Source organism: Bufo bufo, chromosome 2 (genome assembly GCF_905171765.1).
Source record: "Bufo bufo chromosome 2, aBufBuf1.1, whole genome shotgun sequence".
In the NCBI taxonomy this organism is placed as follows: domain Eukaryota; kingdom Metazoa; phylum Chordata; class Amphibia; order Anura; family Bufonidae; genus Bufo; species Bufo bufo.
In genome coordinates this window covers 217229382-217373560 of record NC_053390.1, presented here as the reverse complement: position 1 = coordinate 217373560, position 144179 = coordinate 217229382, and the positions used below count along the sequence as shown (strand labels likewise).

Sequence of the window (144179 nt, the reverse complement as noted above, 5' to 3'; positions counted from 1 at the left end):
AGGATTCATAATACAGTGGTTATTGGGCCTGTTAATCTGTAACGGTCGCATACACACACACACAGGGGGGAGGGAAGTGACCACTGCGCTCCACCCTTACCCCTGGCCCTGCCTACTTGCCTCGCGAGTCCTAATGACAGGGGACAACTGGACGGCAATCCCTAACTTGGAATAAGTGCAGGGATGACAGACAGACAAACAACAGGACGTGAACGGACCGAGTCAATACCAGGAAAGCTACAAAGTACAAATGGAGCAAGCAGAGAATTGTCAGGAGAAGCCGGGGTCATAAATACCAGGAGAGACGTGAAGTACCAAAGGAGTCAGCAGAGGAATGTCAGGAGGAGGCCAGGGTCAGAATACCAGGATAGCAGCAAAGTACACAAGGAGCAGGCAGAGGATCGTCAGGAATTCAGCAGGAGGTAAGTACGCCAGGAAAGACCAAATCACAGGTGGAACCTAAATTAACAGGCAACCTGTGGCCAGCAGACTGCCTGTATTTATAGTGGGGAGTGAGGGTCATGTGACGTGGCCAGCGTCACATGACCGACAGACCAACCAGTCGAGCACCGAGTGATCAGCTCGGCGCTCAAGGCAGACTAGGAGCAGGGAGCCACCCAGCTAGTAAAGCCGCCCTGGGAATGAGGTCAAAAACAGATCCTCATTCCCAAAGCTAAGCAACAGGTCTGCGGGTAATGGGGGACCGAGTGCACCTTCGGAACCTCGTTACATGTTCATCCTTCATCCTCTGAAGTTAAGTGTTTCCGCTTGTCGCGTTTTGTATTCCCCCTCCCCCCCTGGTTGTTTACTAGGCCTCAGTGAGACGCTAGTTCCTTCACCAGGGAAGGAACGGGTAGTCTCTGCCCTGTCATTATCTTTAGGGCATCTGAGGGTCCCCAGGGTTCTCTAGGTTCCCGTGTATGGGTATCTCTACCCTCGAGAGGTGCCCATACGGATAGGAGTTAGGGCCAGGAGCAGGATTTTATAGGTGGTGACCCTTTTCCTTCCCTAGCTTCTTGATTGTCTTTTGGTGTTCTCCCCTACTACATCCGTGACATTATCCCAAGCCGAAACCGCCATTTTTGTTCTGATCTGTGCAGCTATGGATACTATGTCTGCACTGGTCGAACAGATACAGAATAAGACTTTGGAGGTAGCAGACCTCCGCGCAACTGTCTTGCAGATTCAGAGTCCACAGGCTGCTGGTTCCGGTGGTGGGTCCCAGGCCTGTCCTGAACCGAAGGTGGCTCTCCCGGAAAGGTTTTCCGGGGGTAGTGACAATTTCATCCGGTTCAGGGAGTCATGTAAATTATACTTTAAGCTGCGTCCATACTCTTCTGGGGATGAGTCTCAACGTGTGGGTATGATTATTTCATTGCTTAAAGATGACGCCCAATCTTGGGCTTTTTCTCTGCCGACCGAAGGTGGCTCTCCCGGAAAGGTTTTCTGGGGGTAGTGACAATTTCATCCGGTTCAGGGAGTCATGTAAATTATACTTTAAGCTGCGTCCATACTCTTCTAGGGATGAGTGTCAACGTGTGGGTATGATTATTTCATTGCTTAAAGATGACGCCCAATCTTGGGCTTTTTCTCTGCCGACCGAAGGTGGCTCTCCCGGAAAGGTTTTCTGGGGGTAGTGACAATTTCATCCGGTTCAGGGAGTCATGTAAATCATACTTTAAGCTGCGTCCATACTCTTCTAGGGATGAGTGTCAACGTGTGGGTATGATTATTTCATTGCTTAAAGATGACGCCCAAACTTGGGGTTTTTCTCTGCCGACCGGATCACCGTCCCTCCGGTCGGTAGATGAATTCTTCAGAGCCTTGGGTCTTATCTACGATGACCCGGATCAGATTTCTCAGGCCGAGACCAAGTTACGGAATTTGCAGCAGGGAGAACGTTCCGCGGAGACCTATTGCTCTGAATTTAGGAGATGGGCTACCGATACTGAGTGGAACAATCCTGCTCTCCGTAGCGAATTCTGTCAGGGTCTCTCTGAGAGACTGCAGGACGCGTTGGCCTTTCATGAAAATCCTGTGTCATTGGAGGCAGCTATGTCCCTTGCTGTACGTCTAGATAGACGCGTGAGGGAGAGATCTAGGGGTCCTCACCTTCAGGACGTACTGTCCAATAAGGGTACTGCTTCCTTGGACACTTATGGAGAAGAGACACTGGTAGTTGCGCCTTGTGATGAGCCTATGAAGTTAGGAGGTGCTACTCCTCTCAAAAGCTTGGGTCATGTGAAAGGAGTCTGCTTTTATTGTGGCAAGAAGGGACATTTTGTGAATATTTGTCCCTTCTTGCAGCATCAAGGTGTAAATAAAAAGAAAAAACTTTTAATCCTCAAATTACTATTGGTGGTGTGGATGGGGAGCAAGAAAACCTACTTTTGTCTTTTACTGGTAGTACCCGTTTTCTCCTGTCTGCCGAGGTGGCGCTAGAGTCCAAAACTGTGAAAATCTAAGCATTTATCGACAGTGGGGCAGGAGTTAACTTGATTGATGGATTAGAGAAAAGTATTTCTGTCTTTGCAATTGACTCAGCACCTCTCACCCAAAAATGCCTGTCGCAGGTAGTGAATGACATTCATTTTAGAGTGGGTGATTTGCATCAGGAATCTATCTCCTGTTATGTATTGGAGGGTCTACCTGCTCCGTTGGTGTTGGGCTTACCATGGTTAAGCAAACATAACCCTAACATCGACTGGCAAGCGAGACAGATTCTCGATTGGAGTGATTTTTGCATGGACAACTGTCTTAATGCATCATTCTCTATGGTGACCACTAAAACTGTACCCTCGTTCATTTCAGAATTTTCTGATGTTTTCTCTGAGAGTGGTAATCAGGAGTTGCCTCTGCACCGGGAGTTTGACTGTCCAGTCAATCTTATTCCCGGAGCTAAATTGCCTAAATCTCGGTTGTATAATCTTTCCGAACCCGAAAGAAAGGCCATGCAAGAGTATATTACCGAGAGTTTGGCAAAGGGACATATTGGACCATCCAAGTCCCCAGTGGCTGCTGGGTTTTTCTTTGTAAAGAAAAAAGATGGTACCCTGAGACCATGCCTGGACTTCCGTGAACTCAATCGTATTACCGTCCGTGATCCTTACCCCCTTCCTTTGATTCCGGATTTGTTTAGTCAGATTGTCGGTGCCAAGGTATTCTCTAAGTTGGATCTGAGGGGGGCATATAATCTGGTAAGGATCAAGGAGGGGGATGAGTGGAAGACCGCATTTAATACCCCTGAGGGTCATTTTGAAAACCTGGTCATGCCCTTTGGGTTAACCAATGCTCCTGCGGTTTTTCAACACTTTGTCAATTACATCTTTCATCATCTGGTGGGGACGTTTGTCGTTGTATACCTTGATGACATACTAATTTATTCGCCTAATATGGAGACTCATCAGGATCATGTGAGACAGGTGTTACAGATCCTAAGAGAGATTAAGTTGTATGCTAAAATGGAAAAGTGTGTATTTGCTGTACAGGAAGTGCAATTTCTGGGTTACCTGCTCTCATCCTCAGGTTTTCGGATGGATCCCGAGAAGGTCCGTGCCGTGTTGGACTGGGATCGACCCGAAAATCTGAAAGCGCTTATGCGGTTTTTTGGGTTTACCAACTACTACCGTAAATTTTTCTTGAACTATTCATTGGTGGTTAAACCTTTAACAGACATGACTAGGAAGGGTGCGGATATTTCTGTCTGGTCTGATGCGGCATTACAGGCCTTTTCTGCTATGAAAGAATGTTTTGCTTCGGCCCCTATTCTGATGCAACCGGACGTGCCTCAGCCATTTATTGTTGAGGTTGATGCGTCCGAGGTAGGGGTAGGAGCAATCTTGTTGCAAGGTCCTTCACCTAGTAAATGGCGCCCATGTGCATTTTTCTCTAAAACAATCTCTACTGCTGAAAGGAATTATGATGTGGGGAATAGGGAATTGCTGGCCATTAAGCTGGCATTCGAGGAATGGCGGCATTGGTTGGAAGGAGCAATTCACCGTATTACGGTAATTACGGATCACAAGAATCCGGCCTACCTGGAGTTGGTTAAGTGAATGAACCCAAGGCAGGCCAGATGGTCATTGTTTTTCACCTAACTTCATCGTCACTTACCGCCCTGGGGTTAAGAACGTCAAGGCGGACGCTTTGTCGCGTAGCTTTCCTGGGGGGAAGGGGGGGTGAGTCTAATGACCCTAGTCCAATTTTATCTGAAGGGGTAGTCATATCCGCTCTTTATCCTGATCTTGAGGCCAGGGTCTTGGAGGCACAGGAGGATGCTCCGGACTCTTGTCCTCCGGGGAAGTTGTTTGTTCCCTCCGAATTACGTCACAAGGTGTTTGAGGAACATCACTGTACGGTGCTTGCTGGGAGCAGATCGACTGTCGATCTCATCTCTCGTAGATTTTGGTGGCCGGGGTTGCATAAGTGTGTTGAGGACTATGTGTCAGCCTGTGGTACCTGTGCACGTGCTAAGGTGACACATACTCGGCCTTCCGGATCTCTGCTTCCATTGCCCATCCTGTCCAGACCTTGGACCCATTTCTCCATGGATTTTATCATGGATTTACCGAATTCTTCGGGAAAAACTGTGATTTTGGTGGTTGTAGATCGTTTCAGTAAAATGGCACACTTTATTGCATTACCTAGTCTACCCAATGCAAAAACTCTTGCACAGGTGTTTGTCAACAACATCGTGAAACAACATGGCATTCCCTCTGATGTGGTGTCTGATAGAGGGACTCAGTTTGTTTCCAGATTCTGGAAAGCGTTCTGTACTCGTCTGGATGTACAATTGTCCTTCTCTTCGGCTTTTCATCCTCAGTCGAACGGACAGGCGGAGCGCACTAATCAGAATCTGGAGACTTACTTGAGATGTTTTGTTTCAGAGAATCAGGAAGAGTGGTCTTCATTTTTGTCGTTAGCTGAGTTTGCTATAAATAACCGTAGACAGGAATCCACTGATAAGCAGCCGTTTTTTGGGGCATATGGGTTCCATCCACAGTTTGGTACAGTTTCTGGTGCTCAAAATTCCGGCATTCCTGAGGAGGACCGATTTTCCTCTTCTTTGTCTTCTATTTGGCGGAAAATCCAAAATAACCTTAAAAAGATTGGACGGTCATACTGGACTTAGTATTAACCAATAGGCCTGACAGAACAACAGACGTGCAGGTTGGGGAACACCTGGGAAATAGTTGTAACATCCTGAAGTATGTCACTAAACTTCTGTCTCCCCGCTGCATCATGTTAGGTACATATGTATTGTCATCCTGTGTAATCTAACAATGCATTTTCTATAATGTGCATTATCCAGGCCTGTTTTATGTATTTTGCTGTAATTTCAATGTACACCAGCAGGTGGCAGCAGTATGTAGCAGACCAAAGCAAGTTTAGTATCTCTAGCCTGGAATAGTCCATTCCAGTCTAGTCTCCCCTGTGTGAGCAGAAATGGGATGTTCCCATGTCCTGTCTCATGAGGAGGAGAAGGAAGTTAGTTAGTGTGTACCAGCCCCCTCCTTGGGGAAGGGTGTGTTGGTAGGAGCTCCCAGAAACAGGGATCCCAACCTAGGATCTAAGCCTCGGCTGAGGCCCAGGATCACCCTTCCCAGCCTGAATCATCTTTCTCAGCTGGTTGACAAGCAAGCATCCATCTCCAGAACTAAAGATCTCCAGGAAGAAGCCATCATACCCTGCGAGCAGTCCTGTGAGTACTTATCCAAAGACCAGGAGAAGCCAAATTCCTCCTTCAGCTAGTCAGGCCCATATCAAGCAGACTACAGACAGAGCAGAAGATATATACCTGCCAAATCTACTAGGCATATGACAAGAAGCAGAATATATATATTAATTCCTGCCACATATTGCCAATACCTGCTGGGACCCAAGACTATTGCTGTATCTTGTATGGATCAAAGCTGCCATTAAGTAAAGACAAGTTGGATCATATAACCTGTTTGGATCTCATTTACTGCTACCAAAGTTCCTCAATTACTCCTACTGACCACACTCAAATTTATTGCAAGTGAGCCAGGATCCAGGAGTCCAGCCGTACCAAGGTAGGAGACACCGTTGACACTACCATACCTACTACACAGAGACATTATCCCCTTCTGGCATTCCTCACCTGGTACATGAGCTATAACATCTTAAAGGGCCCTGCTACAGTCCCTGCGCAAGCTGCAATTGGCGTCACGAACTACTACACATATATCCTGACCCACTGCATAGCTGACCCACTGACCCAGTGTCCTGCTCGTTGCATAGTGACCATAAAGTAATAACCTTCCAATTATCATTCAAAAGAGCGTTTCTACACGGAGGAACAAAAATACCAAACTTCAAAAAAGCTAAATTTAGCCAACTAAAAGAGGCCATAGGCCTAACTAACTGGGACAAAGTCCTCAAAAATAAAAATACAGCCACAAAATGGGATATCTTTAAAAGCATCCTAAAATCTCATTGTGAGAGGTACATACCATATGGGAATAAAAGGTTAAGGAACAAAAAGAAACCAATGTGGATAAACAGAACTGTAAAGAAAGCAATAAATGACAAAAAGAAAGCATATAAAACACTAAAACAGTAGGGTAGCACGGAAGAACTGAAAAACTATAAGGAAAAAAATAGAACATGTAAAAAACAAATAAAAGCGGCCAAACTAGAGACCGAGAGATTAATTGCCAAAGAGAGTAAAACTAATCCTAAAATGTTCTTCAATTATATAAATGTTAAAAAGTATAAATCTGAAGGTGTCGGCCCTTTAAAGAGCAATGAGGGGGGAGTCGCAGAGAGCGACGAGGAGAAAGCAAAGCTGTTAAATATTTTTTTCTCCAATGTATTCACTGAGGAAAATAAACTGTCAGATGACATGCTGAATGTAAAAATAAATTCCCCATTAAAAGTGTCCTGTCGACTTCCGGTTCCGGCGCTGGGATGCAGGCGGCAGCGTGAGGGAGCTCCGGTGACCTTCCACTAAATAATATCCTCCGCTCGCAATTTACCGGCAATAGGGGGCTGTGACCAGCACGTTCCGGTCCCCGAATATCTGGGGTCCATTGGTATATGGACCGATACTTACTCCGGAGCGGTAAAAGGAGGATCTCCAAAGGGAGGGGAAGAGAGGCAGGCGGCATGATCAGCAAAATGGCGGACTCGCGCCCCTCTTCACCGGCACAAGTGCTGCAGGATGACGGTAAGATGGAAGCGCCAGCTAGTCAACAGAGCCTCTCACCGGACATAAATTATAAATTACTGGCTATAGAGGTGGCCAAGCATTTAGCACCTGACATAAGGGACACGCTCACCACAACACTATCTGCTTAGCTACAGCAGCTACATGAAGCGGTCTTTCAGCATGACATGCGTTTGGAGGAGCTAGAGCAGAAGTTATCACAAGCTGAGAATGAAACGGCTGCATTTGCGCACAGAATAAATGAGCTGTCCAAACAGAACGCTGTCTTGTATGACCGGGTGGAAGACTTGGAAAACCGGTCTAGACGTAGTAATCTACGCTTGCTGGGGTTACCCGAAACGTTTGAACCGCAGGCCTTAACAGACATATGCGAGAAGGAACTACCGAAGGCCCACGGATTGGAAGGGCGTTATAAAGTAGAAAGGGCGCACAGAATAGGCCCCCAATGGAGATACAACAGCGGCAGACAGGACCGCATAGAAACCAGGGCTCTAAACCACGTCAGGTCATTATGAAATATTTGGACTATTGCGACAAGGAAGCCCTGCTTAGAGCTTACAGGAATAAGAAAGGCCCATTAAAGCTGTTGGGACATACCGTCTTAGTTTTTGGAGATTATTCTGCAGCTGTGGCCAGGAAGAGGAGAGAATTCAGCCAAGTGTGCTCTCTCCTACACCAGAGGAGATTCAAGTTCCAATTGCTATACCCAGCAAAGCTGAGGGTGATGCACCCCAATGGATCAAGCATGATTTACCATGACCCGACGGCAGCAGAAGAATGGCTTAAGTCCACATAGAATCCAGGGGAACCGGCGGGAGAAGATCAAAGAAGAGGCAGAGGCGCATACCGGGCAGAGAGTCCGAGTGACCCAGAGCAAAGACGACGGAGAGAATGGGAGCATCCAGAACCCAGGGCAGGGAGGCGACGATCGTCAAGCCGGGTTGAGGAGTCCTATCCTAAGAGATGACTTGCATCCCCTGTTCAGCTGAATGGGGGTGTCTGATATCCTTCAACATTCCTATAGGATATGTTTACAAGTTCTCATCTGTTGTATTACACTTGTACTACACTTTCTGTTTGTATGGGCTCCAGTTGAGACCATCAAGTTATGATGTTTTTAGTACCAATGCGATAATGTACGTATGGTAGCCAGAGCAAGTCATAGGGTGGGTAGTCGCAAGTGACAGCTACATATACTAGAATGGAGACACTTTGAGTAGAGCAAGTAGGGAGAATTTCCTAGATATCAAAGTGGGAGGGAGCTGCAACCCAGAAAAAAAGGGGAGTCACTACAGTAGTGAAAGTAGTTGGAAATAGGAAAGAAGGGAGGAAATCGTGAAAAAGGTGTGATAAGGAGGAGTACACAAAACTGATTGTTGTTAACATTTGTTTGAATTGTTTGTATGCAAGGGATCTCTCTGGGCGCTTTAGGTGAGTGACGCGGACCCCGGGCTTGGTAGGTCGTAATATACTCAAATGACAGATATGAAGGTGATAACATGGAATATCAAAGGTCTGAAGTCACCCCATAAAAAAGGGTGGGATGGATGAGTATAGGAGTATATGACATATCACGACCGAGGGTTAGAGATCAAGGGGATTAAGTAGGAAGCCCAGAGGGATTTCAGTTTCCTTTCAAGTTCTGTGTTAGTTTTATTATTATTATTGCTGATTATATAAGGGGGGGAGGGGAATGGGAGGGGAGTAAAATAAAAAATGTATTGTGCTGAAAGGCCTAAACATTAATGTTTCATTTATTGTATATGGCATATCATTTGTCTTGAACGGCAATGTAACAAATATGGAATTTGTAACTTGTGATGTATTCTGAATGATACTGTATTGTTTCTCAAGATCATGTCGCAATACTAATAAAAAAATTTTTTTTTTTTAAAAAGTGTCCTGTCTGACCCAGGAAGAAGTACAACAGCGACTTAAAAAGATTAAAATAGACAAATCGCCAGGACCGGATGGCATACACCCCCGTATCCTAAGGGAATTAAGTAATGTCATAGTCAGACCCTTATTTCTGATATTTGCAGACTCTATACTGACAGGGAATGTCCCACAGGATTGGCGCATAGCAAATGTGGTGCCAATATTCAAAAAGGGTCCAAAAACAGAGCCTGGAAACTATAGGCCGGTAAGTTTAACATCTGTTGTCGGTAAACTGTTTGAAGGTTTTCTGAGAGATGCTATGTTAGAGCATCTCAACGGAAATAAGCAAATAACGCCATATCAGCATGGCTTCGTGAGGGATCGGTCATGCCAAACTAATTTAATCAGTTTCTATGAGGAGGTAAGTTCTAGACTTGACAGCGGCGAATCAATGGATGTCGTATATCTGGACTTCTCCAAAGCATTTGACACTGTACCACATAAAAGGTTAGTATATAAAATGAGAATGCTCGGACTGGGAGAAAACGTCTGTATGTGGGTAAGTAACTGGCTGAGGGATAGAAAACAGAGGGTGGTTATTAACGGTACACAATCAGATTGGGTCACTGTCACTAGTGGAGTACCTCAGGGGTCAGTATTGGGCCCTATTCTCTTCAATATATTTATTAATGATCTTGTAGAAGGCTTGCACAGTAAAATATAAATTTTCGCAGATGACACTAAACTGTGTAAAGTAATTAACACTGAAGAGGACAGTATACTACTACAGAGCGATCTGGATAGATTGCAGGCTTGGGCAGATAAGTGGCAGATGAGGTTTAAGACTGACAAATGTAAAGTTATGCACATGGGAAGGAATAATGCAAGTCACCAGTACATACTAAATGGTAAAACACTCGGTAACACTGACATGGAAAAGGATCTAGGAATTTTAATAAACAGCAAACTAAGCTGCAAAACCAGTGTCAGGCAGCTGCTGCCAAGGCCAATAAGATAATAGGTTGCATCAAAAGGGGCATAGATGCCCGTGATGAGAACATAGTCCAACCACTTTACAAATAATTAGTCAGACCACACATGGAGTACTGTGTACAGTTCTGGGCTCCTGTGAACAAGGCAGACATAGCAGAGCTGGAGAAGGTCCAGAGGAGGGCAACTAAAGTAATAACTGGAATGGGGCAACTACAGTACCCTGAAAGATGATCAAAATTAGGGTTATTCACTTTAGAAAAAAGACGACTGAGGGGAAATCTAATTACTATGTATAAATATATCAGGGGTCAGTACAGAGATCTATCCCATCATCTATTTATCCCCAGGACTGTAACTGTGACGAGGGGACATCCTCTGCATCTGGAGGAAAGAAGGTTTGTACACAAACATAGAAAAGGATTCTTTACGGTAAGAGCAGTGAGACTATGGAACTCTCTGCCTGAGGAGGTGGTGATGGTGAGTACAATAAAGGAATTCAAGAGGGGCCTGGATGTATTTCTGGAGTGTAATAATATTACAGGCTATAGCTACTAGAGAGGGGTCGTTGATCCAGGGAGTTATTCTGATTGCCTGATTGGAGTCGGGAAGGAATTTTTTATTCCCCTAAAGTGGGGAAAATTGGCTTCTACCTCAGTTTTTTTTTTTGCCTTCCTCTGGATCAACTTGCAGGATGACAGGCCGAACTGGATGGACAAATGTCTTTTTTCTGCCTTATGTACTATGTTATGTACTACTATGTAACAGGTATAAGCGTGTGGCTGACAGGAGACGTATGAGTGGTCCGGACCTGAGAGTGGGTGATTCTATGTGGTTGTCTACAAGAAACATTAAACTTAAGGTAACTTCTTGGAAGTTGGGCCCAAGATTTATTGGTCCATATAAGTTCACTGCCATTGTTAACCCTGTAGCCTTCTGTCTTGAACTTCCTCAGGCATTCAAAATCCATAACGTATTTCATAAATCGTTGCTAAAGAAATGTGTCGAACCTGTTGAGCCGTCCTCCTTGCCTTCCGCTCGTGTCATGGTGGACGGCAATTTAGAATTTCAGATCAGCAGGATTGTGGACTCCTGAGTTCTCCGGAAATCCCTCCAGTATCTCGTTCATTGGAGAGGGTACGGACCAGAGGAGAGGATGTGGGTTCCAGCGACCGATGTTAATGCTAGTCGTCTGGTGAGAGCATTCCACAGAGTTCATCCTGATAAGGTCGGTCCTGGGTGCCCGGAGGTCACCCGTAGAAGGGGGGTTACTGTCACATCTGTGACAGGTCTCTGAAGGTCTGAAAGATTATCTATGCATTAGTGATCTGACAGCCTCTTTTGGTTTCACTTTGTGTGTTGCTAGTATGTCCACACCTCCTGTTCAGGTGTGGATCATGTGACCTTTACCTCGCCCTATTTAGTCTGACTTTTCCCATCATTCCTTGCTTGGGATAGCTTCATTTGGTCTTGGAAGAGCTAGAGTGTGGTTCGTGTTGAAGTCCTGTTCATCCTTCATCCTCTGAAGTTAAGTGTTCCGCTTGTCGTATTTTGTATTCCCCCCCCCCTGGTTGTTTACTAGGCCTCAGTGAGACGCTAGTTCCTTCACCAGGGAAGGAACGTTTGGTCTCTGCCCTGTCATTATCTTTAGGGCATCTAAGGGTCACCAGGGTTTTCTAGGTTCCCGTGTATGGGTATCTCTACCATCGAGAGGTGCCCATACAGATAGGAGTTAGGGCCAGGAGCAGGGTTTTATAGGTGGTGACCCTTTTCCTTCCCTAGCGGTGAGGCCTAGTGTCTTTCTCCTTGCTTCTTGATTTTCTTTTGGTGTTTTCCCCTACTATATCCGTGACAGGTATATGGACAACAGAGATGGGCAGATGGCATCCTCTGGGCAGTACTGTCTCTCTGGTCATCCTTCACCAGCACCCTGACTGCCACTTACTTGGCCTGGCTCTCATGGCACTTCACTGCCTGGTGCTTGGCTATCAGCACTGAGTGACAGTCAATGTCGCAGTGTGACTGAGTCACTCAGTGCTGATAGACAAGCACCAGGCAGTGAAGTGCCATGAGGGCCATGCCAAGCAAGTGGCAGTCAGGGTGCTGGTGAAGGATGACCAGAGAGACAGTACTGCCCAGAGGATGCCATCTGCCCATCTCTGTTGTCCATATACCAGGGTAGGCCTGGTATATGGACAACAGACATGGGCAGAATGAAGATGGCATCCCAGAGAGGCATACTGTCTCAGTCAGTGTCCCTGGGCTGGTCATCCTTCACCAGCACCCTGACTGCCACCTGCTTGGCAGCCTTGACCTGGCTCTCATGGCACTAGCATAGTGGCACTTCACTCATATATTACCCCTAATCCCTGCCCTCAGCCCATGCCAACACACCTAACACACTCAGGGTGGGAGGGACACTGACTGTCACTCACTGTCAGTGTCGCTTTCAGGCTGCCTCTGTCTCTGGACAAACTCTCTAGTCTCAGTCCTGAAGCGACAGTGCAGCAGCCATCTTCTCCTTCTTCTTGCTCCGGCGCCCCCCGCCTCCTCACTCTGCTCTGCGGCACTGTGTTAAAAAAAAAAAAAAACACAGCGGCAGCGATTTAGGATTTTGTTGTGCCAGCGGACAGCGCCCCCCTGCAGTGTGGCGCCCAGGGCAACGCCTCCCCATGTTACGCCCCTGTATATCAGGTATCTGCGATGTAAATCTGTGCAGTAAAGTTGGTAATGTCTATTTGTCTCAGCGTCCCACGTGCTTGGTATAATAATGTTTGTAAACCAAAGTACTTAATAGAGACAATATTGTTTCTTTCTTATCAGGATAATGTTAAGAGTACATTACTGCTTCTGCAGTGGTGTGGCAGCAGGGATCTGAGAAGTGGGTCCGTACGGCGATGCTGGTGGTGTCTTCTCAACTCAGCGTCCCGGCTCGGCGTCCCACGTGGTTAGTGTAGTGACCTTGCTAGCGCTGTGCGCTCTCCTGGGCGTCCCGACTCGGCGTCCCACGTGGTCGGGAGCGGGCTTTTCAATTTAGATGTGGGCAAAGGTGATCCTGCTGATATAGGGGGATATTTGCTCCACTCATATGCTGCCCGGATTTAGAGTTTTTCGGTACCTTAGATAATACTGCTTTTTGTTAACCTATTGTGGCTGTATGGCTATTATATTTCCCAGACGTGTTTCGGAGTGCCGTGCTCCTTCATCAGTGGGTATACATGTCCCTTTGCTCCCCTTCTCCTCACCCCCACTGCTTTACTGAAACAGTGAGTGAAAAATGTAGCTTTGTCACCTTTTTCCCGTCTTATTACTGTTTAAGGCTTCTTTCACACTAGCATTTAAGTTTTCCGGTATTGAGTTCCATCATAGGGGCTCAATACCGGAAAAAAAACCGCTTCAGTTTTGTCCCCATTCATTGTCAATCGGTACAAATGTAGTGTACGGGAGCAGTAATGCCCGTCACTACAGAAGGGTCACTTGTTGTGCTGTCGTTTCCCCTTATTTATGGGGAGGTTGGTATAAGTCATCTTCATATAATGTAATGTAATGCTATGTACTTCCTGTTACTGTAAAACTTGCATGTGCAGGCCTGATAGGAGTGTCATTCCAGCTCTTAGTCACTAGAGGGAGCTAGTGAGCCCTAGTTTATATAAGGCCCAGTCAGGGGAAGTAATAGGGAGAGAGGTTTAGACGGTGTTGAAGATCAGACTATGCCTGAGTTAAGTCCAGGCCGGGAGCCCGCAGACCAGGAGAGGGTATTACAATCCCTGTAACCGGGTTCCAGATCCAAGGAGAAGGTTCCCCTCCTGAGGGTATATATGCAGAAGCAGGAACACCACCGTTAAGGAAACTGAGAGAGAGACAGGGGCAAGACCAGCAAAGCAAGAGGTACTAAGGACAACAGAGGAGGTACTTGAGGATTAAAAAGCCAACGATATCCGCCAGAGCTAGGGCATTGGGCCTTGGAGAAGAGTTTCTATGTTCCAGGATCAGTCAGGAATAGAGTGCAAGCCGCCTGTACTGCAAGTCCTGTGTTTAACACTCTGAAGTCACCTTGCTATATATATGCCTGCATCAACTGTATTGAAATCAACTGTCTTTAAAGGAACTGCGCTTCCATCGATGTCCATGTATGATGACTACTAAAGTTTGAGTTCTGTTTTAACATCACGTGGTTCCTCAGTTATTCCTGCTATCAGCAAACGGCGTGCCACCGTTTAATTGGCACTGGCGTCACGAACATTACTTATCATCACCTGCCCTTGCAGAGAGTCAGCTGTCTCAGGTTAGTGTCACGATTGCACTACAACACTCAGGAACACTTTTAAACCTAACTTGAGTACGCTGCACAAATCTGAACTGAACAGAACGGAATGCTCCAAAATGCATTCCGTTTAGTTGCGTTCCCAGACCGGAGAGCAAACCGCAACATGCTGTGGTTTGCTTTCCGTCCTGGGATGAGGAGCAAGATGGATACGGCATAACACTCAATGCAAGTCAATGGGGATGGATCCATTTTCTCTGTCACGATAGAAAATGGATCCGTCCCCCATTGACTTTCAGTGGAGTTCATGACGGATTCGTCTTGGGTATGTTAAAGATAATACAACCGGGGGGGCGTGGTCTGACCGAGCTCGATGGCGGCTGCTTGTTAGCAGAGCTCTCGCCACCAGGACCCATCTTAGCCTCTATCTTAGCACTATCCTGACATCGGCATGAAGATCCAGCCGAAGGATTGCACACAGACCGCAACAGGGCACAGAGAAGACCCGAGCCTTGATATGGAAAAATACCTAAGTAAATCGACTTCGCCGCCGCGGCCGTCCAAGATGGCGCCGTAACACCATGGTGCGGGCACAGGCGATTCTGCTCCTGCTCAGGCGTCTAGGGTACTGCAGGAGACTGAGTCCTCAGGTGATAGCAACACACCGTATAGCGAGGAGAGGTCCGACCTTACCAGAGAGTTTCTGGAGGGAGCCCTGCAGAGAGCGCTTGCCCCACTTGCTGCGGACCTGGTGTCCATAAAAGCAGACGTCCACCATATAGGCGACCACGTTGAGAGGCTGGAGCAATCTCAAGACACCATGCTCACATTTAATTTGGCGGTGAAAGAGTCCCTGCTCTCACACACTAGGGCAATGAACACACTCCTGCTCCAAATGGAAGACCAGGAGAATAGAAACAGGAGGAGAAATATCAGACTCAGGGGCCTACCAGAGGCTGAAGATAAAGAGGACTTGTTCCAAGTCATGGACTCCCTCTTCCACACGCTGCTCGGCCCAGAGCAAGCAGTACATGTTACTGTTGAAAGGGTACACAGAGCCCTAAAACCGAAACCGGCATCCCGCGATAACCCAAGGGATATAATTTGCGGTATCCTGAGCTATAGGGACACCGAATTAATTTTGCAAGCAGCAAGGAAAAAGGGAGAAGTGAAGCTTCAGGGAGTCAGTGTCCAGATCTATCAGGACTTGGCGGCGTCTACCCTACAAAAACTGAGATTAATGAAGCCGCTTACAGACCTTCTGCAGTGTACTCAAGTTGTGCGTAGTAGGTGTTTCTGGGTGTAGTAGTGCAATATACACTAACCTGGTACAGCTGCCTCTCTGCAAGGGCAGGTATAGGTAGAAATAGTTCGTGACGCCAGTGCCAAGTAAACGGTGGCACGCCGTTTGCGGATGCAGGAATAATTTGAGGAAACGTGGTGTTAAAACAGAACTTCAACTTTAGTAGTTTGCAGGCAGAGACAATATTGGAAACGCAGTTCCTCAGCATACAGTCGATTTTGCAATTCGGTCGATGCAGGCAATTCAGTACAGCAGGGTAATTACAGAGTGTTAAACACAGGATTTGCAGGCTGAGGAGCTTGCACTCTAACTCTGTCTGATCCTGGAAAGTAGCAATACTTCACCAAGGCCCATTAACCTAAGTCTGGCTTTATATCCTTGATTATGGCTTAAATAAGTACCTCCTCTGTTTCTCTCAGTACCTCTTGCTTTCCTGATCTTTGCCTCAGTCTCTCCCAGCTTCCTCAGGCTCTAGAAACTTCTGAGCTCTGGTCTAGACTGCTTCTGCACTCCACACTAGATCAGGTTACACTCCCTTTCCCTTCCTTGACTGGGCCTTTTATAAACTAGGGCTCTCTAGCTCCCTCTAATGCCTAAGAGCTGGAATGACACCCCTAGCCGGCCTGTACTTGCAAGTTTCCTAGTAACAGGGAAATACATGCATTACATTACATGACATTTTATAAAACTGACATATACCAACTTTCCATAATTAAGGAGGGACGACAGCACACCAAGTGACCTTTGGTAGTGACGGGTATTACAGTTCCCGTACACTACATACCCCACTGCTTTAAGCTGAGTACGCCCTCGTACTCCATCATGGGTCGCCCAACTGGAATCTCTACCTGAAATAGAAAAAGACATGCAGGCATACATATATGCAATTCAACTGCATTTACATCAGGTCCAATTGGCAAAGATGCAGGGTAGTGACAAGGGGCGTCGTTCTCTTCTCTCAGGATAATGAATGGAACGGGGGCGCTGACCTGGCACAGCGTAACATTAGAACCAGGATAGTCCATGACAATGAATAAGTCCATGATAAAACAGTAGAAAACGGTATAAAAGTTCTTGGAGGCTCAAATAACAAACATGAGTCCGTACCCAGGTTATTTCTTATTAAATCACAGAGGCTCTCATGCGGTGGAGTCCATCTCTGGGCACATTTCCTTAGTATGAAGTTGCACAATAAAATGACAGCCTAATAACGGAACTACCCAGGGGTTTCCTGTGGGTGTAGCACAGGCAAGGGCTCACGTGGGGGAGTCCATTCTTGAGCACAAATGTCCAACAAGGTATTCCCAGTAACAACGGTTTGGGAGGAGACGCCACCAGAATAGTCAAAGTCTCCTAAACGGACTGGCGGGCGTCCCCTGGTCATCCGGGTAGACCTTCTCAATACAGGGGTCTCCTCTACCCTTAGCAACGAGGTAGAAGAGACAGGAGCAACAGGAGGGTCTCCATCAGCGAGACCCTGGTCAGGAACAACTGGAACAACAGGAACAACTGGAACAACAATATCCACAAGAGGGGAAACTGGATCCGGGGCATCTTGAACCGGCTCTTCTGGAGGTGAAGAAACAGCAGGGGCCGGAGCAGGCACCAGCAAATTCAACCAAGGCGTCAGAAGCCAATGCATGGGATCAGCGTCATACCTCAGATTACTAACAGCCTGCATAGGATCCTCGGGCTGTATTGCTGACTCTGACACAGGATATTCAGATCCAGAACTCTCGGCACTAGGTTCTGGTGTCAGGCAGAGCTTCAACCGGTTTCGGTGTACAATTTGGGATCCCTTGTCTTCCCGGGTGATCTCATAAGTGTGATTTCCAACATTTGGGATTGCAGTGACAACATAAGGACTTCGCTCCCACTTACTGTCCAATTTGCTGGTACGACGGTTATTCTTTAACCATACCACGGCCCCTATGGTCAAGGGTTCTGCCTGGGCTGCCTGATCATAGTCTTTCTGCTGCCGGTCTCTAGCAAAGTCCATACGTTCCTGAACAATGGCCTTGGCTGCATCCAATCGCCTTTGATGTTCAGCAACCCAGTCGGTGTTAGGTAATGGGTTAATGCAGTCAGGCACATGTACATCCAATGAATGATCAGCAGGCAATGTCCCTTGGCGCCCAAACATCAGGTAAAAAGGGGTATACCCGGTGGAACAATGTATGGTATGATTGTATGTGAACATGAGCTGTGGCAACAGACTGGGCCAATCTCCTCTGTTTTCAGGAGGCACGGCCCTCAGCATCTCTATCAAGGTCTGATTCATTTTTTCACATAATCCGTTACCTTGAGGATGGTAGGCCGTTGTCCGGATCTTCTTACAGTTGTGTAAGCGGCACAGTTCATGGAACAGATGAGACTCAAAAGCAGGTCCTTGGTCGGTGAGGATCTTTTCTGGACATCCATAGGGCAGGAGGAAGTGCTTCCAGAACATTTCGGCTGTAGTCTTGGCTGTCTGGTCTCTCACAGGCACCGCTACAACAAACTTAGTGAAATGGTCAATAATAGTCATGGCATAAGCATACCCTGAGCGACTAGGCTCCAGTTTTACATGGTCGATGGCGACAAGTTCAAGAGGACGGGTACTTACAATGGGTCTCAGTGGTGCCCTCTGATCATGGTGCTCACTTCGTTTCAAGGCACAGGCTACACACTCTCGACACCACTTCTCCATGTCTTCTCTCATGCCCACCCAGTAAAACCGCTGGCGGATAGTAGCCTCAGTCTTTTGGACCCCAAAGTGGCCGGATTGATTGTGGTACATCTCCAACACCATACCTGCATCTCGTCGGGGTATGAGAATCTGGTGTACTCTTTCGTTGGACACTGGGTCTAGGCTCCTCCGTAGCAACAGGCCCTTTTGTATGAAGAGTTGGTGGCGCTGTCTCCATAGTTTGATGAGCTCAGGATCTGCACTCTTACGCCGAATCCTCTCAGGGGCTCTGCCACTGGTAATGAAGTCCAACAGCTCACCCAGCACTCTACTTTCAGACTGCAGTCTCACCCACCTTTCTTCTTTAGGTTCAGGCCTATTGGAGGATGAAGGAACTGCAGCTCTGTTATTGGTAGCTCGAGCCTGATCCTGTTGAGCAAATTTGTTATAGAAAGCCGGCATCTCTACATCTTCCCAAGCATCTCGCACATCATCAGGAGCTGTCTCTGTGGGAAGCCTGGATAAAGCATCAGCGTTATCATTAGTACGTCCAGCACGATACTTTACAGAGAAATTATAGTTGGCAAGGCGAGAGGCCCATCTCTGCTCCAAGGCCCCCAATCTAGCTGTATTTAGATGTGCCAGAGGGTTATTGTCAGTGAATGCAATGAACGGGGTGGCGGCTAGATAATCCTTGAATTTTTCTGTCACCGCCCACACTAATGCCAGGAACTCTAGTTTAAAGGAACTATAATTCTGGTCATTTTTCTCAGCTCCTTTCAGGGAGCGGCTTGCATATGCTATCACTCTCTCTTTTCCCTCTTGGATTTGGGCTAACACAGCTCCCAGGCCTTGCTTGCTAGCGTCAGTATAGAGATGGAAGGGCTTGCTATAATCTGGATAACCTAACACTGGAGGCTCGGTCAGTTTCTTTTTTAGCAATTGGAACGCTATCTCTCTTTCCTCATTCCACTCAATGGGCACAGGAGTTCTAGGACTCTTTTTGGGTTGCCCCCTCAAGAGCTCCTGGATAGGATCAGCTATTTGAGCAAAATGGGGGATAAAACGTCTATAGTAGCCGGCAAAACCCAGGAAACTCCTCACCTCTTTGACGGTAGTAGGAACCGGCCAATTACGGACAGCTGCTAACTTATCAGGGTCAGGTTGCACTCCCTCTCCGCTTACTATATGCCCCAGGTATCTTACTGCAGGTTTGAGCAGGTGGCACTTGGATGGCTTTACCTTCAAGCCATATTTGATAAGGATTTCAAATACTTCTGCCAAATGTTTCAGATGGTCCTCATATGTTTTTGAGTACACAATGACGTCATCTAGATATAGCAGCACTGTTTCGAAGTTTTTGTGACCCAAACACCGCTCCATTAGTCTCTGGAAAGTCCCTGGGGCATTACATAGCCCGAACGGCATACAATTGAACTCAAACAGGCCCATGGGAGTAGTGAAAGCAGTCTTTTCCCTATCTGCAGGGGCCATGGGTACCTGCCAGTAGCCACTGGTCAAGTCCAACGTGGAGAAATAGGCAGAGGAGCCCAGAGCAGTTAGTGACTCCTCAATGCGGGGCAATGGGTATGCATCTTTGTGGGTTATTTGATTGATTTTCCTATAATCCACACAGAAACGGATACCACCGTCCTTCTTCTTTACAAGGACTAGGGGTGCCGCCCACGGACTACGGCTGTCCCGGATTACATTAGAGTCTTTCATCTCCTGGATCATTTCCTTTACAGTCTGATATGAAGTAGGCGGTAAAGGTCTGTATCTCTCCTTGATAGGAGGATGAGAGCCAGTAGGTATAGTGTGTTGTATGGCACTCACCTCTCCATAATCAGTGGCATGCTTACTGAAGGCCTGGTGGTGCTCTTTGACAAGCTGTATAATCCCTTCTTGTTGCCGTTGGGGGGTATTCTCGTCCCCGACATGGAGCTCTTCCCACCAGGGCACTTGTGGCTGGGTCACCGGCGAACATCCGCGGCCTGCAGCTGACGGCTTTTCTGTCACTGGAAGACGAATGATGTCTTGGAAGGACACCTGGGACAGCTGGGCAACAGGGCAATGCTTAGTAAGCGCAACAGGATGATTACTCAGATTAATCAGACGGACAGGTACTTTACCTTGGGAGACGTTCACCAGGCACTTGGCAGCTCTCACATAAGGATAATCCTCCATCTGGATTGGTTCCACCAGGGCTGGATAATCTCGGCCTTCGACTCCCAGGACAGCACGACACCACAAAAGAGTTTGAGAATTAGGAGGCAAAGTCACAGGCTTAATATCACGAATCTTGGCAGTACAAATTTCTCCTTTCTCATTAGCAAACCTCTGCTGGGCACTTAACACAGTAATAGTCTTTTGAATCACCCTCCTGGATGCAGAGGAAGCAGTGGGCAAAGTTTGATGTAATACAGCAAGTATTTCTGAATAACAGTTTTTGAAGACATTGGTGCCTAGAATGACAGGATGTCCTCCTCTGTCACCGGCCTGTACTACGATCACTCCCTGTTGAGGCAGGGTTACTTCTCCCACCTGCAGGGTGGGTTCCCAGTATCCATGAACCTTTACTGGTTTGCCATTGCTGGCGATAATCTCCACCCAGGATTCAGGCGGCTGGGTCAATTGGTTAGTGTCCCAGAACCTTTCAAAGGCGGGCAGCTGAATAGTAGTGACCTGAGACCCAGTATCTAATAAGGCTTCGAAGGGGACCCCGTTGATCTCTATATTGATTTTAGGATGGGATCCTACATACCGTGGCATCCAATTTGGATCTTCTGGACCTAGTGTTCTACCTCCCGAGGGGTGGTCCTCAGCCTCAGGGGTTGCCCTGTTTAACTGCCAGCACGTGGATTCTGTGTGTCCCTGCTTTTTGCAATATGTACATACGGGCCGCTTACGGTTTTTATTGCGTCTCCCAGGATCCCTGGCGTGAGTCTCTTGGTATGGAGGTGAGAACGGCCTAGGAGGTGACAGGAATTCTTCTTCTAGCATTATGGGTTTTTCCCATTCCTCTATTTTTCTGCACACTCTCTCTAGACTTTTAGTGAGGTGATTTACTTGCTCGGTCAGCATGGCAATAGTATCGGTAGCTGACACTTGAACAGCTTGGCCGGCCTCAGCTCGGTTAGTGACAAGCGGTTTTGGTCTGCAGGCTGATGACTCAGATAGGGCGCTCAACTCAGGAGATACGGTGGACCCCAGGATCTTTATAGCCAGTTCTTTAAAGTCCAGAAAGGCACTGTTAGGGTGCTGGGCGGACAGCATCTTTAATTGGGTCCTTGTTTGCTCACTAGACACCCCGGTTATAAATTGTTCCCTTAGGGTCTGGTCCCGGTTATCAGCCTCTTTGGGATCTATCTGAATTACAGCCCCTAAAGCCTCCTGAAGTGATAGGGCATAGTCACGGAGGGACTCACCGGGCTTCTGTTTCTTGCCAAAGAAGTGCATCTTTACCTCTGAGGCAGTCCTAGTTTCAAAAGTGGCCCTGAGGCGGGTGAAGATCTGTTCTAGAGTACTCCGCTCAGTAGCAGGCCATGATAACACTTCCCTGCGGGCAGCTCCCTCCAGCTGCGCCAGCAGGATTTCCATTTGCTGGTCGGCATTTATAGGGTACAATCGGAATAGTGCCAGCAACTTTTCTTCAAAGTCCCTTAGGGTATGGGTCTCCCCCCTGTAGCGGGGGAACCATGGGGCCCCGAAATAGTAGGGCATGGTAAAGGGCATCATGCTGGGGGCCGCCGGATGACCAGGAGCCGCAAGCTCTCCTGGGGCCGGCTGCTCAGGCACTCCTGGCTCTGACATGGTAGTCTATTGAGAGGTGGCCGCTGGCGACTAAAGAGGCCGGTACACTCCCCTTCCCTCCGGTTACAAGTGCTTACCGGTATCTCCGGGCTTGCGCAGGTCAAGTCTCGCGAGGTTCCGGACGTCCTGAGCACCCGATGACGCAGGAGAAGCAGGGCCGCGGCGGTGCGATGATCAAGAGGGGCGGGACTCTCTGTGTCTTTGCAGGGATCCGCCCACGAATGTCCTCAACGGCGCGGGAAACTTTACTCCAGGCAGCCGGTGGCCATCTTTAGCAAAACGCTGTCCATTCACTGACAGCAAGCAGGATTGTAAAAAGTCTATAAATCCACACTCCAATGCGGCGATTTTCTTCCTCTGTATAGCGCAATACTGCACAGCGCTTTTTAGAAGTTTTTGGTATACTTTGGGTATAATTTTCAGTCCACAAAGTCCACTTGAAATAAACAGGAAAATTTGTCACTTTGGTCACAGGGCAACTGTATAAGGCACAAAGTTCACGCTTCTTGCACTATAAAGCGTGCGTATCCGTGTTCGTGACGCCAAAAGAGAGGTGCAGTGTACTCAAGTTGTGCGTAGTAGGTGTTTCTGGGTGTAGTAGTGCAATATACACTAACCTGGTACAGCTGCCTCTCTGCAAGGGCAGGTATAGGTAGAAATAGTTCGTGACGCCAGTGCCAAGTAAACGGTGGCACGCCGTTTGCGGATGCAGGAATAATTTGAGGAAACGTGGTGTTAAAACAGAACTTCAACTTTAGTAGTTTGCAGGCAGAGACAATATTGGAAACGCAGTTCCTCAGCATACAGTCGATTTTGCAATTCGGTCGATGCAGGCAATTCAGTACAGCAGGGTAATTACAGAGTGTTAAACACAGGATTTGCAGGCTGAGGAGCTTGCACTCTAACTCTGTCTGATCCTGGAATGTAGCAATACTTCACCAAGGCCCATTAACCTAAGTCTGGCTTTATATCCTTGATTATGGCTTAAATAAGTACCTCCTCTGTTTCTCTCAGTACCTCTTGCTTTCCTGATCTTTGCCTCAGTCTCTCCCAGCTTCCTCAGGCTCTAGAAACTTCTGAGCTCTGGTCTAGACTGCTTCTGCACTCCACACTAGATCAGGTTACACTCCCTTTCCCTTCCTTGACTGGGCCTTTTATAAACTAGGGCTCTCTAGCTCCCTCTAATGCCTAAGAGCTGGAATGACACCCCTAGCCGGCCTGTACTTGCAAGTTTCCTAGTAACAGGGAAATACATGCATTACATTACATGACATTTTATAAAACTGACATATACCAACTTTCCATAATTAAGGAGGGACGACAGCACACCAAGTGACCTTTGGTAGTGACGGGTATTACAGTTCCCGTACACTACACTTCTACGGTCATTCAAGTTCCCATATAGATGGCTCTTTCCGTTTGGGATTTTAATCACAGCAGGGAACCGCCGAATAACTGTCCGAACGCCTGAAGATCTACAACCGGTCTGGGAAGCGCTGCAACAACCGCCAGTCGAGATTCCCTCCTGGCTACCCATCCCGCATATGGAGGACTTACCACCGCTCCCTTCAGTGTCGAGATGGATGAAACGGAAACCCCAGGGATCCGGAAAGAACAAGAGGGCATGGTCCCAAGGAGCTCCGGATTGAGGGTTTGCTGCTAATGCCATTTCTTCTCTATATCAGCTGCAGCTCCACTCAGTGGCGTAGGGATCGCCATAGCAACCATAGAAGTGGCTATGGGGCCCTACGCCACTTGGGGCCCGTCCGGGCCGCCTTCTGTTGATTTTTTATTTTTATTTTTTTACACACACTACAAACAGCAGCCAGGCCCGAGCCGCGGACCGCCCGCCCACTACACTAGTGTAGTGGGTGGGGAGCGGGCGGTCCGCGGCTCAGGCTTGGCTGGGGAGGAGTCAGGACACGCAGGGCCGGGCCGACACAGAGGCTGGGGAGGCTCCAGCCAGGCCACTGAGTAAGGAAGATCCGATCATATTCTAACCCCCAGGCGTTCCCATGGTGACGGGGACGCTTGCCTGGGGGTTAGAATATACCATCGGATCTGAGTTTTCAAACTCAAATCCGATGGTATATTCTAACCCCCAGGCGTTCCCATGGTGACAGGGACGCTTGCCTGGGGGTTAGAATATACAGGGCCATGCCGCTCACAGGAGGACATTTATAAACTAATTAGTAACTTGAACTTTAATCATTGACAGTGCTGAATGGTGATCTCTTTACTTGCATTGGATACCTTAGCTCTGTCTTAGCTCCGGTAACGGTAACAGCAGGCAGTGCGGGGGGCGGCGCTCACTCACTGACGTCACACGCCTGCTCCTCCCACTAGGCGGCGCAGGCGCGTGACGTCAGTGAGTGAGCGCCGCCCGCCCGCACTGCCTGCTGTACCGTTACCAGAGCTAAGGTATCCAATGCAAGAGATCAGCATTCAGCACTGTCAATGATTAAAGTTCAAGTTACTAATTAGTTTATAAATGTGCTTCTGTGAGCGTCGGGGAGGGGGATCTGTGGATGGCACTATTTAGGGAAGGGGGATCTGTGGATGGCACTATTTAGGGGAGGGGGATCTGTGGATGGCACTATTTAGGGGAGGGGGATCTATGGATGGCACTATTTAGGGGAGGGGGATCTGTGGATGGCACTGTTTAGGGGAGGGGGATCTGTGGATGGCACTGTTTAGGGGAGGGGGATCTGTGGATGGCACTATTTAGGGGAGGGGGATCTGTGGATGGCACTGTTTAGTGGAGGGGGATCTGTGGATGGCACTATTTAGGGGAGGGGGATCTGTGGATGGCACTATTTAGGGGAGGGGGATCTGTGGATGGCACTATTTAGGGGAGGGGGATCTGTGGATGGCACTATTTAGGGGAGGGGGATCTGTGGATGGCACTGGGGGGGGGGGATAAAATTATTTTTGCTATGGGGCCCATGCATTTCTAGCTACGCCCCTGGCTCCACTGATTTGTTTGGACAGTTTCACTGTCATTTGTTATTTCCAGTATTAGCGATGCCTGGCTGTCTTACTGTCATTTTCTTTCAATCCCTTGAGTAAGCTACATGCTTCTAACACGCTGCACGTTAATTATGCCTATAGCTATGTATTTTCCTTTTCCTTTTCTCTGTGCCTCTCCTTGCCCAGCAAGAATGTTTGCTAGGATAGTTTTCATATATCTTGCTTACAATTATTGAGGCTAGGAGTTGGGGTTCTGGGCTGGTCGGGATACACATGGTATTGACATGTGCAATGTTTTTTTATTCCCCCCAGCTCAAAATTCCATACATACCTGGAATCACCTTCAAGTTATGGTTACTGTTTTACATTGTTAAGTGACTTGTGTACACCCTTGATGTCTGGTCGGATACGCAAATTCAATTTGCAGAACGACACTTAGTTAAGATGGCTCCATTAACTTTATGTTTATCCACCCTTAATGTACATGGTTGTAACAACCCTAAAAAACACAGTAGAATATTTTAAGTTCTCAAGAAAATCGGCGCACCCATAATACTCCTTCAAGAGACCCATTTTTCCCATTCGCATGTTCCTAACCTCAGCAACTCCCCTTTAATGTTTGGTATCACGCCACTTCAGGCAGTTCTGCGGCTAGAGGAGTCAGCATAGGTTTCAAACGGGGCACCCCCTTTACACTACATTCCGAAGTGAAAGATCCGGAGGGGAGATACCTACTACTGAAAGGTATCTGTAATTTGTATGTGCCCAATGCGAAACCGGTTAGTTGGCTAAAAGAAGTACTGGGCAAGATTGGTGCATTCGCTGCGGGTATGCTGTTGGTAGGCGGAGACCTCAATCTCACCCTGAACCCCCTGCTTGACTCCTCTACCCAGAAATCAGCCGTCTCATTCCGTGCTCTCAAGTCGGCCCAGACACACCTTAGATCTTTACACCTTAGCGATGTTTGGAGGTCGACGCATGGTGACAGACGTGATTACACGTTCTATTCTAACCCTCATAGATCATACCAGAGGTTGGACTACCTCTTTGTGCAGGACAAGTATTTGCCAGCAGTAAAGTCCTCTACACTCCACAATATCACGGTCTCTGACCATGCGACGGTCTCCCTTGTCATTTGCTTTCCAGAATTGTGTGGTAGGGAGTGGACCTGGAGGCTAAATCATACCCTTCTAGACTCGCAAACCCAGGTAGATTCCATATCGCAAAAATTACAGGCGTACTTCTCTACCAATGCAACGCCCAATATGTCCCATGCAATAATATGGGAGGCGCATAAGGCGGTAATTAGGGGGGAATTTATTGCGCTGGAGTCTCATATTAACAAAAACAGAGCGAGAAAATTGTCAGACCTCTTATCCCGTATCGCTAGTCTAGAATCGTCACATAAACGCTCATGTGCGCTCAGAGACCTTGAAGAGTTAAGAGTCATGAGACGAGAACTACAGGAGCTGTTAAATATTAAGGCGTCCAGGGCCTATTTGAAAGTCAAACATAAACATTATGTTCACGGGAATAGAAACGGTAAGATAATGTCCGCGCTCATTAAAAAACGAGATGACCAAGTTTTTATCAAACGCATGAAGTCACAGGAAGGGCCTATTGTAACGGATACTCAAAAAATATCAAAAATCTTTAGGGATTACTACCACGACTTGTATAATCTTAGGCGGGAGGAACAGGGTGGCATACAGATAGCGCGCAGAGGGGAAATAGATCATTTCCTGAGGACATTGAATTTACCGGTCCTTAACGACTCCTCTAAATTATCACTGATAGCCCCTGTCACCCTGGCTGAGGTGAAAAAAGTCCTAAATACGACGCCATCTGGTAAGAGCCCAGGCCCTGACGGACTTACCGTGGCTTATTATAAAAAGGTTTTTTCAGTCCTAGGTCCACAGCTGGTAAATTTCTTTAACTCCCTGCTAAATGGAACCTCCCTGACTAAACAAGCTCTAGAGGCGCATATAGTTGTGTTGCCAAAGCCAGGCAAAGACACCGAGGTCCCATTTGTGTGGGGAGGCTGTAGACCCAGGTTGGCGTATAAGGTTCTCACTAAGCCCATATTCGGACTAAGCTTCGGACTTCCTGATGTGGCTGCGTATTACAGAGCTATTCAGCTCAGATTACACTCCGACATCAGTAACCCTACGAACACCAAACTAGGTTGCAAGATAGCCAGAAGCCTACTAGGCCCTAAGGGTGTAGCGACCTTATGGGATCCCAAATTAGTGATGAATAACAACATAGGTAAGGAAGGTCTAGACCCCCTGAAGGGAGTTATGAACACATGGTCTAAAATATCACCACTCTTACGCTCTTCCCCTTGCCTATCTCCGTTCACTCCCACTTGCTATGTCCCATACTTGGTAGTACAGGGTTTCCAAGATGATTTGGGTCTTTGGAAGGCGCTGGGTTCTGTGGCAATAGGAGATGTCTTGAAACAACGGATAGTCCCTTCCATTCAAAGCTTGAAATCAAGTTTCCCTCACATCCCATGGTCACCCATACACTACTCACAGTTTTTGAGAGTTTGTACTCAATACCTAGCTTGTACCCCTAGTAAACTCGATCCCACTTGGTATGACACATCTTACTACAGCAAACGGGCAAAAAAGGATCCATTTCTAAGATATACAACAAATTACTGGATGATGTAGGTCCTTATAGACCCTGGTTTATTTCCCAATGGGAAAAGGACATGAACACCACCTTCGATGATAGTACAGTAGATAGGATCTTATGTCACTCTCATGGGTACTCTAGGTGTATTAGGATCCAAGAGAACGCCTATAAATTGGTGACTAGGTGGTACAATACGCCGGCCAAACTCAATGCCATGGACCCCTCACATTCGGATCAATGCTGGAGATGCAAGGGAACTAAAGGCACTCTAATTCATATCTGGTGGACCTGCCCCCTGATATTACCATTCTGGGACATGATTTCCCCTCCTCGTCACCACTGACTCCCTTGGTGGTTCTGCTAAACTTGCCCAGTGCAAAATCTGTTCTTACCAAACATTCCTTGTTGTCCTCCCTAATAGCTGCGGCAAAACTCCTGATTCCTATGTTTTGGCTCACCAATAAAATACCGGGGTTAACCGATTGGATTAATAAGGTTCAGGAGATCCGCCTGCTGGAAGAGATGTCTAGTTGGGAATCCTTGTCCCATGACAAACATCTGCGGGTGTGGGCTCCATGGCTGAAGTGGCAGGTTAACCGTCAGGATGTTCCAGCACTACCGGCAGCACCTATTCCTGCTAGTAGTAATTAACCAATGCTATCTTTTATGTACTGCCGTAACCACATTATGAAAGAATTGTAATATGCTGATGCAGTGTTAGTGTTTGGAAGGATGCTACCCTGTCAACCAATCACTGTGTAGAACAGGATATGCGTATCTTTGTATGTTCTTCACCATCCCTATCTTCAACCGTGAATCCGTTCTTGTAAATGTAATTTACCTGTAAATGTAATCCACATGCCATTAAAACTTATCTGTGCTTCGCACAAACTTATTCTTGCGATCTCGAGTATGTATCTTGTAAAATCTGTATCAGACCAAGGATGTACCTTTATGTTATCATTTTATTATTCGATATGCACTTTATTATTGTCTCTCAATTAATGAAAATCTTAAATAAAGATTTGTTAAAAAAAAAAGATAATACAACCGGATCAGTTCATAACGGATGCAGATGGTTGTATTATCAGTAACGGAAGCGTTTTTGCTGAACCCTGCCGGATTCCAGCAAAAACGCTAGTGTGAAAGTAGCCTTAGTCTAGATCGTTTTTGAGGTTCTGAAGATGCTTGGGAACATATAGAGAGGGGCTGCTGGAAGGCAAACAAGCTACAGGCACTGAAAAGTAAGGAAGAGGTCTCTTTCCCCAAATATGTGACATAGTTTCAGTGTTTACATGTCCTACTGATTTATAAATTGAGGGTCTCCTATGGTAAATACTAACCTTTTTTCATACATCATTTAAAAGCAGCAGGGTACGCATCCATGTAGAAAACCACGCTGACGCTTTTCAGACTATTCCCCTCCTTAATCATAGCAAGGTTAGTTGGTGAGTCATGCACCAGCATAGCCTTGGTATAGGTAGTGTGGGGATTCGCTCTGGTAGTTAGGATTAGCCAGTGCAGCACAGAGGCAAAGTACAAGTTCTTGGTTCAAAACATCAGTGTTTATTCACACGTGAAAGCAAAACAAAAATGCAAGTTTCTTGGTGATCGTTCACACACATGAAAAGTTCATATACAAAACAGTCACCTTTTCTCCTGGGTGTTACTTCACACCCTGTTGGAAGTTCTGCTTTGTCAAGTCCACAGGCAGGCGTTAGGTGGCCTGTTCGCCCTCACAGGAGTCTGAGCCCTCCAGCCCGGCTCAAGCCGCGGATCCCAACACAGCCCTCAGATCACAGCAAAAAGACCTCCTGAGCTCCACTTTCAGACGGAGGTAATCCTTTCCACCTGGCAGTGCTGGCTGTTTTTTATGCCTGGCAAAACCTGGCCTGGAACATGGGGACTGGGGAGTAGTCACCCACCCAGCACTTTGACTACTCCCAGTAAGAGCCGTCCCGGATCAGCTATTACAGCCATGCTAAGTATCAAGGTGTCAAACAGCAATTGCTGCTGACACATAAAATCCGGCTCTTACTCTACCAAGGCCAGGAACCTTGGTGACACGCAGTGGCGTACCTACCATATAGGCAGACCACGCAGCTGCTATGGGGCCCGTGAGGAAGGGGGGCCCGCAGTGGAGGAGAGTCCCCGCCCCTGTCTATCTTCCTAACTGTCTTCCGTCTGCTAGCCCTGCCTCCTAGCTCCGCCGCCTGTCTGCTAGCTCCGCCTCCCGCCTGTTAGCTCCATCATGCCTGATTCCTCTGGATTGCCACAACCCGCCAGTAATGAAGTAAGTGACGACTTGTAGGTGAGGACAGTGCAGAGGTGTGTGTGTGTGGAGGGGGGGTCACTCAGCTTTCCCAGGCTATTCCTCTGCACATATGCCATTCAGAACAGGAGGAAAGCTGGTTGTCACTACATTATGTAATGTGACTCCGCTTTCCTGATGTCCTGCATGGGACAAGTGCAGAGGCATGAGAAGATATGCGGGTAGGTGGGAGTTGTGTTACTCAGCTTTCTCAGACTATTCTCATATCTCTCCACAGGTGCCATGCAGGACAGCAGAAAAGCTGGGTGCTGTTACATCATATAATGTCACTCAGATTTCCTGCTATCCTGCAAGGCATAAAAGCAGATAATAAGAACATGGAAAGGCAGGGGGGAGGGGTTCACTCAGCTTTCCCAGAGACTCCTGTCTCTGCACATGTGTCATGCAGGATAGCAAGTAATGTCAGTGTCTCCCAGCTGTCCTGCATGACACAGAGGATGGGGGAACTCACTTCCTCACACTTTTCTCATGTCTCTGCGCATGTGCCATGCTAAACAGCAGGAAAGTTGGGTGGTATTACATCATGTAATGCCACAGATTATTGTCAATATATGCTAAACACCGCCAGAACCTACCAGATCCCATTCACTATAATGGGTCTGTTGGGTTCCAGTGTGAGTACTGCCATTTTGTAGAACAAAATACCGCTGCACGAGGTGGGGCAGGGGAGAAGTTAGGGAGGGTAGTGGGAGGAGCCAGGGCGCATAGTGGGAGGGACTAGGAACGGGCATGGGGGCCCAATTTAAATTCTTGCTATGGGGCCCAATGATTTCTGTGTACGCCCCTGGTGACACGTACCTATCATCCACGATGATTCCTTGTACCTTCTTACAGTAGGTACAGCATCACCCCAATCATTTATTCAGAAGACAGGCTCGCATGTAAAGGGAACAAATACATGATGCATAAAATATTGATAATAATCATAACGACAAACTGGTAGCTGAGGATTGGCCTGGGGTTTCTATTTCTGTGTCTCTAAGTAGTAACAATAAGGATTGTGTGAGGGGTGGGGAATAGGGTTTGGGAGATTTTTTTATTTTTTATTTGTAATACTTTCTGAAATAAAATATTAATAAAAAAAAAGGAACAACATAACTTGTAGCTATATAAAAAGTATGAAGGATTCACAATAAGCGCAAGTATAGCTTTTATATGGTCATTCAAGAGGTAGGGTAATTTAAAGGGAACCTGTCACCGGGATTTTGTGTATAGAGCTGAGGACATGGGTTGCTAGATGGCCGCTAGCACATCCGCAATACCCAGTCCCCATAGCTCTGTGTGCTTTTATTGTGTAAAAAACCTGATTTGATACATATGCAAATTAACCTGAGATGAGTCAGAGCTTGAAAATGACTCTTCTCTGGTCACACAAGTAAGATATGACTCTTTAATGTTAATTTGCATAAAAGCGGGAAGTAAAAAAAATGCATAATACTTATTGAATTCGTCTGCAAATGAAATTAAAAGTGTAATTGATATGTTTGGGGTAATACAATGAACATTTAGAAACGCTCAGTGAGGGTAGCATAGTAGAGGTGACAGGTTCCCTTTAACCTTCTCACTGTCACAATTAAATTGGAAAAACCCTCCCAAAAATGTCACTTTTTTTTTATTGTACTGTAGATTTTTAATATGTGTCTGAAGTAAACATTATTGGCGCACAAGTTCGGTGACACAGTTGCATTTTTAACCCCTTAGTGACATAACTAATTTTAGCCTTAAGAACCAGTAACATTTTCCCCCTCTGTGTCCCAGCAGTCATAACTTTTTTTCTAATATTTTTTTTTTCAAAAGTGTTTAATTTTGTGGAATGAATTATATATTTATTTTTTTAGGAACCATTTTGGGGTGTATATATATATATATATATATATATATATATATATATATACATAGCGTATTAAATAACTTTTATTACTTTTATTTAGGGGGAAACATAAAAACTGCAATTTTAACATTATTATGTGGTATTCTGTGGGTCATTACAATGATGATAATGTCAACTATATAATTTTTTTTTCTGCTGCAGGCTGTCAGTCCCCTCCTCCTCCAGACTGAAGAGAGGGGAGGGGGGCTGATTTAGATGCTCAATCTGGGAGATTTGGGCGTGGTCTTGTTTGAAATATCTAAAGATATAGCTTATTTTAAGTGATAGCCTATCCTTGCACTCTTGCCGATCAGCTGTTTGGGTGTAGCTCCTTCGCCGGAAGTTGGCGCAAGAGCTACAGAACACTGTCAACACCATAGTGGACAGTGCTTCTCACTGCAGCGCTGCTCTTATTGAGGTCAATGGGAACAGCACTCCAGTGACAAGTGCTGTCCACTACAATGTTGACAGTGCAGTTATGGCGCTGATTTCCAGTGACAGAGCTACACCCGAACAGCTGATTGGCAGGTGTGCTGGATCCCCTGGAGGATAAGTAGAATGTGCCCTTGTGGAAAGACAGAGGTCAGGTCAGGCAGCGAATGGTCAAATCTGGGAAACAGGCAGGTCGGTTCATGGGCAGATGAACGTAGAACAGCACACCTTTACAGGACACTAGTGGACTAGGACCCATTACTCAGGCATGTTCCCATAGGGCAAGGTGCCTTAAGTAACCATGGGTAGCTAGACATTGGTTGGGGAAGAGCAAGGTGTGTGCTGGCCCTTTAATGGTGGGAGGGAATGCACGCGCTCTATGGAAAGAGAGAACCCCAGTTGGCAAAAAGCAGGCTGCACAAAAAAACATGGTCATAAAAAAACCCACCAATACAAAGCATATGGAATAAACTGTAAACGAAGAGATAATCACATCAGAAGTAATCTGTGTGTACAGTACATACTCAAAACCTTCAGTTTTACACCACTGTCTTAACCATGCATTAAACTCAGAGATACAATTGACTTAGTTTATCTAATTTCAGACCGGTTACAGTTAAGAAGTCTGGAGAGTAAGGCCTCTTTCACACGGGCATCACCATGGTGATGGATCATGTGACGGACCATGTGATGAGCGCAGTGACATCACCACAGGTCCTTTTCCTCCTGGTCATCAAAGAAGAAGACAGAAGAGAAGCCGGGCTGCACGAACAAGTGGATGAGGTGAGTTAAATTTAATTTTATTTTTTTAACCCCTCCATCCCTATTTTACTAAGCATTCTATATTATGAATGCTATTATTTTCCCTTATAACCATGTTATAAGGGAAAATAATAATCATCGGGTCCCCATCCCGATCATCTCCTAGCAACCATGCATGAAAAGCACACCGCATCCGCACTTGCTTGCGGATGCTTGCGATTTTCACGCAGCCCTATTCACATCTATGGGGCCTGCGTTGCGTGAAAAACACACAATATAGAGCATGCTGCGATTTTCACACAACGCACAAGTGATACATGAAAATCACTACTCATGTGCACAGCCCCATAGAAATGAATGGGTCCAGATTCAGTGCGGGTGCAATGCGTTCACCTCACGCATTGCACCCGCGCGGAAATCTCTCCCGTGTGAAAGAGGCCTAAAGGTCTCAGTTGAGTCCCTGGTGGAGGTGGCCGCGATGTGACCTGATGAGCGCTCTCCACTGTGTAGGCCAAAGAAAACATGGTATCAGGAAATAGGTTCATGAACCAGTGTTCCAGAAAGTTCCCAGGGTCAGAGCCCTTCACCCATTCCGGCATACCAAGGATCCTGATATTATTCTGGAGGACTCTGTTCTCTAGATCATCACATTTTTATCACTATAGCTTCATGTTTTCTCTAGGGAGGTAATTTGTGCTGGTATGGGAGTTGTAAGATCCTCCAGATCAGAGATGTGAGTTTTAGGCCTCATGCACATGGCCATTGCCTGTATTGCAGCCCGCAAACAGCGGGTCCGCAATAAAGGGCACCGGCCGTTTGTGCACAGCATCATGGATGGGTCTGCAATCCTGAAAGGTGTGGTGCGGAATAGAGGCATGGAACCCCACAGAAGTACTATGGAGTGCTTTCGTGGGGTTTCTCTCCGTGCCTCTGCCCTGCAATTTTTTTGCAGTCCGGATGTATCACAAACCTATTCAAGTTGAATGGGTCTGGATCCGTATGTGGCAGCCGCATGGATGTTGCCTGTGCGTTGGGGACCTCTAATTGCGGTCCCCAATGCATGGAAGGGCCGGGCAACAGCCGTGTGAATGAGGCCTTAGTCTGATGCACTCTGTCACGCAGTTGTTGTACATCATAGTGGAGAAAGTCCAGATCCACTCACATTTCTTTGAGTTTGCCGGTAAGAGATAATTGGCAGTTGGACAGTGTGTTTTTGGGATATAGCTGTACTTTGCCTGCCATCGTGGGCTCATTTATAGTATATCCCTTAGTGTGCCAACATAGTTCCCTCGCTTGCTCCCTTCTCTGACGAAACTGGGCAGTCACATGGCGCAGTGTAGGGACACCTAGGGACAACTTAGGAGGTGTAAACGTATAGGGAGGGATCAATAGGAGAAAGAGACCCAGTCTTCCTTCCCCTCCCACTCCTTTGCTCCCGTTTAGGTTTTTTGGTACTACATATAGCAATTTTGTACTTTTTCACCATTGAGTGATTTGTAATAAGTGTCCTGTACTGTGGCAATGACCTTTTCGCCTCCTTTTGGGTATTTTTAATGATGTATTAAAAGTTAAGTCTTATTTGAGGTTACCCACCAGTTTTCATGAGTGACCATTATACTCCTGTGGGTAATTCAGCAGTTGTCTCGGAGACACAGCTACTTTCACACTGACGTTTTGGTTTCCATTTCTGAGATCCGTTCAGGGCTCTCACAAGCGGTCCAAAATGGATCAGTTTTGCCCTAATGCATTCTGAATGGATAAGGATCTGTTCAGAATGCATCAGTTTGCCTCCGTTTCGCCTCCATTCTTGCAGCATTTTGGTGTCCGTCTGACGATGCGGATGCAAACGGATCCGTCCTGACGCACAATGTAAGTCAATGGGGAAGGGTCCGTTTTCACTGACACAATATGGCACAATAGAAAAGGTTTTGGCTATGTTAAAGATAATACAAACGGATCCGTTCTGAACGGATGAATGCGGTTGTATTATTGGTGCAGATCCGTCTGTGCAGATCCATGACAGATCCGTACCAAACTTGAGCGTGAATGTAGCCTAAGGCTTCAGAGGCAGGTGGATGCATTTGAGAACATGGTGAATAGGGTAGAAGAAGCGCCATATTGGGTCTTCTCCTTAGCAAATTCCTTCAATTTTTCCGCCATTGTGTGGGCTTTACCTGGACTCATATTGAAGTACTGCCGGTGCCCTCTTCGTCTGTGGGCTGAGTGCGCAATGACTGCTGCAGGATAGTGATCAGGATAAAAAGAAACAGAGGACTAGCATCGGAGCAACGTCTAGGCACGTTTCACCACGTCAGCAGTTAGCCACACCCCCATCAGAATACTTACGAAGCTAAATGTGAAATGTGCGTCAGGTCAGGACCTGAACTACACTGGTCGATATTTACACTATGCATTCCCTTATGCATTTTGCTTTTATACATGTTTTTTGCACTAGGCACTTTACTTTGTAGATTTATATAGCCATATTATCTGCGGTGCGGTCTTTTTGTACTGCGCTGTGCTACTGTTCAAGGGAATTTATACATTGCGATTATAAGAGTTATACGTCCCATGTAGTTCTAGTATTACATGATTGCTGCTGCTACTAATATTTTCATGTTATTTGTAAGACTAATAAAGGATATATTTATAATGAATTGTGGTACTGTATATATTAAATATAGTTATAGATAGGCACTCTTCACCTGGAATAACTCAGAGACTTAAATATCCTTAAATACTATTTAATACACGTTCCCTAAAAAGACAAAAATATTGCCCCAAATACTACTGAGCCGCGATATTACGTGAGTTATCCCGATTCAGCCAGCGGGATTGCAGCATAGTGTGACAGCAAGGGTTTTTGTTTGGGAAGGCAGGTATTTTCCTCCCAACATGGGCGGCTGGGCTGATTTCCAGCCAGGTGAGATCAAATACCGGACCAGAGTTTAAGTGCCGATCCTGGTTTTGGCAGCACCTGGATGTCCTTTAAATAGGCAGCTGGGCTCAGAATTGAGGTCTCTGTTTTGGGATCTGAGGCATGGTGCCGTGCTAGAGGGCTGAGAACCACATGCGTGGAAACAGGCCCCCTAAAGCCTGTTGTGGACCACTGAAAAAAACTACCAACCAGGTGACTGTTTTGTTCTTTGGACTTTCCTTTGTGTGAACGAACACTAAGACTGAAAAATGTTGCTTTGTTTTTTCCTCCTGTGTGAATAAACACAAAGTTTTGTTTTACAAACTGTTTCTTTTGCCTCTGTTCTGTGTCCGCTTACCCTGCCTACCAGAGAGAATCCTCACAATTGGTGGCTTGGAGCGGGAACACGCTGTGAGGCTGGCGTAAACGCCGAAATATTTTTTTCGGGTACGGCTGGATATCCTGGATTAAACCAGCTAAATTTAAACCTGTGTCACGTGACAAAATGGAGGCTGTAATAAAAGCTTTTGTGGAGGCTAACCAACGCCAGCGAGAAACAAACCAGCTGCCGTTACAACATGTGATGGCTTTACAGACGGCAGGAGCGTCCCAGAGTATCTATGATGTCCGGAAAGCGGTCCGTGCGGCAATCCCCAAGGTTACATCATCAGATGATGTCGAAACCTACCTGGCGATGTACGAGAAGGTGGCCACAAGGCAGAATCTACCCCGAGATCAGTGGGCTGAGGTCGTCGATCCATTCCTGACATCCGATTCCCAGCGGGTGTATTTCGACTTGCCGGACGATCAAGCGGCCGACTACCAGAAAGTCAAGGGTATGATTCTGACAATACTGGGTGTGAATGTGTTGGTCCGGGCACAGCGGGTGCATCAGTGGGGGTTTAAGCCGGCTGAGGCCGTGAGACCCCAGTATTATAACTTACTTTAACCTCTTGCAAAAGTGGCTACAGCCTGACATGCTGAGCCCCACTGCTATGCTGATATGTTCTGAAGGGCTTTGCCACCCCCCTCTCCAGCAATGGATTGGCCATGTCTCTCCAGGTAATGCTCTCGAGATGGTCGACCTGGTGGAGCGCTATGAGGCTACCAAGAATCTACAGGGGGGTTCTTTTGGGAAAGGGGTAGTCAAATCCCGTAACTCTCCACCCCAGACCCGGCGGTTTGTGCCCACCAAACCCGCCCAGGATGTACCCCCTGTGGACCCAGCTCCGATAGTCTGCTGGCGGTGACGGGAGCCTGGCCATGTACGAGCTGACTGTCCACATCAGGTGGAACCCATGGACACGAACTATGGCTTCCGTCAGTCGTTATATGCTAGGAAGCTGTGTGCAGTGGGTTCCCCAGAGACTCTGAATCACCTGTGCCAGGTGGAGGTGGGAGACACTCCAGCGGAGGCTCTGTTGGAGTCTGGTGACCCTGGTAAGGCCTCCCCTGGTACAGGCCACTGAGTATACTGGCCGGAAATTCGGGCTCATGTGTATTCATGGAGACTTAAAAGACTACCCCACTGTCTCTATCCACGGTTGCCGGCAGGTGGACCCACGAGGTGGCTGTCGCCACCAATCTACACTACGAACTTATAATAGGGAGAGACTTCCCGGCACTGTGGCCTGCTACGAGAGTGACTAATACCCATGAGACAGGGGTAGCCCTAGAAGAGTGGCCCGATTTAGGGGGTAGACCAGAACCCTGGGAACCTGAGTCCGAAGGGCCAGCGGTAGGGGTGACCGGCACTTCGGTGGAAGAGGGGGAGACAACCCCGCTAAGTGTGATGGTGGGAGACATGGAGGACTTGCCGCCGAGTCCTGAGCTGGCAGACCTCAATGTCTCCGGGGATAATTTTGGTACCGCCCAACACCGGGACCCAACCCTATCCCGAGCCTGGGAAAATGTATTAATAGTAGATGGCGAACCACAACAACCAGGGGCAGAGTCGGTGTTCCCCCGTTTTGTGGCTGATCAGGAGATGTTGTACCAGGTAAACCAGCTGTGAGGTGAATCCATTGAACAGTTGGTGGTGCTCCAGGCTTATCGCAAACTCGTGTTAGAGTTAGCCCACCAACATGTTCTCGGGGGTCATCTGGGAATGCAGAATACAACGGTTTTACTGGCCCAGTGTGTTTAGGGAGGTGGAAGAATTCTGTAAGTCTTGCCCGACCTGCCAGGCAACTAGCCCCCAGCACCTTTTTTTGCAGTCCCTTGTTACCTCCCCCGTTCATCGAGGTGCCGTTTGAGTGAATCGCTATGGACCTCGTAGGCCCAGTACCGAAGTCCGCTAGAGGACACCAACACATCTTGGTCGTCCTGGACTACGCTACTCGGTACCCAGAGGCGGTGCCACTGCGACATACATCGGCGATGCTTATAGCTAAGGAGCTAATGGAGATGTTCTCCCGAGAGGGGCTACCTAAAGAGGTTCTGACTGACCGTGGGACCCCTTTTATGTCCAAGGTCATGAGGGAACTCTGTAAGTTGCTGCATATCAGACAGTTATGGACATCCGTGTATCATCCGCAAATGGACGGTCTGGTTGAAAGGTTTAACAAAACTCTAAAAACTATGTTAAAAAGGGTGGTGTCTAAAGATGGGAAGGATTGGGACCTTCTTCTGCCCTATCTCATGTTCACTGTGCGAGAGGTACCCCAGGCTTCCACTGGGTTCTCGCCCTTCGAATAGCTTTATGGCAGACATCCTCGTGGTCTGTTGGACGTGGTCAAATAGGGGTGGAAACAGCAACCCACTCCGCATAAAAGTGTCCTGGAGTATATTATCAAGATGCAACAGCGGATAGATACCATTTTGCCTCTTGTCAGGGAGCATATGGAGGCTGCTCAGCCAGCCCAGAGTTGGATCTATAATCGGCAGGCTCGGGTCCAGATCTTTAACCCTGGTGATCGGGTTTTGGTTCTGGTACTGACCGTGGACAGTAAGTTCCTGGCTAGATGGCAGGGGCCCTACGAGGTATTCGTGAAAGTTGGAGAGGTAAATTACAAGGTACACCAGCCAGGGTGGAGGAAGCCGGAGCAGGTTTACCATGTTAATTTACTTAAACCTTGGAAAGATAGAGACCGGTACAGAAGACAGCCCGCGGCCAGGTTTTCTAGGGGAAGAGGTTCCGGCTCCTATGTCTGATGCAAGGGAAGCGGTTGCCACAGTAAAAATTGCGGACGGGACGTTACGGTTTTGTAACGATTTTCGTAAGCTGAACGAAATATCTAAATTCGATGCATATCCTATGCCTCAGGTGGATGAGCTTATTGAAAGGTTAGGCTAAGCCTGGCATTTTTCTGTTTTGGACCTCACCAAAAGGTACTGGCAGGTACCCTTGACTGAGGCTGCCAAAGAGAAAACTGCCTTCATTACACCAGAGGGGCTGTACCAATATAAGGTGTTACCCTTCGGTCTGCATGGCGCCCCTGCCACTTTTCAACGTCTAATGGACATTGTGCTTCGTCCACATCGGCGGTACGCCTCGGCTTACCTGGATGATATTGTCATTCACAGTACCGACTGGGAAAGTCCTGCCCAAAGTACAGGCCGTAGTGGACTCCCTTCGAAAGGCAGGTCTAACAGCTAACCCAAAAAAATGTGCGATAGGGTTTGAGGAGACCAAATACCTTGGGTATGTCATTAGGCGCGGAGTCATCAAACCCCAAGTAAACAAAATAGAGGCGATAAGGAATTGGCCCCGACCTGTCACCTCTAGGCAAGTAGTCATTCCTGGGAATTGTAGGCTATTATATGAGGTTCATTCCCCATTTTGTTACTTTAGCAGCTCCATTGACGGGGCTCTTGAAGAGACGGAAGTCCGTGATTGTCCGCTGGAATGACCAGGCGGAAGAGGCTTTCTCCTCTTTGAAGTCGGCCCTGTGTGGGTTCCTGGTTTTGGTGACGCCCGACTTCAAAAGGGATTTTATAGTACAGACTGATGCCTCCGAAGTAGGCCTTGGTACTGTACTGTCTCAGGAAGTCAACGGGGAGGAGCATCCCATTGTCTTCCTCAGCTGTAAGCTCACTTCAGCCGAGACCCGGTACAGTATAGTGGAGAGAGAGAGTACCTAGCCATCAAGTAGGCACTCGAGTCTCTCCGCTAATATCTGTTGGGGAGAAAGTTTCGTCTGGTGACCGACCACTTCCCTCTCAAGAGAATGAGCCAGGCCAAAGAGATGAATGCTCGGGTCACCAGATGGTTCTTGTCCTTGCAAAACTTTAAGTTTACAGTAGAACACAGGGCAGGCCGGTTACAGGGAAATGCGGATGCCCTGTCCCGGGTACACTGTCTGGCGTGTGTTCACCCCCTCAGGGTTGAACAAAGAGGGGGGGGGGGATGTGACATGGCAAGGGGTTTTGTTTGGGAAGGCAGGTATTTTCCTCCAAACATGGGCGGCTGGGCTGATTTCCAGCCAGGTGAGATCAAATACCGGACCGGAGTTTAAGTGCCGGTCCAGGTTTTGACAGCACCTGGCTGTCCTTTAAATAGACAGCTGGGCTCAGAATCGAGGTCCCTGTTTTGGGATCTGAGGCATGGTGCCGTGCTAGAGGGCTGAGAACCGCATGCGTGGAAACAGGACCCCTAAAGCCTGTTGTGGACCGCTCAAAAAACCTGCTAACACGGTGACTGTTTTGTTCTTTGGACTTTCCTTTGTGTGAACGAACACTAAGGCAGCATTCACACGTCCGTGGTGTGTTGCGGGTCCGCAACACACCAGCCCGGCACCCCCATTGAAATGCCTATTCTTGTCCGCAAGCTGCGGACAAGAATAGGACATGCTCTATCTTTTTGCGGAGCTGCGGACCCAAAATCGGGGCCGCACTCCGCAATTGCGGCTGCAGACAGCACACTGTGTGCTGTCCGCATCCATTCCGTCCCCATAGAGAATGAATGGGTCCGCACCCATTCTGCAAAATTGCGTAAAGGATGCGGACCCATTTTGCGGACGTGTGAATGGAGCCTAGGACTAAAAAAATCTTGCTTTGTTTTTTCCTCCTGTGTGAATAAACACAGATTTTTTTTTTTTTAAACTGTTTCTTTTGCCTCTGTTCTGCGTCCGCTTACCCTGCCTACCAGAGCGAATCCCCACAATAGACATTGCCCGCATGCAGCTGAGAGAGGTGGAGGTAAGTGGTAAGCGGCAGGATCACTACGTGAGACTCCATGGTCGGTACACCACTATCCAACAGTGAGTACATGAACTTCATGATTACTTAATATATTATCAATGAAGGGATGCTAACAATCTTAGGCTACTTTCACACTAGCGTTAGGAGCGGATCCGTCTGATGTTTCATCAGACGGATCCGCTCCTATAATGCAGATGTTCGCATCCGTTCAGAATGGATCCGTCTGCATTAAAACTTAGAAAATTTTCTAAGTATGAAAGTAGCCTGAGCGGATCCGTTCAGACTTTACATTGTAAGTCAATGGGGAACGGATCCGCTTGAAGATTGAGCCATATGGTGTCATCTTCAAGCGGATCCGTCCCCATTGACTTACATTGTAAGTCTGGACGGATCCGCTCGCCTCCGCACGGCCAGGCGGACACCCGAACGCTGCAAGCAGCGTTCAGGTGTCCGCTCACTGAGCGGAGGCTGAGCGCTGGCAGGCGGATGCATTCTCAGTGGATCCGCCTCCACTGAGAATGCATTAGGGCCAGACGGATGCGTTCGGGGCCGCTCGTGAGCCCCTTCAAACGGAGCTCACGAGCGGACACCCGAACGCTCGTGTGAAAGTAGCCTAAAGGCGAATGAAAGAAATTGTGGACATAATACATGCGGCACCAATAATATTTAAACTCATCAGTAAACAAAACTATATGTGCAAATAGCACATTCATAAATGTGGACTATTTACAGTACCAACACATTTTGTAGGCAAAATTATAGAGATATATGGCTGGAATACACACTGCATTATAATATACAAGAAGACAGCTATATATAGGCAACAGCCATATCGTATATGTGATAACCATATATAATAACAGCAGTCATTTATATATCCATATTGGATGTTGGTGTAGAAAGGAGCATGTTGGTTTTACTGGCTTTATAAGTGATGTATTTTATTGTATCTTGTTTTAATTGATCTTTATTTTATTATATATATTTGAAGAAATTATGACTCAATTTTGGGGTGATATTTTTTTTTTTTTTTTATGTAACTTGTATTAAATAGTATATTTTTTTTTTAAACTCGTTTTATTGAAATATAACAAGCTAAGATTGGCATGTTGCATACATTAAACTGATACACTACATACTCACATTATTACATATGGATCCATTGGTGAGTCACATATTGATCTCTTCAGATTACAACTTCAAATCTCATTAATGTCAATTAACAATAAAGGAGGTACAACAGCAGAGTATTATGCGTTGTCGCTTTGTGTTGTCTACAGGGTACATACGTTCAAAAATGTTTTTACTCTGTGGAATGCATATGTATCGAAGATACTGTCAATGGCGAGGAGCACCATGATCCCCAAACCTTCTGAAATTTCTGAGGACATTTTCTATGGGAGAACATAATTTTTTCCCAGGGTATTATTTGATTTACCAAGTCTTTCCATTGAGTGACCGTAGGCGGCCTATCTGCCATCCACCTGAGAGCAACTGCCTTCCTAGCCATGAAGAGAGTCTCCCTCAGAAAAATACAGTTAGTGTGATAGCGCCTCATCATCAACTACTCCTAAAAACACTTTTTAGGGCACAACTCTAGGGCACCTGGGATCATAGTGGATAGTACTGTCACTACATCCCTCCAATAGTTCTGAACATGGTTACATTCCCATAAGAGGTGCCAAAAGCCCGCCTCTGATTGTGCACACCTGTGACACCCGCTATGCGTCAATCTGCCCATCTTATATAGTCTGACCGGAGTGAGGTAGCTCCTATAAAGTATAAATAACTGTATAAGTCTATTGTTAAGGGAGGGTGATACCCCTGACGGGGCATCTAATGCCTCATTCCATTCTTCTTTAGTGAGGTTTGGGATGCACTCCCTCCATCTAGTCTCCGCCAGCAGAGAGTTTGAGCTCATTTTGATATTCAAGAGGTGTGTATATAAGGCCGATATCATGCCCCTAGGGCCTTGGCTTTTAAGAATGCCGATGAGCGGGTAGTTTGAAATGGATTTCTTCAGGGACCTCAGCTGTGCCTGAAGTGCATGGCGCAACTGTAAGTATCTAAAAAAATTAGGGCGCACCACTCCCACCTTCATTTGAAGCTGAGTAAAGGAGAACAGGATCCCATTCTCATATAGATCTTTCAGCGTAAGTACTCCATACCCTTGCCAAATACCCTTCCCCTCGCACTGCATCAACATTGGTAGGGATGGATTATCCCATAGTGGCATCTCACCTGGGAGGTCAGCATATTGTTGAAGCTTTGCAGCCTTTTAGACCTGATGTGCTAGTTTATGGATAGGCAGGGGATGTCCAGAGATTGCTGTTAAGTCTCCCAATACAGGCCACAGACTAGAAAGCTGCAAACAATATTGTAGGTAATACTCTGAGTTAGGGGGCTCTGCATGTGAAACCCACAGTGCCAAGTACCTCCATTGCCCGGCTAGAAAGTACAGATGTAAATCTGAAAGGGCTGCCCCCCCCCCTTGCTGCCAGCTCCTCTGCAGTGTCCCCAGTGCCAGCTTTTTTCTGCTGTAATCTGCGTAGAGACCTATCCTCTCTTCCCTATTACCCAAGGAGACCCCCTTTCTCAACGGGTCCCGTCGGATTCTAAGAGCCAGATGTTCTATGGCTACCGCAAATAATAGGGGTGATAATGGACACCTCTGTCTAGTTCCTCTGTTCAATGGGAATGTCGGGGATAAGGATCCATTAACTAGAATGTTAGCAGTAGGTTTAGCATACATTCTAGAAATCCACCGTATAAATACTGGGCCAAAGCCAAAGCTTTCTAAAGCTTGCAATAAATAAGGCCACTCAACCGAGTCAAACGCTTTGGCCGTATCTAAAGCTGCTAGAGCCCATCTTTTATTACCTGCGTAGCCTATTTGCGTGACGACCTGCGCTCTTCGTATGTTACTGAAAGTGGATCGGCCTGGGATGAAGCCCGACTGGTTTTCATGTATTATGGAAGTTATTACCTTATTTAACCCCCAAAATTTTTTTTCGGATAGAATGCGGACCCAGACAGCACACCCACAAAAAAAAAATAGACCATGTCCTATTCTTGTCCGTTTTAGGCATTGTTACAATGGATCCTCAAAAAATACTTTTTATTTTTTTTATGGAAGTACTCCTTTAAAGGTTAAAACGGCTTTTTGTAGCACCATTTTACACAGGCAGAGCTTATCTGGGTCTGCTGCAACCCATCTGCTCTGCTGCACCAGAGGATCTATATTGGATCGCCTGGTTCGTTAGAGGGAGCAGCATGACTGCTTCCTCTCTTCACTGCAGGATGCTCCTAGAGCACTATATATCCAGGGTACAAGAAGGCAAAAGCTGTAAAACACCCCTGTCCTCATCTGTATCTCTGATTTCCAAGACCTGCTCCCTTAGATTGCAGGAGCTTTAAACTTGCCCTTTACATAGTCGTTATCAGGCTAGATCTGCACTGAAAATATTTAGTGGGTCCTGTGTGTCTATATAGTTCTTCACACACACACCTTTTTTTTTAAATACTAATTTGCCAGTTTGCTGGATGGCTGCTGTACATTCAGAGGTGCTGGTGCACAAGCCTCTCATTGACTGAATGTGCTGGTGCCATCATTAAAGGGAACCGGTCATCAACTTTATGCTGTCCGACTGAGGGCAGTATAACGTAGTGACAGAAATGGTGATTTCAGCGATGTGTCACTGATGAGCTAAAAGTAATTTTTTATTTAACCAAAATTTTTGTTAGTATTTTATAATCCAAATTTAATAAGGATATGGGGCGATACGACCCACACTCCAACAGTATAACGATAGAGGCTTCATATAATGAATCAGGGAGGAAACCACTCTCCAGGGATTTAGAATACACTCTAAATACATAGACATACTTGGACCTCAGTTACTTAGAGTAGACCTCCAGTGGAATCCCGTCCGGGCCTGGGGATTTGCCTGAGGCTAGCCTTTTAACAGCCTCCTCGATCTCTTCAAGTGTAATTTCCTCATCTAAAAGCTCCCTATCTGGGACGGCCAATTGGGGATGCGTCCCCTCCTGCATATACTCCCTCAAGTCAGTGTCAGTATACCGAGCCACAGATCTATACAGATCCCGATAGAACTCGTTAAATCTATCTAAAATCCCTGCTGGTTCTTCTACCACATCACCTGTGTCGCTAGCAATGCGTAGTACCGGGGGGCCCTGTTGTTTCTGTTTACCACCTGTGCCAATACTTTCCCAGTTTTATTACCCTGTTCAAACGACTGCTGCTGCAGGAATAAAAGTTTACGATCACCTTTCTCTTTAAGATAGTTCATATACACTCACCTAAAGAATTATTAGGAACATCTGTTCAATTTCTCATTAATGCAATTATCTAGTCAACCAATCACATGGCAGTTGCTTCAATGCATTTAGGGGGGTGGTCCTGGTCAAGACAATCTCCTGAACTCCAAACTGAATGTCAGAATGGGAAAGAAAGGTGATTTAAGCAATTTTGAGCCTGGCATGGTTGTTGGTGCCAGACGGGCCGGTCTGAGTATTTCACAATCTGCTCAGTTACTGGAATTTTCATGCATAACCATTTCTAGGGTTTACAAAGAATGGTGTGAAAAGGGAAAAACATCCAGTATGCGGCAGTCCTGTGGGCAAAAATGTCTTGTGGATGCTAGAGGTCAGAGGAGAATGGGCCGACTGATTCAAGCTGATAGAAGAGCAACGTTGACTGAAATAACCACTTGTTACAACCGAGGTATGCAGCAAAGCATTTGTGAAGCCACAACACGCACAACCTTGAGGCGGATGGGCTACAACAGCAGAAGACCCCACCGGGTACCACTCATCTCCACTACAAATAGGAAAAAGAGGCTACAATTTGCACGAGCTCACCAAAATTGGACTGTTGAAGACTGGAAAAATGTTGCCTGGTCTGATGAGTCTCGATTTCTGTTGAGACATTCAAATGGTAGAGTCCGAATTTGGCGTAAACAGAATGAGAACATGTATCCATCCTCTGATGGCTACTTCCAGCAGGATAATGCACCATGTCACAAAGCTCGAATAATTTAAAATTGGTTTCTTGAACATGACAATGAGTTCACTGTACTGAAATGGCCCCCACAGTCACCAGATCTCAACCCAATAGAGCATCTTTGGGATGTGGTGGAACGGGAGCTTCGTGCCCTGGATGTGCATCCCTCAAATCTCCATCAACTGCAAGATGCTATCCTATCAATATGGGCCAACATTTCTAAAGAATGCTAACAGCACCTTGTTGAATCAATGCCACGTAGAATTAAGGCAGTTCTGAAGGCAAAAGGGGGTCCAATACCGTATTAGTATGGTGTTCCTAATAATTCTTTAGGTGAGTGTATGATCTCCCTTTTAACATCCAATCTACCCTATCAGCCTCCCTTGGGTCAGAAATATACGATCTTTCAGCATTCCTGCAGAGCTCATCCAACTCCTCTTCTCTGCGTTGCGAAGACCTTTTTATATATGAGATAGAGGACTGGAGACAGCCACGCAGAAAGGCCTTCAAGGTATCCCACAATAGAGAAAAGTTATCATCCACTCCGTTCATTTCCAAAAACACACAGAGTTGATCTGGGATACGGTCATTTATACTCATTAATGACAAACAAAACGGGTGAATGCGTCTCTTGGTTGTACGCAGGCTCATGTCCGACGTAACGGACAGTGCTATAATAGGCGCATGATCAGAAGGGCCCTGCGCGCCATAATGTATGTCTCGCAAAGACATATGAGTATTCACTGTGCCAAACATGTAATCTATCCTCGAGAGAGCCCCCTTGGAGGGAGTAAAGCAGTAATATACCAATTGGGTTGTTTTTTTTTCTCTTCACATATCTAGCCATCCTATCTCAGATATAAATCTCGCCAAGATGGTACCGGATGGTCTAACAGTAATGTTCTGTGATGGGTTACGAAATCTGTCCAAAGATGCGTCCAGCACCATGTTGAAATCACCCATACAGATAACCCTCGCTGCAGGAAACTGAGCTGCAAAACCTACCGCTGCCTGCAGCAATGAAAGGTTAGCCGGTGGAGGATTATACAGGTTTAGCACAACATAAGAGATACCATTGGCGTGTGCATAGGTGAAAATATATCTCCCCTCTGGGACAGACACAACCTGGTGTAATTCCCATCTGACTGTACGATGGATTAACAATGACACTCCCCTAGAATATGAAGTTCTATATGCATTTTCCACCCATTGCGCCCAGGGCTTATTAACCCTCCCTCCTGTGTCTTTTGTTAAGTGTGTTTCCTGCAATCCTAGAACGTGTGGAGCATACTTTCGTATATGCGCAAACACCGCCATACGTTTCCTAGGGCCACCTAGCCCCCTCACGTTCCAGGACATTACCCTAATAGCAGACATTTGGCTCAATTGACTGTATGAAATAATAAATCACCAATAAGTCGTTACCCACCATGCAAGTGATGTGAGATGTAAGCACCATGATAGTTGCATATTCATACCAATCCTCAACAATAGAAAATAACTGATAGCAGTACAAAGGTACCCAAATTCTTAAACATAGAACTATGAGTAAGTAGTTAACTATGGTGGCCATATGCTCGGTGGACCTGTCCAGTGTAGATAGGTGGTAAACTGAGACAGGTATTGAAACATACTCCCCCACCACAATAGTATATTGACTAGTGACAACATTTAAAGCTATATCCCATAAAACAGTGCCTGTAAACCAATGGAACATAAGAATAATAAATGATACTGCTCAAATTGCATGCAAATGGCGCTGAACAGGATACTGCGCCTATAGCTACAACAGTCCCAGAGGTGAATGGGTATGCATGTCCCTTCTGAACCATGATGCTGCTCATCTGGGAGGTGATGTTCTTGGCCTCATAGAGAGGCAGTCTTCAGCTTCCCTGGGACTGGAGAAGAAAAGCGATTTCCCGCCATCAACCAATCTCAGGCGAGCCGGATAGGCCATGGAATACTGGATGTTACAGTCACGTAGACATTTCTTAATGCTGACAAAGGTCGCTCTTTCTTCTGTAGATATGCCGAAAAATCAGGATATAGGGATATATTTGCTGATCCCATGGTTATGGTTTGCTTTATCCTGGCTTGTGCAAGTATGAGATCTCTATCGCTCCAGTTGAGCAGGCGAGCCAGCAAGGGCCTAGGAGGCGCACCCGGAGGAGGTGCCCTAATCGGCACCCTGTGCGCTCTTTCCACTGCATATGCCTTCGAGAAGGATGCCCCAGGGAAAATGGATTTAAACCAACCCTCCAGGAAGGCTGCTGGATCAGAGCCCTCCGATCTTTCCGGCATCCCTAGGATTCTCACATTATTGCGCTGTGCACGATACTCCAAATCATTGCATTTTTGTTTCAAGGAGTCCACAGCATGTTCCACATCTGTAATCCTGTCAGGCAGTAGTCTTGTGTTGTCCTCCAACTCAGAGACCTTCTCCTCAGTAAGTCGGGCACGCTCTCTTAGCTGTTGCACATCGTGGCGCAGAAGCACCAAATCAACCCTCACCTCCTCTATCTTGCCAGTAAGAGCCACCATCAGCCGCTCATGTGATGATTGCAGGGTGACTTCTGGCACTTCTTCAGTCTGCTGCACCGTCTGCGGTGCACGTGCAGGAGAGGAAGGAGCTGTGCCATGTTGAGCCTCCTGCCTAGCGTATTCTTTAAGGCGTTCCGCCGCAGCTTGGGCTTTACTGGGGCTCATGGTTCGTTCTGTTGCAACCGGCGACTCCAAGGCACTGTTCGGGAGTAACAGGTAAAGTTGAAGTAGCTAGGATGGCTCAGGATGATCAACGGGAGTCGGAGCAGTGCTCAGACACGTCCGGCCATGTCGACAATTGGCCACGCCCCCATTAAATAGTATTTAAAGATATTCAAGTCTCTGAGATATTCCAGGTGAAGAGTGCCTATCTATAACTATATTTAACTAGAAAAGCTACAGTTTCTGGGGAAATTGTGTGAAGTGTTCTTGCCTCCACCAGTAGTCTACAACTGGAGTGGGCGGAGTAACTGGGTGGAGTGGCTTGAGTAACTGTTGAGTGGCTGGAGTAACCGTGGAAAGGTTGGTTTGGGCAGAGTAACTGTGTGGAGTGTTTGGAGTGAGTAAAGATTAGTAAACATTACACTAACCAATTGATTGATCAAATTTATAAAGTGCACATGGCAAGCTTGATAGAGTGAAAAATGCACTTCAACGTTATTTATATAGCACATTTAATTGCAATGTTGTTGCCCAAAGTTCCATTAAAACATACATTTATAAAAACATTAGCAGCATCATCAAGCCTCGCAGCTGAAGGTATGACCACATGCATTTGGGGGGAGTCTCAGCATCTTGATGTAGAATGAAGGTAAAGGTGTGCTATCTGTTTGATGATAATCAGTGTTCACAACCACTGTTTCCTGGCAACGCTCATGCCCCGTTTATGCAGGCTCTAAGCGTGTGTCACCACATCACTATGTACCTCCTGGGCACATTCACTGTCACAAACCTCCATTTCCACTATGCTGCTGTGGGGCTCCGGATCCCGAAAGCGTGGGTATGAAAGGTCCAATTTAGTCCAGCGTATCTTTGCAGCTTTAGATCTCTCTACTGTATAAAACTTATTTCCAAACTTTTAAAGGGGTTGGCCACCCAAAGTATCAAAAATCCAAAGTGCCCTAGACAATAGCCCAAACTATGAAGTATTTATATCATGCTAAATGTGCTGGCTATATGTCATTTTTCTAATCTGTTCACCATGACATGTTCCCCTGAGGAGCTTCCTCAGACGGGCTGTGTGGGCGGAGCAGCTGTAAAGTGAAAGTAAATATCCCAGCATGCATTGCAGCAAGCATCTTCAGAGGAGCAGTCACATGACGTCCCCGCCCACCTCTGTTCTTCTAGAGCAGGGATGGGCAAACTGCGGCTCTCCAGCTGTTGTAAAACTACAACTCCCAGTATGCCTACAGCAGGGCATGATGGGATTTGTAGCTTTACAACAGCTGGAGAGCCGCAGTTTGCCCATCCCTGCTCTAGAGACAAGAGCCCCTCAGACTTCTGTACAGACACAGCAATAGAAAGCACACCCCAGTCCCAGCAGTAAAGAGGTCACTTCACTGGCGGTTGCCATCTTCAAATGGTTGTAGCTTTATATTGTGAGAATCACAAGACCCAGGCCTACATTTTGATGCATAGTATGTCTCTGAAATATAAAGAAATGAAGGCACAGTCGCAGTTTAGAAATTGCCCTTCAAATTTGAGGTGGCTAGAGTGGAGTTTCAATGAATGTCAATGGGCGGCGTGAGTTGCAAACAAATGGTCATATTGTGAAAACTATCAGGACTATGGCTTAGCTTTGGACATTTTTAGTGCCAGCAGGGATAGCTGAACATTTTGATACAAGATGTGTAGGTGGCCTTGAAAATGAGGGACTGGTGGCAGTTTAGAAATCATGTGATCATGTGATTTCAGCTCCCACTCTAGTTTTGAACATTCCGCCATTCATTCCTAGGGGACCAATTTCGCCACAAAAACGCTGATATTTCATGAACCATTTGGTGAAACGTTCCACAAAGTAATAGCACACCAATCGGGAACAATCCGCACGTTTCAGTATATTACTTTCTATGTAGTGTAAAAACTGAGAGGAGTTAGGGTGGTAAATTTGGCTCTAATAATAAGAATATATATGTGAGATAACAGGAAGTGGTCTTGCCATGCAAGAACACTTAAAGGGAACCTGTCACCTCTACTATGCTACCCTCACTGAGCGTTTCTAAATGTTCATTGTGTTACCCCAAACATATAAATTACACTTTTAATTTCATTTGCAGACAAATTCAATAAGTATTATGCATTTTTATACTTCCCGCCCTTTTATGCAAATTAACATAAAGAGTCATATCTTACTTGTGTGACCAGAGAAGAGTCATATTTTCAAGCTCTGACTCATCTCAGGTTAATTTACATATGTTTTAAATCAGGTTTTTTTTACATAATAAAAGCACACAGAGCTATGGGGACTGGGTATTGCGGACGTGCTAGCGGCGATATAGCAACCCATGTGCTCAGCTCTATACCCAAAATCCAGGTGACAGGTGCCCTTTAATGGCCCATTGCAACCAATCAGATTGATCCTTTAATTTTCCAAAGCAGCTCTGAAAAAATGAAAGGTGGAATCTGATTGGTTGCTATAGGCATCTGAGCCAGTTTTCCTTTACACCAGTTTTGATCGACATCTCCCTCTGTTCCTCAGCACACGATTGAGGAATATCCAAGAGGGGAAGCCATTTCATGATGGGACTTACTACAACGGTGCCATCTTATTACTGTACCACGCTGGAATTCAGCGAGCTCTATAGATTGGCCGATTCTTTTACAAATGTTTGTAGAGGTAGACTGCATGGCTAGGGGGTTGATTTTATACGTTACCCCTGACTTACCAAGGAGGCGTGCCTTAATATAAGGGGTGTGTACCACAGTTATAGTTGGTATTGAGTTATACAGAAGTATATATCTCTGCACCACATTTATCATCCGGCCTGAGCCCCCGGGAGTATGGCGGCACTGGTCACGTGACAGCTGTCGCAAACAGGATTGCACTGGAGTGGTCATCCCATGGAAATTAATAGGGTTGCAGCACAAAAAGCCCATGTGCAGCGACTGTGACCCCTGAATGGCAAAAAAATCCAGCAATCCTGGCCGCGAGCAGCCTATAAACTTCCTAAGTTTACATCTCTTATCGCTACCACTACGTGAAGGTAATGCCACAGATGTGACTGAATCCAGGACCAGGCACTAAGCATGATTCCACTGGGCTGAACAATAGAACAAGTCCAAATAACGCGAGACTTCCAGCCGCCATACTCTCAGTCACCTGATCCACCCAAAGAACACGCCTGACGTGACCTTCTCAACATGGCTAACCCCTTAGGACACGTCCCCGCCCTTCACCGCCCACTGACGTCATTTCCAGGGGAGGAGGGACGTCATGTCACGTGGCTCCCAACCGCCTTCTTCTTGAAACCCAACAAAATAATAATTATTATGGATTATAATACAATCACCCGAGCGGCGGCTGTTGAAGACGGCGGTACAGGAGAGAAGCCGGGAGAGAGCTGGCGGGCAGACACAGCGGGGACGGCGCCCAGTGGGGGCGGGTGAACAGGCCTAGGGCTGTTGTGCGGGTCACGTGGTACTGAGCTGTGGTGTTTCCCCGGTAAAGATGGCGGCTGTGAGGTAGAAAGCAGCGGCTCGGAGGAACAGCAGCAGTTTCGTGTTCACGCAGCAGCCGAGTGACGACGTCTTCAGGACCAGCACCGTGAGTGACCGCAGCGCGGGGGAATGAGGCGCCGGGGGCAGGGGATGCATTCTCACATAGGAAGGTTTATTTTTGCGGGCTGGTGAAGGGTCCTCTGAGGCCCCCAAAGGCCTGAGGTAAGTGAGCTCTTGCCGGACTCCCGCAGGGCGGCCGTGGAGTCAGTGTAGAGCGCAGTGTGCATGGAGTCCTGGCTGTGTGCGGTACCGCCACGTCTATGTGCAGCGCCAGTACAAGCCTGTCATAGTGACTCGAGCCCTGTTCTCACTGTGCGGGGCCGCGTCTTCCGCCCGTCCGGAGCCCGTACTCTGTCCGGTTCTCCTCCGTCACTGGACATTGCATTAGTCATCCTGGCCGAACCCGGAAGTTTATGTTGTGAACACGTGGTGGAGCCGGTGACTCCGGGGCTCCTCGTGTGTGCCATGGGCTGCCCCTGATGCCACCAGGTGCTGGACCTGGCGCCCTTCCCGGGGGCATTGTGGTGTGCAGGTGACTAATCATTAGCCCAGTGCTTTGCACATTGCCCCGACAGTCACCACCCTTACCAGTCCAGGGCCCCATTGCACAGGTGGGTGATCATACCAGTCACTCACCTTGAGCCAGTATTCCTGGAATAAAGGAAGGCAAAGGGGCCACCGACCTTGAATCTAAATCTCACAAGTAGATGGTCTCTTTCTAGATGAGACGACCTAGCCCCTTAGATCCTCTCTATGTCCTAGCGGTAAGGCCACATGGCGATCTTGGCTTCCACCAAGGAAGCATTGTAGGCATACAAACGAATGGAATGGGGTCACAACTCGCAGGCTGCTGTGACCCCAAAATCACAGTCTGAACAAAAAAATGTGATTCTGCTGAGTCCCACTGCCGCCCTATTCATTTTTATGGCTACCATGTGTTCCTTGGTTTTGGGACAAGATGGTCACTTAGCCCCAGCCTAATGGAGGCAAACCCCACATTGTGTCCGTCTCTATAGAATGTGTCTCATGTCGCTTCCAGTGATGGTTTCATCCCGTGCCCCAGATTGAAATCTGCTGCTGCTAACAGCCCATCAGGGTGGTCTTCTCTTGTAGTCCTCCCCTCTTGCCGTTCCCTTTTAAAGCTGGTAATGAAGGATTTGTTGTAGGTCTGCTTCAGTTTTGCTCAAGGGCAAATCCCAATGGAGTAGCTGCCCCCACTGACATGCCATATAACGGGTGAGAGCTTCCTGCCTCGCAGTGGTTTGTGCTTCTTTCTTGTAGTTTGCTCTAGGAAAATATATTTCTGCTTAAGTAACTGTATTTTTTTTCTCCTCCTTTATTTAAGATGATGGACCCAGGGCAGGATTTATTGCTTGCTGCTCTCAGTGAGAGTGGCATCAGCCCCAATGACCTTTTTGATGGCGATTCCTTGGATATAGGTGTCATTGCTCCACCACCAGTCCCGATCAGCCAGCAGGTAAGTTATTTCAGATAGGATATGCCTTGTCACGTATGTTTTTTTTTAAATTTAAATGTGCCTTGTCACTTATGAAGGACATTTAAAAGTAGAAAGCTTGTGTACCGCGGCTGAGGGACAAGGGTACGTCTACACTGCAGGTTGTTTAGAGCGTTGTACACAACCAGCAGAGTGGATGAGATTTTAAAAGAAACCTTATCCACAAACTATGAAAAATCCGCAGAGCAAATTGCCCTGCAGCGTGGGATTTAAGTTTTCAGCCTATCCATTTATGCTGAGGTTCTTACCCATTGCAATGCATAGGGCGAAGTGCGCAGCAAAATCTTCAAGACACAGATTTTGCACAAGGAGAGGATGGTAAATTCATATTAAAAACCCTGAAAACCTTTTTAAGCACAGTGCGCTATTCCAGCATTGCACAATGTTAAGGTTTTTGCAATGTGTAGCATTAGGGTATCCAAGACCTTTAGTGTCTTGAGCCGCATGTACGGAGCCTTGTTTCTTGCGGAAGCGGTGACGAGAGACTAGCACTTGTATGAGTAGGTTTTGCTATAAGCAGCCAGTCCATTTGTATAGTGAAGTAAGGTTACTCTCTATCGTTACATGTCAGTTTAACCTTTTTTTTTTTTTTTTTTTTTTTTTTTTTTTTTATTGTCAAACGTGACTAAAATGTTTCCTTATTTGTTTGACTTCAGTTATCAGTTTTGTTGCTGTAGTGTGAAAAACATTGTCACTGTGTTAACGAAAAAATTGCAGGTTAGGCTACTTTCACGCTCGTGTTTTGTGCGGATCTGTCATAGATCTGCACAGACGGATAATACAACCACATGCATCCGTTCAGAATGGATCCGTTTGTATTATCTGTAATATAGCCAAAACGGATCCGTCTTGAACACCATTTAAAGTCAAGGGAGGACAGATCTGTTTTCTATTGTGCCAGATTGTTTCAGTGAAAACGTTTGGCTCAGTTTCGTCAGACGGACACCAAAACGATGCAAGCAGCGTTTTGGTGTCCGCCTCCAAAGCGGAATAGAGACGGAACGGAGCCGAACTGATGGTTCCTGAGCGGATCCTCATCCATTCAGAATGCATTAAGGGCAAACCTGATCTCTTTTGGACTAAGAGCCCGCAAACGGAAAGCCAAAACGCCAGTGTTTAAGTAGCCTAAAATTACGTGTCAATGACATTTGTTATATGTTGGCAAATAGATGTGTATCTTCTAGTGGTCTGAGCTGGTTTAAAGAGGACTTTTCATGGGTTTATTTGTTAGAAACTGGTATGCTTGCCAGATAAAGCGGCCCCTACAGATGCCAGCACTTTTTTTTTTTCCTTCTGAAATACCACTCCGTTTCGGCGCTGTGTCCCCTGCTGTTTTTCACGCCCAGTATGTTAGCGTATCGGTACAGGGAGGAGGAGACGGCTGGATTTCTCAGTGGGAGTCGTCTTTTCTCTGGCTGTATTACGGTCCAATCGCAGCAGAGAGTGTAACAACTCACCTTCTCCCTAGCCGTGACGCTTTCTGCTGCGATTGGACTACACTACAGCCAGGGGGGAGAAGGAGACGCCCATTGAGAAATCCGGCTGTCTCCTCCTCCCTTTACCGATTATTCTAAATTTAACGTATCAGGCACCAAAAACAGAGGGGACACAGCGCTGGAATGGAGGGGTATTTTCGGGGAAAAAAAGGCTCTTGCTTCTGTAGTGGCCGCCCTGTCTGATAAGCATATCAGTTTCTGACAAATAATCCCATGAATGGTCCTCTTTAGGTCTTGTTCACATGACCGGAAGGCTTTTTCAGTGTTTTGCGGCCCGTTTTTCCGTATGGCGTATACAGTAATTACATAGAAAAAATTGGGCTGGGCATAAAATTCTCAATACATGGTACCGTAAAAACTCAACGCATACGGAAGACATACAGAGTACCATGTGTTTTTTTTATTTATTTTTTATTTGTATTTTTTTGCGAAACCTTTGAAATGAATGGTTAAAGAGGACCTGTCACCTCTCCTGACATGCCTGTTTTAATTGCTTTATGCATTCCCCATGTAATAATTCTGGAGCATCTATTATGTCTGTATGTTGTCATTCCTTTATTATTTCTGCTAGAAGTTATGAATGAATTGCTAGCAGTCTGCAGTAAGGGTACAGAGGGTGGTAACCAGTTGGGGGTGTGTCTACCTGCACAGACTAACAATGGCAGCACTTATTGGATAGAGCGAGTTTGTGCAGGTACACACCCCCAACTGGTCACCACCCCTCTGTACCCTTACTGTAGACTGCTAGCAATTCATTCATAACTTCTAGTAGAAATAATAAAGGAATGGCACAACATACAGACACAAGACTAGATGCTCCAGAATTATTATTACATGGGGAATGCATAAAGCTATTAAACAGGCATCTCAGGAGAGGTGAAAGGTCCTCTAAGTCTAGCAAATCATCTGTGGGAGCCTCATTGTGTATTGGTGTCATTAAAGGGGTTTTCCAGCTTTTACCAACTTTTTTACTTTTGGCTAACAATGCGCTCTAGCTATAGAAAGAAATCCACTTGCTGCCAAGTCCCAGTACAGAGGCTAGTCTCAGCAATGCTGGTCCCAGCCATGTACACATCTGGATGGGGTCATGTGTGGAGACCTCAAGAGGAGCCTCAGCCCTGGGCAGCAGACCTTGTGCTGTCTGCATCTGTATTTCTTTACCGCAGCCCTGCAAAAAAAGACAGAACATGTTGTATTCTTGTCCAATTTGTAGACAAGAATAGGACTTTTCTACAGGAGTAAAATAAATTATGGTGGCCTGCACTCGAACAATATCTGTTTTGCAGACTGCAAAGTTGATACGGTCATGTATATAAGGCCTTTTTTTTTTTTCCCATCAATGTGTTGTGGCTTCTTTTCATATTGGAAGCCTTGACACTGCTTGAAACTGTCGTACAGGAGTTACTGATGATCCCCCATTAACATGTAATGGGTTCCATCGTGGTTTTGACGGTAAGAATAGTAATAATAATGACAGCACAAACATAGACATCCACAGCTCTAGATGCAGTCTGGCACCTCTCCCATTGTTAGTATGTGTTTAGTGGAACTGGCTTTGTGAGTTGCTAGGGAATCCACTTCTACAAGGTCATCTTCCTTGGGGATTTACATGCGCAATTGGTGGTCCATTGACTTACAAACATTGGATTCCTTCTCTCTTCTGTTAGGTTAGGCTTTTTACAGGTGGGCTTCACAACAAAGCAAGAGATGGATAAAAGGTCTTGGATAAAAACTATATTTAAAGGGTTATAAACATATAAAATAGAAGTAAGGCTGTGGTCACCGTTCAAGCTGCACATTTTACTATGAATTGCTGCTGTTTTTGGATGTGCGTTTTGTACAGCTGAAATAAGTTGAACATTTTCCCCTGTAAAATCTTTGTGGCCAATAATGGCATTTCTCAACCACAACATTTTGCAGTAAAATGTGCATGGATTTGACCACATTGCACACTACTGCTACATGCAAACCTATCCTAAGGGATCATTCACACACTGTTTTCTGCATGGTTTCCACACCAAAAATTGTGCGTAGATCAAAGTCCATATTTGTCAGTCTTCATGGTCCTCCTTAGGCTACATGCACATGAACTTTGTTTTTCCGTGTCCGTGTATTTTTGTTTTTTTTCCGGATGGAATGCGGACCCAGACAGCACACCGTTCCGTAGCCCCACAAAAAAAAAGACCATGTCCTATTCTTGTCCGTTTTAGGCATTGTTACAATATATCCTCAAAAAATCCTTTTTTTTTTATTTTTATTTTTTTACGGAAGTACTCCTTTAAAGCTTTTTGTAGCCCATTTTACACAGGCAGAGCTTATCTGGGTCTGCTGCAACCCATCTGCTCTGCTCTTCTGCACCAGAGGATCTACACTGTTCAAAAAAATAAAGGAACACAAAAATAACACATCCTAGATCTGAATTAATTAAATATTTTTCTGAAATACTTTGTTCTTTACATAGTTGAATGTGCTGACAACAAAATCACACAAAAATAAAAAAATGGAAATCAAATTTTTAAACCCATGGAGATCTGGATTTGGAGTCACACTCAAAATTAAAGTGGAAAAACACACTACAGGCTGATCCAACTTTGATGTAATGTCCTTAAGGCTACTTTCACACCTGCGTTCGGGTGTCCGCTCGTGAGCTCCGTTTGAAGGGGCTCACAAGCGGCCCCGAACGCATCCGTCCAGCCCTAATGCATTCTGAGTGGACGCGGATCCGCTCAGAATGCATCAGTCTGGCGGCGTTCAGCCTCCGCTCAGCAAGCGGACACCTGAACGCTGCTTGCAGCGTTCGGGTGTCCGCCTGGCCATGCGGAGGCAAGCGGATCTGTCCAGACTTACAATGTAAGTCAATGGGGACGGATCCGTTTGAAGATGACACAATATGGCTCAATCTTCAAACGGATCCGTCCCCCATTGACTTTCAATGTAAAGTCTGGACGGATCCGTTCAGACTTAGAATTTTTTTCTAATTATAATGCAGACGGATCCGTTCTGAACGCTAGTGTGAAAGTAGCCTAAAACAAGTCAAAATGAGGCGTGTGTGTGTGTGTGTGTGTGTGTGTGTGTGTGTGTGTGGCCTCCACGTGCCTGTATGACCTCCCTACAACGCCTGTGCATGCTCCTGATGAGGTGGTGGACGGTCTCCTGAGGGATCTCCTCCCAGACCTGGACTAAAGCATCTGCCAACTCCTGGACAGTCTGTGGCGCAACGGGACGTTGGTGGATAGAGCGAGACATGATGTCCCAGATGTGCTCAATTGGATTCAGGTCTGGGGAACGGGCGGGCCAGTCCATAGCATGAATGCCTTCGTCTTGCAGGAACTGCTGACACACTCCAGCCACATGAGGTCTAGCATTGTGTTGCATTAGGAAGAACCCAGGGCCAACCGCACCAGCATATGGTCTCACAAGGGGTCTGAGGATCTCATCTCTGTACCTAATGGCAGTCAGGCTACCTCTGGTGAGCACATGGAGAGCTGTGCGGCCCTCCAAAGAAATGCCACCCCACACCATTACTGACCCAATGCCAAACCGGTCATGCTGGAGGATGTTGCAGGCAGCAGAACGTTCTCCACGGCGTCTCCAGACTCTGTCACGTCTGTCACATGTGCTCAGTGGGAACCTGCTTTCATCTGTGAAGAGCACAGGGCGCCAGTGGCGAATTTGCCAATCTTGGTGTTCTCTGGCAAATGCCAAATGTCCTGCACGGTGTTGGGCTGTAAGCACAACCCCCACCTGTGGACGTCGGGCCCTCATATCACCCTCATGGAGTCTGTTTCTGACCGTTTGAGCAGACACATGCACATTTTTGGCCTGCTGGAGGTCATTTTGCAGGGCTCTGGCAGTGCTCCTCCTGTTCCTCCTTGCACAAAGGCGGAGGTAGCGGTCCTGCTGCTGGGTTGTTGGCCTCCTCCACGTCTCCTGATGTACTGGCCTGTCTCCTGGTAGCGCCTCCATGCTCTGGACACTATGCTGACAGACACAGCAAACCTTCTTGCCCCAGCTCGCATTGATGTGCAATCCTGGATAAGCTGCACTACCTGAGCCACTTGTGTGGGTTGTAGACTCCGTCTCATGCTACCACTAGAGTGAAAGCACCGCCAGCATTCAAAAGTGACCAAAACATCAGCCAGGAAGCATAGGAACTGAGAAGTGGTCTGTGGTTACCACCTGCAGAACCACTCCTTTATTGGGGGTGTCTTGCTAATTGCCTATAATTTCCACCTGTTGTCTATCCCATTTGCACAACAGCATGTGAAATTGATTGTCACTCAGTGTTGCTTCCTAAGTGGACAGTTTGATTTCACAGAAGTGTGATTGACTTGGAGTTACATTGTGTTGTTTAAGTGTTCCCTTTATTTTTTTTGAGCAGTGTATATTGGATGGCCTGGTTCGTTAGAGGGAGCAGCATGACTCCTAGAGCACTATATATCCAGGGTACAAGAAGGCAAAAGCTGTAAAACACCCCTGTCCTCATCTGTATCTCTGATTTCCAAGACCTGCTCCCTTAGATTGCAGGAGCTTTAAACTTGCCCTTTTACATAGTCGTTATCAGGCTAGATCTGCACTGAAAATATTTAGTGGGTCCTGTGTGTCTATATAGTTCTTCACACACACACACCTTTTTTTTTTAAATACTAATTTGCCAGTTTGCTGGATGGCTGCTGTACATTCAGAGGTGCTGGTGCACAAGCCTCTCATTGACTGAATGTGCTGGTGCCATCATTAAAGGGAACCGGTCATCAACTTTATGCTGTCCGTACTGAGGGCAGTATAACGTAGTGACAGAAATGGTGATTTCAGCAGTGTGTCACTGGTGGTTGCTGAGAACCAGCAGCGGAATCATTGCAGCCCATGCCTGGAGAAGAGTCATGGTTATTCAGAATCTCCTGCACTTCTTCCTTTTTTTTTTTTTTTTTTCTCTCTTCCATTCTTTGCGGACTGTAAAAAAACGGAAGACATACGGAACACAAACGGAAGTCTTTTGTCCACAAAATGCGGACACGCGGTTCCGTTATTTGCCAACCACAAAATGGAGAGGATTACATGCGGTCGTGTGAATGTACCCTAATAGAGTTTAATGAAGTTCATGAAGAGGTTTCTGGGCTTGGACTACTTTTAATGTAATACTGAGTTGTTGCCAGTTTATTAATATTTTTAAACTTGTTCATTGAAGAATAAAATGGGGGGACCAAGCGACATGTTCATGTGGTGCACAGTGCAGGTAAACATTTCATACAGTGAAATTACAAGGTCATATAGACCCCTATTCTTAAATATGATTATCGTGTGTGGGAAAAGTATGGGATGGGCCATCAGTATGAAAGTCTCGCAAAACCACTTTAATAAAAATTTTTCCATTTGAAGGAGTTTTGTGACATTGAGGAACCCAATGCTACAAACTGCCATACATCCTTTCCAACTCAACTACAGAACTATATCATATAGTTGGAAGCTAATGAGTAGAAGTACATGCCAAATGAGGTTAAAAAAAGCCAAGTTGTCTTGTGTTTGAGTTTTTCTTTTGTTTGATGTTTTCCAGTCTGTGCTAATAAGTGCTTTAGGAGGGAACAAGGAGACTGAAGCATCGGTTTCTGTGAAGCAAGAGACCATGTCTGTAACAGCCCCAGCACTATTGAATGTCAGGGTATGCAGTTCTCATTCATCTAGTTCTAACTGAGCAGTCATAACATTGATAGTAGGGGTGCACCGAAATGAAAATTCTGGTCCGAAACCGAAACCGAAAATTCAGGATGCCCTTGACCGAAAACCGAAACCGAAACCGAAACTGCCTTTTTGCCCAAATACTTTTAAAATACTTTTTTTTTAATGATTTTATTAATAATTCTTTTTCATGAATGAAATTCATCTGTGGGTGGCTCTGTTATGGAGAGGGGGATCTGTGGGTGGCGCCGTTATGGAGAGGGGGATCTGTGGGTGGCTCTGTTATGGAGAGGGGGATCTGTGGGTGGCTCTGTTATGGAGAGGGGGATCTGTGGGTGGCGCCGTTATGGAGAGGGGGATCTGTGGGTGGCGCCGTTATGGAGAGGGGGATCTGTGGGTGGCGCTGTTATGGAGAGGGGGATCTGTGGGTGGCGCTGTTATGGAGAGGGGGATCTGTGGGTGGCGCTGTTATGGAGAGGGGGATCTGTGGGTGGCGCTGTTATGGAGAGGGGGATCTGTGGGTGGCGCTGTTATGGAGAGGGGGATCTGTGGGTGGCGCTGTTATGGAGAGGGGGATCTGTGGGTGGCGCTGTTATGGAGAGGGGGATCTGTGGGTGGCGCTGTTATGGAGAGGGGGATCTGTGGGTGGCGCTGTTATGGAGAGGGGGATCTGTGGGTGGCGCTGTTATGGAGAGGGTAATCTGTGGGTGGCGCTGTTATGGAGAGGGGGATCTGTGGGTGGCGCTGTTATGGAGAGGGTAATCTGTGGGTGGCGCTGTTATGGAGAGGGGGATCTGTGGGTGGCGCTGTTATGGAGAGGGGGATCTGTGGGTGGCGCTGTTATGGAGAGGGGGATCTGTGGGTGGCGCTGTTATGGAGAGGGGGATCTGTGGGTGGCGCTGTTATGGAGAGGGGGATCTGTGGGTGGCGCTGTTATGGAGAGGGGGATCTGTGGGTGGCGCTGTTATGGAGAGGGGGATCTGTGGGTGGCGCTGTTATGGAGAGGGGGATCTGTGGGTGGCGCTGTTATGGAGAGGGGGATCTGTGGGTGGCGCTGTTATGGAGAGGGGGATCTGTGGGTGGCGCTGTTATGGAGAGGGGGATCTGTGGGTGGCGCTGTTATGGAGAGGGTAATCTGTGGGTGGCGCTGTTATGGAGAGGGTGATCTGTGGGTGGCGCTGTTATGGAGAGGGTAATCTGTGGGTGGCGCTGTTATGGAGAGGGGGATCTGTGCACTGTTATGGGCATAGCAGTGCACAGATCCCCCCTCCCCATAGCAGTGCACAGATCCCCCCTCCCCATAGCAGTGCACAGATCCCCCCTCCCCATAGCAGTTCCATAGACCGATCCCCCTACCCATAACAGCCCCGGCCCTGCTGCTCACAGCATCTTTATTTTACCTTACAATCGTGAGGCTCCAGTAACTAACAACTCTGCAGGCAGAGCGGAGGGCGGCGTAACGTCACTTACTCACGTGACGCACCTGCTCCGCCCACTTTATGAATGAAGGAGGCGGAGCAGGCGCGTCACGTGAGTAAGTGACGTTACGCCGCCCTCCGCTCTGCCTGCAGAGTTGTTAGTTACTGGAGCCTCACGATTGTAAGGTAAAATAAAGATGCAGTGACAAAGTAAACCGCCCGCCCGGCGCCCGCCCGCAGATGGTGGGTGACAAATCCCACACCCCATATTTTCGGCCGATATGTAACAATATCGGCCGAAGTGGATTAGGTGCATTTTCGGCCGATATTTTCGGCTGCCGAAATTTCGGTGCACCCCTAATTGATAGTATGTGTTCAGGTCTTGAATGGTTAGAATTAATCTAGAAAAACTCAGTTTTCATTTCGCTGTGTGTTTCTTAAAGGGGTTGTCCTATCATAACTTAACCCCTTAAGGACGTCTGTCGTATATGTACGGAGGAAGTCCAGTCCCCAAACATGGCGCCTGCTCGCATGTGGAGCGGGCGCCAAAACCGCCGGATTTCTGTTATTTAAAATAGCAGAGACCCGCGGCACATGTATATGCGATAAGGCTGATCGCATACATTTTCCCCTTTTTAGATGCAGTTGTCAAATGTCACCTCGCTTCTGCTCTGGTAACAGCATTCCCCTGACTGAGATCGGCGAACCTGTTATCTCTGAAATGGCCCGAAGCCTCTTCGAAGCTTATTTCATGACTATACCAATACAGGCCACTAGGTGGCAGCATTGTATTGTTATAGTGCAAATGAAGTCTTCAATTATGGTTATATGGCCATAAATGGGCCATCTAATGATTGCCGGTTACTGTTGCCCAATAAGTAAAAAAATTTCAAATCTCCTCACCCTTTCCTTAAAATAAAAAATACTTAACCAATAAAAAAAAAAGCATCATGGGCATCGCCGTGTGCAAAAATGCCCATTCACTTAAAATATAACTATGGCATACGGCAAATGGTGTAACAGGAAAAAAATATCAACGGCCAATTTGCAATTTTTTTTTTTTTTGTCACTTCATCTACCCAATAATTTAAAGTAATCAAATAATCAAATTTCAAGTAATCAAATTTATAAAAAGTAATCAAAAAGTCGCACACACTTCAAATTGGTCTCACTGAAAAGAACATATGGCCCCGCAAAAAATGAGCCTTCACAGCCCTGTTCATTTTTACTACAAAAGTTTTATAAGGGTCGGAATATGGGTATAATTTTTTTTTTTTTTTCTTTCCCCTCCCCCAAAGGATTAAATTTTATTTTCAGTTTTAAAACGCAAGAAAAATGTATACAAGTGTGGTATCGTAACCGTACTGACCTGGAGAATGAAGATAACAGGTCACTTTTACAGCATGTGTGTGTATCTCTTTATCAGAATTTTTATTTTTTGCGCTTCCTACTACATGGTATGCAACCATAAATGGTACCATTTAGAAAGTGCAACTTGTCCCCCCAAAAATAAGCCTTCATAAGGCATAGGATTATGGGAAAGCGGAGAGTGAAAAACAAAATACAAAAATTTAAAATCTCATGGTCCTTAAGGGGTTAATCCCCATCCTCAGGATAGGTGATGAGCATCTAATGAGTGAGGGTCTGACCACTGGGACCCCCACCGTTCAGAAGAAAAGTACTGAAGTGAATCGAGCGCTGGTCGTGCATTCAGCTGTGGAAATGCTGAATAGAAGTACAGCTGTTTAGTATCTCCTGCTGTCCTGTAGAGTTTAATGAAGAAGTGGCAGCACACAAGGATGACCACCCCGCGCCCATCTGCTCCATTCATTTCAGTGGTGTCCATGGGGGTAAAGGTCACTGTTATAGTGGCCCCAGCGGTAGGACCCCCACCGATGTAACACTTATCCCCTATTCTGTGGATAGAGTATAACTTTACACAACCAAAATACCCCTTTAAGAAAATATCAGGAGTATAGAGTGTCTTCTAGGCGACCCTCCAGAAGAAAATAAATGTATGTAGAAATGTTTTAACCCCTTGACCACCCACCAATTTTTGACAAGATGGTGCAGCAACATTCTGTGGCCTCACTGCTTGAGAAGGGGAAAGCAGTTCAGTGCAAGTTCCTACACTAAGAACAGGCTGTCGTGGACTGCTGGTGCTCTTAGAACAGCTCTGGTCTATGGTCAGAGGAACCTGGTACACTAAATCCTTTGATAATGTTGCTGTTGACCACAGCTATCAAAGAGGACTCCCCCCTCTTCATTGACAAAATCAAGAAATAGAGGATCTTTGGATCCTTTAAAGGACCCATGGGCTATTTGCACACTAAGTTAGGTAACAGCAAGTTTAAGGCTTCTTTCACACTAGTGTTAGTCTTGTCCGGCAGGGGAACAGCCTTCCGGATCTGTGCTAACGCAACACACATGTGCTGCCGGAAGCCCTGCCCCATTCACTCTAAGATGTGGCCGCAGCACAGCAAACATGCGCTCCGCACAGTGTGCTGTCCGCATCCATTCTGTCCCCATAGAAAATGAATGGGTCTGCACCCGTTCCGCAAAATTGCGGACCCATTTGCGGACGTGTGAATGGAGCGTTACACTAGTGTGAAAGAAGCCTAAAGGGGTTGTCCCATGATTAATGTTAAAAAAAGAATCGCACACCATATTCAGTCAGTTCCATAAATATTGGGGCATCGACACAACATTTTTGGTTCTATACACCCCCACCATGGATTTGAAATGAAACGAACAGGATGTGCTGAAACTGCAGACTATCGGCTTTAATTTGAGGGTATTTACATCCAAATCAGGTGAACGGTGTAGGAATTACAACAGTTTGCATATGCGCCTCCCACTTGTTAAGGGACCAAAAGTAATGGGACAGAATAATAATCATAAATTAAACTTTCACTTTTTAATACTTGGTTGCAAATCCTTTGCAGTCAATTACAGCCTGAAGTCTGGAACGCATAGACATCACCAGACGCTGGGTTTTATCCTTGGTGATGCTCTGACTGTACTAAATTTTTAATTACACTGAATTAAAAAAAAGTATTCAGATCCAGGTGCTGGCTTGAAAACTGTAGAATATTTTTCGTGGGACAACCACTTTAATCTACATCGTGACACAAGAATAATGTATTAACATTCAGAATCAGACCAGTTACTTATGCTAAGTGACATTGCTTAAAGAGGTTATCTAAGATTTTCATCAATGACCTATCCGAAGGAAAGTTTACCAATATCGGATTGTGGGGATCTGCCACCCTCACCACGTAGCTGTTTGAAGAGGCTGGATCATTCCAGCGGCCTCCTCACGGCTTACCAAGCACAGCGCCGTTCATTGTGTTGTGACTTTGCCTGGTATTGTAGTTCAGACCCATACATTTGAATGAACGGAGTTGTGTCTAGGCCGTCTGAACGTGAGGCCACGGCTTTTACCGCTGCACCACTGTTCAGTGGGTGTACCAGGAATGGATCCGATGTTGATGACCTATCCTGAGGGTAGGCATTCAACGTCAACATTTTGAAGAGCCCCTTTACTTTCCTTCTGGTTGGTGTACTTTAAATGAGTTGGGAAAAAAATGTGATCGCCCTTGTTCTGTTTACTTGGCTGTACAGGCATGTCACCAATGCTGTTAAGTAAACCTAAATCCCTTGAAGATTTATCTTTTTTGGATAAGCTCTTCCATATGATATTGTGTCGCTGAGACGTGTGTGTGTGTGTGTGTATATATATACAGGGCCTCTCATTGTCAGCAACTTATTTCATATGTCTGTTTTCTTCCTTGCAGCCTCCGTCAACTACAACATTTGTCCTAAATCAAATAAACCAATTGCCAACACTTGGCAACACAATAGTCATGACTAAGACTCCGACTACCACTCGCCAGACCATCACCGTAACAAAAATTCTTCAGACTAGTGCTGCAACAAGGCCATCCACAGCCACACCCGTTGTCCAGACCACTGTATCTGCTGTGCCATCTAAAGAACAAATCCAGCTAAAAGACCTGCTTAAAACCAGCAGTCTGAATAAACTAATGAAACTGAAGCCGCCTTCTAACATCGCCCAGCCTGTGGCAACTGCTGCAAGTATGTATTCTCAGACTTTCCTCTTCTTATTGCATTGTCAGACTAAATAAATCCATAAATGCTAAAATGTAACTTGCTCATATTTAACCACCTCCCGACCGCCTAACACAGGGATGTAATACCTCCTGGACGCATCTACGTGTCATCTCGCGTGAGCCGAGATTTCCTGTGAACGCGCGCTCACAGGATCGCAAGGTAAACGAGTTGATCTACAGCCTGCCAGCAGCGATTATTCGCTGGCAGGCTGTAGATGCGTTTTTTTATTTTTTTTTAACCACAGAAAGGTATATTAGACGCTGTTTTGTTAACAGCGTCTGATATACCTGCTACCTGGTCCTCTGGTGGTCCCTTTTGCTTGGATCGACCACCAGAGGACACGGGCAGCTCTGTAAGTAGCACCAATCACCACACTACACTACACCCCCCCCCCTCCCCTGTCACTTATTAACCCCTGATCACCCCATATAGACTCCCTGATAACCCCCCCCCCCCCCCCCCCCCGTCACAGATCCGCAAAACACGGACACTGGCAATGTGCTTTCCGCATTTTGCGGATCCGCACATTGCCAGAACTATATAGAAAATGCCTTTTCTTGTCCGCAATTGCCGACAAGAATAGGACATGTTCTATAGGCTATACAAAAAACGCAGTGTTCGTCCGATCAGGCCTGATCTTGTGCGCACACTTGCCTTCAGTCCGCCCCACCGCATTGACCGAATTTTTTTTTTTTCCTGATCACTGCAAAAACACCGTAAAATCCCTGCAGCGCTATAAAGATCATTTTTGAGGGGCATGGCGAGTTCATAGAAGATTTTTAATTATTTTTTGTTTTTTCTTACAAAGTCTCATATTTCACTAACTTGTGACAAAAAATAAAATCTTACATGAACTCGCCATACCCCTCACTGAATCCAAATGCGTAAAAATGCCCTGTGAAATCCTAAAGGTACTCATTGGAATTTGGGCCCCTTTGCACATCTTGGCTGCAAAAAAGTGTCACAAATGTGGTATCGCCGTACTCAGGAGAAGTAGGGCAATGTGTTTTGGGGTGTATATTTTCATATAACCATGCTGGGTGAGAGAAATAGCTCTGTAAATTGACAAGTTTGTATAAAAAAAAATGGAAAAAGTTATTTACAGAGATTTTTCACACACAGTATGGATATATGTAAAAATACACCCCAAAACACATTGCCCTACTTCTTGTGAGTACGGCGATACCACATGTGTGACACTTTTTTGCAGCCTAGGTGCCCAAAGGGGCCCAAATTCCAATGAGTACTTTTAGGATTTCACAGGGCATTTTTACGCATTTGGATTCCAAACTACTTCTCACGCTTTAGGGCCCCTAAAATGCAAGGTCAGTATAAATACCCCACAAGGGACCCCATTTTAGAAAGAAGACACCCCAAGGTATTCCGTGAGGGGTATGGTGAGTTCATGTAAAATTTTATTTTTTGTCACAAGTTAGTGGAATATGAGACTTCGTAAGAAAAAATAAATAAATTCCATTTCCGCTAACTTGTGACAAAAAATAAAAACTTCCATGAACTCACTATGCCCATCAGCGAATACCTTAGGGTGTCTACTTTCCGAAATGGGGTCATTTGTGGGTTGTTCCTACTGTCTGGGCATTGTAGAACCTCAGGAAACATGACAGGTGCTCAAAGTCAAAGTGTGTAAATTAATTTTTTTTGCACCATAGTTTGTAAACGCTATAACTTTTACCCAAACCAACAAATATACACTTATTGCATTTTTTTTTTTTATCAAAGACCTGTAGAACAATAAATTTAGAGAAAAATTTATATAGAAATGTAGTTTTATTTGAAAAATTTTACAACAGAAAGTGAAAAATGTATTTTTTTTTTTGTGCAAAATTTTTGGTCAATATTGATTAATATCAAAAAAAGTAAAAATGTCAGCAGCACTGAAATACCACCAAATGAAAGCTCTATTAGTGAGAAGAAAAGGAGGTAAAATTCATTTGGGCGGTAAGTTGTATGACCGAGCAATAATCCGTGAAAGTAGTGTAGTGCAGAATTGTAAAAAGTGGTCTGGTCATTAAGGGGGTTTAAGTTAAAGGGGCTGAGGTGGTTAAAGGCTATTGACACTTTTGTAGTTTATATTTTTTTTTTTTTTTGCGTTTTTGGTACATATAGACTAAAAAAAAGGAAAAAAACAATAAACTGTGTAAGCAGTAGTATTGTAATCAATGGAAATTTGAGTTTAAAACCTATTAGGCTAAAAAATGAAATTTTCACAAGACAAGGGTAGGTTCACACCTCCTTTTAACTGATCTGGCAGGCTGTTCTCTGAACTCACAGGATCCAGACTAGCTGGATACTGTTGTTCACCATTGGACCCTATTGACTATAAAGCCACTGCATGCTTTTTATTTTATTATTTTTTGTCTGTCCGAAACCCATTATAGGCCGATTTCAGACGAGCGAGTTGCACGGTCCCCACTCGCAGCGTCAGTATAAGGCCTCTTTCACACTGGTGTGTGCGCCCCGTTGCCATATTGCGGATCCGCAATACACTGGTGCAGTTCCGTGGGCATTACGCATCACGGATGAGGACCATTTGCTTGAATGGGTCCACAAATCCGGAGATGCGGAATGGTGCGGAACCCCGTGGGGTTTCGTCCCGTACTTCCGTTCCGCAAAAAGATAGGACTTGTTCTATCTTTTTGCGGACCGGCTGGATCGCGGACCTATTCAAGTGAATGGGTCCGCGATCTGCTGCGGCTTCCCCACGGACTTTGCTCGTGCATTGTGTCCCACATTTTGTGGCAACGGAGCGCACACGCCAGTGTGAAAGAGGCCTAACAGCTCCTGTCCTGACCTTCCAGCACTGCTGGGGTCGCGTAGAATTATATTGATATATGATGCTATGTAACCCTTACAGTTCTGGAATGTATTGGATAACACTGACATAATTATGACCACTTCCACCTATCAGATGCCGTGGTCACAATTGACCACAGCATTTGAGGGGTTAAATGTCCGAATTCATTGTAATTGCTGATCGCGACCGTTGCCTCTGGGTGTCTGCTGTGTAAAACAGCAGGTCCCTGGCACCTCTGACCGGGTGCCATCTTTAAAAGCCTACACCTGTATGTACGGTTTCACCCAGGTGCGCGAAGGGGTTAGTTTATGTATTGATGTGGTATTTCTTCACTTTTCCACCGGTACATGTGCAAGCAGCCTCACAGCTCTGCTGCAAAATCTTTAAATAGCCAAGTGGGTGTGAATGCTGATGTTATGGTTAGAGGGAACCTGTCACCTGGATTTTGGGTATAGAGCTGAGGACATGGGTTGCTAGATGGCCGCTAGCACATCCGCAATACCCAGTCCCCATAGCTCTGTGTGCTTTTATTGTGTAAAAATGATTTGATACATATGCAAATGAACCTGAGAGGAGTCCAGCGTGAAGGAGCCCAGCACCACCTCGCATCCACAGAATCTCCTCCTTGCTTCCCGACGTCAGAAAGCCAGAGCGGCGTAATCTTGCAATGCGCCATCTAGCGCATTCGCAGTTTCTTCTCTGAGGCTGATGCCAGCACAGGGAAGGAACACTGACGACACTGCGCATGTGCTAGCTCACGCATCGCAAGATTATGGCGCTCTGGCTTTGACGTCGGGGAGCAAGGAGGAGATTCTGTGGATGCGGGGCGGTGCTGGACTCCTCTCAGGGACAGGACTCATCTCTGGTTCATTTGCATATGTATCAAATTAATTTGTATAAAAAAAATGTACACAATAAAAGCACACTGCTATGGGGAATGGGTATTGTGGATGTGCTAGTGGCCATCTAGCAACCCATGTCCTCAGCTCTATTCCCAAAATCCTGGTGACAGGTTCCCTTTGATACAGAGATGACACCAAGTACTTAATCACAAATATATATTTGTTACAGAAATTGTCATATTCTCTCCAAAGGTGGTAACTGCCACCACAGCAGGTAAGGGATGTTGGGTGTTGGCATCACTGTTCACAGAACGACAATGTTTCTTTCTTCTCACATCACCAAACTTAGATGGTGGTAGGTGACACTGTGGTTTGGTGTGGATCCTCTTTTGGTTTGTGGTAATACAGCTGCTGTGTGTGAAGCTGTAACGGGGTTGTCCATGCAGCTGCTTTTATATATGCAGTTCATATCATTCTCTGGGTAGTGAGGAATTTTACTTTATCTTTTGCTTTTCCACTGTTATATGGTGAAATAAGGATCCTCTTGGTTACATTTTCTGTCACATACTGTAAGATCTATGAGAAATATGAAATGCAAGACAGGCAAGGATGAATTTTGTTCTATTTGGTGCTTTTTTTTTAAAAAAAAATTTAAGCAATCTGCCACAGTTATTCAATTGAATGCCATATTCAATGGCTCTAAACTGCGAACGGACACCCCACAGCGTTTATCCAGATACCACACATGTTGAATCCAGGGTTGCTGGTCGTTTACTAGGGTGCAGAGATGAAGTCCTATTGACAGACTCAGTGGTACACCCGCAAGACCAGTTATAGGCTGCAGCCGTCACAAGTTGTCAACTTGAGTAGTGTTAGAGAGACAGGGATTTAGTGGATCAGTAATTATTATTTTGAACCTTTTTTCTGCAATTGGCTTTTGTGATCGCGTACAAACCCTTTTAAAGGATAACTATCATATTTTCATATATGTTGCTGCCGTGGTGGTAATCCGTAATCACTAATCATTGTGTTCACATACCACTTGTTTAAGAAGATTCCGTCCATAGCAACTGCTCCTCACAAGAAAACTTTCTGACCATCTTCTCAAGATGGTCGCCGATGCCCTTACCCTGAGGCTAAGACCTCCCTCCCTAACTACCCGGAAATCATTTGGCTCATCTTGGGAACATGCAACCTCCCCCGAACCAATTGGCTTTTCCAGACTTAAACACTCCCTCTTCCTCCTGAGTAGTTGATCGCAAACATTCTAATCGCGAATTGTATTGTGAATATCGGCACTATCCCGGTCCGACAGGAGCGCACACGCAGCGTTCGGGACTGCCCACGACTACGTCCTCAGTCTTCTGTATATAGAAGATAGGAGACGGAGGACACCTAGCAACGCTGTTTAGCTGCACCACCTGCCTGGGGGAGGAAAGAACATGCTGCAATTACTAGGTAATTCAATACCTATACAAAAGTATTAACTAGAGAACTAAGGTAAACTTAGTCAGACCAATCCAATTACATTAAAAAAAATATTGAAGTTACCCTTTAAGTGTCTAGATAGGGGTTTAATGGCAGTAATTGTATTCTCACAAGGTTTTACGAATGCTGTTTGATATTAATTTGCTCATTTATTTTCTTTGTCTTCACATTCTTTCTGTATTGATAGCTGATCTGATCAACGGAGCAAAGAAAGATATTACTAATAAAGAAGTTACCAGGATATGGATCAATGATGATATTAAAATGAGAAGCTTTTCTCCAACTAATGTAAGTCATTCCAATATCTGAGTGTTCTGTTAAACATAATATTTCTTGGTAGTTGCCTCCCCTAATTAAAGGGGTTATCCAATTTCAAGAAACACGCACACACACGTGTACACGTGCTGGGCCCCTCACTGATAATATATCCTGCTCCTGGTCCCCACGCTGCTGCTTCTCCCTGCACACGGATGAAAACATCCGGTGTCAGGGAGGGGGTTGCAGCAGCCAATGGCAGACTGGGACGAGCCTCCCTAGCATCCTACCTTTGGTTGCTCTAACCCCCGACCCCCCCCCCCCCCCCGACACCGGATGTTTTCATCCATGTGCAGGGAGAAGCAGCATCCGGCAATGCGGGGACCAGGAGTGGCGCGGGGTAAGTATATTACCAGTGAGGAGCCCGACACATGGTGGGGGTGGGAGGTTTCTTGAAATTGGATAACCACTTTAAATCACCTCTTCCCCCCCCCCCCCCCCTTTTTCAAACTAATAATTTATATTTCATTTATCAAAATATAAATCGTAAACTGTGTGCAGAAATCGTAGTAGGCGAATACAGATTTCTTCAAAGTACATTGCATAGTAGAACAATAAGAAAGTATAAAAGTATAAAGTGAAACCGTGTCTCTCCATGTCTATAGTCCTATCATAGATTTGCGAGTGTCCCATGGCTGCCAACATTTCAAGAATTTGTTGTCGTATTCCACTGAAGAGCAACCGAGTACTCCAGAGATCTGACATCTTGTATCCAAGTGTAGAGGTCTGACCCCATCGGGGGTGTAGCTCATTTCCAGTAGAGGGCAATCGGACATTTAGCTGCCATTAGTTTATGAAGGAGCACATATTGGGACTACATTCAAGAGAAGTGTCACTGGATTCCTGGGGATATGAGTATCTTAAATGATCTGTAGTAATCTCACCATCTGCGCCCAAAAAGGTTCTATAACTGGGCACGACCAGAAGATGTGAAATAGAGGCATTCGGTTGGGAGCATCTCCAGCAGAGATTCGGCACCTCAGCTAACTTTCCACAGTTAATATCAGAAATGAACGCCCTTTTCACTAAATGGAAAACACTCCCAATATCACTCCTTGGCCGCATCGCAGCCAAAACGATGTCCATTCTCCCTTTGAGACCCTTTTGGTGACTGTGCCTGCTGCAGCTCTTTGCTCTGTGCAATCCGCCTTCGCTAATTGTGTCTGGAATTACATACGACACAGCTTTTCTAATCAGATTATTGTAGCTTCGGTTGTGAATGGAGGTCTAGCCCTCCCTAATATTACTTTATTTTACTTAGCAACACATTTGAGGCACGTTACCTCATGATCCACTCTCCATTTATACAACCAATGGACCGAGATTGAGAGGCTGTGGCTGGCACCAACTCACCCCAGAACTGTGATCTGGGGCTCCCTTATCTCTATCCCTTCACAATTACTCGGCCCTATGTTATTTAGGAGAGATATGGTATGGGACCAGGATTAGATACAATTTAGCTACACTCTGCTCCCCTCTTTCTCTATTCCTCCTCACTCCTGGGAAGCTCTGAGGCGGGGGTGGTTAGACCATGGACTGCTGCAGGGCTCTATCGCTGCCTTGGCCTGAAAGACCCTCTTTCTGCCCGAATTATGACGTTTGGTGAATTGCAGGCTAAATTCTCCCTTCCACACACTCTAGAGTTTCAATACCACAGAATTTTCCACTACTGTAAGTTTGCTGAGATCCACGATTGTCCCTACCCTCACCCCGTTTGAGCGCATATGTACACGGAGCCCCTTTTTATAAAGGCCTTATTTCTGATAAATACCAGATATTATCCTCCTTGGACTTCCCTATGGGTTTTAAAGGGATTCTGTCATCAGAAATGAGCCCTAAAAGCTAAACATATGGCGATGTCCCTTGTAAAACACTGAATCCTAAAGTGAGTTTATCAAATGCCCCTGTGGCTCTATATTCATAAAAAAGGTTTATATCCCCTGTCAATCACTTCAAAATGTGTCCAAGGGGACGTCTCATGGTGAAAGGTGCCCAGCTGCAGCCATCTCGTTTAGGTGCCCAGCGCCGCCTCCCTTTCATTCGATCCGCCTACCTCAGGTGACTAACCTTCCTTGTGCCTAGCCACGCCCGCCTGTGAAGGAGCCCAGCACCGCCTATGTCTCCTCCTTTCATCAACGATAGATAGCCGTAATCTCGCGATGTGCAGTTCTTTCCCTGAGGCTGATGCCAGCACAGGGAAGGAACACTATACCGGCACTGCGCATGTGCGAGCTTGCACATCGCGAGATTACGGCTATCTATCGTTGATGAAAGGAGGAGACATAGGCGGTGCTGGGCTCCTTCACAGGCGGGCGTGGCTAGGCATGGCTGGCACAAGGAAGGTTAGTCACCTGAGGTAGGCGGATCGAATGAAAGTGAGGGCGGCGATTTCAGCTCAGAAGGCGGCGCTGGGCACCTAAACGAGATGGCTGCAGCCGGGCACCTTTCACCATGAGACGTCCCCTTGGACACATTTTGAAGTGATTGATAGGTGATATAAACCTCTTTTTTATGAATATAGAGCCACAGGGGCATTTGATAAACTCACTTTAGGATTCAGTGTTTTACAAGGGACATCGCCATGTTTAGCTTATAGGACTAATTTCTGATGACAGAATCCCTTTAAGCATCTCTATAATGCAGAAATGGGAGGACTGGCTACAAAGGGAGCTCTTCCCGGAGATTTGGCGAACCATATGGAACAGGGCACATTCTAGTTCCTCTTCCGTAGCGTACATGGAGAAGCATTTGAAAATTCTAACGTTCTGGTATTAAATCACTTTTTAATATATACAGTGTCATCCATCCTGTACAGATCACCGCATTTAATGTGATTTTGCTGCTACATATGAGACATCATTTGCCGTTGTTGAATCCGTGTGCAGCAGTTTACGTCTGCGTTGTGGATAAGGTGTCTTGTTTAGACTGGGAAGAATTACATTAGTAATTTGTATAATTTATCTAATTTGGATTGAAATTTACTTGTGATCCCACTTGGACTCCTACACGTTTCACCCTACATCTTGTGCAGAATATAGACACCTGTATAGAAGGGCTAATTATAGTAAACTTCATGCGCTACTAACAATATAGCGCTAGAATCCCACATGCATGCCACTGAGTGCGGAAAAAGCGGGAACCACTTTAAAGGAGGAAGTGCGCAATATACACAACTCCACCTGCGCCCTTGTATCGAGACCCTGGACATGATATGATGCAATAAGTTATTCAAGTGTCCTAACGTCCAACTTTAATTCGCCCCCTTTTATTTATCTGTATTGTACAATTACTCGATACCTCGCCAAAGAAGCCGCATGGCGAAATGCGTAGGAGTCGGAGAGGGATCACTGCACTATTTCACAGCCTGGTCGGGAGTTACATATATACTGGTATATTGTAATTGGAGACACGATGCAAAGACTGACTACGATTATTTCTTATTTGGTTACCTTACATATTAAAGTGCATAGTATATTATTTTATTTGTACTAAGACATAATCATCTATTTGTACTATTGACGTATAGGTTCTTTTTATTTTATTTTTATTTTTTTGTATTGATTTGAGAGATTTTATGTATTTAAGTCTTGTGTATGCATAAATATTTATTAATATATAGATTGTGTGACTTCTTCCAAGGGAATCTATAGATGTTGCTTTGTAAACATGTCTCTGCAGGACTGTAGTTGAAGGCATATTGCTAGGATATATAATCGGTGTCAGTTACAGGTCCTGCTCCTATCTCTAGAACTAAGTCCCCAACATCACCCATGTGTAGCGTGCTCTTGATTCACTGCTATGGAAGTTCAGAAAGTAGGCAAGCGATTTCGCTTACTGCATGGAGAGCACTATGAGAGCACGGACCCCCTTCCCCATTCTCAGCTATGAGAGTACTGATAATAGCTGAGCTTGCCCAGCTGCTCTCTATTCACTTCAGGTGCCCTGTTCTGGATAAAGGTGTGGGTCCCAGAGGGCGTATCCTACTGATGTGCCATCAATGTCTGAGAAGAGACAACCCCTTTTAAACTGTTAAATTAACACTGTATAACATTTTATAATTTAGAAAGTGAAAGAGGAGGATGAGCCAGAGGAAGAAGATGAAGAGGAAATGGGGCACGCAGAGACCTATGCAGAATATATGCCAATAAAACGTATGTTGCATAATGTCTGTGAATATATGTACACTGTGCCACCAATGATAATTAACCTTTTAATACAGATACAGGAGGCGGGTACAGCCGGCATTAAAATTATCTCTGGTGGCACAGTAGCTGGGCACCTGCTATGCTGGCTGCTTGACTCTGGGGAAGACACTTGGGAGGAGGAGGAGGCTGCTGCCGCACTGGCCACAAATGAATTTAATACTGGGGAGAGAGGGTGGGGGGCCGCACTGGCATTGTAAGTTAGGACGGATCCTTTTGGCTCCGCACGGCCAGGCGGACACCAAAACGCTGCAAGCTGCGTTTTGGTGTCCGCCTCCAGAGCGGAATGGAGGCGGAACGGAGCCAAACTGATGCATTCTGAATGGATCCTTATCCATTCAGAATGCATTGGGGATGAACGGATCAGTTCGGGGCCGCTTGTGAGAGCCCTCAAATGGATCTCACAAGCGGAACCCCAAACGCAAGTGTGAAAGTAGCCTAACCTGCTCATAAGACCTGAATGTAACTTTATTTTTATTTATTTTTTTATTTTTTTTATTTTATTTTTTTTTCTCCCCTCCCCCTTCCTCTAGTTAAAGTTGGGCTCAGACATCCAGATCCTGTTGTGGAAACCAGTTCCCTGTCAAGTGTGACTCCTGCAGATGTTTGGTTCCAGACCTCGATTCCTGAAGAGACCATTGATAACGGCTGGCTGTCAGCACTGCAGTTAGAAGCAGTCACTTACGCTGCCCAGGTTTGTTTCTCCAGGTCCAGCTCATGTATAAATGTGATGGCTGTTATTTAGCTTATTTTGTAATGTCTCATTTTCTTTGTACATGTGTCCTGAACCGTGGAGGGCAGCTGAATGTATGAGCTGTTTACTTAAGATTATTATGGTATTACTTTATAGCAACATGAAACCTTCCTTCCTAATGGTGAAAGAGCTGGATTCCTGATTGGGGATGGTGCAGGAGTTGGGAAAGGGAGAACAATTGCTGGAATTATTTTTGAAAACTACTTGTTAAGTAGAAAAAGATCTTTGTGGTGAGTACACAATGGCACTACAGACACGTGGTTGAAATGTAATGGGAACAGATTGCACTTGATTATAGTTTATAACCCTCCTATTGAAATGTATAAAAATGCGGAGATAAAAAGGGAAACCCTGGGGACCTCATTGCCGGTTTAATTGGAGTTTCTTTAAATGGTTTGTATCAACTCAAACATTGGGGGCATATGTCTGACAGGTGTGGGTCCCACCTCTTATCTTTAGAATAGAGCCCACAAAGTGAAGAAGGGTGCACAGAGCATGTGGGGCCGTCCTCCATCCATTCCTATGGGAACGCCGAAAATAGCCAAGCGCTGGCTCTATTTCCATCGGCCCCATAGAAGTGAATGTAACCGTGGCCGTGTTTGCGCGTTGCACTTCTCATGAATTTCAATGGGACAGCCGAAAATAGCCAAGCGCACGGCTTGGGCATTTTTGACGCTTCCATGGGAATGGATGGAGGGCGGTCCTGCATGCGCCCTTCATTTTGCAGGTTCAGTTCCAAAGATAGGTGCAGGTCCCAAAGGTGGGACCTGCACCTGTCAGACAATGGGGGCATATCTTAATGATATGCCCCCAATGCGTGAGGTGGGACAACCCCAGTAACATAGTATAATTCACTTGGAACTGTATTGTCATTGTTTTTGTTCTGCAGGTTCAGTGTCTCAAATGACTTAAAGTACGATGCTGAAAGAGACTTGAGAGACATCGGAGCTAAAAATATTCAGGTCCACTCTTTAAACAAGGTGCGCTAAACCGTTATATAGAGATTTACATTGTTTTAAGTAAAGGCATATAGGATTCACTGAATAAACACAATCTGCTTTGTTTTACAGTTTAAATATGGAAAAATTTCATCCAAGCATAATGGTAGTGTGAAGAAAGGGGTTATATTTGCTACATATTCCTCGCTGATTGGTGAAAGCCAGTCTGGAGGGAAATACAGAACGCGCTTAAAGCAGCTTCTTCACTGGTGCGGAGAGGATTTTGATGGTGTTGTATCCTTTTTTTTCCACAAACTCTTCTAGTTTTGTGTTCAAATTCCTTTAGTCCAAGTAGGACATGCAGTGAATTTGTATCCAGAACCAAGATCCAAACCAAAAGACAAGCCTGACTCTTCTCTGTTTAGGATGTAATGCTGGTTTAACTTGATGCTGAAAATGCACTACTTAGATTAGTTTCCTTAATTACTTTTAACTATAGATTGTATTTGATGAATGCCACAAGGCAAAAAATCTATGTCCAGTTGGTTCTTCAAAACCAACAAAAACTGGCTTGGCGGTACTGGAGCTTCAGAACAAGCTGCCTAAAGCCAGAGTTATATACGCTAGTGCCACAGGTATGTAGATTATTTCAGTAAAATCCAGAATATGTAGCTGCCCTCATACTTATGTGGGACTTTTCACTTTTAGGTGCCTCTGAACCACGAAATATGGCTTATATGAGTCGTCTAGGAATTTGGGGTGACGGTACTCCCTTTAGAGAATTTAATGATTTCATCCAGGCTGTGGAAAGAAGGTATGAATGTATTAAAAAGGGGGAAGGGGACTTGATGACACATATTGCAGTACATTCTAAAGTGCAGTTGACAATGCATGTAAGTTATTGTTAATTAGGCCATTGTGATTTTATCCAAAGTTATTAAATGGGCACTGTTTGTTAACAGTTACAAGACAACTCCCCCAGTGTCTCAGATGGCACAAAATGAAAGAACATATACTTAATACCCTGCCATCTTGTGCTATATACCACTCAGAGCAGTGGTTGGCTGCAGCCTGTAAAAAAAAACTCAGGTGAGGACCAGACTTGGAAATGGCATGTGATTAAAGGGGTTGCCTAAATGTGTTAATACTGATGACCTATCCTCAGAATAGGTCGGCAGTATGTAATTGGTGAGGGTTTGACGTCTGGCAACCACTGCCGATCAGCTGTTTGAAGAGACTGAACTGCTCCAGTGAACACTATAGCCTCCTAGCAGCATACCAAGCACAGCACCATCCATTGGGGAAGTTTACTTATAACTCTGACAACCCCTTTAAACGAGTTGTCCCAGCCGGTTTACAGTTTAGGGCAGCTCTAAAGCCCGCCCATCCGTGCCGGTGACATCACTGGGCTCCCTGCTGGGCGGAAGCCTCCACTTGGCAGTTCCTATGCAGAGCCCAGTACGTCACCGGGTCTCCTGAAAATACCTTTGAGCATTTCATGCTCCGATGCTCATATTAGTGGAGCTGCCAGGGTGGAAATAGGGATATGTCCGGATTCAGTTCTGAACCCGGACAACCCCTTTATTAGGGCATATTGATTTCAGATGGGATGGTCCCCAGCACTGAACCATCCTCCATGAGCAGAAGAGGAAAGTCGCATGGAGCAGTTCTCGCTGGATGACGGCCATTCATCAAAAGGCCTCTGCTCCTTTTGGGGGATATCTGGTTTTCACATGGCAGCTGATTTTTGCCATGGTCAGACAGCAAAATCCCCTGACAGGCGCTTTATCTGTATTCTAGTCTGTTCAGTGTGTGTATATGTTTTAGAATGCATTAATGTTTATTTCAGGGGTGTTGGTGCCATGGAAATTGTGGCCATGGACATGAAATTGAGGGGCATGTACATTGCAAGACAGCTAAGCTTCACTGGTGTCACCTTCAAAATTGAAGAAGTTCCGCTCTCCCTGGATTATGTCAAAATGTACAACAAGTCTGTTAAACTGGTGGGTGTTAATTTTGATTTTGGCATCAGCTATTCTGCAGTATAGCTCCATCCCAATTCACTTCAGTAGGAGTATCACTGCAGTAACCAGCTCCGTCCACTGCAAAAATTTACAGAGCTGTGTAGATCCTGAAGATAGGCCATCAATATTGAAGGAAAAACCATTTAATCACTGTTGAATTGTCCACTTCATCAGGAACTCTGTTCTTAGCACCCGCTACTTTTATAGTAAGACCTTGTATGCATAACGTAGATAAATATTTTTTGTTTTATTTATTTTACGCATTTATATAGCGCTACTATATTTTACAGCGCTTTACAGACATTAGAATCACACTGTCCCCAATGGGGCTCACAATCTAAGTTCCCTATCAGTATGTCTTTGGAATGTGGAAGGAAACCCAGGCAAGCACGGAGGGAACATAAAAACTCCATGCAGATGATGTCTGATTCAAACCTAGGACCCCAGCGCTGCAAGGCAACAGTGCTAACCACTGGGCCACCGTGCTGCCCTTAAAAGAGGACTTTTCATGGGTCCAGATTTTATAAACTAAGTATCATGATATGTAGGGCATAGTGCGGGGATCTAACTGCACTTACTATTTTTTTTCTGGGTGCAGCTCTGTTCGCCCCCTGTGGCCCCCGTTGTATTCTCCCCCCTGTATGCTAATTTTAGCATCTGTACAGAGAGGAGGAGACTGCCCTGTTTCTTAATGGGTCTCCTTCTTCCTGGCTGTGAGCTGTCCAATCTCAGTGGAGAGCGTCACAGCTAGTGAGAAGGTGATTTTTATTTTTATTTTCCTCTCCCTGGCTGTGACGCTCTCTGCTGCGATTGGACAGCTCACAGCCAGAAAGGAGACGCCCATTGAGAAACAGGGCAGTCTCCTCCTCCCTGTATCAATGCTAAAACGGGGGCCACAGCGGACGAATGGAGCAGCGCCCAGAAAAAATGGTAATCGCTATTAGATCCCTGCTGTATGCCCTACATACCCGGATACTTAGTTTATAAAGTCTGGACCCATGAAAGGTCCTCTTTTTAAATTATGACTTAAATTGTTGCCACATTTAATTTTGTAGCCTGAGCAAGCAGGTGAAATGGCAGGAAAGCTTCTCTTTCTAAGGCTGGGTTCACACGAGCGGATGCCGTGCGTGGCATCCGCTCCGTGAAAGAGTGCCAAGACCCGATGCAGACTGCAGAGGCACGGAGCATTAACATGACTGATAATGCTCCGTGCCTCTCTGTGATCTCTTTACTACAAAATCACAGTGACAACTGTGATTTCGTAGTAAACAGATCACAGAGAGGCACGGAGCATTATCAGTCATGTTAATGCTCCGTGCCTCTGCAGTCTGCATCGGGTCTTGGCACTCTTTCACGGAGCGGATGCCACGCACGGCTTTCGCTCGTGTGAACCCAGCCTAAAGAGTGAAATAATTTAACATAGAGATTACAAGCTAATATTGTTCTTAATTCTGTCTCAAGTGGGTGCTGGCCAGAGAGAGGTTTCAACAAGCTGCAGATCTAATTGATGCCGAGCAGAGGATGAAAAAGTCTATGTGGGGTCAGTTCTGGTCGGCACATCAGAGGTTTTTCAAATACCTCTGCATAGCATCCAAAGTTAGAAGAGTGGTACAGCTAGCCAGAGAAGAAATAAAGAATGGAAAGGTAAGTCGTGTTATGTGTGTGTGAGGTTTCTTTCTTTTTTTTCTTTTCTTTTTTTATTAATGTGTGTGCTTTTGTAATGTCAGAATGAATGCAGTAACTGCTTTCTTTTATTCCAGTGTGTTGTTATTGGTCTCCAGTCTACTGGAGAGGCAAGAACTCTGGAGGCTTTAGAGGAAGGAGGGGGAGAACTGAATGACTTTGTGTCGACTGCAAAGTAAGATATTGAACTAAATCAACTTCATATTCTGTACTTTGGGTTTTTTGATATTGCTATGAGATGTTTATTTTTTACAAATCTGTATCAGATTTATAAAGTGGTGAATTTGTAGTACCCATACGCCAGTCTTGATCTCCCTGTGCTGGCATGAGATGATCCTAATTTACTAAGTGGCAGATTCCTCTTATTGATTTGCGTGCATCTCTGCCCTGCCATGCGCCAGATACTGAAGTCTGCGCCAGCTGGAGGCACACCTCCTCATAAGCAAAGCGGCCTTCCACTAATAAGCTGTTTAAAACTGCCTTATTATTCCTTCCTAAACGTTTCATCACTGAGACATTTTCGTTTTTACTCCCTGCCTTTCTAGAGCCATAACTATTTATTTTATTTATTTTTTCTTTCCAGCTCACATAGCCATGAGGGCTTATTTTTGCAGGATACTTTGTACTTTCTAATGGCATCATTTAATATTGCATGCAATGTAGTGGATAGCTGGAAAAAAATTAAAGTTGGGTGAAAAAAAGAAGCAATTTTTTTTTACGGGTTTCGTTTTTACTGCATTATCTTTGTGATTAGCGTGATGTTCACTCCATTCTGCGGGTCAGTACAATTACAGCCTAAAACATTTTAATAGTTTTTCTTGCTTAAAAACTTTGAATTTTTTTTTTAATTTTTTTTTATTTGAATCACCCCCATAACTATAGTGTGTGTGTGTGTGTGTGTGTGTATAGATAGATACAGTTGTCCCTCAAGTTACAATATTAATTGGTTCCAGGATGTTGAGTAATTGTTTTCCAAAGCCCCAAAATGAAGATTTAAGAAAAATAAGCAGATGTTAAGACAGATAACAGAAGTCCTTACATATAAGGCCTCATTCACACGGGCGTTGCGGGAAAATGTGCGGGTGTGTCGCGGGAACACCTGTGATTTTTCAGCGCGAGTGCAAAACATTGTAATGCGTTTTGCACTCGCGTGAGAAAAATCGCGCATGTTTGGTACCCGAACTTCTTCACAGAAGTTCGGGCTTGGGATCGGTGTTCTGTAGATTGTATTTTCCCTTATAACATAGTTATAAGGGAAAATAATAGCATTCAGAATGCATAATAAAACAGCGCTGGAGGGGTTAAAAAATAATAATAATAATTTAACTCGCCTTAGTCCACTTGATCACGGCCCGGCATCTCCTTCTGTCTCCTTTGTTGAATAGGACCTGTGGTGAGCATTAATTACAGGAACAGGACCTTTTGATGACGTCACTCCGGTCATCACATGGTACGTCACATGATCTTTTACCTTGGTGATTCACCATGGTAAAAGATCATGTGATGTACCATGTGATGACTGGAGTGACGTCATCAAAGGTCCTGTTCCTGTAATTAATGCTCACCACAGGTCCTATTCAACAAAGGAGACAGAAGGAGATGCCGGGCTGCGATCAAGTGGACTAAGGTGAGTTAAATGATTTTTTTATTTTTTAACCCCTCCAGCACTGTTTTACTATGCATTCTGTATTCAGAATGCTATTATTTTCCCTTATAGCGATGTTATAAGGGAAAATAATAATGATCGGGTCTCCATCCCGATCGTCTCCTAGCAACCGTGCGTGAAAATCGCACCGCATCCGCACTTGCTTGCGGATGCTTGCGATTTTTACGCAACCCCATTCACTTCTATGGGGCCTGCGTTGCGTGAAAAACGCAGAATATAGAGCATGCTGCGATTTTCACGCAACGCACAAGTGATGCGTGAAAATCACCACTCATGTGAACAGCCCCATAGAAAGGAATGGGTCGGTATTCAGTGCGGGTGCAATGCGTTCACCTCACGCATCGCATCCGTGTGGAATAGTCGCCCGTGTGAAAGGGGCCTAAGGCATCTTGCACACGAACATTGTATGCTTGTGGTCGTGTTCACTTGAATGGGTCCACATTCATGGAGATGCGGAATCGAAGCACGGATCTGATTCCCAGGGAAGCACTACGGAGTGCTTCTGTGATTGTCCGTGCTTCCGCACCGTAAAAAAAAATAGAACTTGTTCTATTTAAAATAAAAAAAATAAAATAATTTTTATTTTTTTGCCGTGCTGATGGATCACTGACCCATTCAAGTTGAATGGGTCTCGATCTGTCCCGGCCGCCGCACGGATGTTGCTGGTGCATTGGGGACTGCAAATTGTGGTCCTCAATGCACGGAACGGACCCACAACGGCTGTGTGCATGAGGCTTAACAGTCAGAAATAGCTGCTAACTAGCAACTAATCCAGCTATTTTACCAGAGAACTGACCTTTGACTTAGTTGACTCTGTCTGACATTGTATGTTGAGTCTAGTTTCAACTTACGATGGGTCAGAAAAGACCATTGTATGTTGAAAATATTGTATCCTGATGGAGCACTGTATATATTTTGTCTACAGAGCAGTAAGAGGGCTCATTTTATGCAGGTTGAACTATAGTTTTTTTTTTTTTTGTTTTTTTTTGTCTGTCTCTCTTTTTACCTCCCCAGCAAAAAGAGATTAAAGCCATTTTTCTCGCCCAGTTTCCTTGGGGGACACAGAAGACCTTGGGTATAGCTCATCTCCATAGGAGGCGTGACACTAAGTGAAGACTGTTAAGCCCCTCCTCCACAGCTATACCCTCAGCCTGGAGAGAGAGGCAGCCAGTTTTTGCTTAGTGTCCAAGGAGGCAAGACACTCCCTGCTCTGCAGGGCTGTTTTCTCCTTGTTTAAATTTTAGATTTTTACTTTTTTCTTTTCTTTTTGTTCCAGATCATCAGGGACAACAGAGACGCACTAGACCTCTGTTTTCCCGGGGTTGAGCTGCGCCAGTGCCGGTCACCCGCACTGCTGCCTCCCCCACAGAAGGCAAGGTGGACCAGGGCAGCCCAGCTCCCCTGCATCCCGCCAGCGCAAGGGTCGCCCGCACGCCAAGTCCCTCTTCCAGCGTCCTGCCACTACGGTGCCAGTAGCTGAAGGGGCGACCCTGCTGGAATGGACCGAGAGAGAAGACGGCTGTGGTAAGAGAGTGGCTTCTCCAGCCCTACGTCCCCCACCCTGGTCTCCTGCGTGCCTGACCCCCATACTGGGCCTCTGGACCCTTTTGTCACTGCTGGACCTTGGCTGGTCCCTGGGGTGCCGCAGATCGACAATCTGCTCCCTGCCTCCCCCCCCCTTTCCTGGCCCCCATAGGACATGCAGCTAGCACAGCTAGCTGCAGAAGCTGCTCCTCTATCCGCACAGGCACCCGGTCTCTGGGTCCCCCCCATCTCCTTACCGGAGGGTTGCTCAAGGCCTGAGGATGTGGAGCAAGGCCTCGCCTCCGGCCAGCATTAAGATTCCAGTGCGGCCGGGCGCCGCAAAAATTTTAGCCCAGGCTCCGCGGCCTGCTAGGCCGCCATTCCGGGCCCTGACTCTTCCGGCGGCGGGGTGGGCTCCCGCGGCCGGCAAGCCGCCATTCCGGGCCCCTGATTCTTCCGGCCGCCGGGGTGGGCTCCCGCGGCCGGCGAGCCGCCATTCCGGGCCCCTGACTCTTCCGGCCGGCGGGGTGGGCTCCCGCGGCCGGCATTGGGCTTGACTAGGCCCCAGCAGGCCCGTCCGTCGGTGCCGGTCGGCGGGGCTCCGCAAATTTTGTCCCAGGCTTCGCGGCCTGCTGGGCCGCAATTCCGACCGGCCCGCGGGGTGGGCACCCGCGGCCGGTTTGAAGCGCATTCCACCTCAGGTCCCGGCGGTACATAAGGGCCGGGCGCCGCAAATTTAGTCCCCGGCTTCGCGGCCTACTAGGCCGCAAAATTCCGGCCTCTGGTGGAGAGGGCGGGAACTTCTCCAGGCGCGAATTCTTCCCGCCTGGAGGTTCCTCCGCCCCCAGGGGATCGCAGCGCCGCCCTCCAGGCCGGATCCCTGTTAACCCTTTGGGTACAGGCCGGCTCCCAATGGGCCTGTATGGTTGGCCCCCTTTTTTTCCTGACTCGCAGACGATCTGTGCCCCTATATGGTGGCTCCCCTTTAAACTCAGAGAGGCTGTGTTTAAAATATATAAATGAAAAAAAATAAATAAATATGAATAATAGATAACTGATTTCTATTGGACTGCGCAGGACGCTGCAGCCTCATCAGTAGTGCTGCATGACCTCTTTCCACAGGCGGCATGGTGTTGCGCTCCCATCCTGCGTCGCTGCTAGGGCATTTCCCCTTTTAGGCGGTTTTCTTGCTCTCTTCCAGGATACGGCGCTGGCCAAGTGCATGCGGCCCTTCCATAGGCAGCATTTATCATCTCTCCAGTTATTGTGCCTGCCATGTGCACCCCCCCTCTTAGGCGGGATACTGCACTCTCCCTGGCTGCCGACTGGCCATGTGCATGACCCCCTTCTTAGGCGGAATACTGCACCTTCACCGGATACGGTGCTGGCCATGTGCACGACCCCCTTCCTTAGGCGGAACGCTGCACTCTCTCTGGATTTGCTGCCGACTATGTGCGTGACCCCCTTCTATGGGCGGAACGCAGCACTCACTGGATTCGCTGCCGGCCATGTGCGTGACCCCCTTCTCTAGGCGGAACGCTGCACTTTTACTGGATCGGTTGCCGATCATGTGCGTGACCCCCTTTTTAGGCGGAATACTGCACTCTCACCGGATACGGTACTGGCTATGTGCACGACCCCCTTCCATAGGCGGAACGCTGCACTCTCACTGATGTGCTATGATGTACTTATGTACTATGTTATGTACTATGTTGCTATGCTGCACTCTCACTGGTTTCGCTGCCGGCCATAGGCATGACCCCCTTTCATAGGCGGTATGCTGCACTCTCATTGGATTCGCTGCAGGCCTTGGATATGCCTCCTTCCCTCAGGCAGCATACATACATCCCTCTGTCTGTGGTTGTTTTCTCGCAGGTACGTTGCTGGCCATGTGCGTGTACCCCATACATGGCAGGGTGCTTGCAGCTGTCGGCCATATGCATGACTCCTCTTCCGTGGGCGGTGTATGCACTCTCGCTGGATTCGCTGCCAGCCAGGGGCATGCCTTCCTTCCTCAGGCGACATACACACATTCTCACTGACTGTGTTTGTCTCTCGCCGGTACGTTGCTGGCCATGTGTATGACTCCCATACATGGCGGGGTGCTCGCACTCTCCCTGGATGAGATGCTGGCTATGTGCATTACCCCCCCCTTTTTTTCTGGGTGGCATGCTACACTCTCACCGGATACATTGCGGGCCATGAGAATGGCCCTCTAACATGGGTGGAACGCTTGCACTTCCATTGGATACGGCGCTGGCCTTGTGCGTGACCACCCCTCATTCCATGGGCAGAATTTGGCACGCTCATGAGATTCACGGCTGTCCTTGTATGGCTGTGCTGGACTTGTACATGTCCCCCTTCATTGGCAGAGTAGTTGCACTCTCGCTGAGTTCAGTGTTGGGTGTATTATTGCACACTCACTTAATGCTAGGATAACCCTGTGCATGTTCCCCTTTCACTAGGTGGACCTCCTGCGTTCCTGCTGGATTATAGGGTATGTCCTGCTTCTCTGAAGTAGGTACGGCCTTAGGCATCACTCCCTTTTGGGACTGGCCTTTGCACTCTTGCCGACTGCAGTTGGCCAGGTACAATTTCCCCCCTTTCGGGGCGGACTGCTTGCGTTCCATCGCATGCTATACTAGGCTTGTGCATAACTCCCTTTCAGGTTGCACTTTGCAATTCTGTACATGCTGTGGCGAGCCCCCTTTTTCGCTGAGTAACCTTTTTGCAGTGAGCGGACGTTCTTGTGCGTTGTTTGGGCCGTGTATGCCTTCTCCTCCTGTAGGTGGGTTGGCCTTCTCACTGCTTACGGGACTGCTCGTACGTATGCCTCACCTGCTTCCTGCGGCATACTTTTGTTTTCTTGGGATTCAATGCTTGCCGCAAGCCTTGCACTCGTCTCTAAGGAGTTCATTCTGTCCACCTGACCCGGACAGGCTCTATTGCTCTCTGCTGCACTGAGCTGGGTGGTACTCATTAATTTAGTTGGCCTTTCATCCCAGGGAGTGTTCATGGGTCCTAGATGCGTGCCCATTCGTCCTTCCGCGGCATTGCTTCCCTGCGCTAGTGGTCACATGGTCGAGAGTGCTGTTGTCTGCAGCGCCCCTCGAATTCTTCGTGGCTCTGGCAGGACTGCGGTTCCCTTGCCTGCTGCAATTTCCTCCTCTTCGGATGCAGTGTGGTATGAGTCCTTCCTCTTGGCGCCTCTACGTTTCAGTCTGATCTGCTACCAGGTTCGGGCAGCTCTTCTCGGGATGGTCACCCAACTTCTCTTGGGTGCTCGATTACCCAGGTCCGGAGGACCTCCGCCTTGGGTTCTTCAGGGTATTCGCCTTCTGCGATGCGGTGAACCGGGCGTCTCACAGTGTAGCAGGGTTCTGCTTTTGAGCTGTCCTATGGCTTCCCTGTTGCCCACTCCTCCTCGGTTGGAGGGTGTTATGCCGGCCTCTGTCTCGACTACCTTATCTCACCGGCTCTGTTTGGCCCCCGCTCGGTACAGATCACTCCGATGTGGCTTCTGCCCCGCCAGACTTCAGAGGCTGTTCTTTCACTGTCCTCCCCTCTGGGGAGAGCATGGTTGTTCATGTGGATGGTTCCGGTGTTCCTTTTGGCCTCGTACTGTCTCCCTTGTTCACACTGGCTGTATTAGCTGTGTGCCTATTTACAGAGTCTACCGCGTTCTGTCCTCCCGCTGAGTGCAGATTGCGTGGTCCATTCTAAGGCAATGGTCCTGCGGTAGACTTACCTTCTCGGTAACTTGGGGGGACTACCTTTCGATCCAGATTGTCCTTTGATCTCCCACACCGGGACTGTACAACGTGGCTACATCAGCATGGACTTTAGCCTGTCTTGTCCTGGCATCTGGCGGATCCTTTGGTTCCTTTCCGTCTGTCCTTCTGCTCCCCCACTCGGGTGGATACGGAACAACGTTGCTCGAGGGCCGACGGGACCAGTTTTTGTCGACCCTTCTGCCTGTGTTACTGGTCTGCGCCTGATCACATTGGGTTTTCGCCCGCTTGCCAGGCGACTCCAGCGGGTTCACTACTGTCCGCTCCTGGCTGTGTTTCGCCAGGATCTGTCGTAAGACTTAGGGTTTTTTGTCTGGTTTTCTGTGGGAAGCTGTGCATTCCCCACTCTGAATCTCTCTCCCCATGGTTCTGTCTTTTTTTTTTTTCCAGTCTGGCCTGGACTTGGGACTGGGACTCCTTTTCTTGAGGTGTCAAGTGTCGGCGCGGTTCTTCCTCTTCCAGCGTTCCCCGGCCCTCTGGGCCTGTCAAGACCTTCTTCCTCGGAGTGGCTCTTTGGTTCCTCTGTACTGTCCTTCGGTACCGCCCTGGGGACTACATACTGAGCTCTCGGCGCTCCAATCTTGTCCTTGGAGCCGTTACAGAAGTTCTCTCTACCCCTTCTGTCCTGTACGGTTGTGTTTCCGTATCAGTAGTGTCTCTGATGGATGCCTGAATGGCCCCTTTTTGTTCCGAGCCTTCTGTCTTTTCCCAGGACAGGGCTGTTCTACATCCTGTTTCTTTCTTCCTTCCTTCCTTCCTTCTGAAGGTGGTGTTTGCTTTTCGCTTCAACACTTCACCGATTTGGACGTTGTTTGGGCCTTGCCGTTTTTACTTGGAGATCTCCGACTCTTGTCGACGTTCGGCCTCTTGGGTTTCCAGAAGGTCCGTGCATAGGGTTGACGGACTCCAGGGTGGTTTTCCTCCGCTTTATCAGATTGGCTATTGCTGAGGTTACCGCACCAAGGGCAGGATTCTGCCTTTGGTGTCACCATTCATTTATTTCACCAGAGCGGTCGGTGCCTCCTGGGCCGGAGGCATTGGGCTTCGGCCATGCATTTGGGCAAGGCGGGCACAGGTCTTCCTTGCACGCCTTACCGAGTTCTACAGGGTGCATACTCTGGCTTTGGCAGATGCTGCCTTGGCCCGCCTGGGTCTGCAGGCGGCGGTTCATTGATGCCTTTCGGGTGCTTCACCTTGGTGCTGTGGTCCCTCCCCCTTTTGGACTGCTTTTGAACGTCCCAAGGTCTTCTGTGTCCCCCAAGGAAACTGGGCGAGAAAACGAGATTTTTGTATAACTTACCAGTAAAATCTCTTTCTCGCTCTTTCCTTGGGTGACACAGCACCCACCCATTCATTGTTTTCTCTGCACGGTTTCCGAGTTTTTTTGTTACCCGTTGGGTAGTTGGCTTGTTGGTTCCTTGTTGGACTTTGCCTTTTCTCACTACTTGGACACGCAACTGGCTGCCTCTCTCTCCAGGCTGAGGGTATAGCTGTGCAGGAGGGGCTTAACAGTCTTCACTTAGTGTCACGCCTCCTATGGAGATGAGCTATACCCAAGGTCTTCTGTGTCCCCCAAGGAAAGAGCGAGAAAGAGATTTTACTGGTAAGTTATACAAAAATCTCGTTATTTCATTCCGAATTTTTTCAAGGGAATACTTCAATATGCTGTACTATGCGAACATGCCCTGAGTATTGTTCGTATGCAATATCTACTTAAATTTTTTGAATATTGCTTGTATTTTCCATTTTAGGGGTGTACTACAGTCTCTGATTGAGAAGCACTTTCCAGCGCCAGATCGTAAGAAACTATTTAGCCTTCTTGGAATAGACTTAACAGCGCAAAGCAATAACAACTCCCCTAGAGAGAGTCCCAGCAAAGACAGCAAAACAAAGAAGAGGAAAGGTGGGTGAACAGTATTTTTCTGTTTGAAAAAGGCACCACCTATTATCTGTGACAAACTTATTTCATGTGTTCTTAATTCATTATTCATTGGCTCTTACTAGGTGAAGAGCTGTCACGGGATGCCAAGAAACCTCGTAAAACAGGTGGGCTTGCTGGCAGCAGCTCAGATGAGATGGACAGCGGCTCTGACTCTTCTGACAAAGAGGCTGAAAGCGGAAGTGATAGCTTTAAGTCTGTAAGCTCTGGAGACGATGAAGACGATTTTAATCCATTTCGAGATGAGTCAAGCGGCGATGATGAAGATGGTAATGGCTATATGCAGTTTAGTTTTCTGTTCAAATGTAACCTGCATGTTTTTGAATGGCAACTATGACAGAATGAAAACCTTTTGACATTCACAGAAAAATTATTACATATACCATTTACTTAAAGGGCTTCTGTCACCCCACTAAAGTGATTTATTTTTTTTTTTTTGGGGCTAGTTAAATTAGTTATATAGCGATATATGAAAATATAATTGTGTTACTTACATTGATCCAGCAGTTTATTCAAAAAACGAAGTTTTATCATATGCAAATTCGGTCTCTACCAGCAAGTAGGGCGGCTACTTGCTGGTAGCTGCTGCAGAAATCCGCCCCCTCCTCTTGTTGATTGACAGGGCCAGCCGGGATCTCCTCCTCCGGCCAGCCCTGTCGGCATTTCAAAAATCGCGCGCCTGTGTGGATTCGGCGCAGGCGCTCTGAGATGAGGAGGCTCGTCTCCTCAGAACTCCCTCAGTGCGCCTGCGCCGATGACATCACCGAAATAGAAGACGTCATCGGCGCAGGCGCACTGAGGGAGTTCTGAGGAGGCGAGCCTCCTCATCTCAGAGCGCCTGCGCCGAATGAACACAGGCGCGCGATTTTTGAAATGCCGACAGGGCTGGCCGGAGGAGGAGATCCCGGCTGGCCCTGTCAATCAACAAGAGGAGGGGGCGGATTTCTGCAGCAGCTACCAGCAAGTAGCCGCCCTACTTGCTGGTAGAGACCGAATTTGCATTTGATAAAACTTCGTTTTTTGAATAAACTGCTGGATCAATGTAAGTAACACAATTATATATTCATATATCGCTATATAACTAATTTAACTAGCCCCAAAAAAATCACTTTAGTGGGGTGACAGAAGCCCTTTAAAGGGGTTATCGGACACTAACAATACTCCCCATATGCCGGGCCCCTCACACTACATGTACTTACCTGGCTCCCTGTGCCGCTACTGGTCCCCATGCTGCCACAGCTGCTTCTCCCCGTGCGCAGATCAAAGCATCTGGTGTTGGGGGGGTGAGCAGCCAATGGCAGGCAGTCACTGGGACGAGTCTCCCTAGCATCAACTGTGATACTAGGAAGGCTCATCCCTGTCACCGGCTGCTTCCCTCTGATGGCAGATGTTTTCGTCCACACATGGGGAGAAGGCAGTGCGGGGAAGCAGAGCCAGGTAAGTAGAATCAATATGGGGGGCCATTTCCAGCCTTGGATAACTCTAAGAAAGCTCTCTCCTTCACAGCATTCCTGACAGGGAAGACTGCAAAGTCTTTAGAGCCTCCTCACTGTGTGCTGTTTTGCTCTCTGAAGGTGTTAATAGCATTTTTATGCTTCATTTTTACAGATCCTTGGCTGATTAGAAAAGAACACAAGAAGAGTAAAAATAAAAAGAAAAAGAGAAAAATTGATCCAGACTCTATTCAAAGTGCCTTATTAGCGTCAGGACTAGGGTCAAAGCGGCCCAGCTTTTCATCTGCTGTCAAATCTGTTGCTGCAAGCACTGCCCCCAGCCTTCCAGGTGACTAGTAGATTTGTTACACATAGCAATAAGTAAAGAGAAACTGGTGCCAGGAACTAACCTCATTCCTCATCATTTAGCTATTTCTAGTAATGCAATTTCCAGTACTACCAATGCTAGTATCAGCTGCATGACCAGTCAGGATTCTGTGGAAAGGGCTCAACAAATGAAGAAAGAGCTTCTGGATAAACTGGATAACTTGGCAGAAGCGTTGCCCCCAAATACATTGGATGAGTTGATTGACGAGCTTGGAGGACCGGATAATGTGGCAGAGGTAGGTATCTTAGGCCTCATGCGCACAGCTGTTGCCGTTTTACAGTTGCCCATATTGGCCATCCAGTTGTGTATGTCTGTCAGTGCATGCATGTGTTTTGTGGATATTTTTTTAACCTCATGTTGACTTCCACTTAAGATGACTGGTCGGAAAGGTAGAGTGGTCAGTAATGATGATGGAAGCATATCGTATGAGTCTCGATCAGAACTTGATGTACCCGTAGAAATCCTAAATATCACTGAAAAGCAGCGGTTTATGGATGGTGAAAAGGTAAGCATTATACTTTTTAGATAATTTTAAGGTAGAGTAAAGCAGTATTCCTAATTTTAATTTATTCACTGTTATAAATCCCTGACACCACCTCTGGCACCTCCACCTATGCTAATAATGCAGAAACCCTTCTCTAGTAATGAGAATCCAGGTGGCGTTGAATGGAAAAAGCTGTGCACGTCTGCCATGCATCACCAGATGGACCAGAGGATCCTTGTTCTTGCTGGACCTTCATTTGTTAGACATTTATGACCTTATATGCTGTGAATATGCAATACATTTCTCAGTCGGGAATATCATCCCTTTAAACGTGTTTGTCCACAATTGGAAAAATATGGCAGTTCCACATCTGTCCTTTAGCTATATCTAGCTCCGCTCTGAAGTGAATGTGTAAGCTGTAATACCAACCACAACCTGTCAACAGGTGTGACACTGCAATTTGAAGAAGCTACATTTTTGTAATTCTGGACAACTGAAGTGTGGTTGACATTGAGTGTTGTGGTTTTTTTTGTAGAATATAGCAATCATTTCAGAAGCTGCCAGTTCAGGAATTTCATTACAAGCTGACCGCAGAGCTAAGAATCAGAGGAGAAGAGTGCACATGACACTGGAATTGCCTTGGAGTGCAGATCGAGCAATTCAGCAGTTTGGTGAGTTTGAATTTGGTGAAGAGGAACGATCTGCATGTGCTATTTTTTATTTTTTTCCTTTGCAATAAGGAAATTGTGTATTTTGCAATTTGTTTTCAAGTCTATCTTTTTAAACTTTTGAAACTGTTTTCATGTAGGTAGGACACACAGATCTAATCAAGTTACTGCCCCAGAGTATGTCTTCCTCATCTCAGAGCTAGCTGGAGAACAAAGATTTGCTTCAATTGTTGCCAAGAGATTGGAAAGTTTGGTAAGTTCAGCATTTGGTGATTAGATATGCTTGTATTATGATCCCTTGCAAAAGTGTGCCAAATGTGATAAAATAATTAAAGAACTTATCCCTACCACTTTATCCCCTGCCATTTTCCAGTGCTACCGCTCCAATCCTCCACCTCTGGTTTGGATTTACAGGCTGCAGTGCTGATTTAGCTGTACACAGCATGTGACTTCTGCTCAGTGGTCTCGTACCATATACTGCTACGTGCATAATGCGGCTTCGTCACTACCACAACATGCAAGCAGAATTGGAGAGGACTGGAGCGGTAGCGCTGGCAACTGCATTGGATTAAGAGGGTGAGTACATGTTTCTTTATCTCCGACAACCTCTAAGTGTTCAACACCATCTGAAATAGATTACTTTTCTTTTTTTCAGGGGGCTTTGACACATGGCGATAGAAGAGCAACAGAATCCAGGGATCTGAGTCGCTTTAACTTTGATAACAAGGTAATGATTGTGATTGTTCTAGTCCTTTAAAGCTTGGCTGAGTACATCAGATCCGTAGGCCAAATTATTATTTTTTTGGCTGACAGCTTCCTCCCCTTTCCCATACACATAACCCACCCCCCCAAATGAATGTGTTGTGAATTAGAAAGGGGGAAAAAAACATTGCCAAATACCTGGCTGCATCTTATATCCCTGAAAGCAAATGTATTGGGTATGGTGAATTACAGCATGCCTAACTCTTCTTATATCTGCTGTCAGAAGGGGAGATCGGAAGCCCCGATACACATTAGATAGGTTCAGTCAAAATACATCTGAGTCTGGCCAGCTTAAAAAAGTTATCCCACTAACAATATTATTTGTAGTTAAATCCAGGCAATAATTATACAATTATTTTTATTTATTTTTGTTTTTAATTTATTGAGGAAAAAAAATAATCTTACACTTTCAGATGTCCTAGAAATATTACGTAATGGTGCCACCTCCTGTTTCTATTGAACAGCACATTCACTGAGGTGGATCCACATGCTCAGTCTTGCTTCTCTGCCGACAAACATTGAGGTCCCGTGCTTCCTGTTTGAGTGGAGCGACAGACGTACATGTCCATAGCTCCATTCAACCCTATAGGACTGCCAGAAATAGCAGAGTACAAGTGCTCAGCTATCTCTGATAGCCCTATAAAGTAGAATTGAGCAGCAGCACTCTTGTGTGCCTGCTGCCCGATTCAAACTGTGGAGGAGCACGGGACTCCGTTCTCGAGACGGGAGCCCAAGCGGTCTGATTTACCGATCACACCCTTATTCTGTATCCTGTGAATAGGGCATATGTTGTCTTAACGGCACAGCCCCTTTAAATATAGTGCTTGCTCAGGAGCTGAGAGGATGCCTAAGCCTGTATTACAATGTTGCCAGCATTGTCCTGATTAGAGAGAACTCTGATTATGGACATTTAACCCTCTCAGATACTTTGGCAAGTTGCAGCCATGGCATCTGAGTGGTCATATACGGGGATCCGGCTGTGGCCGAACTGCAGCCCACAAAAAATTTGTATAAATCTGCTCAACTATTCCTGCTCTAACATGCTGTGTGCAGAAAGCATTGCATTTTGTGAATACAAGTTCTCATATTGATACAATTTTCATGTTGTGAAATTCGTTCACGCTTCGTTTGGTGGTAAGAGCAGAATTGCTTTATGGATTCTGTTATCACAGACCATAATGCAATTCTATGACTGAATGCATAATGGAATGTCTTTAGAGGCATTCTGTTAGTCATTCCATCATAATGGAAGTCTATGGCCATCATAACTGATCCGTCCCCGTTGACATTGCAGCAGTACAATGTAATTACAGCTGCTCCGTCTCATTCACTTGAATGGAATGGTGGATGAGTTGTACACTACATGGATATTGGTGACCTAGGATAGGTCATCAATATGAGGAAAGCAAACAACCCCTTTAGGGACTGGACCAATTTCTCTCCCTTAAAATTTTTAGAATGTTACTTTTTCTTTGATATTTTGGTTGCTACACGTAAGCTTTCTTTTCTTTTTCTTACCACAGTATGGCAGAAATGCTTTGGAAATTGTTATGAAGTCTATTGTGAGCCTGGATTCCCCTTTGGTTTCTCCTCCATCAGATTATCCTGGTGATTTCTTTAAAGGTGAGGTTAATTCCTAATTTTGTGAAATTGACTTTTAGTATGCATGTTACATAAAAAAATTGTGCTGCATTTTGTACAAATGTTGCACTTTAAATTTTTATGACTTATGAGATTTTAAGCTGGGGCGTCATGGCGCTCTGTTAAGGCACAAGTCTTGTGACCAAAGATCGCGGTGTAGCAATACAGGATAATATAGGATAATATAGGATAACATCAATGACACATAACATAAAAATTGTAGGCTGGAATGTTAGGGGTTTGGGAGACCCGACAAAACGTATGGCGGTGTTTTCTGCGCTGCAGCACTTTCATCCCGCTATCTTCTGTCTGTCACTCATTTGTCTCAGACCACTATATCGGTCATACACAAACCGTGGGTTGGTCATTCATATCACTCTGTCCTTTCTTCTCATTCCTAGGGGGTGAGTGTTCTGGTGCATAGGTCACTGCCGTTTATATTTCACTCGTCCTGTACAGACGCTAGTGGGCGATTTGTATGTCTCCATTGTACTTATTACCATTGGTCCTTTATTTTGGTTGCGGTGTACATTCCACCGCCGTATAATAGTGAGGTGATAAAAGAAATTATGAGATATGTTGAGGAATTACCGCACTGTCCAATACTATTAATAGAAGACTTTAACACCTGTCCCTCTGTGGTTCTGGATAGGGGAGGGATGTCAGATGGGGGTAGAGATTCTAATTTCGCCAAAGTGCTGCGGGAGCTGGATCTACATGATATGTGGCAGGTGAGAAATCCTACTGTCCGGCAATTCTCCTGTCATTCTAGCTCTCATCATTCATTATCTATAATTGACTTAGCCATAGGCACTCCTGAGGTACTGTCGCTGGTGACTGACATTAAATACTTACCTAGACGTCTTTCCGACCACTCCCCGATTTATGTAGAACTGCAACTGGGCACCAGACGCCCCCCTGGGGTTGGTGCTTGGAAGCTTAATCCTTTCTGGTTACAGCTAGTAGATGGTGAGGGTGGAATTGGGGAGGAAATGAGAGACTTTTTTTACCCAGAATGTGGTTTCGGCGCCCTAGGGGGTGGTATGGGATACATGCAAAGCATTTGTCAGGGGTGTGTACATCCAAAAGATTAGTCGCCATAAATCTAAAACTAGGGACGCTCAGAAAAAGTTGTAGTCTCTGGTAGTGGAGGCGGAGGAGAGGTATGTGTGTCACCCTAATAGGACTAATGAGGAATCCCTGATGGCAACATCTACGAGCGGCAGATCACTGCAGGTTTTTTCTTAAACAAAAGTATTTTGAGGCAGGAGAAAGTTCCGGGAAGCTACTGGCGAGGGTTATTAGAGCCCAGGATGGTCCATCTAGAGTTTTGTCTATTCAGAGGGCTGATGGTTCTATTGCCACGACGGACAAAGATATTTTGGCAGTATTTCATGCCTATTATGAATCATAGCCACATATCTAGAAGGAATTGCGATTCCGCAACTGTCGGAGAGTGTGACATATTTAGATGGCCCTTTGACTCTTGCCAATCTGGAGGTGGCGATACAATCGTTCCCAAATAAAAAAGCCCCTGGGATAGATGGGCTGCCAGCAGAGTTTTTAAAAAAATATAGCGGTGTCCTGTTGCCTCACCTCCTGTCAGTTTTTAATGATGCCCTGTTAACAGGAAGCCTTCCTGCCTCTATGAGGGAGGCTATTGTAGTGGTCTTGCCCAAGCCCGGTAAGGATCCCAAATTCCCTGACTTGTACAGACCGATTTCTCTGTTGACCTCTGATAGTAAGATTTTAGCAAAGGTTTTAGCGAATCGGTTACAATCGGTCATTACAACTATTATTCATAGTGACCAGGCAGAATTCATGCCGGATAAGTCTACCTCCGCTTAATCTAAGGCAGGGATCTCAAGTCTCCCGGAGTTCAGGGAGTCTCCCGCTATTAGATAGCAGCTCCCTGACACCCACATGTGAGACAATATATCCCAGAAAGGTTTACTGATAGCAGAGAGATAAGAGAAGTGACAGGACACAGAGTTTAGATTACAGGTTGAATTAACCCTTTAGGGTCAAATTGGCTTCTCAAGGAGATATATATGTTAAAGGCATCCCTTCTTCTGTCTCATTCAGTAGCTATATAACTATTGAGAGAGATGTATTTTTTTTTTTTAAACAGGTTGGTTGGGAAATTTTTTGTTCATTATTTTAAAGTGACAAAGTCTATGTATATGCCTTGTACAATTGACCATAACACACTGTAATGGCGGTTACTGTTGACATTTATTATTGTATCGAGTATATTCTATCCTTTTCATGCGCTTAATGAACAGACGGACTCTGTGATTATATTTGTAACTGCTTTATTCTTTATTACCAAGAAATTGTACAAGCATTCTTTATTCTGTGGAATATTGTTAAAAAAAACTATCTGATTTAAAAAAAAAAAAAAAGAATAGGATAACATCATGACTTGCAAGTTTCTGTGACCTTAAAATTTTAAAAATAAAACTCTCACTCTTGGATTTCGTAAGATTTTGGAGTTGAAGCAACTTACTAGTCGTGTGCTTGTTCAGTTTAATGGATGCAATGCTACATGCAATCTTTGTCGTGACCAAGATCACCATGTACCTCCAGCCTTATCTGTAGTTCATTAAGACCCACATTAATTTGTATTTCCATCTAGATGTCCGCCAAGGGTTGATTGGAGTTGGCCTTATAAATGTTGAAGACCGATCTGGAATTTTGACTCTTGATAAAGGTATGAATGATGGGCATTTATTGTGCATTTTGCTTTGGATGGCTATATCATTGCACTATGTGTTGGTAACTTGTTAGCCTGAATTATAGACCAGAACTTCATCCACAGTTCTGCTGAAAGATAAGTTTAAAATTCAGACACGATCCTTACAGCTTAGCTTAATTATTACAGTTGGACAATTCGTCTTAGAAAGAGCTGTCTGCAAGTAATGACAGCTTGTACACCAGTAGCACGTTTTTATTTTTTCATTCCTTTGTTTTTTTCACAGATTACAACAATATTGGAAAGTTTCTTAACCGTATCTTGGGCATGGAAGTGCACCAGCAAAATGCTCTCTTTCAGTACTTCTCCGACACACTTAATGCAGTTATACAGAATGCAAAAAAGAATGGCAGATATGACATGGGTATTCTAGGTAATGAACTGGAAGATGAAATTCAGTTTTATTTTGTGTTTAAAGCGGACCTTTCATGTGTTTTTAATTCTAGATGAATACCTTTACTTGCGGGTTATCCCTGCTGATGCTGCCACCCTGCATGTTTTTTTGAAATATGGCTGCTACACCCTGCTGTGCCCCTCTTTAGTTTTCCCTCTCAGTATGTTAATACCTGAGCATTGGTACAGGGAGGAGGAGACGCTGGGTTTCTTAATGGGCGTCTCCTTCTTCCTGGCTGTGACTCGATCCAATCACAGCAGAGAGCGTCACAGCCAGGGAGAAGGTATTTATCTAGAATTTAAAAAAAAAACATGAAAGGACTGCTTTAAATGGTCGCTAACCTTTCACGCAACTTTGCCTAAATCAATAGTATAATCAACTGTAAGAAATATAGCTCATCAGAGAAAAATGCTTTTTTCTAGACCATTTCTTAACACTTCCAAAGTGCTGATAAAAGGAATGGCTTTGTGTGGCCTACTGGTTTTACTATTTTACACCAGAATCTGGCATAAGTTATGGCTGAAGCCCATGCTAACCCCTGACCAACACTCTCCAACTGACACAGGACAGAATGTCAGTTACTTCTCAGTCAGTGTTAGTCACATGACACAGCTGAGGATCAGAAGGGAGGGGATAACTCGAATACATTCACCGGTAAGAAGATTACCTCCACTAGAGTTTTACATCATGTACCTTTTCTAACAGGTCAGAATAAAAATCTATGTGGGAGTGCTTCTTTAATAAATTAGGCGTTTCTCACATTGGCGCACAGGGATCAAGACTGACATTTGTGAACATCAGTCTTGATAAATGTCTTCCATTGTGTTGTAATTGTGCATTATTTGCATCCACAGATCTTGGTTCTGGAGATGAGAAGGTTAGAAAAGCGGAGGTTAAGAAGTTCCTGACCCCAGGTTATTCCACTTCAGGTCATGTGGAATTGTACACAGTAAGTGGTTGACGTTATGGCAAGAATGGTGTTCTCATCCAGTTTCCTTATTTTGACTACTCTGTAGCTTGTGCTACTGGCCTCCCAAATACAAGACCATGCATAGTCAGGGCTCCAAACTTTGACTATACTAGTCACAGTTGTGACCAACAAAAATATGGTTACTGCAGTTTTAGACATTGTTTCCAAGCATAACGCACATGAGTACTTATTTATTTTAAGTTCTCTTAGCCTGGAGCCCTGCTCTGTAAAATTAAAAGGAACATGTCAGCCCATCATATGCAAATTAGCTGTTTTATGTCAAGGAGACCAGTGCTTTTCCTCAGTCAAGTCCTTTTTTGAATCCAGAGGGGGGGGGAAAAGCAGACTGGTTTGAGAGCTGCACTTAAGCAGACAAACAACGTGAGTTTGTGAGCGTTCGCGTGTTTGATTTCCAGTGTGTGTTTTTGTATTAAGTGTGTGACTTTCGTTGCCGTGATGATGTAGGTGTGCTTCATTGCGTCCTCCTATCCTGCCACGCCGTGCACCCTATCTGCCGGGTGGAACAAGCTGAGTGCTGGAGGTGCTCTGCACAGCTGACTGATGGATAGGGGGCTGTGCTGCAATAACAGATCCCTGGTCGGTGCTTTGTGGCCTGATGGTGCTCCTGGCTTCTGCTGGCTTTTCCGTCCCTCGCTTCTGGTGGATCTTCAGGTGCTTTGGCCTCATGTCCTCCCTCTCCCTACATGCCTAACTCGCCTCTCTTCGGTGTTCTGGATGTGCCACTGCGTCCTTTCTGCTGACATCCAGGTATCGGTGGTTCCCTTATTTTGCTGCTTTGGTGCTGGACTTGTCGGAACTTCTTGAGTGAACTGCTGCTGTATTCCTGTTTTTAATTATACGAAGACCGGTGAAACCTGTCTATACTGAGCCTATTTTTATTTATTTTTTGTTTTGTGATCTATCCCTTTTTCAGCTCTCTCTCCTGGTGCCTTGTGTATTTAATAATCTGGAGAGAAACTAATAAAGAAGATCGCGGCACTCACCGGAGTGGATTCAATGTTAAGAAGCGCGATCCCGTGCGCGAAACTGCCGTCGCCGCTTGCTACAGTGTGTCCGCCCCTGGATCCTCCATGCACTACTTCTCTTGAAGTATCTGAATAAAGCAGCAACATTGAATCCACTCCGGTGAGTGCCGCGATCTTCTTTATTAGTTTCTCTCCAGATTATGAATCATCCATCTAACTTCTGCTTTGCTGAGCACCATGCTGCGGAGTACCAACCACAATTGCGGTTTCCTATTATTTAAGAGGCTACATCAGTAAAGGCAGTGCCGCCTGGCTTCACTTACTCCTTGTGTATTTAAAACAATATACTATTGCTGAACTTGATAAAAAAAATTGGTTTGGTGGAGTTGTTAAGATGATGATGAGATCAACCAGGGGGGAAACGTGAGAGGAGGAGGAAAAGAGAAGAGGGGGGAGACAAAAATAAAAAAAAATTAAGTAAAATGGGTACTAAGCAAAATAGGTGATCAGCCAAAATCTGTTTTTGAAATCTCCTAATGTAATGACAAGAGCAGGAGCAGGTCAAAAAGGTATGTTTGACTCCAATGTTAAAAAATAATAATAATGCTGCACTCAGAGTGGAAGAAGTGGCGGGTGATTACTCTCAGGAGGAGGGGTGACGAGAGAACATAAATGACTTGCCTATTGTTGAATCCGCCCCGCTGAAAAGTTTTGGTGGCGGTAAAAAAAATTAAAATGGAGAATTAATACAAGATATTTCAATGCAGCTTGGGGCAATCCAGACTGCTGTGATTCTGATAAGGGAGGACGTCTTAAAGATACGGGACAGAGTTACAACCATAGAAAAAAATCTGTGGGGGCTCTGGAGAATGAAGCTAAAATATTTAAAACTGAAATGTCCAGAGTATGGATGTGAATACTCAAAGTGGCTGATTTGGAGGACAGGTCGAGGTGATACAATGTGAGAATTATAGGTCTACCTGAAGGTACAGAAGGAAAAATTTCCACTGAAATGATACAGCCCTTAATCTTTGAGAAATTTGGAAAGTAACATTTTTTGCCATTTTTGGTGGTAAGAGCACTTCGGGTCCCAGGGGCAAAACCTATCCTGGGAAGGCAGCCATGGGTACTTCTGGTGAAGATATTGGTCTCACGAGACAGGGATATGAATTTGAGATGGGCTAGGGAATGCCCTCCTATTTTATACAAATGGAAGTGAAGTCTCCTTTTTTCCCCGACTTTTCTAAAGAAATTCAAGAAAAGAGACGCAGTTTTATTGCGGTTAAAAAAAACTGCTGCAAGAAAGGGACATTACGTACTCCTTTGTTTGGGGAAAACTTTATTTTTCTGGGAATCTATTAATTTGGTGTCGACTAAAATCTTAACCTAGAATGTTCGGGGTTTGGGGGAATAAGCTAAAAAGACAGGCAGTTCTTGATTTTGGTACAGAGACACCTACCAGCAATTGCTTAGTTGTAACTCATCTCACTGAGGAGATGGTCAGGTGTGATCGGTAGGGGATGGGCCAAGCAGACTATGGCCTCTTTCACACGGGTGTTGCGGGAAAATGTGCGGGTGCGTTGCGGGAACACCCGTGATTTTTCCGCGTGAGTGCAAAACATTGTAATGCGTTTTGCACTCGCGTGAGAAAAATCACTTATGTTTGGTACCCAAACCCGAAATTCTTCACAGAAGTTCGGGCTTGGGTTAGGTGTAGAGATGAGCGAACTTCTGTTTTAAGTTCGGCGTCTAAAGTTCGGCTTCCGGTCAGCGGAGGATCCCGATATGGATTCCGAATTCCGTTGTGGTCCGTGGTAGCGGAATCAATAATGACCATTATTGATTCCGCTACCACGGACCACAACGGAATTCGGAATCCATATCTGGATCCTCCGCTGACCGGAAGCCGAACTTTAGACGCCGAACTTAAAACAGAAGTTCGCTCATCTCTAGTTAGGTGTTGTGTAGATATTATTTTCCCTTTATAACATGGTTATAAGGGAAAATAATAGCATTCTGAATACAGAATGCTTAGTAGGTGATCAATTGAGGGTTAAAAAAAATAATAATAATTAACTCACCTTCTCCTCTTGTTCGCGTAGTTCCCGGTCTCTTCTTTACTTCTTTAATGATGAGCTGTGGGCTAAAGGACCTTTGGTGACGTCAGATCACATGCTCCAATCACGTGGCCCATCACCGTGGTGATGGACCATGTGATTGGAGCATGTGATCTGACATCACCACAGGTCCTAGCCGGTAGTTCATCATTAAAGAAGTAAAGAAGAGACCGGAAACTACGCGAACAAGAGGAGAAGGTGAGTTAATTATTATTATTTTTTTTAACCCTCAATTGATCACCTGCTAAGCATTCTGTATTCAGAATGCTATTATTTTCCCTTATAACCATGTTATAAGGGAAAATAATACAGTGAATAAACTGTCACCTAGCAACCATGCGTGAAAATCGCACCGCATCCACACTTACTTGTGGATGCTTGCGATTTTCACGCAACCCCATTCACTTCTATGGGGCCTGCGTTGCGTGAAAAACGCAGAATATAGAGCATGCTGCGATTTTCACGCAACACACAAGTGATGCGTGAAAATCACCGCTCATGTGAACAGCCCCATAGAAATGAATGGGTCGGTATTCAGTGCGGGTGCAATGCGTTCACCTCAGCCATCGCATCTGCGCGGAATACTCGCCCGTGTGAAAGGGGCCTATCACTTCACTTTTTCTAGTTATTCTAGAGGAGTGACAGTGTTAGTTCATAATCTTATTGATTTTGTCTGCCGGTCATCCTGTATTGATAAGCAAGGTAGATTTGTATTTCTTTATAGAAAACTCACTGGAACACTATGTATTTTGGCCTCTATTTATTCCCCCCCACCCCACACCCTTTGTTTTTTATGTACTTAATTGTTTAACTTTCATGGATCTTTGGCCTGAATGTCCTTCGATAGTCAATGGGGACTTTAATTGTGTTATTAATCCAGAAGCTGATAGGATTTCAATGGGGGGTAGATACCTATACTCATGCACAAGGGTCCCCTTGGCACAATTTTGTTTGGAATCAGGCTTTATAGATGTATGGGGCTATCTAGGGAAAGGGAAAAGAGCGTATTCTTGTGTAAGCATATCCGGAAACTCCGTGTCTAGGATAGATTTGGCTCTGATTGTTTTTGTTATTTATCTAAGATGTATAAAGCGAAGGAAATGAGGCCAGGGCTTTATCGGACCATGTACCATTTACATTGGAAGTATCCATGGTGGATAATTATTGTGTAAGACCCCCATTTAGATTAAATCCCCATTGGATCTCCAGAATATATAATCATAAAATGATGAAACTGGAGATTGTAGGTTTTTGGGATACCAATTATAATTCAGCAAAAACTCAATTGGTATGGGACGCCTTTAAGGACTTACTTTATGGGGGGCGCTTATTTGTTAGTAATATTTCCAACTTATCCGATTGGCAGTTGGGAAGTGGTTATCTAAAATGTCCATTCAGAGAGATCCCGCTGATAGTAACAGCAGGGCAACCCAGAGGGGAAGGCAGGGACAGTACCCAGGTGTCCCTGCCTTCTAGACTGCTGTATAGACAGCCCGGTGATCATGTGACCGCCGGGGTCTGTGGAGTGCAATAGCTGTCGGGTCTTCCACAAACCTCGATCAGACCTGCACTGAGCGTTGTATTCTGCTGTACAGCCTCTGTGGGGGTGTATTTCCCCTGTAACTGGGACTGGGGCTACTAGGTCAGCCCCAGTTACAGGCGAAATCAATAGTGGGGGAAAAAAATAAAATAAAAGTGACGACGTTAAATGTCCCCCAGAGGTCTTGTATGACCTTATGGAGGACGCAAAGTGTAAAAAAATAAAAATTCCCAAATTAAGTAATTAAAAAAATTTACATTTTTGGTATTGCCACGTCAGTGACTGCCGGCTCTATAAATATATCACATGATCCACCCCGTCTGATAAACACCATAAAAAAATTAACTGTCAAAGCCATTTTTGTCACCTTAATCACAAAGTGCAGCACCAAGTGATTAAAAAGGCGTATGTCCCACAAGATGGTACCAATAAAACACTCGCCTCATCCCGCAATAAATGAGCCCCTACATAAGAGAATCGCTCAAAGAATAAAAAACTATAGCTCTCAGAACATGAAAACATCATTTTTGTTTTGTTTCAAAAATGCTATTGTGCTAAAGTAAACAGAGCTTAGCCGCGCCCACGCTAGTTGATACTTGTGACGTCAGTGGGCCGGCGGCCCGGCGGTAAACAGTGAGAAGGCCGCGGTGCTGCTGGAGTGCCGCTGCCTTCTCAAACGGCTGATCGGCGGGGGTCCTGGGTGTCGGACCCCCGCCGATCAGAAGTTGATGATCTATCCAGAGGATAGATCATCAGTTAAATTAAAGTGCAGAACCCCTTTAACAACCAGCTCTAAAAAATATATATATATATATATCACATGACCTAACACCTCACGTGAACACCGTAATAATATAAAAAGTGCCAAAAAGCAATTTTTTTTTGTCACCTAACATCACAAAGTGCAACACCAAGCACTCAAAAAGGAGTATGCCCCCCCCAAAATAGTACCAAACAGTCACCTCATCCCCCAAAAAATGAGACCCTAACTAAGACAATCAGTAAAAAAAAATTAAAAAGCTATGGCTCAGATTATGGAGACACTAAAACATTCTTTTTTTTGTTTTTTTTTGTTTCATAAATGCTATTGTGTAAAACTTAAATAAGAAAAAGTATACAGATTAGGTACTGCCAAGTCCATAATATGCTCTATAAAACTGTCACATGACTTAACCCCTCAGGTGAACGCATTGCACATATGCGGAAAGGGGACAAAGGGTTAGAGTTTGTAAAATCAGTTTTGAGTAACTTGAGGGGTGTAGTTTCTACAATGGGGTCATTTATGGGGGGTTTCCACTATGTAAGCCCCACAAAGTGACTTCAGACCTGAACTGGTCCTTAAAAAGTGGGTTTTGGAAATTTTCTTAAATTAAGATTTGCTTCTAAAATTCTAAGCCTTCTAACGTCTTAGCATAATTTTGTAAATGTAATTTTATTTTTTTAACATAAAGTAAACGTATGGGGAATGTTAAGTATTTTATGGGGTATCACTGTTTTAAAAGCAGAGATTCAAATTTAGAAAACTGCATATTTTTTTTTCAAATTTCCATTAACTTTTGGATTTTATTTTTTATAAATAAAGGTAAAACATATTGACTCAAATTTACCATTAACATAAAGATGTGTCAGAATGGCTTGGATAAGTAAAAGCGTTCCAAAGTTATTACCACATAAAGTGAAGTATGTCAGATTGCAAAATTAGGCCTGGTCAGGAAGGGGGTAAATGGCCCTGTCTGGAAGTGGTTAAGAAAGGGGTATGGTATGAAAGAGAGGGACTTAAAAGTGGTAGGTGCTATGAAGGAATTTTCCAGGAATAAAACAGAAGAAAATAGGTAAATTATGGAGAACGCAAGCCAAGCATGTTCAGATTTTCTTCTGGATAAGGCACAGCAGAAGCTTTTTATTTTAAGGGACAAATATTTTACCGAATCGGGCCGTCCAGGGAAATTGTTGGCTGGGGTGGTTTCAAATCGGGACCAAAAAAGATATAGCAAGTATTTGTTCACCTGAAGGATTAATTATAGAAGATCAAGAATCTTTAGGCATTTTGCTGATTTTATATAAATCTGATAAGAATATTCCAGATGAAATGATGGATGCATATTTGGATTCCATCTCTCTACCAGTCCTAACGGACACTCAAAGAGCATTTCTTGATCATGAATTCTCCCTGCCGGAGATAAAGGCTTGCTCGGGAAACTCCTCCCCTTGTTCAGATGGATTCCCATATGAATTTTACCGTAAATACAGGGATGTACTCCCTTGCTTATTGAAGGTATTCATGGAATCATTGGTGGATGGTACCCTTCCATAATCAATGACAGAAGCCGTAATAATTAATTTAAAAAAAAGGCAAGGACCCCTTGGATATGGAGGCATATAGGCCGATTTCTTTATTGAATACCGATGTAAAGCTTCTTTTAAGGGTTCTCGGTACAAGTCTTGCTAAGGTTATTACAACAATTATACATCCTAATCAGAATGGTTTCATTCCCAATAAGGTTACGCATTATAATCTACATAACTTGATTGCGAATATACAATCTTCCATCCTGTCTCTTGATGCCTCCAAGGCTTATGATAGGGTGGAGTGGAGATTCCTCTGGAAGGTTTTGGAAAAATTTGGATTTGGAGTCTTATTTAAGCTTTTGTATAAGTCCCTTAAGGCTAGTTTGAATATTAATGGGATTTTGGCACCGCATTGTATTGAATAGAGGTACCCGTTAGGGATCGACCGATTATCGGTTTGGCCGATATTGAGGATTTTGAACGTTATCGGCATCTATTTTGCCGATATACCGATAACGTATTGGGAACACATCGCGCTGCTGTCAGCGCTCTCTGTGTTCCCTCCGCAGCACAGGGGAGAAGGAAGCAGTGTCTCCCTCCCCCTGTGCTGCTGCTGCCGCCAATGAGAGAAGAGAACATAAGAGGAGGGGAGGGGAGGGGCTGTGGCCAGCGCTCCACCAATGAAGATAAGCCTTTCATTAATTCATATACAGGATGCGGGAGCTGGCTGCAGAATCACATAGCCGGCTCCCGACCTCTATGAACTGTAGCTGCGGTCCGCGGTAGTTAACTCCTCAGGTGCCGCGGATCGCAGCTACCGCTCATAGAGGTCGGGAGCCGGCTATGCGATTCTGCAGCCAGCTCCCGCCTCCTGTATATGAATGATTGAGACTTATCTTCATTGGTTGCGCAGTGCGCCCCCCCCCCCCCCCCCCCAAGCCCCCCAGTATTAATCATTGGTGGCGCAGTGCGCCCCCCACCCCCATCCCAATAGTAAAAACATTGGTGGCGCAGTGTGCCCCCCACTCAGTATTACTCATTGGTGGCAGGGGCCACAGGATCCCCTCTCCCCTGCTCCTCCGATCGGAGCCCCAGCTGTGTAATCCTGGGGCTCCGATCGGTTACCATGGCAGCCAGGACGCTATTGAAGCCCTGGCTGCCATGATGAGCTCCATGCTGCTGTGTGCATAAAGCACAGGGCAGCAGGGACAGTGTGAGCTCCTATTCACCCTGATGGAGATCTATCAGGGTGAATAGGACAAGGGTTCTAGTCCCTAAGGGGGCTAAAAGTTAGTAAAAAAAAAACCCACAAAAATATTAAGTATAAATGAAAGATTTTAAAAAAAATAAATACACATTAACAATAAACAAAAAAAATACACATTAACAATAAACATTAATTTTCAGCAGATTTGTGTAGGAAATTTTTTTTTTCTTCTCAAAAATGAAAATTCCCAGAATATCGGTATAAATTATCGGCCTGAAAGTTCACAAATTATCGGTATCGGCCCTAAAAAATCAATATCGGTCGATCCCTAGTACCCGTCAAGTATGCCCACTTTCCCTATTACTATTTGATAGATGGATATATAGATATGTATACAGAATACCAATATTACACTCCCAAGAATTATTCAAATAGTTAATTCCTTTGGTGAAGTTTCAGGTCTTGATATTAATTGGTCAAAAAACACTCTTATGCCCATAGACAGATTTCCGCTTTTCAATGAGGGGCCCTGAATATCTTTAAGATTTCTGATTCCTTTGATTATTTGGGTATGATGATATCTTGTAAGATTGAAGACTATTTGCGCCTTAATCTGATTCCATTGATAAGCAAAATGAGAGCCAAAATTGCGACGTGGCTTAGACTTCCTCTATCTAGAGTCTATAAAATATCCCTAATTAAGATGGTGGTTCTACCCCAGTTCCTCTACATTCTTAGGTACTCTCCAATATGGATTGAGGAAAAATTCTTTAAACTGAGAATTATTAATGATCTAATTTGGGGAAGAAAGCGTGTAAGACTTAGTGGAACATCTTTATAAGCTGATAGAAAGGGGAGGGTTGAACCTTCCATTTTTTTAAGGGTTACTTCAAAGCTGCACAGTGATGGCAATATTGTGAATGGAAGAAAAGTTCACTATGCAGGACCTTGGTGAGTAGATCTTCCTATGATGGCATGTTTACCTTATTGGAATCCGGCCAATTATCTAATATACAACAGGATTACAGAGACTGGGGAATTTAGTAAGTCCTAGTGTACTATTAGAGGTTGGTTGAGAAGAAAGGGAACTTTAGGTTGTACGTCCCTTTGGCTTAATCATTATTTACAGGTTCTAGATGAATTGGTAGGGGATCAGCATTGGCAAAAAAATATTTGTTGCACAGGTAGTGAGAAATGGGGAAATACTTTCATTTTTGGAGTTAGCACAGAGAGAATATCACTAACTTTTCTTGGTTTAGGTATTTTCAGTTACGTTCGGCACTGCACAGTGTTAAAGAAACATCTGTTACATGGAGACACCTCTACACCTTTAAATGAATTACTGTAATGGGGATTGTAGGTCACAAGGTTAAGATTGCTAAATTTTTATAAATTATTAGTTAAAACACTAGTTAATAACACATGCTCTCCTGGACAAAGGGCTTGGGGAGCCGAATGTTCAACTATACAAGTAGATGACTGTTAGAACATATTGTCTAATCTAAGATTAGTGTCTCACAACTTTAATCACATTTTAGTTCAGTTCAATATTTTACATAGTAAACTTTATGCCAGTATGGCTTAATAAATGTGGTTTAAGGAATGTACACTGCTCAAATAATGGGAACACTTAAACAACACAATGTAACTAAGTCAATCACACTTCTGTGAAATCAAACTGTCCACTTAGGAAGCAACACTGAGTGACAATCAATTTCACATGCTGTTGTGCAAATGGGATAGACAACAGGTGGAAATTATAGGCAATTAGCAAGACACCCCCCAATAAAGGAGTGGCTCTGCTAGTGGTGACCACAGACCACTTCTCAGTTCCGATGCTTCCTGGCTGATGTGTTGGTCACTTTTGAATGCTGGCGGTGCTTTCACTCTAGTGGTAGCATGAGACGGAGTCTACAACCCACACAAGTGACTCAGGTAGTGCAGCTTATCCAGGATGGCACATCAATGCGAGCTGTGGCAAGAAGGTTTGCTGTGTCTGTCAGCGTAGTGTCCAGAGCATGGAGGCGCTACCAGGAGACAGACCAGTACATCAGGAGACGTGGAAGAGGCCGTAGGAGGGCAACAACCCAGCAGCAGGACAGCTACCTCCGCCTTTGTGCAAGGAGGAACAGGAGGAGCAGTGCCAGAGCCCTGCAAAATGACCTCCAGCAGGCCACAAATGTGCATGTGTCTGCTCAAACAGTCAGAAACAGACTCCATGAGGGTGATATGAGGGCCCGACGTCCACAGGTGGGTGTTGTGCTTACAGCCCAACACCGTGCAGGATGTTTGGCATTTGCCAGAGAACACCAAGATTGGCAAATTTGCCACTGGTGCCCTGTGCTCTTCACAGATGAAAGCAGGTTCACACTGAGCACATGTGACAGATTCTGGAGACGCCGTGGAGAACGTTCTGCTGCCTGCAACATCCTCCAGCATGACCGGTTTGGCATTGGGTCAGTAATGGTGTGGGGTGGCATTTCTTTGGAGGGCCGCACAGCCCTCCATGTGCTCGCTAGAGGTAGCCTGACTGCCATTGGGTACCGAGATGAGATCTTTAGACCCCTTGTGAGACCATATGCTGGTGCAGTTGGCCCTGGGTTCCTCCTAATGCAAGACAATGCTAGACCTCATCTGGCTGGAGTGTCAGCAGTTCCTGCAAGACGAAGGCATTGATGCTATGGACTGGCCCGCCCGTTCCCCAGACCTGAATCCAATTGAGCACATCTGGGACATCATGTCTCGCTCTATCCACCAACGTCGTGTTGCACCACAGACTGTCCAGGAGTTGGCAGATGCTTTAGTCCAGGTCTGGGAGGAGATCCCTCAGGAGACAGTCTGCCACCTCATCAGGAGCATGCACAGGCGTTGTAGGGAGGTCATACAGGCACGTGGAGGCCACACACACACTACTGAGCCTCATTTTGACTTGTTTTAAGGACATTACATCAAAGTTGGATCAGCCTGTAGTATGTTTTTCCACTTTAATTTTGAGTGCGACTCCAAATCCAGACCTCCATGGGTTGAAAAATTTGATTTCAATTTTTTTATTTTTTGTGATTTTTGTTGTCAGCACATTCAACTATGTAAAGAACAAAGTATTTCAGAAGAATATTTAATTAACTCAGATCTAGGATGTTATTTTTGTGTTCCCTTTATTTTTTTGAGCAGTGTATCTTACTGTCCACGGTGTGATTCACCAGGAGCTGACTTTATGCACATTTTCTGGCTTTGTACAGAACTAAAAGAATATTGGGCTACGATTGATGACTTTATTACCCAAAGATTTAAAGTACTGATTCCTTTTAGGGTGGAATGCTGGATATTGGGTGATCTCTCCAAGGTAAACGGTCATAAATATAAGATTCTTTTGATAAAAGTAATGTTTTGGGCGAAAATTTTGATTACATGGGTGTGGTTTTCACGGGATATTCCAAATGTGACTATGGCTTTACTTGGTTAACAAGATGAAAAGGTTCTTTATAAACAAAGAAATAGAGAAAAATTTTATCGGGATATGGGGTGCTTGGAAATGTTAAATTTCCTTGCCTTGACTCCTCCCCTTTTAGAGAGACTCACTGCAGTGGGAGGGAGGGTACAAAAGGGTTGGGTTAAAGGAATAAAAGTAATAATGATATGAATTTGTATGGAAAACTGTTTGATCCTTAATAAAAATTTTGAAGTAAAAAGTGTGTTCTTTTAGATTACTTGACTTGAGATTCTGTGGCTTTTAGGAGGGGGCTACATTAAGTTAGATTCTTATCACTGCATTATATTGTTTTTTTTTTTCTTTTTGTGTTCCATTATTGACAGCAGTCCAGTGCGCATCTTGTCTAATGTATGCAGTCCTGGAACAGCCTTTTGAGGGTGTGTATCTTTGTTCATAATGTGAGCAAATTGCCTGTTTTGGAATCGCACGTTGTGTATCTAACCAGGCGAGTTTCAATACTGAAGCATTCACAATTTGGGGTATATGTGGGGGGAGGGTGGTAGCGAGGAGGCTCAGGAAAGTGAGGTAACTACCTGGATAACAAAGCGGGGTAGAGGGAAGAGTGCCAGGGAGGCTAGCCCTGATCTGACACCCCAACAAGTTTGCAAGGTTGGCAGATGAGGGGTATGTCAGTTCAGGGAGAGCAGTGCTGCAGCCGGACCCTTCCTTTGCCAGTCAGGGGAATGTCAGCTCCAGTAAGCAGGGGACCAGGAGAGCAGCGCAGGCCAGACAGGTGCTGGTAGTGGGAGACTCTATTATTAGGGGTACAGATAGGGTGATCGGTCACAAAGACCAGGATCGTCAAACTGTGTGTTGCCTTCCTGGCGCTCGAGTTTGACACATCGCGGATCAGGTTGACAGATTACTGGGAGGGGCTGTTGAAGATCCAGCAGTCATGGTCCATATCGGAACTAATGACAAAGTTAGAGGTAGGTGGAGCGTCCTTAAAAATTATTTTAGGGATTTAGGTCAAAAGCTTAGGGCAAGTAAATGAAAGGTAGTGTTTTCCAAAATACTACCTGTACGATGAGCCACACAAGAAAAGCAGCAGGAGATTAGGGAGGTTAACAAGTGGCTCAAGAACTGGTGTAGGAAGGGGGGGTTTGGGTTCCTGGAGAACTGGGCCAACTTTTCTGTCGGCTACAGGCTCTATTGTAGGCATGGGCTGCACCTCAATGGGGAAGGGGCAGCTGTGTTGGGAGAAGATGTCTAGAAGGTTGGAGTGTTAAAACTGGGGGTGGAGGGTAATAGTGCAGATAGAGACCGGGGGAGAGGAATGGAAGGAGGGACTAGAACAGTTTAGAAGGAAAGGTGTAGGGTAAAAAATATACATAAACCTCTTAATTGTATGTATACTAATGCCATAAGCCTGACTAATAAAACTGGGGAACTGGAATTAGTTGTGTGTGAGGAGGACTATGACAGTGGGAATAACTGAGACATAGCTGGGTGATGGCTATGACTAGGCGGTTTATGTACAGGGTTAGGCTACATGCACATGATGCGGACCCATTCATTTCAATGGGTCCGCAAAAAACGCGGACAGCACACAGTGTGCTGTCCGCATCAGTATGTCCATTCCGTTGCCCCGCAAAAAAAAATTGTGCATGTCCTATTTTTTTTCTAGTTTGCGGACAAGGATAGGCATTATTACAATGGATCCGCAAAAAAAAAAAAAAAAAAAACGGATCCGAAAAAATAACTGATGCCATATGGAGCTTTTTTTTTTTTTTTTTTTTTGCGGATCCGCAATTTGCGGTCTGCAAAACACATACGGTTGTGTGCATGTAGCCTTTGTCTAGAAAGTATTGCCAAAACCGGAGAGGGGGAGGGGCTGCCTTTATGTAAAGTCCTGTCTAAAGCTCCATTCACACGTCCGTGGTGTGTTGCAGACCCGCAAATTGCGGATCAGCAACACACCCGCCCGGCACACCTATAGAAATGCCTATTTTTGTCCGCAAGCTGCGGACAAGAATAGAACATGTTCTATCTTTTGCGGAGCTGCGGACCCGAAGATTGGTGCCGCGCTCCACAAATGCGGATGCGGACAGCACACTGTGTGCTGTCCGCATCCATTCCGTCCACATAGAAAATGAAATAGGTCCGCACCCGTTCCGCAAAATTGCGGAACGAATACAGACCCATTTGCAGACGTGTGAATGGAGCCTAAAGCCCACAGTCCAAGAAGATGTAAGTGAGGGACATAAACATGTGGAGTCACTGTGGGTAGAAATACATGGAGGCAAAAACAATAATAAAATACTAATAGTTTATTATAAACCACCTAAAATTCCAGTCCACAGAAAATCTGCTACTAAACGAGATAGACAAGGCGGCAAATCATAATGAGGTGGTTATTATGGGTGACTTCAACTACCCAGATATTGACTTAGAAACTTAAACCTCTAGATCTTATAAAGGAAACAGGTTCTTGGCAATAACCAAAGACAATTACCCACTGGTTCAGCACCTGACTATAGAGATGGCCATACTGAACTTAGTATTAACCAATAGACCTGACGGAACAGATGTGCACCTTGGAAATAGTGACCATAAAGTAATAACCTTCCAGTTGTCATTCAAGAGTGTTTCTTCAGGAAGGAACAAATGCCAAACTTCAAAAAGGCAAACTTTAGCCAACTAAGAAAGGCCATAGGCCTAACTAACTGGGACAAAGCCCTCAAAAATAAAAATACAGCCGCAAAATTGGATATTTTTAAAAGCATCCTAAAATCTAATAGAGGTACATACCTTTTTTTTATGGGAATAAAAGGTTAATGAATAAGAAAAAAAAACAATGTGGACAAATAGAACTGTAAAGAAAGCAATAAATGACAATAAGAAAACATTTAAATCGCTAAAACAGGAGGGTAGCGAGGAAGCACTGAAACTATAGGGAAAAAAATAGAATATGTACAAACTGTTGGGTATATAAAGCAAATGCTTTATATAAAAATGTAAAAAATAATAATTTTACGGATCAAAAGAAAAATTATGCAAACGATATTGATCCGGGAGATGGACATAATCATCTCAAAGCGAGTTTGATCAAGAACCTGATTATTTTGTGCAATCAGTAAAACGGTACAAGCGTCTATGCAAAAATATAAATGGTTTATTATACAATAGTTTACAATACAATCAAAAATGAATCAACATAAATTTCATTAATATACAATGATATGCAGTACCCAGAATTCACCACTATATGATGCCAACAAAACAATACTCAACCAACACAAGAATATTATGCAATACAGCTTTAAATTTGTGAGAGATATACAATCAATGGATTATGCGGAAAACTCAATCAAGAAGATGACAGATACGAGCCTTTGCTCCACCAAAATTGATGACCAAACTCAGATAATGGTAGTATTGCAACAAAACTTATAAATTATTGGCTTGATGTCAAACTAGGGAATACTAAGATTCCCAACAGAGTTTCTCCAATATTATCCCCTTTATTCAGTTATATGCATCGTAACTGAAACAAGAGAGAATACTGATGTAGCAACTAACATTACACGTCCGCAAATGAGCGGGTATCTAAGTATCAAGCCAATTAATTTAGATCAATACTACATAAAACAAAAATATACATTACCCAAGGGTCAAGTGATGTGCAGAGTCTTGGGGCAGCCAGCTCTCAAGAGTTTTTCCAGATAATCCAAATGATTCTCCAGAGATCTATAATCCAAATGTTTCTTTGTTTTTTTTCTTTCCTCCTTTTTTTTTTTTTTTTTTTTCTGATAAGTTTTGGGTTAAGAAACCAGTTATCAGATGAACACGCCCTCCGAGTTTGGAAATTCCAATCATTGTTGGATGGGTGTGTGCATTGATAAGGAGCCTGACGTCATAATACTACCCAGAATGCACTTTTGCTACTGATGTTGTATTAACTGCTCATATCTAGGTGGCACTGTTGTATAAGCAATAGGCATCATACCATTAAGGGTTAACTCATATATGCCTGATATTTTCACTACTACACCTCTGACGTCTAGAGGCCTTGTCTCAGGGCCGAGGGACAAACTTGGATACATGAATGTATACTTTGAGGAACATCTAGACAATTCTCACACTGTGGAATTCATGTTCAGATATGAAAAACAATGAAGTCTCAGAATCTGCAGGTGCGGTGTATCTTCTAACTTTCTAAATGTATAATATATTGTTACTATAACACTAGCTCTTGAACAGCACAGTAATCTTCTCATGGACTTACTTTGGCCTACATGAAAAGCCATACAAAACAGTGAATATAAATCAACATTGCTCTTAAAGGCAATGAATACCCATTATAACTAAAATAAGTAGATATAACTGTTTACACTTATGAAAAAGCACAACAAAACAAATAAAAGCAGCCAAACTAGAAACTGAGAGAAATTGCCAAGGAGAGCAAAACTAACCCTAAAATGTTATTCAATTATATAAATGGTAAAAAGTATAAATCTGAAGGTGTCGGCCCTCTACAGAGTAATGAGGGGGGAGTTGCAGAGAGCGATGAGGAGAAAGCAAACCTATTAAATATATAAAAAACATTTTTTCTCCACTGTGTTCACTAAGAAAAATAAACTGTCAGATGAAATGCAGAATGTAAAAGTAAATTGCCCATTAAAAGTGCCCTGTCTGACCCAGGAAGTACAGCGGCGTCTTAAAAATATTAAAATAGACAAATTGGCAGGACCAGATGGCATACACCCCCGTATCCTAAGAGAATTAAGTAATGTCATAGCCAGACCCTTATTTATGATATTTAAGGACTCTATACTGACAGGGAGTGTTCCACAGGATTGGCGCATAGCGAATGTGGTGCCAATATTCAAAAAGGGTCCAAAAACAGAGCCTGGAAACTATAGGCCGTTAAGTTTAACATCTGTTGTGGGTAAACTGTTTGAAGGTTTTCTAAGAGATTCTATCTTTGAGTACCTCCAATGAAAATGAGCAAATAATGCCATATCGGCATGGCTTCATGAGGGATCGGTCATGTCAAACTAATTTAATTGGTTTCTATGTGGAGGTACGTTCTAGACTTGACAGCGGCAAATCAATGGATGTCATATCTGGACTTCTCAAACATTTGACACTGTATAGCATAAAAGGTTAGTATAAAAAATGAGAATGCTTGGACTAGGAGAAAATATCTTTGTGGGTAAGTAACTGGCTCAGTGATAGAAAACAGAGGGTGGTTATTAATGGTACACACAGATTAGGGTTGGGTGATATCAAAAATATTTAGACGATAACGATAATTTTTTTTATCGCGATAACTATATATATATTGCGATAAATACCCGTTTAAAAGAAAAAAAGACGTTATACTGTATGGGGGCAGCCACATAGATGTTATACTGTATGGGTGCAGCCACAAGGAGACGTTATACTGTATGGGGGGCAGCCACAAGGAGAGGTTATACTGTATGGGGGCAGTCACAAGGAGAGGTTATACTGTATGGGGGGCAGCCACAAGGAGAGGTTATACTGTATGGGGGGGGCCACAAAAAGAAGTTATAATAAAGTCTTGTGGCCACAGGCCACCATACATACAATAATACTTTACAATATACTTTTCCCGCGGCTGCCTCGCTTGTGTGCTCCGATTCTGACATCAGATGTCGGTGGGCGGAGATTTGAATATAGGAGGAGGGAGAGTCGGGGGCGGCCTGCTGCGGGAAGTAGTACGCTTGTAATTTTGTCATTAGAACACACTAGCGAGGCAGCCGCAGGAAAAGTCTCTCCAGAGACACCCAGTACTCACACAGAGTTCGCCACATAGAACCGTCACGGGTGGGTGACGTCAGATGGTGGGTGGAGTCTGGAGACTTGACTAAGGGAGGCGGAGCAAGAAGGAGCCAGGAGCCAGTGGAAGTTGTGGAATGTGTTTGTCCTTCTCAGCGCTATGCAAGGTGCAGGGGCGGGCGGACGCAGATTTAGAAGCGGTCAGCGCACCTGACCTCTTTGATGACGTCACAAAATACTGCGGTAATTAGGAAACCGATATCGCCATATGGCCGTTTTTTTTTTATACCGCGGTATATCGTGGTACCGGTATATCGCCCAACCTTAACTCAGATTGGGTCACTGTCACTAGTGGAGTATCTCAGGGGTCAGTATTGGGCCCTATTCTCCAATATATTAATGATCTTGTAGAAGGCTTGCACAGTAAAATATCAATTTTTGCAGATTTCACTAAACTGTAAAGTAATTAATATGGAAGAGGACACTATACTGCTACAGATGGATCTAGATTGGAGGCTTTGGCAGCCAAGTGGCAGATGAGGTTTAACACTGATAAATGTAAGGTTATGCCCATGGGAAGGAATAATGCAAGTCACCCATACATACTAAATGGTATAACACTGGGTAACACTGACATGGAAAAGGACCTAGGAATTTTAGTGAACAGCAAACTAAGCTGTAGAAACCAGTTTCAGGCAGCTGCTGCCAAGGGCAATAAGATAATGGGTTGCATTAAAAGGGGCATAGATGCCCGTGATGAGAACAGTCCTACCACTTTACAAATCACTAGTCAGACCACACATGGAGTACTGTGTACAGTTCTGGGCTCCTGTGGACATGGCAGACATAGCAGAGCTGGAGAGGGTTCAGAGGAGGGCAACTAAAGTAATAACTGGAATGGAGGATTATGGAACCCTGCAAGATTATTAAAATTAGGGTTATTCACTTTAGAAAAAAGACTGAGGGGAGATCTAATAACTATGTATAAATACATCAGGGGTCAGTACAGAGGTCTCTCCCATCGTCTATTTATCCCCAGGACTGTGACTGTGACAAGGGGACATCCTCTGCCTCTGGAGGAAAGGAGGTTTGTACACAAACATAGAAGAGGTTTCTTTACGGTAAGAGCAGTGAGACTATGGAACTGAGTTTGTGGTGATAGTGAGTAAAATAAAGGAATTCAAGAGGGGCCTGGATGTATTTCTGGAGTGTAATAATATTACAGGCTATAGTTACTAGAGAGGGGTTGTTGATCCAGGGAGTTATTCTGATTTGGAGTCGGGAAGGAATTTTTTTTCCCCCTTAAGTCGGGAAAATTTGGCTTCTACCTCACAGGGGTTTTTGCCTTCCTCTGGATCAACTTGCAGGATAACAGGCCGAACCGGATGGACAGATGTCTCCTTTTTTTCTTTTTTCAGCCGTATAAACTATTTTATGATGTTACCCCGCCTCCTGCATCCTAATTGAAGTTCCCTAGCTCAGGAAAATTCAACCAAATGGAGCCTGTGCAGGATCTGAGGAGGTCAAGGGATTACGTTCCCTGAGCTAGTGAACATAAATCAAGATGTAGGGTTCGGACAGGGAAACTTGGATGAGGAAAGCACTGGCCTCTTTAAAGGGGGTTTCCTCAGTGTAGTTCACCTGGGAACCCTGCCCATCAGTTATTTGAGAAAGCAGCGACGCTCCTGCTCCTCTCTGCTTTTCTTAGACCAGGTGAAGACACATTTGAGTCACTTGGCCAAGGAGCAGCTCTGCCCCATTCAATCGATCGCAACCGAGTGCAAAACAAAGCACAGCCGCTATACATCGTACGGCGATGTGATTGGTGAGAAGGCAGCGGCGCTCATAGGAGTGCTGCTGCCTTATCAAAACAGCTGATCTGTAGGGGTCTCTGACCCCCCCCACCAATCAGATACTGATGACCAATCCAGAAGATGGGTCATCAGTATCAAAATCCTGGAAAACCATTTTAACTTAAAACGGCTAATTTGCATACAACATGATCAAGGATTAAAGTTGAAATTCTGTAGATTTGCAATTTAGAAAAGGGGAACCACAGTCTCTTCTGGAGGGCATAAGCATATTGCAGAGGTTCTGTTGGCAGTTTGTATGACATAGACAAACTGACAGGTTCCCCTTAAACATAACATTTTGTGTTGCCTCCTGGTTCCACTAGAGGGAGTTCACTGCATGAACCGTATGCAGTATTTTCCATCTAGTGATGACTACAAGTCAGTTAACCAATCCTGTATAGTGTTAGTGCTGCTACTGCGTGTTCTTTATTTTATATGTAATCTTGTCTTATCTTGGCAACCAAACAGTTGTGTGCCTAAGGGATTTTTTTCCTCCTTTTCCATACTAAAGGATTATTAGTATGCTATTGTAAGGAAATGATGATCATAGAACTAATTTGTGACAAAATTCTAATATTCACAGATAAGTGTAGAAAGAGGAATGTCTTGGGAGGATGCAACTAAAATCTGGGCTGAACAGACTGCACCTGATGATGGCTTTTATTTATCACTACAGGTAAGTTGTTTGAATAGAAATTAGCTATGTTTCACTTGTGTATACTGGCTCTGCCATTGTGGTAATTTTTTTGAATACAGTAAAGACACTGATACAGAGTCATTAGCTTTAGAAAAGGAGACTTCAAATATGCAACGAGGAATTTTTATTGATAGAACGTGCTCCACTCTTCTCAGTAAAGTGGCAAGGTCTCGGGGATATAAAGCAAAAGGCTTTTATAAAGGAAAGGATCAAAGAAAAGATTTCAATGATTATTGATCCTCTAGATGGACATATATAACCACCTCAAAAAGTTTGATCGTTTTTTAATTATACTGTGCAATCAGTAAAACAAGGTACAAGCATCTATGCAAACATAAATGATTTATTATACAAGAAGTTAAAATACAATCAAAGATTTAAACAATGTTAAGTTCAATCTGCAATGATAGTGATATGCAGTACCCAAAATTCGCCACTAGATGGCACCAACACAAATACCAGCGTATACACCAGGGGTCAGCAACCTTCGGCACTCCAGCTGTTGCGAAACTACAATTCCCAGCATGCTCAATTCATTTCTGTGAGTTCTGAGAAGAGCAGAGGAAGTATGCATGCTGGGAGTTGTAGTTTCACAACATCTGGAGTGCCGGAGGTTGCCTACCCCTGGTATACACAGTACCTCTCAGACAGAAGAATATAATACGGATTTTTAGATATAAAAACTTAACGTTAATAAAGGATTTGAATCCTTGCTCTGCACAAACTATGACAAATCTCGGATAATGGAGTAGCAATATAAATTATCAAGCTTGCTATTGACTATGGAATGAAATTATTCCAATCAGAGTTGCCTTTGAAATCAATATTTAGGTCTTTAATTCAGTAATATGCATCTTTACTGAATAGTGACAATATTGATGTAGCGTTTTTAACAACTATACATCCGCCAACAGCGGGGAGTTTGCTGAATATCAGGCTGATTAATTTATATCCATACTACACTAAAAGTTATACATTACCGAGAATGCAGAGGTGCAGAGACTAAGCGAAGTCGGCTCTAAGGTACGATCTGGTCATTAGGATCTTTCTCCTGGGTTTTCTTTGTTTCTGTGTTTTCCTGGTTCCCCTTTGTTGCTGTCACTTTGCTTGTGTGTGGTTTATGATTACAAACTTAGCAGTTAGACACGCCTTCCTAGCTTGGAGTTTTCCAATCATTGTTGGCTAGGCGTGTACATATAAGGACTGTGATGTTATTGTATTACCCAAAATGCACTTTTTGCTGTTGGTGTAATGTTCATTTACCCCTAGGTGACACTATTACCTTAGCTATTAGTATCATTCTATTAAGAGTTAAATATCCAATACACATGACCTCTGGAACCTAAATCAAAGCTAGAGGGATTAATTCTTGCACTTCTACCAATTAAGCACAGACTCTTGAGCACTATTTGAATGTTTTCCACATTGTTAATTTATGCGACCGATAACAATATGATGAGCCTTATTTTCTCAGATATCTGTGCCTCCTCTACTACACCATGTGATTGATAGTTAGTTAAAATACCACATCTTTACAGATACTAATTAACAAAGTCCATACGTAAACTGTTTTCATCATATATTAGGAACATATGCATTCCTATTGAGAAATATATATGATGACCGATACTAAAACGTCCTTAATACGTAACAATATAAAACTATTCATATGTCTTATTGATTTTCTTATACAAAATTAAGGTTGATTATACGGGTATATAGATATCACAGATTTTCTGCTTCATTAATAAATACCAAACTGTGGAGGTAATTAGCACCAGCTGCGTCTAGGGAACACCCTTATCTCCTGTGATAAATCCCTAAGGAGACAGGAAGGCCTCTTTTCAGACTGGTACATCCATGAGAAAATTATATGAACTGTCTTTCCCATGACCCTCTCGGCCATCTTTAAAATACATACATATAGCAATATGGCCTCTTGTATGTCTAATCAAATCCACTATAACTAGGATATTTAGATAAATGTTTTATACACTTATGCAAAAGCACAACAAAGGAGAAGGCCTTTTTGTGTATGAAACTGGATTCAGGGCATTTGGCTGACAGTGCGTTTAACCCTTTCAGGCCCAGAGTTTGGTGGGGGTTTTTTTGTGTTTTTTTTTTTTGCGCTCCCTGCCTTCCACATAGCCATAACTTTTGTCTGTTCACATAGCCATATGAAAGCTTGTTGTTTGTGTATGTTGTCCCGCAAAAAATAATAATAAATAAAAAGTTGTACTTTCCAACGCCACCATTTAATATTGCGTATGATATAGTGGGAAGCGGGGGGAAAAAAATTACAAATGGGGTGAAATTGCAAAAAAAAAAAAAGCAATTCCACTACAGTTTTACAGTTTTTATTTTTTATTTTCGATGTGTGATAAAACTGACCGGTTACTTTTATTCTACAGGTCAGTACGAATCCGGCAATACCTTTTTAAGGCTACTTTCACACTAGCGTTCGGGTGTCCGCTCGTGCGCTCCGTTTGAAGGGGCTCACGAGCGGCCCCGAACGCATCCGTCTGGCCCCAATGCATTCTCAGTGGAGGCGGATCCACTGAGAATGCATCCGCCTGCCAGCGCTCAGCCTCCGCTCCGCTCAGTGAGCGGACACCTGAACGCTGCTTGCAGCGTTCGGGTGTCCGCCTGGCCGTGCGGAGGCGAGCGGATCCGTCCAGACTTACAATGTAAGTCAATGGGGACGGATCCGCTTGAAGATGACACCATATGGCTCAAGCGGAAAATTTTCTAAGTTTTAATGCAGACGGATCCGTTCTGAACGGATGCGAACGTCTGCATTATCGGAGCGGATCCGTCTGATGAAACATCAGACGGATCCGCTCCGAACGCTAGTGTGAAAGTAGCCTTATATGTATAGTTTTTCTTGCGTTTTGATAGTGATGATAAAATTAAAGGTGGAAAAATCAGTTTTATTTTTTTGTTGCCATATTTTACCCCTATAACTTTTTTGTAATTATGTGTTCGGAGCTGTATGGGGCTTATTTTTTTTGCATGGCGATCTGAAATTTTCATTGATACCATTCTGGGGTGTGATTTGATTTGTTGCAGGCGGTGCGGGAGGCCTCCTACTCTTGACTATTCATTGGCGTCCAGTGGGTATACCAGAGTGTCAGCACATTGCTGTCACTCTGGTATAAATGGCTGACATCTGTGCTGTGACGTCAGCCGTTTAACCCTTTCCATACCGCGGTCCGTACAGACCGCTGTATGGAAAAGGTTAACAGTCGGGGAGCTCCCTCCCTCTCCCATCGGGGGGCTGCTGTGCCTTTGCAGCGCCCAGACAGGATGGTGTCACAGAGGAAGGGAGCCCCCCATCTTCCCCTTCCCCGTCTGCTCAGTTGTGGCAGACGGGGAAGGTTCCCATGGCAACAGGACGCCTTCTCAGGCATCCTGCTGTCCATGGTGCTGAACAGATCTGTGCTAAAGGCATAGATCTGTTCAGACAAAGTGTAAGTAAAATACAGTACAATACACTATATAGTGTACTGTATTATATAGACATCAGACCCACTGGATCTTCAAGAACCAAGTGGGTCTGGGTCAATTTTATTTTTTTTTAAAGTGAAAAGTAAAGATAAAAAAAAAAAAACACATCTATCACTGAATAAAAATAAAATGCACTACACATATTAGGTATCGCCGCGTCCGTAACGACCTGATCTATAAAACGGTCATGTTACTTTCCCCACACGGTGAACGCTAAAAAAATAAAAACTATGAGGAAATTGAAATTTTGCCCACCTTACTTCCCCAAAAAAGGTAATAAAAGTCGCATGTACGCCAAAATAGTACCAATCAAACAGTCACCATATCCCGCAAAAAATGAGCCCCTACATGAAACAATGGCCCAACAAATAAAAAAACTTTGTGTATAAATAAAAAAAAATTGTATACATGTTAGGTATCACCGCGTCCGTGACAACCTGCTCTATAAAAATACCACATGATCTAACCTGTCAGATGAATGTTGTAAATAACAAAAAAAAAAACTGTGCCAAAACAGCTATTTCTTGTTACCTTGCCTCACAAAATGTGTAATATAGAGCAACCAAAAATCATATGTACCCTAAACTAGTACCAACAAAACTTCCACCCTGTCCCGTAGTTTCTAAAATGGGGTCACTTTTTTGGAGTTTCTACTCTAGGGGTGCATCAGGGGGGCTTCAAATGGGGCATAGTGTCCAAAAAGTCTAGCAAAATCTGCCTTCCAAAAACCGTATGGCATTACTTTCCTTCTGCGCCCTGCCGTGTGCCCGTACAGCAGTTTACGACCACATATGGGGTGTTTCTGTAAACTACAGAATCAGGGCCATAAATAATGAGTTTTGTTTGGCTGTTAACCCTTGCTTTGTAACTGGAAAACAAATAATAAAATGGAAAATCTGCCAAAAAAGTGAAATTTTGAAATTGTAGCTCTATTTTCCATTAATTCTTGTGGAACACCTAAAGGGTTAACGACGTTTGTAAAATCAGTTTTGAATACCTTGAGGGGTGTAGTTTCTAGAATGGGGTCATTTATGGGGGGTTTCCACTGTGTAAGCCCCACAAAGTGACTTCAGACCTGAACTGGTCCTTAAAAAGTGGGTTTTTGAAAATTTCAGAAGAATTTTAAGATTTGCTTCTAAGCCTTGTAACATCCCCAAAAAATAAAATATTCCCAAAATGATCCCAACATGAAGTAGACATATGGGGAATGTAAAGTAATAACTATTTTTGGAGGTATTACTATGTATTATAGAAGTAGAGAAATTGAAACTTAAAAATTAGCTAATTTTCAAAAATTTTGCTAAATTTGGCTTTTCTTTTTTTTAATCTAAATAAAAATGAATTTTTTTGACTCCATTTTACCAGTGTCATGAAGTACAATATGTGCCGAAAAAAAAAGTACAATATGTGATCTCAGAATGGCCTGGATAAGTCAAAGCGTTTTAAAGTTATCACCACATAAAGTGGTACTTGCCCTGAACACCAGTCTCGCCGATGAGGCTGAAAGTGTTAGGCTGCAATTCCTTTTTTGGCCACTAGATAGCTAGCCAGGATAAGAAATTAGCAAAATGGACTTTCAATGGCAAATATAAAATCCCTGAAAGAACAAAATGAATAATTAAAAAAACATAATTAATAAGCTCATATGAGCCACAAAAGGATCACACAATTTAAAAAAAAGTAATAAAAAAAAATAGAAGTTTAAATCACCCCCTTTCCGTATAATTAAAAAATAAATACCTAAATAACAATAAATATAAACATCATGGGTATCGCCGTGACTGAAAACACCCATATTATTAAAATAGGAAGAAAAATTCCAATACAGCGAATGACGTAACTGAGAAAAGGTTCAAAATGTCCGATTTGCCTTTTTTTTTCCATTGCTACTCTTACCCAAAAAGTCACTCGCACTCCAAAATGGTATCAATAAAAAATACAGATTGTTCTGCAAAAAATAAGCCCCTAAAACAGCGCAGTAGATCTAAGTATAAAAAAGTTATGGGGGTCGGAATATGGTGATGTAAAAAAAAAATATATAAAACTTTATCAAGTTTACATAAATTTTTACACTATTTAGACATGAGAAGCCTATACATATGGGGTATCCTTGTAATCGTGTTGTTCCAGAGAATGAAGGGCATGAGTCAGTTTTTCCATAAACAAAACAGTGGGGAAAAAAAACATGAAACGGAGGGTATTTCATTTTTTTTCTTCAATTCCACACCATTTGGAATTTTTTTTTCCCCGCTTCCCACTACATTTTATTCTATAATTAATGGTGGCATTAGAAATTACAACTTGTCCTGCAAAAAATAAGCCCTCATACACTTATGTCACCGGAAATATAAAGTTATGGCTCACATAAAATAGAAAAGAAAAATGTAAACGCAAAAACGAAAAAAACCTCCGGTAGCCATGGGGCTAATGTCTTCTATCTTCCAGTGCAGCATTAGCTCTAAAACTGTGTTTTACATTGATTTTTGTGAACACATTCAGTGTATGCACTTTTTTTGAGTTCCTGGGACATACAAAAACAGCAATAGGCTCCCATCCCTCAGGCAGGCCAGAACAGTGTCCATTAAGCTTATAACTGACCAATCTGTGTGTTTTTTATTTTATTTTTTTCTCACAGAAGCCTAAAGGTGAGACATGCCACTGTATTTCATTGCAGTGATGTGCATCACAGCTTTCAGTCAGTTATACCTTTTAGTCCAGACACCCAAGCAAGTTCAGTGCATGAAAGAGTGTCAGTGACCTCTGCTTTTCTGACAGGATTGCACATCATGATATCGCTGTTTGACCCTGTGAGTCCTGGAATACACTGAATTAGGGCTCATGCACACAAACATATTTTCTTTCAGTGTCCGTTCCATTTTTGTTTTCTTTTTGCGGACCATATGCGGAACCATTCATTTCAATGGAGCTGCAAAAAGATAACGGAGGTTACTGTGTGGATTCCATTACTGTATCTCCGTATTTCTGTTCCACAAAAAGATAGAACATGTCCTATTATTGTCCAAGGATAATACTGTTAGATTAGGGGCCAACTGTTCCGTTCCACAAAATATGGAATGCGCACTGACGTCTGTATTTTTTGCGGACCGCAAAATACGTCGTTTTTGTGCATGAGCCCTTACATGGACAATGCTGTCAGTGTAAAACAATAGATTTAATGACACTCGGGGTCGCAGAGCATTATCATGCTGTGCAATCCTGTCGGAGGAGCAGAGGTCAGAATGGGAACTCTCACTGACGCTCTGCGAGTTTCACGCACTGAACTCGTGTGTGTGTGTGTGTGTGTGTGTGTGTGCGCGCCCCCTAAGAAGCATAACTGATTTATACTTCTGAAAGGCTTGAATCTGAATACAATCTGAAAGGAGCCTAAATCTAAAACAAATACTTTAACATGGAGAATCTAATCTAGCCTTTCTGTCCTATAAATTATTTCCAGTCCATTAAAACTTTGTCTTCTGTTTCTTGGTTTGTCTAACTGTTCAAATATTATTCTTCCACAGATAAGAAATAATAAGAAAACTGCTATTTTAGTAAAAGAAATCAACCCCAAAAAAAAGCTTTTCCTAGTGTACAGGCCCAATACTGGAAAGCAACTGAAACTTGAAACATTGTCAGAATTGCGAAAGAAATATAAGAAGGTAAGAAATGATCTCCTTGAGGGATTCTTAGGGCTTTATCCTCTGAAACAGTCCCCTGGTGAGTCAGACAAGAACTTCAATGTATTTTTTTTGACCACATCTGCATAAGAAAAACAATTGGGGTCATTTATCAAACTGGTGTAAAGTAGAACTGGCTCAGTTGCCCATAATAGCAACCAATCAGATTCCACCTATAATTTTCCAAAGAAGCTGTCAAAAATGAAAGGTGGAATCTGGTTTCTATTGGCAACTAAGCCAGTTCTACTATACCCCCAGTTTGATAAATGACCCCACTTGGTGCAGTTCCTTTGGTTAGCTTAAAGGGGGCCTGGGCTGGAAGCATTGCTCTGACCCCCTGTGCAGTGGCTGTGAATGAGAGCTGAGCGGCAGTAACCCACCATGGTGACTAGAATTGACAGAGCTGTGCTTCTTTTGCCGTCCTGTTTCCAGCACCTGCTGAGAACAGCTGGTAGTGGGGCGTTGGACAATCCCTTTTAAGGATATACCTTATGGCTTTTCTTACGTTGTATTGTCTTGCCAGGTAACGTCTGATGATGCCTTTTCTCACTGGAAAGAACAGTACACATCTTCTGCTGATATATGTACGCATGCTTATTGGTGAGTGGTTCGTAGCAATTTCTGTTCTTGTTTTTTTAAACCAATACCTGTTTACCCCTAAATAAAACTGCTTTTTCAACTGCAGACATGTACAGAGATTGTGTTCATTCTACCCCAATATAGGGCTTGCTGCTGGGGAGAAAGTGCGTTCTGCTTCTCATTGAAATTAATAGGAGGCCTTTTTCAGCACTCAAAACTTTAGTGTGAACTTGCCCTTGAGTATTGAAAGTTTACTACTATGGTTTTGCTTCTTCTTTGAATTAAGTTCAGTCATTTTAAGTTTAGAGCATTCAGAATTCCCCACACAAGCATTCAAGATCTAGCATTTGACAAGGACAATGTTGAAATATATATATATATATATATATATATATATATATATATATATATATATTTTTTATTTTTTTTATTTGAAGTGTCTCTTTAGATTTCATATTTGAAAGTATAACGATGTAAATCTCTGTTTTCTCTCTGCAGGAGAGGTAATTGTAAAAAGGCAAGCTTAGGACTGGTGTGCGAAATAGGCTTGCGCTGCCGGATATATTATGTTCTGTGTGGATCTGTCTTAAGTGTCTGGACTAAAGTGGAAGGAGTTCTAGCCTCCGTTAGTGGCACAAATGTGAAAATGCAAATAGTTCGATTACGAACGGAAGACGGGCAAAGAATTGTTGGTAAGTAACTTGTATTGGTTATGAAAGCATTTGTAGTCGGTATGAAAATACAGCCTGCCAGCTCCTAATCACTGTGTTCCCAGGGGCAACTAAGGTTACTTTCACACTCTCGTTTGCACATCTGTCATGGATCTGCAGAGACTGATCCATTTTTATTTTGTCAGTGAAAACGGATCTGTCCCCATTGACTTACATTGTGTGCCAGGATGGATCAGTTTGGCTCAGTTTCGTTGCTGCAGGCAGCGTTTTGGTGTCCGCCTCCAAAGCAGAATGGAGACGGAACGGAGGCAAACTGATGCATTCTGAGCGGATCCTTATCCATTCAGAATGCATTAGGGCAAAACTGATTTGTTTTGGACCGCTTGTGAGAGCCCTGAACGGATCTCCCAATCGGAAAGCCAAAACGCCAGTGTGAAAGTAGCCTAAAATGTAGCTTTCCCATGTGTGATGGTCAAGTGGACATATATTCATTGACCGTAAAAATCTGTTCTCTTCTCAGGTCTAATCATTCCAGCAAACACTGTATCATCGCTTATAAGTCTGTTATCCACTTCAGACCAGTCTCAGCAGATTGCGGTACAACAGCAACAGATGTGGCAGCAACTTCATCCTCAGAGTATCAGCAATTTCAGCACCCCATAGATATCTGCCAAGCAGAAACTTGGACATAGTAGTTAGAAACCGTAGAGACCGTAACAGGGCACACGAATCAGGGACAGATTCCAAAGAGTTCAGTCTACGTGCGTGTAGTTGAACACTGTTTTGTCGAACACCAGGATTTGGCGTACATCAAGAGACCTTCGTGGCGATCTGCAAGTTCCTTTATAGCGGCACATACTTTTCTTTTTCCCTTACACTATTGGTGCTTCCCATCAGCTCCAGCTTTCATAGTCCTTAATTTAATGTTCCATATTTTATTTTATTTTTTTCCCCCAGATCACTTTTTCGTTCCTCTGTGCAACACAGAGGCAGAAACGCACTGCTTTGTTTTTCATTTATGTCCCATATAGTGCTCAGGGTCTTATTTGGTAATCATTTTTAAAGGGGAGTTTTCCATAAATGCATGTACAAGGAAGGTATGACGCATAAACCAATATATGTATATAAAAGATTTTCCTAACATGTGTAATAAGGATGCATGCTTTCATAAATGCACTGTATTTAAAAGGGTATATTTGTGTTTCTCCCCTACATTGGTTAATGCAGCGCATGTCTTTGAAAGCATGAATACAAAGACTTTGGCAAGTCCCGATCCACAGGGAACAATCAGTTCCTGATCTCCACTTAGCCTGTTTTATTTTTACATAGTATTTTAAATTTAATTATTTAAGTTTGGGTGTATGATGCTATTTCAACACATTTGCTCTTAAAATCGTGATGGAAATGTAATATTTTAAGTGTAAAAAGGACATTTTCTAATGTGCTGCAGCAAAGGTCTTGTGCCTATTGTCTTTTTTTTCCTCCCCCTTTGGCCTCAAAAATGGGAACATGCAAACCATTTTGAATTTCTTTTTTTTTCTTTCTTTACAAATTACTTTATTGTAATTTAATAAACAAATTTGACTGGTAAAATAAGGCACATCTTGAATGGTACACTGTTATGTAGATCACTCAAGGCTCCCTGCTGTGTCGTTTTGCCTTCTCTGTAACTTGAATACAATTTACTATGTTGTAAGACATTGTAGAGTTTCTTCAGCTGTTTAAAATTGTAATGTACAAATGTGAATAGTTATCTATAATATGGGTTTTTTTTTTCCGCCTTCGATAGTTCATGTTTATAAGGAAGTGAAAAAGACAATGTTTGTCATTTCTTGCTTGCACAGGTTGCACTATTTGAACGTTTTGAGACTGTATAAACCTGTTTGGGGACATTTAAAATTACCCTGAGGTATTTACACCTTAGAGGGAACAAATAAAATTCATTGTACTAACATAAATCTATTGTGGTGGTCATTTGCATGTGATTGTTTAGTTTTCATGACTACAGCGTACAGCTCTGTATACAGATTGAACAGTGGCATCCGTTCCTGTGCCCAGTGGGGCATGTAATCTCATTTCCCTATTCACATTCCTATCAGCTCTTGGGGCACAACAGCCTCCGTCAGCAGTTCCTGTCTGACTACTAGAACAGCATTGTGTTTAGTGCTCGCCTTGCCCGTATGGAGTCTGTTGTACGGCAGATCCAGAACAGCATTGTAACTTCCGTTAAAAATGATAAATGACAGATCTGCACAGTGTTTAGATGCACACCAGGCTTAAAATATTTTAATCAATAAAAACTAATTTATCATATCTTTTCTCAATGACCTGAATGTATATTATATAATAAAAACATCCACGGAACGAACATGGCAATGAAATTAAATTTTGCCATGATTGTCCAGTATATACAGTACAATATAATGGTTACACTGCTCCCTAAAGATGTGTAAATACGAAACACTGCAAAATCAAAGTGGATTAAAGGGAGTCTATCACCTACATAACATGTTTTAAACTGATGATATAGCTCTGTGGGAGGCAGATTCATAACAGTGATGGTACCCATGTTTAGTTTTTCAGAGCCTCCAAAGTACCTAAAATGAAGTTTTAAAAATATGCAAATTACCTATCGCAAGTGCCCAGGGGCAGAGAGTGTGCTGCAAGTGCCAAGTGCTCCCCGCCTTACTTGCTCCTGACTCCTCCACTCTGTATTGTCCAGGAGGTGACAGACTCCCTTTAAGTGCGACAGTAAAGTGCTGGTGCTAAAATTTAATACATGACCAAACTAGTGAAATTACTAATCAAAACTAGAAGGGAAGCTGTATACACAGATCTCAAAATAGTGTCTATGCTACATATAATTAGTATACTGACCAGGCTGTAGCATATCAGTTGTTCCTATGGACCCTTAAAACGCATTTCATTCATGCTTTTTTAGGAGGTGAGAATAACTGTGTGAACCTTCAGTGCTCCAGACAAAAAAAAATGACCAGGAGCTATGGGCTCCTAAACTAAAAAATTTAGGAGCCAAATTAAATTTTTTAGTCGCCAAATTTAAAATGCATATTATAAAAAAAAAAAAAGGACTTTGAGAAGATGAGACGCAGGTGACAGTAGTGAGCCAGCACTACATAGGAGAATACAGCACCACATACCTCTCACATCCAGGGACATCTTCTGGGGGACAAGGTGACTAAAAATGGCGAATTGCGTTTAGAGTTTTTTTTTTTTTTACGTCCTTCACCGAGCGGAAATATTTTTATAATAATTTTAATAGCTCACACTTTTTGGGACGTGACGATATGTAATATGTTTATTCTTTATTGTTTGTAATTTTTTTTATGTAAAACTGGGAAGGGGGCCATTTAAACTTTTTAGTATTTTGGTGTTTTTTTTAAACTTTTTATTTAATAACCATTTCTTCCCTTAGGGTCTAGAACCTGGATCTTTTCATCCCTTGTGCTATTCACCCTGATAGATCTCGATCAGGGTGAATAGGATCTCACACATCTCCCTTCTGCCCTGGGCTCTGTGCACACAGCAGCAGGGAGCTGAACATGGCAGCCAGGGCTTCAGTAGCGTCCTGGCTGCCATGGTAACTATCTGAGCCCCAGCAGTGTAATCTGCCACCACTGGAGGGGATGGGATCCTGTGGCCACATATAACAATGAAGGGGGGGGGGGCGCACTGCACCACCAATGAATGTAATTAAAGAGGACATTTCATAGGTCCAAAGAATATGAACTTAATAGCAGGCTGCATAGAGCGGCACCCAGGGATCTAAGTGCACTTACTATTATTCCTGGGCGCCGCTCCGTTCGTCCGCTGTGGCCCCCGGTATTTTCAACATTCAGAGCAAGGAGGAGGAGACGCCAGTGTCTCTCCTTCTCCCTGACAGCAGCGCTGTCCAATCACAGCTCAGAGCCAGGGAGAAAAAAAAACCTCCCTGGCTCTGAGCTCTGATTGGACAGCACTGCTGTCATGGAGACGGAGAGACACTGGCGTCTCCTCCTCCTTGCTCTGAATGTTGAAAATACCGGGGGCCACAGCGGGTGAACGGAGCGGCGCCCAGGAATAATAGTAAGTGCACTTAGATCCCTGGGCGCCGCTCTATGCAGCCTGCTACTAAGTTCATATTCTTTGGACCCATGAAAGGTCCTCTAACTCCTTTATACAATTGTCTGCAGCGGTATCACAGACCCGGTCTCAATAACAGGGCATGCGATCTGTGGCACCTGAGGGGTTAATTGCCCTATTGAGGCCGGGTCTGATATACCGCTGCCTATACTTATGTTTTACATTCATTGGTGGCGACAGCTCCTCCCCTGTTATCTCCCCATTGGTGGTAGTGGCGGCCGCGTCAGTGGAGAGGAAGGGATTCCTTCCTTCTCCACTGTGCTACTGAAGAGAACTTGCGGTACAGTCGCAAATGGCGACAAGACTAAAGTCTTGTTGCCATCTGCAAATTTTAAGTCGCATTGGCGACCATTTTGGTCGCCATCTGGAGCCCTGAACCTTTATATAGCCATATAATAAAGTAATCAATCCTAAATTAACTGCAGGCACTACCTGCAATTGCACTTGAAAGGCATGGAAATGCTGCAGCGCTTCTGCAGCAGAACAGGAAGTACGCGATGAGCATAGTTCCTGTGGCTACGTTAGCATGTCTGCCATTCGCTCCCAGCAGACACCATCTTGGAGAAGTGAAATATAATCCAATTGCCCATATTCTTACAAATCTATAAAAAGCAAAATAGCTAATATAAAGTGACAAAGTGCTAGGTGATATACATAATGGGAAATACCTTTTTAATATACCAATATATTTAATATATAGTAGAATTATACTACCCTAAAATCTGTAATGTATTATAATATACATATAATCATTCTAAATTATATATAGTGTAAATGGTGTAGAAATATTAAAGAGGACCTTTCACTACAATAAAAAAATTAAACTAAGCATACAGACATGGAAAGCGGCGCCCAGGGATCTCCCTGCACTTACTATTATCCCTGGGCGCTGCTCCGTTCTCCCGGTATAGGCTCTGGTATCTTCAGATTTTCGGCTCAACTGGGAGAAGCCTGGGCGCCGCTCTCCTCGTCTGTATGCTTAGTTTAGATTTTTTATTGTAGTGAAAGGTCCTCTTTAACATTCTGAAGTATTTAAATTACTATATTAAACATAGCATGTAATATTTTGTAATAATATTTACGCTATTTCATTGCACTATTATTTTTTAAATTATTTGTATATTATATTTAATACAGCTATTAGAGTAGTATAATTTTACTATATATAATGGTATATTAAGTTATTTCCCAAGTATATCGCCTAGCATTGTCATCAAAGTGTTATATACCCCAAAATGATACCAAAGAAAACTACAAGTCGTCCAGCAAAAATTAAGCCTTCACATAGCTCTATAGAAAGAAAAATAGTTGTGGGTCTTGGGATGCGGCGATGAAGGAGCAAAATGTAAAAACATGGGGGTCATTTATTATCCAGACATACACCTATACAGACATACACCTATATTAGGCGTCTTTCTGGTGCTGATTGCGGCATAACTGTTAGTTGCGCTGTAATTTGACTTTTTTTCCTAGCTCATTCCACTTCTAAAAAGGTGGATGTCCCGGAGAAGGGGATAATTCTCATTCATTTTTTCTATGCCTATTTTTAGCTATAGAAGGAAGCTGGCTTACATTTGCATAACTTCAGTGCATCTAGCGCCAGTCTACAGTCGTGGCCAAAAGTTTTGAGAATTACATAAATATTGGAAATTGGAAAAGTTGCTGCTTAAGTTTTTATAATAGCAATTTGTATATACTCCAGAATGTTATGAAGAGAGATCAGATGAATTGTATAGTCCTTCTTTACCATGAAAATTAACTTAATCCCAAAAAAAACTTTCCACTGCATTTCATTGCTGTCATTAAAGGACCTGCTGAGATCATTTCAGTAATAGTCTTGTTAACTCAGGTGAGAATGTTGACGAGCACAAGGCTGGAGATCATTATGTCAGGCTGATTGGGTTAAAATGGCAGACTTGACATGTTAAAAGGGAGGGTGATGCTTGAAATCATTGTTCTTCCATTGTTAACCATGGTGACCTGCAAAGAAACGCGTTCAGCCATCATTGCGTTGCATAAAAATGGCTTCACAGGCAAGGATATTGTGGCTACTAAGATTGCACCTCAATCAACAATTTATAGGATCATAAAGAACTTCAAGGAAAGAGGTTCAATTCTTGTTAAGAAGGCTTCAGGGCCTCCAAGAAAGTCCAGCAAGCGCCAGGATCGTCTCCTAAAGAGGATTCAGCTGCGGGATGGGAGTGCCACCAGTGCAGAGCTTGCTCAGGAATGGCAGCAGGCAGGTGTGAGCGCATCTGCACGCACAGTGAGGCGAAGACTTTTGGAAGATGGCCTGGTGTCAAGAAGGCCAGCAAAGAAGCCACTTCTCTCCAAAAAAAAACATCAGGGACCGATTGATCTTCTGCAGAAAGTATGGTGAATGGACTGCTGAGGACTGGGGCAAAGTCATATTCTCCGATGAAGCCTCTTTCCGATTGTTTGGGGCATCTGGAAAAAGGCTTGTCCGGAGAAGAAAAGGTGAGCGCTACCCTCAGTCCTGTGTCATGCCAACAGTAAAGCATCCTGAGACCATTCATGTGTGGGGTTGCTTCTCATCCAAGGGAGTGGGCTCACTCACATTTTTGCCCAAAAACACAGCCATGAATAAAGAATGGTACCAAAACACCCTCCAACAGCAACTTCTTCCAACAATCCAACAACAATGCATTTTCCATCACGATGGAGCACCGTGCCATAAGGCAAAAGTGATAACTAAGTGGCTCGGGGACCAAAACGTTGACATTTTGGGTCCATGGCCTGGAAACTCCCCAGATCTTAATCCCATTGAGAACTTGTGGTCAATCCTCAAGAGGCGGGTGGACAAACAAAAACCCACTAATTCTGACAAACTCCAAGAAGTGATTATGAAAGAATGGGTTGCTATCAGTCAGGAATAGGCCCAGAAGTTGATTGAGAGCATGCCCAGCCGAATTGCAGAGGTCCTGAAAAAGAAGGGCCAACACTGCAAATACTGACTCTTTGCATAAATGTGATGTAATTGTCGATAAAAGCCTTTGAAACGTATGAAGTGCGTGTAATTATATTTCACTACATCACAGAAACAACTGAAACAAAGATCTAAAAGCAGTTTAGCAGCAAACTTTGTGAAAACTAATATTTGTGTCATTCTCAAAACTTTTGGCCACGACTGTAGAGGCCTGCAGATCCACCGCCAGGTATAGGGATTATTAAGACTGGCGTCTAAAAAACGCCAGTCTTAATAAATGACTCCCTATATGTATTTGGTATCGCTGTAATCGTCCTGAGCCAGAGAATAAAGTTAGCATGTTATTTATGCTGTTCATAGTGGACCCAAAGCTTCACATCTTAATCTAAGGCTACATGCACACTACCGTATGTGTTTTGCGGTCCGCAAAAAAAAAACGGTTGACATCCCTATGCCATCCGTTTCTTTTTGCGGTTCCATTGTAACAATGACTAAAATGGACAAGAATAGGACATTAGGGTGTTTCATTTTGTAATGGAAAAAAATTAAATGTAAAATGTTTGCAGACTTTGCTTACGCCCCGGGTCTCAGTGATGTAAAAGATATGCCAAATTTCAATAAGATTACATAATATTTAGAAGTTGCACACTTTGATCAGTTTTGTAAAAGTAGGCAAAAAACTGATGTAAGGGCGCACGGCAGGGCGCAGAAGGAAAGGAACGCCGTATGGTTTTTGGAAGGCAGATTTTGCTAAACTGGTTTTAGATGCCATGTCCAATTTAAAGCCCCCCTGATGCACCCTTACAGTAGAAACTCCCAAAAAGTGACCCTATTTTGGAAACTGAGGGAATAAGGTGCCAGTTTTTTTGGTACTATTTTGGGGTACATATGATTTTTAATTGCTCTATATTAAGTTTTTTGTGATGCAAGGTAACTGAAAAATTGCTGTTTTGGCACAGTTTTTTTATTTGAATTTTTTTTACAACATTCATCTCGCAGGGTAGATCATGTGCTATTTTTATAGAGCAGGTTGTTACGAACACAATGATATCAGATATGTCTACTTTCTTTGTTTCAGTTTTACATAATAAAGCAATTTTGAAAAATAAATTGTTTTTGTGTCCATTTTCTGAACGCCATGTTTTTTATTTTTCTGCCGATCGTCTTGTGCAGGGGCTCGTTTTTTGCAGAAAGAGTTGAGGTTTTTATTGGTATATACTTTTTCTTATTTAAGTTTTACACAATAATAGCATTTCTGAAACCAAAAAAATGTTTGTCTCCATAGTCTGAGAGCCATAGCTTTTTTATTTTTTTGGGCGATTGTCTTAAATAGGGTATCATTTTTTGCGGGATGAGGTGACTGTTTCGTACTATTTTGGGGGTCATAAGCCTTTTTGATCGCTTGCTGTTGCACTTTTTGTGATGTAAGGTGACAAGTTTTTTTTTTTACAGGTCTTTTTTTATGGTGTTTATCGAACGGGATCTATCATGTGATATATTTATAGAGACGGTCGTTACGGACGCGGTGATACCTAATGTGTATTTTATTTTTTCATTTTTTTTATAGGAAAAGGAAATTAATTTTTTTGAATTTTACATTTTTATTTATTTTTTTACTTTTTATTATTTTCTTTTTTTTTTTTATCAAGTCCCTCTTGGATCTTGACGATCCAGTGGGGCTGATGGCTGTACTATACTTTGCAATGCTCTTGCATTGCAAAGTATAATACAATCTAGTGTCCTGTAAGTGGCAAAAGCGGACGCTTTTGCAAAGTGTCCGGTTGCCACGGCAACCATCGGGCGCTGCCATCGCAGCGCGGCAGCTCCGATGGTGGAGAGAGGGAGCTCTAACTAAATGCGCTCAGGTCTTTTCCTTTAAAAACTAGGTTTTTACCCTCTAATTGTTTCATTTCCTTTTTTTCTTTGCAGGTTTGGTTTCTAAATTTTTAGTCCTATTTTCGTTAACAGCCTGAGTAATAAGTTCATCCAAAAAAAGCCAATCCTACGTTTGTTTCTGACCGATACCAAAGGTGTCTCTTAGCAACTGTGAGAGCACTTTTTTTTACGTCTGCATCTGGGTAAGTGCTCAGAAGCTGTAGCATATCCAAATCATTCTTTGGAGCCCATCGACTTACAATTGCCTTGTTCAAAAAGCGAACATATACATATGTATGAGGCTGACAATGTGCAACCAGTTTCATTCCTTTCAATTCTCGTTGAGGAATATTAAACTGTTTAGTGAAGAGGACAATTTAAAGTGCATATATTGCTTTTGCCATCAACCTTGCTTGATGCAGAGCCCCTCGGATCCTGAAACTGAAGTCGTTTTTAGACCAACCTCCTAGGTACAGGAGTGAGAGTAGTAATAAAAGTGATCAATGTGTGCAACTCCTAAATATTATCCAATCTTCTTGAAATTTGGCATATATATCTTTTACATGATATTCTCGGGGCGTAAGCAAATTTAATGAAAATCACATCTTTGGAAAAATTAAAGACCCTATAGGACATTTTCTATTTTTTATTTTTTTGTTTGTGTGGCTACGGAACGGACATACTGATGCGGACAGCACACGATGTGCTCTCCATGTTTTTTGCGGACCCATTGAAATGTATGGGTCCGCATCCAATCCGCAATAAAACGGAACAGACACTGAAACAAACAACGTTCCTCTACATGTAGCCTAATGCACCCCTCTCTGCAAGTGGTAAGTACATCTATCAATAGAAGGACATTTCAAAATCCTTCCTATGGCCGCTTTCACACGAGCATAGTTGCAAGCCATAATATATGGCCTGGATTTTATGTACCAGATTCCGCTGCTAATGTTAATGATCAGGGCTATATATTTGGCCGTATCGTTTCCATCAGTATTTGAAATCCATAACATGTCCGAGTTTTGTGCGTATTTGCTTTTAGATTTTCCCCAAGATATTGAAAAGGGTTATCAAAAGGAAGCAGGTGTCCTGGCAGAAATAAAAACTCCAATTATTGGGAATGACCAGTTTATTTCTGAACGCAATGTATTTTATATCTTTAGAAATACCTGAGAAATGCATGGTATCATGTGATTAAGGCCCTATTCACACGTCTGCATCCAATCAGCATTTTTTGCGGATTGGATGTGGACCCATTAATTTCATTGAGGCCGCAAAAATGCGGACAGCACACGGTCCATATCTGTATGTCCGTTTTGTAGTCCTGCAAAAAAACATAAAATGTCCTAGTCTTGCCCGTTTTGCGAACAAGAATAGGCATTGTTACAATGGGTCCGCAAAAACAAAAAAGGGGTGCAACACAGACTTCATCCTTATTTTTTTGCAGGCCGTGTGCAGTGTCGGACTTGGGTGCATAGGGGACACCGTACAGATACATTTAAATATTACCTGCACACAAAGCAGCAAGATGCTACCAGATCATTGAATTTGGGGGTCCCTGCAGCAACTTTGGGAAGGTAGGTCCTGGGGAGAAGAGGATACTGGCGAACTTTCCTCTGTACCTAGAAGTCATCTCAAACTTGAAAAGATGAGGAGGCAGCACACTATATAAACAAGGGGTGCACGTCCGGCTGATGTGGACCAGCACCTAGGTCCAATGAATTAGAAGTAAAAAATAGCCAGCAGCACTCCAGGAAATCAAGGCAAATGGTGGTTTATTGGACCCAAAGTCAAGCTACGTTTCGACAGCTTGTTGCTGTCTTTGTCAAGCATAGTGCACATGTGACACAGACGTGATTTAAATAGGGATGTCAATCCACAATACATTAACATCAATCAAATACATTGTAGTATAAATATACATCTTACAATCTAAGAGTGATTCCAAATTACATATGTATTAAAGCGCCATAATCTGGCAAACATAGTGCATAAAAAATAATAGAGCATAAATATAATATATCCTGTTTACTGTGAAGGAAAACCTAATTGGTGCAGGTGATAGTGCTAATAAGGTGAATTAAAAAACTCACTGTCCGGTGGGGAACTGTATGTTGCATGGATCGTGTGCGGTGGCGTCCCGGTTCTCACACTGCGCATGCGCGAGAGCAGTAAGTCTCGCGATAGCCGTGATGGGAAAAACAGCCTATACCAAAATGGCCATAGCGGTCTCACTTGTGATGTGCGCATGTCCGGTAAGTGCTCGGTGCCGCCCAATAATCACTACACTAGCGTAGTCATAGAAACAAGTAATAACAAAGTAATATAAATAGACGCTGGTATCAGATCATATGATCAAAAAGGAGCATCGGTGATGCTAACCACCGGTCCACAGGACAGAGTCCGTGAGACCGCTGGGCACAGCGCCGAGCACCATTGCGATCTCGATTAGATACAAAAATTGGTGAGATGGTGCATCGCCCAATAGTGATGGATCAATTAAGAGCCATCAGTGTAGGAGGGAGAGATGACCGTCACCGGGAGTACCCATGGATTATCATCAATCCCTCATAGGGGGGCGCCACCATCTCACACATTCACAAGAATGTCAAAAAGAGGAAAAATGAGGGGAAAAAAAGGAAAATTTGATATACAGATCCAAATAACGAAAAATATCAAGAAATATAAATGTATAAACACTAGATGGGTGGACCTCCGATGCATAATGGACGACAACACGCATAAATGATATATCAAGAACAAAATACATTATCTCTAACAAAAATAGGCAGAACAGGAATGACTCATTGCAATCACGATATATGACGTGCCATACAGAGCCCCAATCACGGCAGTGAAGTTGAAGCGAACCTAAAAACAAAAGAGAATATTTTAGCATAATTCTCATAAACAAATACACTTGATTCAACATACGAGTATGTATGTGTATGTACATGTGCTTTAAACCCACAGCAAGAAATCGGATTACAGCAATCACAAGGAAGAGACTCTAATTGTGAACAGTAAAGAATAAACTGATCACACCTTAAAGTCCACGTTAAGCCCATTGGGTCTCAACGTGTTCAACATGTAGATCCAATATAATTCTCGTTTTTTAAGGAGAGCTTGTCGGTCTCCCCCTCGTCTCCCTAGTTCAATTTGCTACAAAATGCGGAATCTCAAATCATTCTGGGTGTGTCCCGCTTCCTTAAAATGTTTAGACACGGGTAGATCTAATTTTTCCTTCCTAATAGAATAACGGTGTTGGTTCAACCGTGTTTTTACATCCCACGTGGTCTCACTAACATACCACTTCCCACATGGGCAGGTAAGTTGGTAGACCACGTAGGATGAATCACAGGTCAGAAATTGTGTGATTTTCATCATCCCATTAGATGCCGGATTGAAAAATGTATCTCCTTTAATCATTCATTTACAATTTATGCAGTGGTAACAGGGGTAGCAACCAGTGCGAGTGGAGCCACACATTGTTCTCACACTCGCCCTGGTGCTACCCACGTCTGCCCTCACCAATCTGTCACCCAAATTCCTCCCTCTCCGATAGGAGAACAAAGGGGGAGTTTGGAATTCCGCGACAAGGGGGAAACTATTCCCAATTAACTTCCAGTGTCTCCGAATGACGCCCGCAATTTGTGGGCTGTCAGTCGAAAAGCTGGAAATGAAAGGGATACGTGGAATTGAAGGATCACTCTGAGGTCTAGTGATAGTGGACTGCATTTCAACTTTCTTGATACTATCCCTAATTAATTTCTTAGGATATCCACGTGTGGCAAATTTATTGCCCGTTTCCTCAAATCTAGTATGTCTCACTTGGCTATCCTTGACTATCCGTTGTACCCGTAGAAGCTGACTGAATGGTAGAGACCGGACCATGGAACGAGGATGATGGCTATCATAACGTAGCAGAGTGTTCCTGTCAGTAGGTTTCACAAATAAATCTGTACTCAAACCTCGTCCCATGATCCGGACCTCCATGTCAAGGAACTGAAGTTTATCATTAGACTGGACCATGGTAAATTTCACAGTGGGGTCAACCTGATTAAGAAATGTGTGGAAAGCGAGGAGGTCCAACGTGTCGCCCGTCCACACCAAGAAGATATCATCAATATAGCGCCACCACCCCAGAACATGTCTGAAGTGGTGGCTGCCATAGATGAATGACTCCTCAAGGTGGGCCATGTAGATGTTTGCATAAGTGGGCGCCACGATGGACCCCATCGCGGTTCCACGCATCTGAACAAAAAAATCATCCTGAAAAAGGAAGTAGTTCTTTGTTAGGACAAATCTTAACAATGTAAGGAGGAAGATTCGACATGTCATAGAGTATTCTGAGTTGGCAAGGCACTTCTCTACAGCCTGTAGGCCGCGCTCATGGTCGATCGACGTGTACAAGCTGCACACGTCGAACGAGACCAGGATCGCGCCCACAGGAATTTCAAGGTTATCAATCTTGGATAAAAAGTCACCCGTGTCCCTAATGTAAGATTTAGTAGAGGAAGCAAAATGGCCCAACATCTTATCCAAGAAAATAGCGACATTATAGAAGAGGGACGACGACACCCCCTTATGGATTTTAGGCAGGGTGTATAACAAAGGAGTACAAGGTTTATCACGGTACAAATAGCCAAACAATTTATCATCAATAATGTCTGCCTCACGGGCCTGATTTAAAATATTGCATAGTTCCCTTAGTAGACCAAATTTGGGATCCTGTGCTACTCGTTTATATACTTGTGAATCATCCAACTGGCCCTGGATCTCCCGGATGTATTCGCTGGTGTCCATGACCACAACCCCACCACCCTTATCCGCAGATTTGATGGTGAGGCTGTGGTCGGAGGCCAGAGAGCGCATCGCGGTGATCTCATTGCCGTTGATATTAGCAAATCTGAGATCATTGTTTTCAGAAGCACGTTTCAATTCATCGAGGTCCCTCCGTATGGCCAAAGAAAAAGCTTCAATAGCAGGGTGATCTATAACCGGGTTGAAGTTACTTTTGACATAAAGCCCTGTGTTGCTCAATGATAACTCAGTTGGCCTGTCTCCTTCCCTTCTCACAACCTGGTTCTGTGTGGAGAACCAAATTTTGAGTTTAATACTCCGCAAAAATCTATGTATATCAAGCTCTATATTGAACCAATCCGTCTTGGACACAGGGCAAAAAGAGAGACCCCTGTCCAAGACGGATTGCTGTGCATCATTCAAGACCAAAGAGGAAAGGTTTACCACTATGTCCGTTTTTTGTTCACCCCCTTCTGGCGCTGGGGTCTGAGATTTTTGTTCATGTCCTCGCCATTTTCTGTGGCGTTTCCCGCCCCTCCTGGTTCTATAGGATCCATGGCCAGTCCTAAAAAAGATTTTTGTAGTGTTGCTTGTAGATTGGATTCTCCCCGTTCATGGCTTTTACTACGAGATTGAGGTTGAGGTCGTGTGTATCTTTTATCCAAGGGCTGGTTCTGTCTTCTATCACCTCCTCTAGAGCTCCTAGGATCACGTTGCCATACATACACAAAACCTCGTGTATAGTCCTCCATGTAACGTGACCATTTTTGGCGTTTTTTGTCTTGCAATTCACTTCTTAATTTATCAAAGTGTGGTAAACAAGATGCAATATATAAAGCATAATCTTCAGCTGACATTAAAGCCTTCAATGCCACTGTGACTTTCTGTAGAGCATCTTGTATGGATGTAATCTCCTTCTGCAAGAACTCTATATTGAGCAATATCATGTCAAATGCAAATTTGTTGCATATATGGGAAAATCTGGTACAGAAATCAACATCGTTTGGAAATAAATCCGGTCGCAACTGCGACCTCATACCACGTGGGATCCTGTGGTTTTGATGGTACTCACACAGCGTGATCATGTGGAGCTCCAGATTGATGAGACGTTTGGAATCATACTCAAAGCGTTTCTTGGTGTCCAACAATGAGGGCGTGAACAAAAAGGTTGTGTCCCTCTCTGTGCGTTGCAGAATCCTCAGTTCGTCCTCTTTGCTGTAGAAGTCATCTCAGCTATCTGATCGTGTCTATAATAATAAACTGGGTAGTTTCTATCTTTTTATATGAACGTAAGCTGGTTGAGGTGTTGTACATTTAAATATAGAGTATGTAGTGCAGTAAGTTTACTGTGTTATGTGCCAGGGGTTGGGAGACTAGGGGCCCACCAGGGGATTCGCTTGTACCCCTGTGGGCCAGTCCGAGTCTGGTCATGTGAATGCACCCTAAAGAGGATCTCCAGGAGGGATTTACAATGGCCACAAGCAGTCTGTCCTAGAATGTGCGGAGTACTGGTTGCCTCTACCTGCAGAGCTGCCTAATGGGCATGGGGTCGGGACCCTCCCTACACATCAAGTTCTGGCACTCACAGTAGTTATGCCACATTACATCGGTTATGCTCCATAAGTTCTCCCCTATATATTATTGCTGTCCCTTTTGTGCACCCTTACAATAGCTTTCCTTAACCACCTCAGCTCCCCTAGCTTAAACCCCCTTAATGACCAGACCACTTTTTACAATTCTGCACTACACTACTTTCACGGTTTATTGCTCGGTCATACAACTTACCACCTAAATGAATTTTACCTCCTTTTCTTCTCACTAATAGAGCTTTCATTTGGTGGTATTGCATTGCTGCTGACAATTTTACTTTTTTTGATAATCAAAATTGA

At 44.6% G+C, this 144179-nt stretch overlaps 1 protein-coding gene across 2 annotated transcripts; it reads left to right on the top strand.

Moving 5' to 3' along the window:
- The first annotated feature begins 52142 nt into the window (after positions 1-52142).
- Positions 52143-130469, top strand: SBNO1 (strawberry notch homolog 1). 2 transcript variants are annotated; one of them, XM_040416199.1, is made up of 32 exons: positions 52143-52500; positions 53800-53931; positions 61018-61122; positions 66355-66655; positions 72024-72124; positions 76215-76302; positions 76887-77047; positions 77204-77337; positions 77997-78087; positions 78178-78339; positions 78545-78680; positions 78754-78859; positions 79895-80048; positions 81531-81713; positions 81830-81927; positions 90485-90636; positions 90738-90941; positions 92281-92454; positions 92535-92728; positions 92867-92998; positions 93513-93648; positions 93786-93898; positions 94301-94372; positions 95931-96030; positions 98687-98761; positions 99030-99176; positions 100052-100146; positions 119978-120070; positions 127117-127254; positions 127796-127872; positions 128350-128543; positions 129043-130469. In XM_040416199.1, exons 2-32 carry the CDS (start codon positions 53800-53802, stop codon positions 129183-129185), a joined length of 4191 nt encoding a protein of 1396 aa, XP_040272133.1. In that variant the 5' UTR covers positions 52143-52500; the 3' UTR covers positions 129186-130469. The 2 variants fall into 2 exon arrangements, with proteins under 2 accessions (XP_040272133.1, XP_040272134.1); XM_040416200.1 differs by lacking the exon at positions 61018-61122 and having other exon boundaries at positions 52144-52500.
- Positions 130470-144179: the final 13710 nt, after the last annotated feature.

Excerpts from the sequence above, each read along its gene's own strand:
- SBNO1 (XM_040416199.1), top strand. The coding sequence starts at position 53,800 with ATGATGGACCCAGGGCAGGATTTATTGCTTGCTGCTCTCAGTGAGAGT. Across the intron at positions 77,338-77,996 it reads AGTAGAAAAAGATCTTTGTG|GTTCAGTGTCTCAAATGACT; the intron begins GTGAGTACACAA and ends TTTGTTCTGCAG. Across the intron at positions 90,637-90,737 it reads CAAAACAAAGAAGAGGAAAG|GTGAAGAGCTGTCACGGGAT; the intron begins GTGGGTGAACAG and ends GGCTCTTACTAG.